Source organism: Ursus arctos, unplaced genomic scaffold (genome assembly GCF_023065955.2).
Source record: "Ursus arctos isolate Adak ecotype North America unplaced genomic scaffold, UrsArc2.0 scaffold_1, whole genome shotgun sequence".
Taxonomy (NCBI): domain Eukaryota; kingdom Metazoa; phylum Chordata; class Mammalia; order Carnivora; family Ursidae; genus Ursus; species Ursus arctos.
In genome coordinates this window covers 74,086,269-74,230,447 of record NW_026622763.1, presented here as the reverse complement: position 1 = coordinate 74,230,447, position 144,179 = coordinate 74,086,269, and the positions used below count along the sequence as shown (strand labels likewise).

At 38.2% G+C, this 144,179-nt stretch overlaps 1 pseudogene; it reads left to right on the top strand.

The window, feature by feature from the left end:
- The first annotated feature begins 112,972 nt into the window (after positions 1–112,972).
- On the top strand, positions 112,973–115,297 carry LOC113248076 (tigger transposable element-derived protein 1-like; annotated as a pseudogene).
- Positions 115,298–144,179: the final 28,882 nt, after the last annotated feature.

The window sequence follows — 144,179 nt, the reverse complement described above, 5'->3', positions numbered from 1 at the left end:
TAGGTGGTATCATTATAGTAGATGAGGGATCTGAAGCTTGAAGTGGTTAAGGAGCTTGTCCAAATCACACGACTTGGAATTCAGTTCTTCTTGTCTCTGGAGTTCAAGTTCTAAACTACTGTGCTTACTTTTATCACTAGAATGGCCAATTATTAATGTCTAATTACTTAGTGGCCAATTATTTTATTTAGAAAAATAAAACCCCTCTAAGCAGAACTCAACCAAATATTCTTTTTTCTCTTCTTGTTATTCCTCCAACCTTAGACATAATCATACATATAAAATCCTACTATAAATATTAACTTTTTATTTTATTTGTTCATTTCCTAATATAATTTAGCTTGATGTCCAGCCTACTCTTTTTTTAAAAAATAACTACAGAGTACACATACAAATCCCTTTGTTAATAGAACAACTTATTTGGATGTTTAAAAGAGTAGTTTAAAATATTATTTTGAATAATACAATATAACATTACCATTTTATATTATTTATGATGGCATTTAAAATATGGTACTGCTATGTGACTATTGCCTATTGTGTCCGTTGAACATAATTATTATAATGTAATTAGGCTTTTCTTTTAATGGTTGTTTATATCCTTAATTTTCCACATACTGTACAAATCTTATTTTTATAAGGTTAATTAGAATTACTCCGTCTAGAAGACCAGCATTCTTGCTATTTAGGATTTTTAACCAGATTATGATGAGTACTTCACATTTGCCTTTGAAATAACAGGCAATCTTGTATGTCTTACATTGCCATATTTGAGCCTTAAGATTATAAGTAATACATTAAGAAATAATCAGATAATCAGATACCATCCTCCAGCTTAATTCAGCAACTAGTGTATGACTCAATTAGATTCTTGGGTTGTTGGTTGCATGGAAAACACATTTAAAAATTATAACTGGATGTACTGAAAAAGAGTGGGCCAAAACTTCCGTGGCAAGATACACTTTAATGTTTTTTTATAGAAAGAAATAATTCTAAGTGGTTTTTAAACGGCTTCACATACAGAAACATACAGACACCTTTCCTTGATTTTCAGAACTGTAGAAATTATTTCAAGGGTACATTTATATCTTGGAATTTACATCTTCACATGAATTCATGGCTTTTTTTTATGGGTTTCTGAAATAATCCTAAAAAGGGTTTCCTTACCTGTTAGCAATACCCTCTACATAAATTCCATAATGCACGGCCGGATTAATCTCCTAAATAGATCCTGTTTATGCTACTACTCCCCACCCCTGCTCAAAATCCTCAGTAGTCCCTGACTTAAGTGCCAGAAGAATGGCAGACTTCCTCTACCTGGCCATCTAATGGTGGCATGATGTGGCTGCAGCCTATCTCTTTCTTGCTCTGTTTCTCATCACTTTCCTACCCAGATCACTGAACAGCCAGTCAGTGATTTGCCATATTTGCATCTTTTTTATCTCTGCTCATGCTGCCACTTTTACCCCTTTCACTCATAGAATTAGAAGTTCTGTTAGTTCATAATGTCGAGTGAAATAAAGTAAATAGTCCATAGTAGAGATCAGCAGACTTTTCCCGTAAAGGCCCAGAGAGTCAGTATTTTAGGGTTTGCAGGCTCTGTAGTCTCTGTCACAACTGTTTCGCTCTGCTGTAATGCAAAGGCAGCCACAGAAGCATGTAAGATGAACGAGCCTGGCTGGGCTCCGGTGGGGCTTGTTTACACACGCTGGAATTTGCATGGCATGTAATTTTCCTATGTCACAGAAATGGTATTCTTTTTACTTTCTTTAATTATTTAAAAATGTAAAAAAACAAAACCAAAACATGTTTAGTTCATGGACTATACAAAACCAAGTGGGGGTCAGATGTGGCTTGCAGGCCATAGTTTCCCGAACCTTTGTCAATACATGGGATACCAGGTAGTCATTAAAGAGGATGGAGTGGGTCTATATAAAGTAATATGGAGGACATTTTTATTTATTAAAGCAAGGACAGAATACTATTCTAACATGATAACTTTGGCAATTGATTTGTACTTTCCATATGCTTTTAACTTTATTCTAGGAGAATAAAAACCTATGACATGTGAGACAGCAGAATGGGGAGGAAGAATTTTACTTTCATAGTGTCCCTTTATGACCACTTGGATTTTCTGTCCTTGCTCATGTATTATTTTTTGTTATTAGCAGTATTTAAAACATTAAGAGAACTTCTCCATAGAGTTATGAATCATTTTGTTTGTTTTGCTCTTTATCCGTTTCTGTAGTACGAATCCATTACTAGTACTTTTAAACTGCCAATTCTTCAAGGTCAAGGAGAAAAGTCATTTTTTTCCCTTTTCCAGTCCAAACTATTTTTCTCTTTCCCTCCCCCCCCCCAGCCCCACCATACGCACAATATAGAATTAATGAAAGCTCTTCATCAATTCCTTATGGAGATGTTTTTTTTTTCCAGATTAGCATACATATTTATATATGTTACAGCCTTGTGGGCACATTCAGATGATAGGCTGTCATATTGCTTCCAGGGTATTCAGTATTCCATGCGTTTTCTCCTACTCATAAAACCATATTGGAATACAAGTGGAACTAAAGCTACTAGAGTGATACCTGAATGCATTCTAGTCCTAAAGACATATGTACTTTGGACAAAGTGCTTAGAGTTTTCAATACAGGAAAAGCAAATTATGTGTAAAGGATCAGGAATCAGAATGCCATTGGGCTTCTCAATGCCCACATTGAAAGCTAAAACAATATGAATCAGAGCCTTCAACATTCTGGAAAAAATTACTTTCCATCTGGAGTCATATAGTCACTCCTATTATCAATCAAGTGTGAAGGTAGAGTAAAGACATTACTAGATATGCACAGAAGCTGCTGGAGAAGTGGTCCACCAAAATGAGGCCGTAAACCAAGAAAGAAGACGTGGTGTCTTAGTTCAGGCTACTATAACAAAGTACCATTGACTAGGTGACTTAAACAGGCATTTCTCACAGTTCTAGAGGCCAGCAAGTCCAAGATCAAAGTGCTGGCAGATTTGGTTCTGGTTGAGGGCCCACATTCTTGTTTGCAGATAGCTGTCTTTTCACTGTAACCCCTCACATGGTGGAAGGGGTGAGGGAGTTCTGTGTGGTCTCCTTTATAAGGTCACTAATCTCATCTATAACAGCTCTGCCTTGTGATTTAATCACCCCCCAAAGGCTTACCTCCTCATATCATAAGCTTGAGTTGGGATTTCAACACATGGATTTTGGGGAGACACATTCAGCCCATAACACGTGGGATCCAGGAACAAGGGATCCAAGATGGGAAAGAGAAAGCTCAGGACACTAGTGAAGGGAGATCCCAGGGTAATGGGGTACCAGACATTTAAGGCAACCAGAACAGAAGGTGCCAGAACACTTTTTCAAAAACAAAGAATTAATATAGGATCTGATATATCTATACATTTTCAGGAGGGAGTTACCTGGGGAGTTTGCTGTTCTGTAATTTATAAATACATAGAAAATGTAGCAAACACTTACAAACATGGCAGTTATTAACCCAAAGGGAAAGAGCTTGTTGAGAACTGAATATGCCCATCTGTTTCAAATTTTAAGACCTTAAGTCAGTAATTTGAAATTAGCCGAGGCGGGAGTATTTATACCATTGAAATCAGCAAACTGAACAAAGCAGGACTTTTTTCTTTTCCGAGAATCAGTTTACCGCATCCCGGTAGGATATGATTCAAATCTGAGTTGAGTTTATACAGTCACTACCACGTTGTAGATACTGAATGTTAATCTAATTAAAATTATAATATAACTTTATTGGGAGGGTAGGGCAGGGGAATGATGAGTACATGTGTGGGAGCAAAGGAGTAAAGGAGACTAAACCTTTAACTTTTCACAGGAATGGGATTCAACAGATAATGTCTAAAATGCAAAACTAGAGATTTTGAATTATTTAGGGAAAAGAACCAGCTAAAAGAAACAAAAGTGGCTACCTCTGGGGAATAGTAAATGGGAAGGAAACTTGGAGAACTGTAAATTTTCTTAACAAACTTTATAGAATTATCTGATTCTTTAAACTATTCTTCAAACTCTTGAAATTTCTATCTTATAAAATAAATTTAAAAGCTGAAAATGAAAAAGTAAATAAATGATGAATTTTTATATATTATTTATAAAATGCTTGAAACCTCACACTGAACAAACATACTAACGTATCAAAGTAGTAGTGGTGTGCCTTATAATGTGCGTGAGGTTCTGTTTACAGGCCTTTCCTCAAGCCAGCTCTTCTCTCCCCACTATCCCTGTTGCCTCCCTAACAGTCTTCTGTCACTTACTGTACCTTCCCAGGTTGCCATATTAGCTCCAAAATACTCCCACTCGGTTCTGGATGCTCTACTACCTTACATTGCACAACCATACACATACAACACACACGTGTACACATTTGTCACACGGTGTGTGTATGTGTGTGTGCATGCACACACACAGGAGTGGCATTTTTCATGGCTTATCTGAGCCTGAAACTGAAACTATATAAAACGAGAAAAAAAGATCAAAATTGAGTTGCTTTTGAGTTTAGAATGTTTAATGATTCTAAGAATTATCGGTTTGAATTTAGTTAGGATTCTGTTATATATGTAAACTAGAAAGCCCAGTTAAGAGTGTCGTGTAAGAAACCATCCGCACAGGTTAATAGAAAGTACAGACCGTGAGTTGGCTATAGATTGATGCATTCAGTGGTCCAGTGTTACCATCAACGCACATTTCCATCTGTTTATTCTGCTTTGGCTTCATCCTAAGGCTGGTTAACTTCCTGGAGATTAGATGGCTGCCAGGAGCAGTCAGAGCCACTTGATGTTTTGTTCACCTTTGACACGAGAAGAAAGAGAGATCCTATTACTCCGCCAGAAGAACAATGAAAAACTTCCTCTGAAGTTTCCAGCAAATCTTTCCTTATGTTTCATTGATTAAAAATGAACCATGTACCCATTTATAAACTAATTACTGGCAAAGTGATTGCCATGGAAACAACTGGTCCTAGCTCTGGAATGGAGGGTGGAGCAGCCCCCCATGAGCCACTTGGGCTATGCGAAGAAGAGGTGATGACCTAAACAAATTGTAAGTTTTACTTAGGGAGACTTTGGTAATGGAAACTGGATAAGCAAGGGAAGTGTCTATTACAGATGGAAAATAAGAATGCCATACCAGGATGTTTTCAGATCTTGCAATCTTGTTTCCAGGTCAACTCTGTATTTTTATTATTGGTTGTGACTTTTGGAAACAGATCTGCGATAATTCATTAGGATGTTAATATATTACGATGTGCCTTCCGTGATTATTGGCTGATTCACTGCCATCTGGTCAAGCAAGAGATACCATTATACAAAGCAAAAAATCAAAAAAATTAGGTGGAATAAGAATATTATATAAAATAAGATATATGAATTAGAAATAGGCTCCAAAGAGTGACACCAATTTTTTCTGGGGTTGTGGGGATATACTAAAAAGTCCTTTGTTTTGTTTGTTCATAATGTGGTAAATAATATTTTCCAAAAAGGCTGAGTCACATCGTTTTTCTTTCCCAGTATCTTCTACCCTTCCGTAATGATCATGGTGGCTTTATGGTTAGCTGGCCAAGGTGGTACCTTATAGGCATTGGCCTGTTTTCAGTTACTTCTCAAATTTTCATTATTTAGTGTATGGATCAATATGAGTTTATTTTGTCAGAATTAAAAACAAGTACAACTCATTTTTGCTTAAAACTACTCTTAAAATTCTGAATCCTTAATGACAATAGATTAAAAATATATTCTCTCTGCTTGAACAACCACCGAGTTATCAAAGTAAATCATTACTGTGCTGATTCTTTTCTCTAAATGATTCAAATTCTTGATTTTTCTATTGTAGACATTATCTATTGATCCCTCACTAGGGAAAAGTATACTGTTCAGGATTTAGTATCCCTACTCTCCTTACGCCTACTACTCATGCACCCCCGTCATTTCCCCACCCATTCTCCCAGTAGAGTTATATTGTAATTTCAATTAGATAAATATTCAGTATTTATACTATTGTGACATATCAACTCAATTTAGAACTGAGTGATGTCTCAGTGATATATTTAGTAAAGTGTAGGGGAAAACTACAGATATTTTTGTGTTAGTGTATGAGTAGAACTGACATTCTATTCCAGTCTCTTCTCTCTCTGCTTGAAGAGTTTTTACCCTTCTTGGTTTTAATAATTGGTAATCTGATCATTTGAAACCTCTCTTTTAGCAAATTAAAGCTTCGCATGCTCTTTGGCTTTGTGTGCTGCCTGGCTTTCCTGAGTTCCTGAGGTGGCCTCCCATATTTCCACTTGCTCTCAAGTTTGCAGATACCTTGCTTTTCATTTGTTCTTTGATGGATAATATCGAGAAGTTTTCTCTTGGATTTCCCTTTTATGCATTGGATACAATCCTCTATTAGCTTTCTCTGTGTTCCAAGTGGCCATTCTTTCTTTGAGCTTGACAGAATGCATGCAAAATATGCTCAGGCCTTGTTCTTTTGTTGTCTTGCTGTGTAGATTTTGTCCCTTTAAAAACACTTGAGAAATGCCTTTTTTAAGGAAGGAATTAAATATAATTTAGAGTCTCATGTAGGGCTAAGTCTAATATGACCTTGGCCACATAGGTGGACATTCTTGTGTTGGGTGGAAAAAGTAAACAATAAGATTCAGGTTTTATGAAGACAGTCCATCAGGGCTGCAGAAATCACACCAGCGTAACTCTAGCCCAAATAATAATAATACATACCCAGGGAATGCAGAAGGGACAGAACTACTTAGTATTCATTGCATAAGTAATTCTTAAACTGCAGGTACTAATATGCTGCAAAGAGGCCATGTTCTCCAACATGAAAGGTAACAGAATAAAATCTTTCTTCCTCTACCTGTATAAATCCAAGATTGGTTAAAACACTCCAAATTACCTACCATATCTGCCTTTTGCTACATATAATGACTTCTAATCTCCTAAAGTGTTGTGAGATAATATGTGGGAATGCTTTGAGGGAGGACTCAACAAATGTTACATGTCATTAGTAATTTAACAAGTTTTTCTAATAAAAAGAGCGTGTATACCACAGAACTGGCAAATAGAAGGATTTTTCTTTTTCATTTAGAACTGCATCTAAGTCTGCATAAACAAAAACAAATTACCACTTCCTTTGTCTCCATACCATTTGAACCACAAAAACTCACCTACCCATGTACTTCATCTGCTAATATTTTGGTTTTATATCCTGAGTTAAAATGTGAGATCATTCTCCCCCAATTTAATTTTTTTGACAGTGAATATTTATACTAAATTTAAATTAAGTGTAAAAGAGCAGATTGATAAGAACACCAAAAACCTTGTAGATCAACCAATAACACCAGCTGTCCAAATTATTCTACAGCATTGCAAAGGTTCCTCTAAACTGCATATTTATTGCTGGATACATTCCATCCATATGACGTACAAATTTGAGATTTATACTTTTAAACATAATAAGATGGAGTTCTGCCATGCCTACTGGGTGATAAGTAAATGCATACACAACCAATTTGGTTTAAATCTCAGTCCATAATATTTTTGCATTAATCTTAGGCCATACGACTTTTTTTTTAGATCAAGTACTTATAATTGTAAAATGTACAATCTCTTTCCTATATACTTTCTTCTTAAGGTTTCATAAAAGCCTCAAGGAGAAATATGAGAAATATAACAATATCACTTCTATTTCATGCACTTGTAGAATCTGATAAAACAAAGGCATTCATTTAAACAGTGGCTCTAAGTAATGCTTGATTGCCAATAATTGAGTCAGTATGTAAAGTGTGTCTTCTAGGGCCTTTACTATTCCTCCTATAGCCACATAGCTTATAAATAAATAAGTTATTAGTGGCTGAAATAGCCAGAGTAATATCACAGTCCATGCATTCATCACACTTTGATTAAGAGAAACCTCACTAATTTTTATAAAATGGAAAATGCTGAGCACAATTGGTGGGCAAAAATCAATTAAAGAATATTTTAAACAAATGCGATTTTATTTATTTCGTATGCATTAGGCTAGAAAGAGTTTCAGACTTGTCAATGGACAAGTCTTTAATTAGTAAATATGTTTCATTATGCAAATGAGGGCTTCTCAAGTGCTGAGAGGTAATGTGTTCACTTAATCCTTTGCATAATCTATATCATCTGTATAATCTCTGTTTATACCACCTAAGAAGAAAGAGTAAGGAAGGTCAATGTAAGCCTCAGTGCTGAATGGCCCCTAGTTCAGAGTTTAAGAGTTTACGCTGAGGTTCAAGTGACACACCAGGTGTTTAGAGCATTGAGAATTCTAACTTCAGATTTTCTGCATTATTGGTATTGTTGCTTGAGAACATACACGTCCTGCTCTTCTTCTTGCTCAAGGCTAGGCTTGTTTGATGGTCAGTGATTCTTAGGAATTCAACTAGGAAGTTAATATAGTTTTAGTAATACACCAGAATCTTTCTATTCATAGATTTACAATGCTATTCTATATTTATTACCTTAAAACATACCCTTTTACAGAATGTTCTCATGAGTAATATATGCTAAATTGCTATTTCCTCTGACTTTGTCTTCAGCCAGTTTTTATTTCTACAAAGTGGTCACCAAAGTGGAATGGCCAGAAGCCAGGCTATGAGCAATACAATCTTTTTCAAAAAAAAAAAAAGAAACATAAAAAAAAGGAAAAGAAAAGAAATGAGATATGCTACTTGTATACAGTTTTATATAGTCCTTTAAACTTTTCTCTTTTGTATGTAGGTTTAATGTGTATAATGTGTTTTTATAGTCCTGTATGTTTATTATTTATAAATATGTAAGTTGAAGTCCATTGAGGGTAACTGCTTACATATTTATTTTATGTAAAGAGGTTTAAGGATGACCGATCTCAGAGTTTTCAGATGTTGCATTCAAATTTCCACATTTTTTCATTTCTGTCTTTTTTAATGTTATTTCCTTCCCTAAAAGACAGTAAGATGTTTGCTTGTCAGGCATTCAGACGTGTCTTTTGCCTTTTCTTTGCTACCCTAATACACAGCCTACTTTAGCAAAAGTTGGATTTTTTTCCTTTGTTTGCAAATAAAAAAAAATAATAAAGTGTCATGAACTCTTGATGGTCTAAGCAGTTTTTTTAAGGTCTTTCTTTCAACATGATGTTGACTGATCTTTTTACTATGACTTGAAGTTCATTTTTCAAGTTGTAAACCAGATTTTAATTTCTACTCTGAAAGCCTTGTGACCTGATCGAAGTGGAAAGGCTACCATGATTTGTTCCTTATTGGCCTTTTATTGAGTCAGCTAGTCCCCAAGACTTTCCACCCACCCTCATGCAATGAATATGCATTGTTAATCTAGCTGTAGACAATATTTGGTGCATATTATGGTTATTGTTGTTCCTGTTGATGTCATTTTTATTGCTATAGACTTTTGACTTATAATAATAATCACAAAATGAACAGAAGCCAGAGCTGTGTAACTAGAGACTTTTTCTTTTTAACAGCTATTGTTAGCTCTGGGGTGTAACGTGTAAGGTTCAAGCCTTTTCCCAAAATAACATCATATAACTTGCTAGAGGCATGATTAGGCTCAAGAAAAGTTTTCTTTTATTTGTGATTTGCAATATAATAGCATTGTGTTTGTTTAAGGTGGGTAGGAAGTAAATGTGTTTATGAGTCTGCTCTGTATCAGGACTTCCTCTGTCTTTTTACTACGGTATAAGACAAAACCTGGCACAGAATAGGTATTCAATAAATAATGTATGAACAAAAAATAAAAATAATTTTATTTAACAGAATTTCATAATAAAAACTAAAGCTCTTTTGAATCATTTCATACTATAAGCTTTGGTTATCATTGAATGGTAAGAGTGCTGAATTCGGTACTGGGAATGGGAAATGTATCTACAAGATAATATGTAAGACAAAGTAATTTGCATTTAGTGCTATATTTTCTGGATATCATTTACTAAAACAATTGATATAAAGGAGGTTATTTTAAAAACAAATTATAGCAAACTGAAATAATAGAGCTAAAGTAAACAATACGATGCTGTATTTTAAATTCAGATTAGTAGTTGCCCAACTATAAATTATCTAAATATGTATTGAATTAGTGCCAAAGATGATACCATTGACCCACTCCCATGAAGGGAATTATTTTTTCTATAAGTAGTGATAAATAGTGATAGTCCATATATGTTGCTTTCACCTTCTTCCCTTTGGGGCCAATGGCATACCTTTTGTAGATGCCTTAATAGAATTAGCTTTACTCCATGCTATACCAAAACACAGAATACAGCTAACTTTTATCTCCAAAGACCAAAATGATCCTCTGGCCTCATTGGCACCGCTCCCTAATCAATTGAGCTAATCTTCTATAAGTTGAATAAACCCGAACCAATAGTAAATGGACAATGAAAGAATCATGAGATCTGTATGTTTATGACTTATGTAACTTTTTCCTACTTTAAATAGTGACATGATCATAATATTGCTTATCTTGATAGAGGTAATTGAAGGTCAAGGCTGTTACTGGAAGTTTTAAGGAGTTAGGTCATCACAGTTTACTCATACCTTTATTCTTTTTTTTTTTTTAAGGTTTATTTATTTGAGAGGGGGAAGTGGGGTGCACAAGTGAGGCGGGGGAGGGCCAGAGGGAGAGGGAGAAACGGACTCCCCGCTGAGTAGGGAGCCCAGCACAGGGCTATACCCCAGGACCTTGAGATCATGAGGTGAGCCGAAGGCCAACAGTTAACCAGCTGAGACACCCAGGCACCCCTCACACCTTTATTCTTATTTCTGACTTTAGTCATTATAAGTGAAGTTCATTAGGCTTATTTAGATTCTTTAAGTTGGTGTTTCAAATAGCTAGGCTTTTATTATTCTTCACTGCTATCAGGACCCTGACCATAAAGCCTGATGAGTTCCTGCTTTATCTCTTGAGAAATTATATTAAGAAGAAAACACTAAACACGACTGCTCTTAGAAGTTGAATATTTATGGTACTTTTATTATGATCTTTTTTTTTTTCTTTTTTGAAGCTCTGTGAGGTTTTATTATTGCTATTATCATAAAATTTAGCAACTTTAGGTCCAGAGTAGGGGCCATCACAAGCTTGGTCTAAATAAAATGGAGTCTGTTCAAACAGGTACATTTTTTACCATAAAGTAAGCATGTATTACCTTTAAAAATTACAGCGTCTTACATTTGAGGATTTGTAATCAATTTTGGCAAGGTTAACTACTTTTTTCTCATACAAACCTTATGTGAAGAAATATATACATACAGGGTAGAGAGCAGAAATGCAGTATCTTGAGAGTGACTTTTCTCAGTGAACTTGTACTGTATCAGAGCATTCAAAACTTGGTGTTACAATGAAGGCTTTAAAAAATGTTTTTCTGAATGTGAATTCCAATGATTAACTTGATATCTTCAGTCATATGTGCCAGTTGTATTTTATTAGGTTGCATATTACAGAGCTCAGATACTGTTTTTAAGTCTGTATACCAAGATAATATACACTAACTTTTGAAATTAAAGGTGAATTTTATAAACTGAATTTCATTCCCTTCTAAAGCTCATTTTCTAATATTTCCTAAAACATTTTTTTACTTAACTGTTTATAAAATAAAACAAAAATTAAATTTAAAAAATTCCTTTTATATTGAAGTAAGACATGTTTAGAATATAAATGGTATTGAACTACATACATTAAAATATGGTGTTGATATTTTTAGTAAACAAAAATATAGATAAGCTAAATGGGTAGTTATTTTGATAGGGTCAAAGATTAATTATGTTTATTTGAAAACTGCTTATAATATTACTTTGGATGTATGAAGCAACAAACAAACAAAAATAAAATTAGATTCTTTGTGCAGATCTATTCTTAGAGAAAATGTGTATTTTTCCAGGATTTTTAAATGTTTATAACTTGGATGTCTCCCAGTATTCACCCTTTTTCCATCCCTGGAACATCAATCACTTTCCACACGGCACCTGGACCTGAAATGGTGCTTCAAATTAATACATGTTAAAAATAAAAATTTTAAATTTAAAAAAGTTACCCAAATGCTTCTTACTTTATAATAAGAGAGACAAAAAGAGAAAGATCCTTATATGTCTGTATGATTTTTCTCTCTAATCTAACTCAGCCCTGCCAAAACTACATTAAAACCCTCATATTCATTGTAACTGGTGAGTTGCTCTTTTTGGTGATGCAGCTGTATGGTTTCTTACCCTTTCTCGGATAACAATTGTGATTTAATTTTTCCAAAGATGTTACTATTTAATAGTAAGCCTAAATGATTTCTAAAAATAAATTATATATTTTTACTTTGCAGTTTTAATGAAACATTTGGGCAAGCAGAATTATTCAAACCCACTATCTGTGCTCCATTTTTTGAAGATCATAATTTTTTTTTTTACATGGACCTGCTTCCTTTTATTTGCTGGTTTAAAGGATAAGCCTATGCAATAAGATTTTATCTGCTCTCTTATGTAGAATTCATCTGCTTATTTTTCATATTCCTATTAGAAACAAAAGATGAGAATCACACTAAAATTGGCTCACATTTCTTATCATTGAATCTCAGGTCGTCTTCTGAGTTGATCCTCAGAAAATAATCAATGCTATGGTCCTACAGATTAACTGCTTAATAAAAGCATTGTTTCATAAAGCTATTTTTGATCATATTGATGTTTAGTATACTGAATCATTTCTCTTTGAAGTCAGTAAAGCAGTGCCTTTCTAGATAATGATAAAACTGCTATTAAAAATAATAAAATGCCTTCAGAATATGACAAGTGTTAACACTAAATGGAATAATTGATATTTATTGAATGCTTGCCATTTGGCAAATTCTTTTACATATATTATTGTACTTATTTTTCATAAGATTGTTTCAAAGTTAATGTTAGCATTTGTGGCTTTACATAGGAGGAAACTAATAACCAGAAAGGTTATATAATTTTTTCCAAATCATATAGCCGGGAAGGAGGAGGCAGGACCAAAATTGAAATCTTGAATTGTTATGATACATACTCTGTGCTGTGCTCTTCCATTGTATCATGCTATGCATGGATTTGATCTGAAAATCATCTAGTTCAAACCTTTCATGTTCATATGAAGAAACTGAGGTACAGATTGTCATCATGACTTATCCAGAAGCTGGGGCTCTGAGAGCATTTTCTACTTTGCTGCCACTGAATAACTTGGAGCAAACTGCAGGGACTGAGTGACTGAATGAACGGATGGGCAGAGTATGATGATGGGAAGCATACAGTCAATAGAGCACTAAACCAGGAGCCAGGAAATGAGGCTCTCTGCCTGTTCTTTTATGACCCATGTGACCTTAAGCGTGTTGTGTAACTTCTTTGTGGCTCTGATTCTCCATTTCTATAATGGGAGTCATAGTGAGCTTCCTGCCTTAGAGAGCTGTCACAAAACTCAAATGAGGTAACATATTTGAAAATTACTCTGCAAATTATGGAATATTTTATAATGTAAACCGTTTAAGATGCCCAGAGTGTGCATTTAAGAGTACATGGTTCCAAACACACGTAAAACACAGCAAACTTTACAGTGTAAGCCGTTCAGGGAAATGATATGTGACATACCAATTAGTCTTCACTGGACCAAAAAACTAGCTGGCTGCTGCCCAAGTCAAGTCCAGTTTGGTTACCAGACAACAGAAGGTGAAGAAGGTACTGTCTCTGGTGGTTCAGAGCATCTCCAGAAGTTAAGATACCAGCCCCTGTGGGACAACTTCCATTTTTGGCTAATATCATGAGGCTGAAATTCTAGTTTGAGGGGAGTAATCTGGGTTCTCCTGTACCAGTTTTGGTGCATTTGTGCAAATGAAGGATAAAAAATCTCATCAGTGCATCTACTTGTTCTTAATGTGGATCTTCAAAGAGCAGTTAATTTAGCTAATTTATTTGCTTTTGTCAGATAGAATCTTTACAATTCTAGAAACAGGAGACAATGGAGCAACAAATGTGAAGGAGAGAAAGTTAAGTGATTTGACCAAGGATGGAACATGGGACAATTAAAGACTAACATCTAGAGAAGATTGGACAATTAAGGACCAAAGAATAATTTATTCCCTTTCAGTTTAATGAATAACGCACTGTTTCTTTAAAAGAACATACAGGTCTAGGAAGATGACGTTTTATGAAGTCCCCAGAACACTAAACTTGAGCTCTGAAGATAACATCCTGCCTTAGAATAACTCTTATTTCAAAGGTTTACCATGTATTAATCTCATTTTTTCCTTTTGGGGTAAACCTTGGGAAACAGGCCAGGCAGGTGACACCACTCTAACACTGAGATATTGGGATTCACAGAGGCCATGTGTTCTCCCTAATATTGGAGAGGTAGCAGGTGTCAAGGCTTGGTAATTTTGACTCCTAACAACTATTTCATACCACTTTAAGAAAAGGAGAATTTGAAACTGGCCTTTACATCTTCGATGTGGAAATCATATTGATAAATCTAGTAACTACTTTGTGGGTTGCAAGCTGAAGATAAAATATTTTTTAAAGTAAAAACCAAATCAAAGTGGTTTACCAGTTATTTTTATCTCAGATTCAAGCCACAACCCCCTTTGAAGCCAAAGGAAATTTTTAAAGGGGGGAACTGGGGGTGCCTGGCTGACTCAGTGAAGCAGCTGACTCTTGGTCTCGGGGTTGTGAGTTTGAGCTCCATGTTGGGTGTAGAGATTACTTAAAATTAAAATCTTTCAAAGGGGGAAAATAGGAAGTAAAAAGTCTAATTCTTCCCAGCTCAGACTGCAAATAGTCTCTCTTCTAACCTAGAGTATCTTCATGTCCCCTCTTGTCTAGCAGGATTGTACAGAGTGTTGTTTTTGAAGTTCCATCAATCTATTAAACATTAGACAGAAGGTTTTAGGAAACAGGCCATGTGTATTGTGACGTACAGTCCTGGAAAGAAAAATGATCAATCTGTGTATTTGCCTTTTAACTAGTTGTAGACAAGTTGGCCACGTCCTTGGCACATTAATGAATTCTGTCATATCTCATCTCTACTGCTCTCTTATTATATGAATTCAGATCTGTGTTTGGCAATAAAAATAAAGTCACTGATTTAAGTTTCTACTTCCAAGCTAGGGCTCATGGTCCCTAATAATCAAGAGACTGACTACCATAGGGAAAAGAATAAGTTTTCTGATGCGATTTGTATATGTAACTTGAACTAGATTTTAAAAGGAATTTTCTGTCTGTTCACAGAGATTTATTTTTGAAAATGTTTTCTTCCAGCTAGTATGTGATCCTACACCTCTGTTGAACTACTTTTCCTTCTTGTAAAAAAAAAAAAAAAAAAAGTTGCAGATGTATGAAGGAAATAGAGGGGCTTTCTCATCTATTCACGGATAGATTTAAATATTCACCAATACCGGAACAAGTATGTGGTGCATTTGATTTTTTCCAGTTTGTGAGGAAGTGATTGAAAATATGACCCACAGGGCACAACTACATTTTCTCCCACAACATCTCTCCATTGAAGGACCTTTCTAGAAAATAGGTCTACTTTTCTTAGCATCTGGTCTCTTTTATCTGGCACATTGGTTCCTGGCTCCTTTTTATCTAGGACAGCCTATTTATAAATCAAGTATAACCACTCAGATCTCTCAATTAGTAGCCCCACATCCCATATTTAAATTAGTCTTTAGAATATGTACAAATTCTCCCTAATCACATGTGTTAAGAATTTAAAGGCCTTTTTCATTCATGTCAAAAGAACAAAGAATAAATAGGGCATTTAAAGAATAAGATATATATACTATTATTTTAATTGGCAAATATGTCTACATGCTGAAATATATGTGTTCATTCAAATAAGATATTTCCCAGTATTATAAAAGTATTCTATGTTGCTTTTTAATTTGGATTCTGATTTTTTTTATTCTATCACTATGAACCAATAGTAAGAGGATCACATCAATAGTCAATTTGACTGACATTCAGTTTTATTTTCCTGTACTGTGAGTTGCAAAATATTTTGTGTTCTTAAATGACTACATTTCTGTTGTCATTTTTCGGTCTTAAGGGTTGTTTGCACTAGGACAGTTTTCATTAGTTCATTGCTGTAATAGCTGTTTACCAGAATGCTACCATGTGTCGTCTATACTTCCCCTGGTTATGGTAGGTAAAAGTTCTTACCCTCCAAAACCAGACACTTTTAGTCAGGGAGCAACAATGTGTTGTGTTTCATTGATTCCAGAATGTGCACATGTTCCCATTTGAATGTATCTAAAAGTAGGATGCGTCTTAGAATTGATGTCTGACAGTCACTACTGGCCAGGGGGGCAACAGTGCAATGGATGTCATTGCCTGCTGATGCATGAATAGCAAAAGCACCAGAATCAAAACCTGCTGAATTGGTGTTCAGTGGCTACAGAGAAATTGCACATGATGGTGGAATGGTCTTCTAATTCCTAGAAACAAAAGGTTTTGGGCAGAGGCTAGAAGGGGGGGAGGGTATCATGTGGTTTAGCATTCCCAAAGAGGAGGTTTTAGTCTGTGCTTCTCCTACCATCTTGGGTGAGAATTCTCTGATCTGATGGAGGAAGGAAAAAAATTCTTTTCCTTCTCTAAGCCTATTCTAAAGAACTGAAAAAATAAAGATAAATTAATATTTCAGTACACTATCTTATCATTCCTTCAGGCAAAAAATGCAAAGCAAGAGCCCATAGTTCCTCAAACTTCAGAATTACTCCATGGTGTAGATATTCCCCAAAGGAAAATTTAACTTTTGTCTAGCAGGTCAACATAGACACTATTTCCACTGAGAGCCTATCAATATTTTCACTGAGAATATATTTTCACTGAGACCATACCAGAGCGTTCAGATAAAAATCATAAGTTAGTAAGAAATACACAAACAAGACCTTGTTGTTAGAAGAAAGTTCACCAAAAGATTTGATTTGTTTTGGCCGGCAGATTATTCTAAAACTTTACAAGTTGAATTGTTATCAAATGTATAAGTCTACTTTCCTGCGCCCATTGCAATCTATACAATGAGTTATATGTCTCTACAATTCTTGTGGATGCTCAAAAGTAAGTTGAAAGCATATTTTCACATATACTAGCTTAAGACAATATATAGACTTGATTTTTAAATGATGTCCAAAGTTATTTCCCTGAAGTCTTTATGTTTTTATGATGGGAAGCTTAACGTGTTACCTTTTTTCCCTTCAAATTCTCTTTTAAACTCTGTTTGGAAGACTGCAGCAGCAAGCAGGCTTTCTCCCCAGAGAAAACAAACTTTGCTACTCAGGTCACTGCTGATGGCTTATTTATTTCAACCCTGGTGTGTAATCTCATTGGCGCTTAAATAATGATCCTGTCTTTGAATGTATGGCTTTCAAGTCTTTATTTTATGCATTAAACTCACAGTTTTGTTTTATCCTTGACATTGCCATTGATTTGGTAAGGAGAACTTTCAGTATTTTTTTTTTTAATAAAACAAACAAAATCCCACTTTTAGTAAATCCTGCAAGCTGTTTCAACTGCCTATAGTGACATTATCAAATGATAAAACCCAGAACCTTCTAGAAGGCAGAATTTACCTTATGAAACTAAAAAACAAAACAACACACAGAGCCTTTAGCAATCACTTCATTGAATATAGTGGAACACCCAGAGTTATTCTGTAAAATTCTTCTTTTAAAGCTTTTATTATGTGATTAGGCAAGCCTCTCTCTCTCTCCCTCTCTCTCTCTCTCTCTCTCCCCTCCCCCCCTCCTCTTTTTTTCCTTAGAATTTTGAGACAACTCCATGATGTGTTGAAAAAAATTGGGATTTTGAAATCAGTAAAATCTGGGTTCAAGCTCTGGCTACATTATTTACCATTACTTACCTAAAAAAAAAAAAATACTAATTATTTGGTTTATATATTATAAAATGTGGTTAATGGTGCAAGTTAAATAACAGTAGACAGCCCATAGCAGATACTAAGTAAATGCTTTCATTTACCTTCTCCTCTTAGTTTTTTTATAATTAAATAAAATGTTTGAGCATTATAATCCCCATGCAAAATTAATTTTCTTCCCATTAACTGAAATAATTCAAGTAATGGAAACTGGTGGAATATGGTAATTTAATAGAAAATCATATTAAGAGTGGCAAAATAAACACAAGCACATTTCAATTTAAAGGAGGAAGAATTTGGAATGATTATCCAAATTGTAGCTTAATATCAGTGCCCAGTCATCTGGTAGCTAGCAGCTCCTTCATCGATTTCTCTTCAAATCCTACTTAAATACTTCTAAAGACACAGAAAAAGTGACATCAGCACCAAAAATGAAGACTTATAGCTAGGCTAGGGAAATAATTTTGAAGAGATTTTCATCAACCTAAAGCCAATGACGCTGCGCTGGGGGTGAGCCAGGGATTTACAAGTTCTTTATTATGGAGCAGCCCCATCTAGCTTGAAAAATGGAAGGGATACACGTTTTCCTTCTTCTGCTCTCTGCCTCCTGGATGAGTCATGGGCTATATTGGCATATAATTAGAAACAGTAAAATTGGCCAAAAATCTGAAACCAGTGAAGGGACCTATGGTGCCTCCACCTGACGGAGCATTACATGGCTATCGGTGTCATATTGCTAGTGAGATAGTTGCATTTGACTATTTAGGAGCCCCGTTGCTGCAGTTATCCCTAGGATTGAATCCTTTCCCCATTACTCACCAAAGCGGGTATCCTTAGTACACTGTCCTCATCTCTGAAATAGAGATGAAAGGCAAATGATGTCATAGCGTTTTTTTAGGAACTAAGTGATACGATATGTAAAAAGTGCTTCTTTCAGCATCTGACACAGATTAAGGCCTCTGTAAATTTTAAAAGTATTATTATCTTTGAAAATGTAAGAAATATTCATGATATAAAATTAAATAAAATAGAGTACACTGATGTGTCGGTGTGTGTGTGTGTGTGTGTATAAAATAACCTCACACATGCATGCGCATATGCACACATCAGAATCTTAACAGTGTTTATTTTAGGCAGTAGAATTATGAGTCATTCTTCTTTGTAATTCTGCATATTTCTAAAATTGTCGATAAGAAATGTATATTACTTTTAGCATCAAAAAACCAAATTAATGTATAAAAGTTTCAAAATATAGTTGATTTTATACAAGGCCTACCTGACTCATAGTAGGCACTGAACAAATATTTGTACAATGAGTGGATACATGAATGAATGAGAGCTAGTTAATTCTGTGTCCTAAAGTAACCCTGATAATCCTCCTAAAGCATGACTTTCATCGAGAAAATCTGCTCGCAGACTTTCAAAGACTCACTTGAAACCAAGAAAATGAGTCCAGACTCTTCCAACAATAGCATGCAAGGTTCTACATGACCCGATTTAAATCACCTTTGCTTTTCTCCTCCAGCCATTTCACCTTGTTTTCCATGTGCTACAGTTCGGCTAAACAATTTACCTCTTCCAGTCACAAGGTGACTTTGTCACCCTGATTTCATTCTTCCTGTCACCCAGACTCCCCTACCAACATCCTTCCAAATTTTGAGGCCCAGTCAAGGAGCTATGCCCAGATCCAGAGCAGAATTAATTGTATTCTTTGTTGTATTTCCATAGAAATGTATTTGTACGTTTTAAATACCATTTGTTCAAGTTTAGCTACATTATTTCCTCCCTTTTTACTCAAAAGTAGAAAATAGGTCTCCTCTTAACCCGTTGGGACAGAAGTTGAAAGGGTTCCTCACTTTGTATATATAATCTCCTGTTGAAAACAATTTTATTTTGTGAAAGTATGTAATGGTGAAAATTGCAGAAGTACGAATGAGTGTGGAGTAAGTAGGTATATAAGTAAAATTATGGCACCCACAAACCCTTGTTCCCTAGCACCCAGGATTTTACATATTTTTCCAGAGATATTCTGTGCCTCTAAAAGAATATACATATTTCTCTATTTTCAGCGTATAGGTGTAACATACTTCACTCATTCTTCTTGCACTTTGATTTTTAGATTTAGCAGTATATTTGGGAGATTGTTCTATATCAGTACGCTTCCTTTTTTATGGTTGCATAGCATTTAATTATATAAATATACAAAAAAAACCAGTTAACCAATGCTTTTGATAGTTATTTAGACTATATTCACTTCTTTGCAATTATGATGTGACAATAAATAACCCAGCATATATGCCATTTCACACATATGAAATATATCTGCAGGATAAATTCCTAAATGTGAAATATTCATATGCACTTTGAATTTGCATGAACTGCAGAATCAGCTTCCTTAGTTTCAAAACAACCCCATTTCCATTTTATTAGGCTCCATTAAATTATGGATTAATTTAAGGATAATTGATATATGTATGATGTTACCTTGTTCTAAGTAAAAATTATGTGTTCTCCATTTGTTTAAATCTACATATTCTTTTTCTTATAAACCTTGCATATTCCTACATATATCCTTGTTTTTGTTGCAGTTGTGTGATTTTTCCTTCCACTTTATTTTCTAACCGATTGATGTTTATATAGATTAAAGTTACTGATTTTCATGTATTAATTTTAGGCCCAGTGACTTAGTGAGTTCTTATTTCTAATTTTTTTATATTAGTTCGGCAAAAAATTCTATCATCTACAGGTTTTTTCTTTCTTTCTTTTTTTTTTTTTTTTTTTACCTTATTTTTTGGCTTGTACTTCTAGAATGTGGTTAAGTAATAATGGTGTATGGCAAGTTTTAAAAAAAATCTGTTTTTTTTTTTCTTGACATTAATGGAAATGCTTCTAATATTTCCAACTAAAGATCATCTTAATGCTGGTAGGAGTAATATATGTTCATACTTAATTATTTTTTCTACTGTCCTATCTTTCCAAAGCTTTATTGAGCTGTATTTAATGTACTATAAATGATAGCTGACCCTGGAACAACATGGGTTTGAACTGTGCAGGTCCACTTACATGTGGATTTTTTTTTTAAAGATTTTATTTATTTATTTGACAGATAGATAGCACAAGTAGGCAGAGTGGCAGGCAGAGGGAGAGGGAGAAACAGGCTCTCCACTGAGCAGGGAGCCCGACTTAGGGCTCAATCCCAGAACCCTGGGATCATGACCTTAGCCAAAAGCAGCTGCTTAACCGACTGAGTCACCCAGGTGCCCCAAATGTGGATTTTTTTATAGTACAAAACTATAAGACTGTAAGTGTGTTTTCTCTTCCTTTTGATTTTTTAAAATAATGTTTTCTTTTCTCTAGCTTATTTTATTGTAAGAATACACTGTATAATACATGTAACATACAAAATATATGTTAATAGACGATGTTATCGGTAAGGCTTCTGGTCACAGTATGCTATTAGTAAAGTTTTGGGAAGTTAAAAGCTATAATGGACTTTTGACTGTTCTCAACATCCCTAACCTCCACATTGTTCAAGGGTCAACTGTACCTGTATTTAAAGTGTACAATTCAGTGATTTTTAGTATATATTCATGGAGTTGGGCATCTACCCCAATCAGTTTCAGGACATGACCCCAGAAAGCAAGTCCATACCCTTTAGCAGTCACTGACTCCCCCCCACCCCCACCCCCCAGCGTTAAGCAGCCACTAATCTACTCTGTCCATAGATGTCTATTCTGGAATTTCATATAAATGGAACCATACAATATGTGGCCCTTTGTGATTGGCTTATTTCTTGTAGCATAAAGTTTTCAAGGTTTATGTGTTATAGCATCTCTCAGCATTTCATTCCTTTTTGTGACTGATATACTCCATTGTAGGGATATAGTACATTTTGCTTATCCAGTCATTAGTTGATGGACACACGAGTTTCCATCTTTTGGCTGTTATGACTAATGTTGCTATAACCATTGATGTCCAAGTTTTTGTATGGAGCATATATGTGGGAATGGAATTGCTAAGTCATGAGATCACTCTGTGTCTTAACCAACTGAGGAACTACCAGACTGCTTTCCACAGTGACTACACCCATTCTCATTCCCACAAGAACACAAGAGTTCTGATTTCTCCACATCCTTACCAGCAATTGTTATCTGAACTTTTTTTTTCTTGCCATCCTAATAGACGTGGTATCTCACTCTGGTTTTGATTTTCATTCCATGATGGCTGACGATGGTGAACATCTTTCCATGTGCTTACTGGTCATTTGTATATCATTTGGAGAAAAGCCTATTTAGATGCTTTCCCCATTTTGTAATTGAGAAGTTTGTCCTTATATTATTGAGTTGTGGGAGTTCTTTACTCTAGATGCAAATCTCTTATCAAAGACATTATTTGCATATATAATAGTATAAGTTACATTTTAAAAGATATATTTTCAGCCATTCTGTGGCTTGAGATTTCACTTTCTCAGTGCTGTGTTTTGAAACACGAGATTTTAAATTTTGCTGTCGTCCAATTTACTTGTTTTGTTACTAAGTGCTTTTAGTGTCGTGCCTAAGAAACCATCAACTCAACAGCAAAAAACCCCAAACAACCCAGTTTTAAAAAGCCAAGTTCTCAAATAGACATTCTCCAAAGAAGACAAAGAATCATGTAGTGTAAGTGCCTTACATTAAGCTTTTGATTGCCAGTGGATCCATTTCAAAGACAACCATCTCAAATAAACTTCCCAGGTGTGTGACTCAGCTGCTAGTAAAACAACTAGATAAGAAACCAGGCCACCCCACCCATGAAATTCCTTTTTTAGAAAGCAGTGGGTAACCTAGATAACTTACTTTGTGATTGACCCCACATTTCCCTTCCCACACCCTAATTCCATGTCTTATACTTTATTTTTTTTTAAGATTTATTTATTTATTTTAGGGAGCGAGGCGAGTGGGAGGGGCAGAGGGAGAAGGAGTGAGACTCTCAAGCAGATTCCCTGGGAATGCAGAGCCCAACTTGGAGGCTAATCTCATGACCCTGAGATCATGACCTGAGCCAAAACCAAGAGTTGGACGATTAACCGACTGTGCCACCCAGGCCCCCCTACCCATGCCTTATATTTTAAATATACCAATAAAGAGTGAATCTGCAAAATCCTAAGCACACTTCCCTCAGACTCCAATAAGAGCAAAGCCCCAGCATTGTTCTTTTTCTCTCTCTCTTTCTTTCTGTTCCTCTGTCTTTTCCTATCCCTCTCTCTCTGTCTCTCTCTGTCTCTCTCTGTCCCTCTCTCTCCATGACCTCATTGTGTGGCCTTGGGTATACCATGTACCCTCCAGGGTTTGTGAGTAATCTCCTCCCCCCCCCCCCCCCCCGCCCAATTCTCTGATGATTGTTGTTGAAGTCCCTTCTTGAAATCTTAATAAGACCTGCAAGGGCCAGTCCAACCACAACATTGCACTGGTTAGGGAAATGTCTTTGGGGGGCCCTCACCAAAGGCCCTGATGAGTGCCTGAGGCACTCCTAGCTGATAGCATTACTATCAATAGGCTGACAGCAACCCAAAACAGACCAATAAGCACATAAAAAGGTGCTCAACATCAGTAGTCATGGGCAAATGCAAATCAAAACTACAATGAGGTACTGCCTCACACCTACTAGGATGGCTACAGTTACAAAAACTAATGATAATAAAACCAAAATAGAAAATAAGAGGCCTTGGCAAGAAAGTGGAGAAAAATGGAACCTTGTGCACTGCTGATGGGAATGTAAAATGGTGTAGCCACTGTGGAAGACATTTTAGTGATTTCTCAAAAAATTAATCATGGAATTTCCATATGACCCTGCTTATTCTACTTCTGGGTACATATACAAAAGAATTGAAAGTAAGGACTCCAACAGATATTTGGACACCAGTATTCATAGCAGCACTATTTGCAATAGCCTAAAGGTGTGAACAACCCAAATGTCCATCAATGGAGGAATGGATAAATAAAATGTAGTAAATATATTGCAATGGACTATTATTCAGCCACAAAAAAGAATGAAATTTTCATACATGCTACAACATGAATGCACTTTAAAAACACTATGCTCAGTGAAATAATCCAGACACAGAAGGCCAAATATTATATGGTTCCACTCTTATTAGGTCCTTAGAATAGATAAATTCATAAACAAAAAGAGTAGATACTAGGGGCTGAGAATGAGGAATTGTTATTATTAATTTGTTGAGGATAATGAAAAAGTTTCAATTCAATCTGGATGCCTTTTATTTTCTTGCCCAATTATCCTAATAGAACCTGCAGAAACATATTATAGAAGTGGTAGGAGTAGACATCCTTGTCTTATGCCTGATCTTAGGGGAAAGTGTCTAGTCTTTTACTATTAAGTAAGCTGTTAGCTATGGGTCTTTCTTAGATGCTTTTATATATAAATATATAAATATATAAATATATATATAATAAAATATAAAAAATATATAATAAAATATAAAATATATATATATATATATATATATATATATATATAATATAAAAATCAGATTCGGGATGCTCCCTTCTATTCCTAGCTTATGGAGTGTTTTAACCACATGGTGTTGGATTTTGTCACATGCTCTTGCTCTACTTCTTAAGATGATTTCATGCTGTTGTTTTTCCTTTCTGTCATTCTGTTGGCATGGTAGATTATATTAATTGCTTTCAGATATTAAGCCAACCTTGAATTCTTGGAATAAATACTTGGTTAAGGTGTATAATTCTTTTTTACATGTTGCCTGATTCATTTTGTTGGTATTTGTTGAAGATTTGGCCGCTGAGTTTTATAACTTGCTTTTTTAGTATTTATGTAGATGATTATGGATTTTCTCTTTGAGCTCTTAACATGGTGAATTATATTAATAATTTTCTTAACATATAAACATCCATTTGATAGTGATGTATTATTTTAATATTCAGTTGGGTTTGCTTTGCTAGTAACATACTAGCAATACTTAGTATTTTTGTATATCAAAATTCGTAAGTGAAATCAGTAACTTTTTGCTTTGAATTGTTCAATATTCATACCTTTATATTAAAATGTGCAACCTTCTGTGTGGGTTTTTTTCTTTTTTTCCTAGACTCCAGAGCAACTCTAGTATTGAAGTTTTTCCTTTCTTAATATGTTTGGGTAGATTCACCTATGAAAATTGCTTGTGTTGGTCCTTTTGGTGTAGGTTGTTATAGTTACGGGCAACAGGAGTTCATAGCTAATAACCTAGGTTTTTATGAGTATTTCCTTCTCATCAACTAAGTTTAAATATAATACTGTATAATCTATTTTGTGTAACTATAGACCCTTTGCAAATATCTAGCATAATTTCTTCATATTAAAAATTTCAAAATGCATTTATTTTTGTTTAGAGTCAATGCTATTTAGGTAGTAAATGCTATAATTTTTGTCTCATTATTTGTTAATAGTGACAGCTGCATGCAGTTTGTTAGTTTCAAGCTGGAGTTTAGCATATATTAGTAATAGAGGCCATATGAACAACTCCCACGAATCCAGGATATTGCCTTTCTCCTATTCACACGCCCCCAACTGAAGCAAAGATTATCTTCACAAGCCATTCAGGAAAAGCCACATGGTTCTGAAAATTACTCAATACTGGTGAAGAAGCCCTGTGTTGTTGTTCATGTATAAATTAAATTCTTAAATCAGGCTTCAGATTGAGAACAAAGAATCACAATTATAATGCCAATGAAACAATATTTTAAGTGAGAAATAAAGATGTAAACATTCCTTGCATTGATAATTAAGAGGAGCTATTGAGGTGGAGTAAGATATACCACCCCTCTTTGGCATATGGATTATTTTAAGCTGGTTATTTTTAAGAAACAGCAGATACAGGTGAAGTTCTGAGATGGGAGTGGAAGTTTTGTAAGAGACATTTACATGCATAAGGGAAATCTGCAGTTATAAGAGTCTTCCTGACTGTACCAGGGAGAAGAGGATGACCAAATTTTTAGAAACACTTGTCAGTGGGATTCATAGAAGTGATAGACTCTTTGGGCACCTGGTATGTACATAAAGAACCAATGATAAAACGTTGAAATAACATTTGGTGTCCACCCTCCCCCAACATTTTCAGCATTTTCCTTTTTTTTTTTTTTTAAGATTTTTTATTTATTAGAGAGCGAGCACAAGCAGGATGGAGGGAGAGGGAGAGGGAGGAGTAGACTCCCCACTGAGCAGGAAGCCTGATGGCTCAGGGTGCAATGCCAGCACCCTGAGATCATGACCTGAGCTGAAGGCAGACACTTAACCAACTAAGCCACCCAGGTGCCCCTTCAGCATTTTCTTTTATTGAGTTTTCTCAATTATATGATTGAGAATCATATCCTAGTGGTTGCCCTTAACACTTTAAAACATTTAGTTGAATTTTATTTCCTTAACTAATGTGACTTCAAATCATTTTCCTAAACAAGACCCTTAACATGTGTTTACTTCTCTACTTCCTTGTCACAGCTTACCCTACCCCACCCATGCCGTTCACCTCCTGAATTGATATAGTCTAGATTTTAATTATATATAACTGTTTCAGTTTTATGATTGAAATGAATTTATTGAAATGAATTTAAATTGTATACAATTGTGTCCTTTGTTTCTATAATCCAAAGTTTCCTCCTGGGTTCATTTTTTATTGTGTTGTAGTATATTCTGAAGTAATTCTTTTAAAATAGTTTCTTGGGTGACCCATGCCCTGAATTGCTGCAATAGTAAAAAAATTCTATTTTTCTCTCATGTTGGAATGATTGTTTGACTCTATATTGAATTGCAAGCTCAAAGCCATTTTTCATCAGAACTTTGATTCTAATATGCTTTACTATTTTTTTTTTAATGTTGGGAATTCTGTTTCCAACCTTATTCTCACTTTTTCTGCAGATCTTCCAAGGTGCTTTCAGTGCTTTGTCTTTATTCTTGCTGTTTTGAAATTTCATTATGTGTTTAGCTAGGAGTGAATCTTTTCCATTCATTGAGCTTATCTTGGTAGACTCATATAATCTGAAGATTTGTATATTTATTTAGATCAAACATATAGCTTTCTAAATGTTTTTGGTACGCCTTTCACTCCCTTTTTCTCCATTCTTAACTTCCGGAGCTCCCAATCAAAGGACAACAGCACTTCTGGGCTTTTCTTCTCAGTTTAAAATTTGTCTTTCATACTCGCAATTTCTTTGTGCATATTTTGCTATATTCTTGGAGAATTCATCAGATAAGTCTTTTAGCTTCAGAAATTACTTTTTGATTGTATCAGGCTGCCAGGTAGTCAGGTTTTTGTTTGTTGTAATTTCACTATTTTTAATTTCCAAAATTTCTAGCTGAGTTTTTCATTGTTGTTATATCATCTTATATTTTTGTAATTACATTATTATAATAATTTAAACTCCTTCTCCCTTTTACTTTATTAACTGTTTCATCAAGTATTAGCTCTTTAATTTTTTTGATTAGATACTAATTTTAAGAGTGTTCTTTCTCTTCAAATATATTCGATAATCATTGGTTATATACAGATACTTGTAATCGAGATTCTCTACTGGCTCTGTGTTTGAATGCTGTAAATGTCAAGATTGCTTTTAATGATTTTTAGGGAAAGGGTGGATATAGTAATGATAGGGTTTACCAATTACTTGTCTCTAGGATATGACAGATCTGAATAATTTTGGAGTGTTTCCAGTTGCCCAGAGTACAACACTTCTTTAGCCTAAATTGAAATTTCTGTTCCAAATTTCTACTTGTTGCTCTGTAAAAATGGAAGAAAACAGGCTGATTCATTGGGTTGCTCTTACTATGGCACCCCAGTAAGTCATCCTGATATCATCCGTGGAGTCACTTTTGCTCATCGAATGTCACCTCTACCTCTATGGTGCCCTTGCATTGCTATTTCCTGTCACAAAAGCCTCTTACTACACAGACTCGGGCCTGTGGATTGATTTTCAATCTGACATTAATTACCCCGTCTCATTCCAGAATTGTTCATGGTTTCTGGTTCAAGGAAGGTACTTTTCTTGTTTTTCAACACTTAAAAGTGTGTGTGTGTGTGTGTGTGTGTGTGTATTTACATATATACATTTGTGTGTATATATACATGCAGGGGTAGTATTTGCATGTATAATCTTACTAGGCTGTCAGCATTCTTTTCTTTCACATTTATGTTTGTGTGTGTGTGTGTGTGTATACATATAATATAAAGTAAAAATATAAATAAATATTTTTTCTCTAAGGGTTTAAGACTATATAGAAAGATGGGCTATATGCTAAAATACATACATACATGACCTAAGCTGAATCCTAATTTTTATTTAATTTATCTTTTGAGTTTTGTGTAATACTCAGTGTTACATTAGTTTTAGGTGTGCAGCTTAGTGATTTGACAAATTTATACATTATGCTATTTTTACAAGTATAGCTATCATATGTCCCATTACATATCTCCGACAGTACCATTGACTATAGTCCTTATGCTGTGCCTTTTATTCCCATGACTTATTCCCTCCAGAACCAGAAGTCTGTATCTGCCTCTCCCTTCACCTGTTTTACCCATCCTCCAAGCTTCTTACCTTCTGGCAACCATCAGTTTGTTCTCCGTATTTATAGGTCTGATTCTGCTTTTTGTTTCTTTATTCTTTTTTTTTTTTAATTCCACTTACGATTGGAATCATATGGTATTCTCTTTCTCAGTTCGATTTATTTCACTTAGCACAATATGTGCTAGGTCCGTCCATGTTGTCTCAGATGGCATAATATCAGGCTTTTATGACAGCATAATATTCCTCTGTGTGTGTGTGTGTGTATCATTTCCTAATCCATTGGTGTATTTATGGATACTTAGGTTGCTGCCATATCTTGGCTATTGTAAATGACGCTGTAGTAAACACAGTGGTGCATATGTTTTTGAATTATTGTTTTCATTTTCCCTGGGTAAATACCCAGTAGTGGAATTACTGGATCATATAGTAATTCCATTTTTGATTTTTTGAGGAAACTCCATACTTTTTTCCACAGTGGTTGTACCAATTTACATTCCTATCAGCATTGTATGAGGGTTTGTTTTTCTCCACATCCTTACTGACATTTGTCATTTCTTGACATTTTGATTTTAGCCATCTTAACTGATGTGAGGTGATATCTCATTGGGGTTTTGATTTGCATTTCCATAACGATGAGTGATACTGAGCATCTTTCCATGTGTCTGTTGGCCATCTGGATGTTTTCTTTGGAAAAATGTCTATTCAGGTCCTCTGCCCATTTCTTATTTGGATTGTTTGGGGTTTTGTTTGTTTTATTTTTTTGTTTGTTACTGAGTTGTATGAGTTCTCTAAATATTTTGGATATTAACCCATTATCAGAAATATCATTTGCAAATATCTTCTCCATTCAGTAGGTTTTCTTTTTGTCTTGTTGATGGTTTTCGTTGCTGTATAAAAGCTTTTCATTTTGATATAGTTTAATTTTACTTTTGTTTCCCTTGCCTTTGGATACATATCTAGAAAAATGTTGATTTGGTCAATGTCAGAGAAACTATTGCCTTTGCTCTCTTCTAGAATTTTTATGGTTTTAGGTCTCACATTCAGGTCTTAAATCCATTTTGAGTTTATTTTTGTGAACAGCGTTAGAAAGTGGTCCAGTTTCATTCTCTTACACCTAGCTGTCCAGTTTTCCCAGAATCATTTATTGAAGAGACTGTCTTTTCCCCATTGTATATTCTTGCTTCCTTTAGGTCATAGATTAATAGACCATATAATCGTGGGCTTATTTCTGTGGTCCCTGTTCTGTTACACTGATCTGTTTGTCTGTTTTTGTGCCAATACTATACTGTTTTGGTTACTACATCTTTTTCATATAACTTGAAGTCCGGAATTGTGATGCCTCCAGGTTTGCTTTTCTTTTTCAAGATTGCTTTGGCTACTTGGTGTCTTTTGTGGTTCCATACAAATTTTAGGATTGTTTGTTCTAGCTCTGTAAAAAATGCTGTTGGTATTTTTATAGAGATTGCAATTAAATATGTAGATTACTATGGGTAGTATAGACTTTTTAACAATATTTGTTCTTCTAATCCATGAGTATGGAATGTCTTTCATTTGTTTGTGTCATCTTCAGTTTCTTTCATCAGTGCTTTATAGTTTTCAGAGTACAAGACTTTCACCTCTTTGACCAAGTTTATTCCTAGGTATTTTATTCTTTGTATTGTAATGGTGTTGTTTTTTGAATTTCTCTTTCTGCTATTTCATTATTAGTATATAGTAACACTACAGATTTCTGGGTATTATTTTTGTATCCTGCCACTTTACTGGATTTTCTTATTATTTCTAGTAGTTTTTTTGGTGGAGTCTTTAGGATTTTCTATGTATATTATCATATTGTCTGTGAATAGTGACAGTTTAACTTCTTCTTTACCACCATGGGTGCCCCCTTTTTTTCTTTTTCTTGTCAGATTGCTGTGGCTAGGACTCCTGGTACTATGTTGAATAAAAGTGGTGAGAGTGGACATCCTTATTCCTGACCTTAGAGGGAAAGCTCTCAGTTTTTCACCATTGAGGATGATGTTAATGTGAGTTTTCCATATATGGCCTTTATGCTCCCACTATCCCCACTTTGTTGAGAGTGTTTTGTTTTTTGTTTTTTTCGTCAGGAATGGATGTTGAATCTTGTCAAATGCTTTTTCTGCATCTACTGAGGTGAACACATGATTTTATTCTTATCCATCATTTGTTGGATATATGATGGTTGATTGATTTACGAATATTGAACCATCCTTGCATCCCTGGAATAAATCCCACCTGATTGTTGTGAATAATCTTCTTAAGGTATAGTTGAATATGGTTTGCTCATATTTTTTTGAGGATTTTTGCACCTATGTTCATCAGGGATGTTGGCCTTTAGTTTTCTTTTTTTTTTTTTGTGGTGTCTCTGGTTTTGGTATCAGGGTAATGATGGCCTGGTAGAAGGTATTTGGAAGCTCCCCTTCCTCTGCTATTTTTTGGAATAGTTTGAGGACAATAGGTATTAACTATTCTTTAAATGAGTGGTAGAATTCACTTGTGAATCCACCTGGTCCTGGACTTTTAATTTTTGGTAGTTTTTTTATTATCAGTTTAATTTCATTGCTTATAATTGGTCTGTTTAGATTTTCTATTTCTTCCTGGTTCAATTTTGGAAGATTGTATGTTTCTAGGAACTTGTCCATTTCTTCTAGATTATCCAGTTTGTTCACATAAAATTTTATTGTAGTATTCCCTTAATCTTCTGTATTTCTATGATATCAGTTGTTACTTTTCCTCTCTCATTTTGATTTTATTTATTTGGTTCCTTTCACTTTTTTTCTTGATGAGTGCGGCTGGGTTCTCTGTTCAGTTTTGGTTTGTCAGTTTTGTTTATCTTTTCAAAGATCTAGCTCTTGGTTTCATTGATTATCTTTATTGGTTTTCTTTAGTCTCTATTTCATTTATTTCTGCTCTGATGCTTGTCATTTTATTTCCTATTACTCACCTTGGGTTTTATTCGTTCTTTTTCTAGTTTCTTAGGGTATAAGTTTAGATTGTATATTTGAGCTTTTTCTTCTTTCTTGAGGTTTCTGTATTGCTATAGACTTCCCTCTTAAAACTGCTTTTCTATGTGCCAGAGATTTTGGACTGTTGTGTTTTCATTTTCATTTGTCTCAGGTGTTTTTTTTTTTTTTTCTTTTTTTGATTCCTTTGACCCGTTGTTTATTTAGTATCATATTGTTTAGCCTCCATGTGTTTGTGTTTTTTCCAGTTTTTTTCTTGTGATTTCTAGTTTCATGCTGTTGTGGTCAGAAAAAATGCATAGTATGATTTCAATCCTCTTACATTTATTGAGGCTTGTTTTATGGCCTATTATTTGACCTATTCTGGAGGATATTCCATGTGCACTTGAAAAGAATGTGTATTCTGTTGTTTTGGGATGGACTGTCCTGTATATATATCTGTTATGTCCATCTGGTGCAATGTGTCATTCAAAAATAGTATTTCCTTACTGATTTTCAGTCTGGATGATCTATCCACTAATATAAGTGAAATGTTAGAGTTTGTTATTATTGTATTACCATCAATTTCTCTCTTAATGTCCATTAATATTTATTTATGTATTTAGGTGCTCCAGTGTTGGATGTGTAGATATTTATAATTGTTACATCCTCTTATTGGATTGATCCCTTTATCATTATGTAATGCCCTTCTTTGTCTCTTGTTACGGTCTTTGTTTTAAAGTCTGTTTTCTCTACGTCAGCCAGGTTTTTTGCTTCCATTTGCATGGTCAATATTTTTCCATCTCTTCCCTTTCAATCTGTATGTGTGTTTAGGTCTGAAGTGTACTTCTTGAGGCAGCATATGATGGGTCTTGTTTCTTTACCCATTCCATCACCCTATGTCTTTTGATTGAGCATTTAGGCCACTTACATTTAAAGTAATTATTGATAGTGTATACTTCTTGCCATATGTGAATTTGTTTTCTGGAGGTTTTTTTGTTCTCCTTTGTTCCTTTCTTCCCTCTTTCTTTGTGATTGATGAGTTTCTGTAGTGTTATGTATGTCTGGCTTTCTCTTTTTTTGTGTACCTCTATCATAGGTTTAGGGGTTTGTGATTATCATGAAGTTCATATATAACATGCTAATTAAATAGCAGTCCATATTAATTTGATGGTCATTTAAGTTCAAATACATTGTTTAAAAAAAAATGTTATTTCTTTTTCCTTTCCTCTTCTTCCCCCTTTTACTCCCTTCTCCAGTTCTTACGTATATGTTATCATATTTTGCCTCTTTTTATTCATAATTTTCTTATGTCTACTTATAACCATTTCTTTTCCACTTAAATCCCATTAACATTTCTTGTAAGGTTGGTTTAGGAGTCACAAACTCCTTTTTCTTTTTTGTTTGGGAAACTATCTCACCTTCAAATCTGAATGATGACTTTGCCAGGTGGCGTATTCTTAGTTGTAGGTTTTTTCCTTTCAGCAGTTTGAATATATCATGCCTCTCTCTTTCGGCTTGCAAAGTTTCTGCTGAAAAGTCAGCTGATAGCCTTATAGGCTTTTATCTTGTAGGTAACTTTTTGTTTCTCCCTTGCTGCTTTTAGAGTCTCTCTTTACCTTTAACCATTGACATTTTAATTATTATGTGCCTTTGTGTGAACCTCCTTGAGTTCATATTGTTTAGAACTCTCTGTTCTTCTTGGACTTTGATGTCAATTTGCTTCCTTAGGTTAGGGAAGTTTTTAGTTATTATTTCTTCAAAAAGTTTTCTACACCTTTCTCTCTCTTTTTCTAGAACTTCTATAATGTGAATATTTGTTCATTTGATGTTGTTGACAGATCTCTTAATCTATCCTCATTTTAAAAATTTATTTTCTCTTTTTGCTGTTCAGCTTTTGTGCTTTCTATTACCCTGTCTTCCAGATCACTGATGTATTCTTCTGCATCCTCTAATTCACTTTTGATTCCCTCTGGTGAGGTTTATTTGTTTGTTTTTTAATTTCAGTTATTTCTAAACTCTGGTAATTTTTAAATATTTTCTATCTCTTTATTGAAGGTCTCACTGAGTTTGTTTTTTGTTTTCTCCAGCCTGATGAGTAGCTTTATGATCATACTTTAAATTCTGTATCAATCATGTTGCTTAATTATATTTAATTTAGTTTTTTTTCTGTTTTTTTTTTTTTCCTTGTTCCTTCTTTTGGAGCATGTTCTTTCATTTCCCCATTTTGCTTGACTTTCTGTGTTTGCTTCTATGGATTAGGTAAAATGGCTTCTTCTCCTTAAATTGAAGGAGCTATCTTGTGTATGGTGTCCCCTATGTAGATTATGTGCTTGGTGATTTATGCTGGCTGGCTGGAGCTGTGGCTGTATATGCTAGTTACTCTCTCAAACCATGGCTTTTTACAGATAGAAGAAATAAGAATAACAATAAAATAATAATAATGATAATAATAGTAGAAAAAAATTATAAAAGAAGAAAAAAGAATAAAAAGAGAAGAAAGAAAAAGTCAGAAGAGGGGCACTTCGGTGGCTCAGTCAGTTAAGTGGCTGCCTTCAGCTCTGGTCGTGATCTCAGGGTCCTGGGATCAAGCCTCACATTGGGCTCTTTGCTCAGCGAGGAGCCTGCTTCTCCCTCTGCCTGCCGCTCCCCCTGCTTGTGCTTCCTCTCCCCCATCCTCTGTGCCAAATAAATGAATAAAATCTTTTTTAAAAAAAAGTAAGAAGAGAAAAAAACAGAAACAAAAACAGAAAGAACAAAAATTAAAACAAAACAAGACAAGATGAATTAGGGAAAGAAAATAAATAACAAAAAATAAAAAATTAATTTAAAAAAATCCAAAACAAAAATACCAAAAAACAAAACCCATAAAAAACTTGTGGCTTATTTTCTGTGTCCCTGTATCATAGAGGCTGTGATAGCTGGACCTGCCAGTTATGGCATCCCAATGGTGCTCTCATCTGGGCTTTTAAGGTGGAGGGAGAGAGAGCATCCCCACAGCTCCTTAACCCTTTAAACTCCACTTTTTTTTTTTTTTTTCTATACCCCAGCACAGCCAGAGCTGGTGTGGGCTTTGCAGATCCTTGGCTTGGTAAGGTGGCAAACGCCCTGTGATAACCAGACCTACCCATTATGGTGTCCAAACCTTGCTTCAGTCTCTGGCCTTTAAGGTGGGGTGGGAATGTAAACCATGCATTCCCCAGTCCCTCTGACCTAGAGCACATTCCCACATTTTCCCCACAATGGGGGAGAGTTTTAGTGTTGTCTCTTTATATATCAGTTGTTCATTTAAACCATTTCTTTTTTCCTGTGCCCAAGGACAGAGGAATCTGTTCCTGGTCCCTCCATACTATCCCTCTCTACTGCCATTTGCAGCGTCAGGGTTGGGAGTTCCCTTTGTTACCATGTCGGCATCTCTCTTGCTGTTCTCTTGCCAGTCTCTCTCTCTTTGGTTGTTCAATAGCTGTTCAGTTATCCCTCAGTTCTTCTTCAGGAGGAATCATTCTAATAGGTGTAATTTGGTGAATTCTGTGAAGGAGGTGAGTTCAGTCTTCCTATGTTGCCATCTTGAACGAGAACTCCATCCTAATTTATTTTAATAGGCTTAATTTTTTTAGAGCAGTTTTAGGTTCATAACAAAATTGGGTGGAAGGTACAGAGAGTTCCCATATACCTCCTGCCCCTACATAGGCACAGCCATTCCCAAGGTGGTGCATTTGTTAACTCTTGGTGAACCTGCCTCGACATATCATTACTACCCAAAGTCTATAGTTTGCATTAGGGTCCACTCTTGTACATTCTATGGGTTTTTGACAAATGTATAATGATATGTATCTCCCATTACAGTATCATACAGAATAGTTTCACTGCCCTAAAAGTCTCTGTGCTCTATCTTTTCATTCCTCCTTCCCCCTAACTCCTGACAACCCCTGATTCTTTTACTTTCTTTATAATTTTGCTATTTCCAGAATGTCAAATATTTGGAATCATGCAGTATGTGGCCTTTTCAGATTGGCTTCTTTCACTTAGTAATAATCCCAACATTTTTAGCCTTTAGAAATATCAAGTAATATACAAAATAAGCTTTTCTACTCAAGCTGCACTCCCACTTCATTTTGGCTTCCACTCTCCCACTAAACCTTGCTATGTTTGTATTCTTGTTAAGACTGAGATCAAGGTTGGATCAAGGGTTCGTGATCCAGTGAGAGACAGGGTTCTGGCTCAGAGTGCAATGCATTGCTCCTTCTTACAGCCCATGGCCACTGCTCATGTAACCCATCCCCCCACATAGGGACTAACAAGTGTCATCCTACTCAGAGTGGAGAACTGAGAATTTTTGTGAACAGCAATACTGAATAGATTTGTGTCTCAGAATTTACATGGGGCATCAAAATAACTGCTAAATCCAGGGTCAGTGTGTATTTTTAAATATATGCTACCATCATTTCCTGGATATTCTCCTAGAAACTCATATCTTCTATTAAGGTTCATTATAAATAATACAAAATGATATAAGTGTTTTTACATTTCTGTAAGAGGCAGAAAAAAATTTGAAAGACCAATATCATAGAAAAATACAATTTTGTAGAATCTCAGAAATGGAAGGAATTATAGCCACTATGCAGTTCAGTCCAGCTTACTTTTAGCTGTTGTATACATTTACATTTAGGTGCATTTATCTGTGTGTGTGTGTGTGTGTGTGTGTGTGTGCATATAAAATCTGATATGGACATATATGTGCATATGTATTATTAGTATTAATAATTCCTTTGGCATCACATATACATATACATATTCAATAAATATTAAACATCATATAAGATGTTCTGCTGAGTTCTGTGGATGAAGATGGTTTTTATTTTTATACAGTATCTGCCTATGTTAGAAAAGATATAATTCTTTGCTCAAATACAATCTGTTTTATTTATGCCTAACCTGGCCTATATAACTAGCCATGGTAAAGGGAAAACTTTGCTTCATCTCCTCTGGCTAGATCACCAACTCTTGAGTTGATTCAGATTAGTGGCTTAACTAATTTTTTCATTCTACTCTCATTGTCTGCATATTAGTTTCTTTGCACAGATGCTTAAAACCTAGATGGGACTGAATAAAAAGTTTTGAGCTTAAGTATTGTAAGTAATAATTTAAAGTATTATAATAAAATATTAAAGAATTAAACATTAAACTTGAAGATAAAGGTAAAATTTTGGTCAGAATGAAAGCCGTAGAAGTAATTCAAATATTATAAGACCTACCATTTTATTTGAGAAGACTAAAACTTTGGGAGATTGCATGGTTAGTAAATGTCAAAGGATATAAAGCCAGGTTGATACAACTACAAAATCTGTATTTTTTTTTTTTTTTTTACTATGCCAGTGTAGCAGAGACAACACTGGGTGGCCATACACCTCCTCTCTTGAGCACAGGGGAAGACCACATTTCCTAAGCTCCCCTGAAGTTGAGAATATGACTGAGTGTGGCCAGTGGGTTGTGGGTGGAATTCATGCATGCCACTTCCGAGAACTGGCCATAAAAGTCACTTGGGGACCCTCTGATTCTCTCTTCTTCTGTCACAACAACCTCTGAGCTCATGTGTTCTGGGTGGTCCAGCTACAGAATGGCAAAGCTTCAGTCAGCCTGGGCTCCTCCACTTCACACCAACACTTATTGGGCATCTAATGACAACAACAACAAAAATATTGTTGTTGCTACTGAGACCCTGGAGTTATTTTGTAACTGTAACCTAATCTAGTCCAACCTGACTAAAACATCTAGTTTAATATAGTTTTCCCTTAATTCAATTACAATCATATGATTTGGGGACAAAATATCTAAATGGCTGACATGAATGAGAAATCTAGATTTTGGGTTTAAAAAATGTCGTAAGTACATTAAATATTACTTTGTCAAAATATGCTGATCCTTTTAAGCAGTTGTTTTGGGGTTTGGGAATATTTTTTAAATATGACAAAATCAAGTCAATATTTTAAAATTTATAAGGATGTAATACTTTATATTCTAGACTTTATTACTTTTTTCAAAGAGTTAAAGCCACAGAATATTGTAATTGGATATTTGCTATCTGCAAACTAAGTCTGTAAGTACTTTCAAATGTGAAACATCTATAGAATTTCTGGAGAAACTGGCAAAATTCTTTGACATTTATTTTATCTCCAAGCATTAAAATACATTGCTCAAATAGATTGCCAGACCTAATCTGATCCAACATGCTTTGTTTGACCTAGTGATCTTTCCATCTTCTAAAGTTATGTCAATTTTATGACATATCAAGGGAAAGAACTTCAAGACTTTCCTGCTGGGAAACTGACAGTCTTTTTGCATAAAAATACTTCCCTACATCAGAGCTCTTATTTATTTATTTTATTAACAGAAAACAGAAGAAAAATTTGCATTTTGAGTGCTATGGAAAAAGATCCCAAAGTCATCAGTTGCTCTGAGCAACATATTGTACATGTTACCACATGACAATTGAGACACACACTCATTTGTTAATCTCTGCAGTGGCAGCTCTCACCATTCTGGATGGAGCAAACTTTATTCCAAGAGGTTCATTTGAAACAGGTTAAGGGGATAGCCTTATTATGGCACAGATAGGAACCATTTTCTGCTTCATTTGGAATCATGCGTGTGAACATGTAGAGCTGCCGCTAGTTTGTAAGATGTCTTTATGCAGATTAGAAAAGGCACTCCTTCTGGGCAGACCAATTAGGAAGAGGGGCTGCCTGGCAGTGCGCTTTATGTGTTGTGCGAACTCTACAATAGTGTGCAGGGGTCCTGTAAACATAATTAAATACAGTCTTGATGACTGGCAATGTATGGTGTTTATCTACAGTCAATTCTAAGAAGGTCAGAAATAATAATAAAAACTAGTTTTCTGTGTCCTTTCAAGAGATTCATGGTTGATGCTCATCTTAAGTGTTATTCCTTAGGATCCTGTGTTCCTCCTTAGAAACTAGCTTGCTAGAGTTTGCTCTTTACTCTAACTGCTCAGAAGTTAAGAATCAAAATTTTGATCCACTCTAGTAGTTAGAACTCTTGATTGTGAGTGATGGAAATCCAACTCAAACCGACTTGAGGAAAAAGGCAGATTGATTGGCCCAGAGTGGCTTCTCAACCTCAGCACTGTTGGTGTTTTGGGCCAGACGATTCTTTGTTTCGGTTGATGGGGGACTGTCCCATACATTTTAGGATGTTTAAAAGCATCCCTGGACTCTACCCAGTGGATGCCAGGAGCACCACTTCCCCAGTGTGACAACCAGAAGTGTCTCCAGGCACTGGTAAATGTCCTTTAGTGAGCAAAATTATCGCCAGTGAAAATCACTGGGTCTGATAACTAAAAAGTCTGGGTATCGGAATAGCTTCAGACAGCATCATACTCGTATCCAAACAGAAGGAACCCATGGCAGGTGATTTTCCACCAGCTCAACAACTGTGAGGGTTGTGGTACGTATAGGAAGAGTATCTCATTCTTTTTTTTTTTTTAAAGATTTTATTTATTTATTATTATTATTTTTTTTAAAGATTTTATTTATTTATTAGACAGAGATAGAGACAGCCAGCGAGAGAGGGAACACAAGCAGGGGGAGTGGGAGAGAAAGAAGCAGGCTCATAGCAGAGGAGCCTGACGTGGGGCTCGATCCCATAATGCCAGGATCACGCCCTGAGCCGAAGGCAGACGCTTAACCGCTGTGCCACCCAGGCACCCCAGAGTATCTCATTCTGCATATCTCCAGCAAAAGTCCCAGGTATGGGCCTCACTGTCAGAGGTTACAACCAGAGCCTCCCAGGAGCTAGTGGTTGTCCACACTATGCAAATTACAGAAGATAAAGTGTGTGTTCTAAGAAAAGAGAGGATGTCAAGAAGTTGAACAGGCAAAACCAACAAATGTCTGCTCAGAATGTTCATATTTTTTAAGCAAATATTTATTGAGGATCATTTAGGTTTTAGAAGTAACAGTGGTGAAGAGAACAGACCATAGCTCATGTTAGGCATTTTGCATATTTTTTAATCTGACTTTATTTACTAATGTCTTCATTTATTGTGTATTTTTTGTCTTGTGCATATGTCATTAAGCTGCTAAAATTATTTTCTAGAAATAGGAGACATAGAAAAATTACAAATAAATATATGGTGGAGTAAAATAGGTTTTACAAGATCAAGTTATGGCCATTCTCATTCTGCTCTGTGCATTTCAAGATCACTTTAGCTTGCTTATTAAAGAATAGCCAATTATTAAGATATTCTTCTTATCTTTAAGTGGATAAGACTCGGCCGGTGAAAGGCTTGCTTATACCCTCTCTCACTCCTGTCCTAGTGGTTGTAGCCTCATTCTCTAGAAGGTCCACTGAGTTTTCTCTCCTTTCCTCCAACCTCACTGTCTGAAAAATATCTGGTAAGGTTGATGTACCAGCAAGTACTAGTTATGACTGCAAGTGACAGTAATATCAAAATATCAGTGACTTAAATGAAATAGAAGTTTCATTCTCTTATATATAAATGTCTAGTTCTAGGAGACTTAACGATATTAGGGGTCCAGTCTTCTTTTAGCTTTTTTGTTCTATTGTGTGAATGTTCAATAACCCAAATTCTATGATGGTCCAAAATGGCTGTTGGAACATCAGTTATTTTCCAGCCAGCAGAAAGGAGAAAGTTTGAAGAAGGGAATAGTCTTTTCCTCTATGGACATCTTCTGAAATTATACATACCGATCCCACTTATATACTATTGACTTAAAAATCACTCATATGGGACTTCATAGCTATAAGAAGCTTGTCTTACCAATGAAGAAAGTAGAGCTAACATTGGAGAACAGCCAGTAGGCTACCCCAGTAGGCTCATTCTCTGGTGGCACCAGGTTTTTTACAGAGTTGACCTTATGTTCTGGGGTGCTCAAAGCTCATGGGCAGGGATGATAGGATTCACACGGAAAAACAGAACCATTCTAAGTCTTATGGGAATGAATGAATGAATTAATATAGGAATTAGGGATTGCAGGAATGTGGGAAGAGCTTCATAAGTGAAGGTCAGGTAAGCTGTAGCTGAAGATTGGAGAAACAGTCACTGGAGACCTCATTTGAAGATACAAATTGAGTAGTTGTCAAAAGTTTCATGGGGAAAAATGCTGTAATTCCCAAGAGGCTCTGGAAAAGCTCCCAATAAACATCTCAGTCTATATAGCCACATGAGTACCTCCAAAAGCCCTACAGTATGATGTCATGTCCACCCATGTTGTAATATGCTAAAAACTCCTAAAAATAATGACCTCTCCACACTTCCATCTTCCATACTTACTTGCACTCCTTCCATTGACAAATTCTGACCTAAAAAAAATATGGAAAGGGGATTCTGGGAAGTGTGTCCTTTGGGGATAGAAATGATGCTGAATTGACAATAGACAGTCATAGATAAGAGGTCTCAATATTATTTTTTGCCAAATTTGGCTCACTAGGGTCTATCAGAATCCTGGGAATAGGCTGGCAATTAAGATCGATCATGATCTTAGAATGGATCATACTGTTATGTCTTTTAATGTCCAACACTCCAGCACTCCTTCCTTCTGTCAAAATGAAAAGGTTATGGTATAGTGTGGGAATGCTCAGTGACAGGCCCCAGTTTGGCTACTTAAACCATTCAAAATTAATTCTCAATTCTGAGAATGTGCCACATTCTGTGCTAGTTGGGTGACCTGAGGCAAATTCCTTAATGTCTGCATCTCAGTTCAGTTTCTTCCATAAAAATAAGTTAAACAGTTAACTGTAGAACAGATGTAAAGAAAAAAATAGCATATAAAAGAAAAAGCACTCAGGACGGTACTTAATACACAGAAATTCATTTCACATCCATAACTTGTTTTCATTAAAAAGTTCTGCAATCAGTGTATTATGATACTCAACCCAATACCAGAGAGGCTCTTTATTCTGGGCTCACACCAAATTCATTTCTTAAACTGAATAATATACTTTGTTTAAGAAACATTATTGTAATATAAAGATTTTAAATACTAGAACTAATTCTTTTCTGTGAGTCAAAGCTCTTTGTCACTAGGAAGATGCTGACTAACCATCTGTCAGAAATATGATTGTTATAATTCTTGTGCTGGTTTGTTGTCAAGAACAGGTGAATTAAAAACTCTGTCTAAACTCTGAGATCCAAGTAGTATACCTTCATAGTTTATCTATTTTCATTATGTCTTGCGTTTCTCCAAGGATAATTTCAGGCTACTACTTCCCTTTTAGTTTAAAGGAGTTTTGTTTGTTTGTTTGTTTTTTTAAAGAGGTGGGGAGCAGGAGAGGAGATGTGTTGGCAGAAGTTGCAAGTAAAATTTTGAACCTATGGGGCAGGGTGTTCTATTAAATAATAGAAAGATTTTCTTCTGTGGGCCATCTGTTTTACTCAGAAGTTAGAAACTCACATGCCTCCAGTGAGGGGGAATGTAGATGAGAGAAGTGAACCAAGAAGGCACTTTGGTGAACTGGTAGCTCCCATGTGGTCAATAGTGGCAGCCTAGCCAGTACTCAGCTCTGATGGATTGTTGTCAGATTAGAATTGCATACTTAGAGCTTTCGTTGAACCTGAAACGATTTTATTTTTAAATACTACATTAGTCAGATTATATGTTACCAGCTTTCAAATTATGATTTTTGACTTAATCCAACAAATGGAAATTCGTTTCTAAGTGCTAAAGTGTGCAGGAATGTTCTTTTAAACTATTTCGGTCTAAAAATGTTACTCCCCCCCCAAAAATGTTACTCAAATTTTTCGCTCAAACATTTAAGAAGATAAATTAGTCTCTTAGATTCTATCAAATATTTTCCTTTTTGGGATTTGTAAAACAAAGTGATTTTCTATATGTAGTCAAATAGGGGAAATTGGATTGCTGCCAGCAACTATGCCCCACAACTGATCAGAGAGCTCTAAGGGGTGAAACAAGAGTGACCCTGCAGTTTTTCCCTAGCACTGCCAGCAGGGCTGCTTCAGGTTCCTGTACCCACGGTTCTCCCTACATGCACATGGAGAACCTGCTGATCGCACAGCATATTTATAGGTGTGGCTCCTGCCGCTAAACCTAACAAGCGTGGCTCTTTACCATTACTGGGTAATGAAAATGGGTTTGTAATTTAATCATAGTTTATAACTTATTAAATTTAATATCTCATGCCTCATAAACCTGGTGGTATTCTTTTGTTGGTGGTTCTTGCTTTTGGTCTAAAATGCATATTTGCCATGCTGTTTGTGCTGATTTCTCTAGCTAAGATGTTCCATGCACCACCGAACTTTATTGTTAGGCCACATTGAATTGTATGGGGAAGTGTGTCACTAAACCTTGTATTTAATCTAAGGGGGTTTGTCTTTGGCCTCAAGTGCATGACTGTTCAGAATCCAGAGACCCACAATCTTCCTATGCCCGTGAGATCCACTAAATAAAAATTTTTGCTATGGTCACTTCTGAGACTCCTGTTTCTAGAATGAAAACCTTGGGATCAGTGATTGCAGCTGAGATGCTCATCATTCTGTTTTAGAATGTACCATTGACACAAACAAGCATTCCATAGCTCCAACCATGAAAAAAATACTTAGAAATACGAAATGCACTTAACTCTTAAATCCATCTATTATTTCTTTCTTGTGTCTCTAATTATCAAAGGAACAAGTATTTTCTTGATTTGGCCAATTAGAAACTGACTTTATAGAACATTAGCTCCCAAAAATTCTTAAAATTGTTACATGAAGGTTAGTTTCAGTGGATTTTGCTTTAAACAAAATATTTTCTCAATGAGAAGATTTATAGTTGCTATTTTAAAGAATGGTTTATTTTAATAGCCTTCCAAAGAATAGCATAAGAACACTTGGATTAAGAGAAAGTTAAGCCATCCTCTGATAAGTCAAAATTCAATGTTTATTATGAGATTTTCCTCTAATTTTAGTTTCTTTATGGGCCATTCTGAATATATAATTCAAGTTTTCTTTTCCCTATTTTCTCAATTAAAAAAAATATATACTTCTATGAGTGCCTGGGTGGCTCAGTTGGTTGAGACTCCAAGTCTTGGTCTCCACTCAGATCCTGGTCTCAGGGTCGTGGGATCGAGCCCCACATTGGGCTCTAAGCTCAGTAGGGAGTCTGCTTCAGGCTTTCTCTCCTTCTCCCTCTGCCCCTTCCTGCTGTGTGCTCTCTTGCTCTCTCTCCCTCTCCCATCCCAAAATAAATAAATAAATCTTTTTAAAAAATATATCCATGATTGGTTAGTTTGAAATGACTAGTAAAAGTGGAAAACCCTCTTGGAAAAGTTGGATAAAGATTACCGTTAAGGAGATTTAAGTCTTCACATTTTTAGATTAATCCAAAACATAACAAGATTTCATAATCTTAGTTTTGCTACTTGGTAATACACACCAAGGTTCAACCTACCCCTCTTTCTTAGGCAAATCAGCAACTGGAAGCAAGATGCGGGAAATACGTGGACATAAGAGGAGTAGCGTGGCTTTGGAGGCAAAAAAGCAGGGATAAAAATCCTGAGTCTGCCTCTAGTTATACTTCTGGATGACATATGTAAGCTACCCCATGTCAGTTTTCTCATCTGTAAAATGAAAATGACAGTAGCTACTTTTCAGTATCATTTTGAAGTTTAAATCACAGAATCTATGTAAGATGCTAGCACAGTCCTGGGCACATCATAGATGCTCAGTAAATATTATTATTATTATTATTATTATTATTATTATTATTTAGGATATTAGGGCAACTAGTATACCCATCATTGTCTCTGGCCAATGACATTTTGATGAAACAGAATTATCTGTCTTGAGTTCATTTGAAACTCATTTAGAAAAAGAAATATACTGAGAAGCACCTGATGGTTTTGGAAAATAAATCTCAGACATTGGTTTGTATTAGGGCAATGCTGTGGGAGGTGTTGGAGGAGGGAAAGATAGTTCTGGGGTTCATTTTAATCTTGCTTCTCTGTTGAGAACAGCAGGCAACTGTGGTGGTATTTGGTGTGCATATGATGTGGCTTCTCGTCCTTCAGTGATCACGCTGAGGCTAGCAAATGACACTCAGATGTTAGCAATTTGGGGTCACATTTGAACTGATGACTCAGGGGGCTGTATCCCACCAGTTCTTTTAGTCAGCTTTTGAGTCACATCTTTCTTTATTTTCTTAAATAGAGGGAGCTTGTCTCATGGGAATCTTGTGAAATGAATAAAATATAGTGCTCCATAAAGCAAATTCTTAATTAGCTAACATGGTCAGGTAGTTTTCTGGTTGGTCTAATCATTGTGACAATTACCAATTTTCAGAGAAATAAGATAGAGTCAAAACATCACTTTAGAGACTGGAGAGAATTCAGTTATTCTTAGATTCCAAAGGCCTCTCAAGATCTTGCAGGACCAAACTGATTACTATGAATTACCTTGTAGATATGCAGACAGATCAGGCAGTAAGAAAATCCAGTTGATGCACCAGAAGATAATTAGCTTTTACAAAATTTTGGAATTGACATAGGAGTGGAAAGCCCTAACTAGCAAATAACAGCAACAATAACAGTTATAACCAAAAAAGATTAGGTTGAAGAAATGGGTATTTTTTTCCTACCAGAAATCTGGCTCCTAGTATATAACAGGTATTGAGCTAGGGGCTCCATCATTTAATCTTTAAGACAACCATCAAAGTGGGCATTATTTTTTTTTCCCAGATTGGTAGGCTTTTTTAGAGTTTTTATTTTAATTCCAGTTAGTTAACGTATTAACATACAGTGTTATATTTGTCTCAGGTTAATATAGTGATTCAACACTTCCATACAATACCCTGTGCTCATCATCTATTTCACCCATCCCCCCATCCACCTCTCTCTGGTAACCATCAGTTCTCCATAATTAAGAGTTTCTTTTTTCTTTTTTAATAGAGAGGGGGGCCAGGGAGTGGGAGAAGGAGAGAAAAATCCTAAGCAGGCTTCATGCCCAGTGCAGAGCCAGATGCGGGGCTTGATCTCACAAATCTGAGATCGTGACCTGAGCCGATACCAAGAGTCAGATGTTTAACCAACTGAACAACCCAAGGCACTCCCTCTCTGGCCCTCTCTTTTTGTTTTATTTTTTTTCCCCTTTGCTCATTTGTTTTGTTTCTTGAACTACACATATGAGTAAAATCATATGATATTTGTCTTTCTCTGACTGACTTCTTTCGCTTAGCATTATACACTCTAGCTCCTTCCATGTCGTTGCAAACGGCAAGATTTTATTCTTTTCATATGGCCAAATAATATTCCATTACCACACACACACACACCCCACATCTTCTTTATCCATTCATTAATCAGTGGACACTTGGGCTGCTTCCATAATTTGGCTCTTGTAAGTAATGCTGCTAATAGCAAAGGAGTGTATGTGTATCCCTTTGAATTTGTGTTTTTATATTCTTTGCGTAAATACTCAATAGTGCAATTGCTGGATCATAAGGTAGTCCTATTTTTAACTTTTTGAGGGACCTCCATACTGTTTCCCACAGTGGCTGCACCAGTTTGCGTCCCCACCAACAGTGCACAAGTGTTCTTCTTTCTTCACATCCTCACCAACACCTGTTGTTTCTTCTGTTGTTGATTTTAGCCATTCTGACAGGTGTGAGGTAATCTCATTGTAGTTTTGATTTGCATTTCCTGATGGTAAGTGATGTTGAGCATCTTTTCATGTGTCTGTTGGCCATCTGGATGTCTTCTTTGGAAAAATGTCTATTCATGTCTTCTGCCCATGTTTTAATTGGATTATTCACTTTTTGGATGTTGAGTTTTATAAGTTCTTTATATATCTTGGATAGTAACCCTTCATCAGATATGTCATTTGCAAATATCTTCCCCCATTCTGTAGGTTGCCTTTTATGTTTCTTGATTGTTTCCTTCACTGTGCAGAAACTATTTTGATGAATTTCCAATAGTTTATTTTTGCTTTTGTTTCCCTTGCCTCCAGAGACATATGTAGAAAAAAGTTGCTATGACCAATGTCAGAGAAATTACTGCCTGTGCTCTCTTCTAGGATTTTTATGGTTTCAGGTCTCATGTAGAAGTTTTTAATCCATTTGGAATTTATTTTTGTGTACAGTGTTAAGAAGGTGGTCCAGTTTCATTCTTCTGCATGTGGCTCTCCAGTTTTCCCAACACTATTTGTTGAAGAGACTTTCTTTTTCCCATTGGATATTCTTTCCTGCTTTGTCAAAGATTAATTGACCGTATAGTTGTGGATTTATTTCTGGGCTTTCTATTCTGTTCTATTGATTTATGTGTCTATTTTTGTGCCAGTACCATAGTGTTTTGATCACTATAGCTTTGTAATAGAACTTGAAGTCGAACTGTGATGCTTCCAGGTTTGCTTTTCTTTTTCAACATTACTTTGGCTATTCTGGGTCTTTTGTGGTTCCATACAAATTTTAGAATTGTTTGTTCAGGTCTGTGAATAATGGTGTTGGTATTTTGATAGCGATTTCATTAAATGGGTAGTTGGCTTTGGGTGGTATAGACATTTTAACAATATTTATTCTTCCAGTCCATGAGCATGGAATGTCTTTCTATTTCTTTATAACGTCTTGAACTTCTCTCATCAGGCTTTTATAGTTTTCAGAGTACAGGTCTTTCACCTCTTTGGTTAGATTTATTCCTAAGTACCTTATTATTTTGGTCCAGTTGTAAATGGGACTGTTACTTTTTCTTTCTTCTGATTTATTATTGGTGTACAGAAATGCAATGGATTTCTGTACATTGGTTTTGTATCCTGTGACTTTATTGAATTCATTTATCAGTTCTAGCAGGTTTTTGGTAGTGTCTTTTGAGTTTTCAGTATATAATATTATGTCATCTACAAATAGTGAAAGCTTTACTTCTTCCTTACCAGTTTGGAAGTCTTGTATTTATTTTCATTGTCTGATAGCTGTGGCTAGCACTTCCAGTACCATGTTGAATAAAAGCAGTGAGTGGACATCCCTGTCTTGTTCCTGACTATAGAGGAAAAGCTCTCAGTTTTTCCCCATTAAGGATGATGTTAGTTGTGGATTTTTCATATACGGTCTTTATTATGTTGAGGTATGTTCCCTCTAGACCTACTTTGCTGAAGGTTTTTATCATGAATGGATGTTGTACTTTGTCAAATTTTTGCATCCATTGAAATGACCAGATGGTTCTTATCCTTTCTCTTGTTGATGTGATGTATTACATTGAGTAATTTGTGAATATGGAACCACCCTTGCAACTAAGGAATACAGTCCACTTGATTGTAGTGAATGATTTTTTAAATGTATTGTTGAATTTGGTTTCCTAGTATTTTGTTGAGGATTTTTGTATATGTGTTCATCAGGGATATTGGCCTGTAGTTGTCTTTTTTAGTGGGGTCTTTATCTGGTTGTGGTATCAGGGTAATGCTGGCCTCATAGAATGAGTTTGGAAGTTTTCCTTCCTTTTCATTTTTTGGAGTAGTTTGAGAAGAATAGATATTAACTCTTCTTTAAATGTTTGGTAGAATTGGCCTGTGAAGCCATCTGGTCCTGAACTTCTGTTTGAAGTTTTTTGATTATTGATTCATTTCTTTGCTGGTTGTCGAGCTGTTCAAATTTTCTGTTTCTTCTTTTTTCTGTTTTGGTAGTTTATATGTTTCTAGAAATTTATGCATTTTTTCTAGGTTGTCCAGTTTACTGGCATAGTTTTTCATGATATTCTCATAATTATTTGTATTTCTCTGGTATTAGTTGTTCATCCTCTCCCACTTATGATTTTATTTGAGTCCTTTATCTTTTTTCCTTGATAAGTATGGCTAGAGGTCTGTCAATTTTGTTGATTTTTTTGAAAGAACCAGCTCCTTATTTCATTGATCTGTTCTATTGGGGTTTTGTTTTGTTTTTGTTTTTGTTTTAACTGAAGGCCTCCTTTATTCTATATCATCCTATTAAAATTTTATTATTTTTTACACCAGAACTGTGAAATGCCTAAGATAGAGATTACTAAATTTTAAAAAAGGGATCTCAGTACAGAAAAGACATTTAATAAACTAAAACAACAGGCAAAGACCTGAGGAGATCCAAGAGAGCAAGGTAAGCCTTCACTAAAAACCTCCGTAAGTACCCAAGGAGCTCGTCTTTTGAGCCATATTCTCTCGGCTTCCAGTGACCATATTTCATAAGCACATCAACCCAAAAAGGCCAGCAAAAAATTTAATGGTTTAAAAGATAAGCAAATGTAGACTTACTTTGTACTGCACAAAGTGCTAATTTCAGTAGACCCATTAAAATAAAGAATATTTGAGAAACATTAATAAAAGTGATGGTCACTCAATCCAAATTAATGTTAGATATATTGTTTACAGCATTTTGTTACTGCTGGTGTTTTAAATCTGTATAAACAAATTCAAATACTTGAGTAGCTAGTTTCTTAAACTTTATAGAAAACCTTCTGTAGTCTCAAATGCTTATCATCATAAGCATGTTAAGAAATATTATAAATAATCGTTCAAATGTTAACTAGTGCTGTGGTCCTAACGCAGGCCACTTCCCAAAAGCCTAATAATTACAGCTTATCATGGTAACTATATAATGTATTACAGTAAACGGAACAGTTGTATGCATGAGCCGCATGTAAAGCTCAGTAGTCATGAACATGAGGTGATCACTGGACATCTATTTCCAAAGCTTCCACAATGTGAGCGGCAGAAGGATGATCTTTAAGATCTTCATTGGTGCATACAGAGGCCTTTGGCCTAGTCCCTAAAGCTGCACAGTGTGCTTCATCATCAGAGTCCTTTTCATCAGAAGTTTTATCGTCATCATCATCATCTGTTCCATTGTTTTTTAGTTTCTATATCGTTTATTTCTGCTCTAATCTTTATTATTTCTTTCCTTTGCTGGTTTTAGGTTTTGTTTGTTCTTTTTCTAGCTCCTGTAGGTGTCAGGTTAGGTTGTTTATTTGAGATTGTTCTTGCTTTTGAGGTAGGCCTGTATTGTTATATTCTTCCCTCTTAGAACCACCTTTGCTGCATGCCAGATGTTTTGTACCATTGTATTTTCATTTGTTTCCGTGTACCTTTTTATTTCCTGGTTAACCCATTCATTGTTCAGTAGCATCCATCTATTTATGGTGCTTCCAGATTTTTTTCTTGTGGTTCACTTGTAGTTTCATAACATTGTGGTCAGAAAATAGGTGTGGTATGACTTTGATCTTGAATTTGTGAGCTAATATGTGACCTGTTTTGGAGAGTGTTCCATGTGCATTTGAATAGAATGTGTATTCTGTTTGAGGATAGAATGTTCTGAATATGTCTGTTAAATCCATCTGGTCCAGTGTGTCATTCAGTACTACTCTTTCCTTGTTGATTTTCTGTTTAGATGATCCGACCATTGATATAAGCGGGATATTAAAGTCCCTTAGTATTATTTCATCATTATTAATTAGATCCATTATATTTGTTATGAAGTGTTTTATGTATTTGGGTGCTCCTGTGTTGAGTGTATAAATATTTACAATTGTCAGATCTTCTTGTCTCTTGTTATAGTCTTTGTTTTAAAGTCTATTTTTTCCAATGTAAGTATTGCTACCCGCAGCCTGAGGAGTCCAAGAGTATCCCCAGTGTGTGCTGTGTATGCTCTGCTCTTTTGTCCTTGCTGCTTTATCCTTCAGGGCAGTTGTCTACAGAGGCTCTCTTTGCCTCTTATAGGCAGTGTTTGGTCCCTGGCCTGAATGTGATACACTTTAACTGGGTGTGCTCTGGTCTGCTTATGAAATGAGAGCTGTTGCCACCACTACCAGAACTGAGAGGCTCTACAAAACTCCTGGTTTGGGAGATGCCATGTGGGCAGAGATTTGGGCCAGTCTTCTGGGAGAGGGGGCCCGCTGCGCCGGGACTGAGGCGAGCATGACTTTGGAAGGGCAGTTCCACTGGAGTGCAGCGTGGTGGGGCTTGGTATAAGCAAGTTAGGTAGGGATTGTTGGCCCTGGCTGGTTCCTGCAAGTGGCTCTGTGTTTATGCTGGGTGGGGTAGAGGAAAGAAACAGTGCCAGCCAGTTACTTTGCTCCTGGAGGGGTGTCTCTGTGAATGCTATCTCTCTGGTATACACTCTGAGATGAGCAAATAACCTCCCTCCGTGTGCCCCAGATCCCTGTTTCTACACTGTAAGTCCTTGGGCTATTTGCCATGCCTTCTCTTTAGGAAAAGGTGCTCTGGGCTGTCCCCAATCTAAGCCTGCTGGCCTTTAGAACTCCAGGCTTTAAGCCCTCCTTGTAGCCAGAACTCAGGAAATTCAGCCCCTCTTGCTTTCCAAGCCAGTGGCTATGGGGAATCATCTTTCATCTTTCTCCTGTGTTCCCATCTGCTAGTCTGTCTCTTGACCTTCTCTATGACCATAGCTCCTTCCTCACTGCAGTCACTGCAGTGGCCATGATCTGTTTCTTTCCCAAACTGCATCTCTGCACTTCCTACCTTCTTCCATGTGGCCTCTTCTCTACCTTTAGTTGTGAAGCTTGTTCTGTCAGTCTTCAGGTTGACTTCTGGGGTATTTAGGATGATTTGATAGTTACCTAGTTGTATTTGTATGATGAGCCAAGCCTAGGGTCTTCCTACTTTCCCACCATTTTCTAAAGTGGGCATTGTTGTAGCCTGACTGGTGAGACTCAAACATCAGCAGTGCCAAGCACACAGTAGGCATCTGATGAATAACAACATGTGTGGCAGAGTAAAAAAAAAAACACTCCCTTCCCCTGAAATTCCCTCCTTCCCATAAAAGTGGTAAGTGGTGCTTTTTTAGGATAGCCACTTTTGCAATAAGAGCAGTAAATAAATGGAATTTATTTATGTGCTTTCTCTTTCTTTTTTTCCCAACCAAGTACGTTACTTTCACCTTTATTGGCCTGAGACCTCCACCTGCCTAGGAAGGTCGGAGGAGGAGAGGAAAATAGATTCGTTTCAGATAATGCAAAAGAAAAACTACCTAGCTTCTGACATTTAAGGTATCACAAAGCAAGACAGTAGCTTTGAAACCAGGCTGTCATAGAGAGAATTTTGTAAGCTCATTTATCTCATCTTTATGCAACTCAATGAAGAAGATGTATGTTCTCTAGCAGAGAAAAAAATATCTATTATTGCTCTTCTAACGAGGGGCAATATAAAGCAGAGAAGGGAGCACTGGGTAAGTTTGTAAAAGAGGAGAAAGCAGCCAAATATTTGTTCTAATTTGCTTATCCCCTCCTTTCACTCTAAGGGACTAGTGTGGTGTTGGATAGCTAGCATGTGAAGGGAAGAGGACTCATAACACTCTCTCCCACATGGCACTCTGCAAGGAGGAGGGCCAGGCCAACACAGGAAGGGTCCGCCTGGGAAAAAGGAAGACTAGGTTGATCAGATGAGCTAGTTGTGACTAAGGGAGGGAACCACTACAGGGCTCTAGAGGAGAAACGGGGTAACTTAAGATCTGCATCCAGGTGAGCTGGTCAGAAGCTGTCTCAGTGAAGAGAGGAAGGCCCATGAGTTAAAGAATGGATCACATTCACCAGAGGTGTGAGCACTGGACGCCAGTGGGGCAGACAGACGCCACTCCACCATCCACCTGATCTTCAGTTTAAGGAAAGCATCAAGAGACAGAGGAAGCAATCTGAAGGACTGAACCTCTTTATCTAACCTAAGGGACTATTTACATGTTTGGAAATTCCCAAGTATTAAACTTGAGAGTAGCATTTTTTTCTTCAATTCTGCAGATGCGGGCTCCAGAGATACCCCAGTTTTCTTCCAAATTAGAAAGAGGTTCTACATGTTCTCAGCATTTCATATACTAAAGTTAGACGCTGTGCCACTTACAAGCCCTCTGAAAAACTGTGTTTAAAAAAAGTAATGCTTTGGGGCACTTAGGTGGCCCAGTCAGTTATGTGTCCGACTCTTGATTTCTGCTCAGGTCATGATCTCATGGTTGTGAGATAGAGCCCCATGTTGGGCTCCCCCCTCAGCTGAGGAAGCCTGCCTCTTTTCCTCTCCCTCTGCCCCTCAAGTCCCATTGGAAACAGACCCACTGCCATTTCTCTTCTGCTCTGCAATCCTTAGGTGTCTGGTTCCTGACCCCAGTGGACCATTACAGTCACAGGGTACTTGAAAAACAGTATCTGTGCTTGGAGATATTTTGAGTTAATCGGTCTGGGGTAAGGCCACAGGCATGAATATTTCTTAAGAGTCCCCAGGTGATTTTTATGTGCAGCCCAAATTGACAACCAGTACTTTAGTGTACTATCCAGAGGAATCTGGCCCCAGGGAGGCTGTGTGAATGTGTCTTACCTCTGCTGACCTACTAGTGTGTCTTTCCTGGGCATTGCTGGTTTCTTTTGCTAAATACTTCCCCTTCCCTTGGCCTGACCACATCAGCCTGGCCCTTCTGTGTCCTGCATGGTGCTGCCGATATGCCAGATTTTACCCATCCAGTAGGGGGTTGAGCCAGGATTCAAACTCTTGACACTAACTTTATCACCAGTGTTCTCTATGAAAGGAAAAACAAGTACAATTCAAGAGAAAGGAAATCCTGAATCAGCTTACGTTTTCAGTCAGTACAAAGATGAGAAATTTGCCAAATAGGATGGGAAAGAATCACTTAACTACAGTGATAATTCTCCTGTCCTGAATCTGTATCTGAAGAGGACACAATACCAGCAAGGACTCAACCAGGAGAATACTACTTGCTGTCTGCTATCCAGCGGGAGAACACTCATTCAGCATGCTGCATGTAAAGGTGAGTCCTGGATGTGACGCTCTGAGCTGGGAGCTGCAAATAAAAGAAGACGTAAGCCTCCTGCCTTCAGGAAACTCATGTTTGTTTGTTTCCAGTTTTACCAACAATTTTTCAATTATTTACTCAACACTGTACAATAGAAATACTTTATTTATGCAGGGGCATATAATAGTATACAGTTTCACTTACTTCCAATTAGATTCAATTGTTATCTTACTAACAAATATTCTTTAAAATAAGGACAAGATGATATACCCTGGTGAATTAAAGGGAATAGGGTAAGAAGAAAATGGAAAGAAAATTTCATAAAAATAAATGAGTGCTGCCAGCAAGTAGTATATTACTTGGTCCTATCCTCCTGGAAGTGCTGGGAACTAATTACCTGATTTAGCTCAGACTTTAAATAACCTCATAAAAAAATCCAATCCACAAACTATTTACACCTTTGTTGAAGTAACAAAAGTTTTCTTTATATAAAAGAGGTAAGGATTTTGAGGGAAAAAATATTGACGTATGTAGCAATTGGGAAAAGACAATACATACAAAGTATTATAACAAATTTTGCTTTCCAATGGAAGAGTCTGTTATAATTTCATGAGTTATTCATGAAAATGAAGTATGGAGGTTTGTGGCCTATTAAACCCTAGAGATCACTTCTGTGTTGTCTTGCTTTATGCCATAAACACCATCCAAATTCAGCATGTGAGAGAGAGAGACTGTCCAGTCTCTCTGGGAGCGCCAGTCCACCCTAAAGCTGATTTTACCTCCGTAACAATTGCTGAACTGATTTGGAACCAGAAAAAAGCCATGGGTGGGGCACTGTAATAGGTTTTATAAGATGCCATATATATTGGAAACTTGGTAATAAAGGTATATAAAATTTTAATCTTCAACTTTTCCTTTAAAAAAGGTGACAAAGCAAATAGGGAAGTGATGTGAAAATGTATTTTTAACAGTGTCAGGAGAGCAATGAATTTTAAGTTCATGTTCTGTTAAAGATATTTTAAAACTGAAAACAAATAAGAAAGAGCTTGACAAAGATTGTTGATTACTTGTCTGTCCTTTTCCATACACAGTCTCTTGCTAAGACTGATAATGCATCATGGACGATAAGGAGATTCTTTTAATGCCCTATTTCGCAACTTATGTGTATAAAGATTTCTGTGATTCCTAATAATTGGATATCCTTAGTTCTTAGTGTTACTTAGCTAATTTTATTTAACAGTTACATCTGGAGTGGGTCATTATTCATCAGATGTTGAAAAAGGATTGAGACAGAATTTTAAAGAATGTTTTATTTAATATTGTTATCATGGTATGAGTTCTTACCATTAAAATGTTAGTAGTCAATAAAGTCCTTAATCAGGCTTATAGATGTTCAGTGATTATTCTTGATGAGGAGGCTGATGGGAAGAATCTACTTTCAAACCAGCTGAGTGAAGTACGTCAAATGCTATTTGCAGAAAGAACCAGGGTAGTCAAATTCCTATTATGAGGTACCTGTGAGTAATCATCATAATGAATTTGCATACCACAGTTGTCATGAGAGTAATATAATTCATATTCCTCGTAGACATCATTTAATGTATAAGTTGAATTGTTTAAAGGGATCTGGAGGAAGCATGCCTTTTGGCTGTTTCATCCCTGCAAATTCCATGGTGACGCCAAGTAATTTACGGGCACCCTGAATCCGCCCCTGGTAGCATTCAGGCTGGCCCTTCGGAGCCAGCTTGTGAAGCTTCGGCTACTGTGCAGTTTGGCAGCGTGGGCGGACCACAGGTCGAGTTAGGCAGACTGTGGAGGAGATACTACTTTGTGGAGGAGCAAGTGAAGACAGGGCCTCCGCTGCTAGCTTTTCTGCTTTTGTGCCACAGTCCACAGTAATAGCTAGAAAAGCAAAGGCAGAAAGAACTCGGTGCCATCATTCTGTGAATTCTCTTTGCTATCCAGAAAGGTGGAGATTGATATTGGATCTTGACTTAACCCATGGGTCACATATATCCTGTTGTTAGGACGCCAAGCAGAAAAATCCAAACACAGAAAAAGTGATCTCAGCTGAAGTGACTGTTTTCTCACTCTTCTCTCTCTTTAATCCCCCTTCTCCTAAATGATTGGCTAATCTCAGAATAGTAATATATTTGGTGTTATTCTGAACCACCCAGTTCTAAGAGTATGATGAAATAGCTCTTTTCCCCCCATTCATGGTCATGAATGTGCATAAAATTTCACGTGCAGCGTAAAAAATACTAGGTATAGTTTCCCTTTGTGAGAAGATCCTTAATTTTTAAGTTTGAAAAACAATCTTCTTGATAATCTAAAAGGGACTTAAAAGTACCATTCCAACCTTGTTTTCAACAAGATGTATGGGAAAGAGTGAGCTCCCATTTCATGACATGCTGGACACTCTCACTGCTTCTCTCCGTCCACAGCATTATTTCTGGAGCCACGGCAATGAAGGTAGAATGTTTATTGAGAATAGCTTTTGTCTTGAGAGTAATGTATGTACATATATTGTAAAATTAACTGAAAACCACACTGTATTGATCGAATGAGTAAAGACTTTAGGCATCGTGTAGAAGTAGTCTAATTCAGAACCGGGGGAGAGGAGATTAAAAGTGCACACCACTGGGTTAGACAGGAAAGTCAGATGCTCACACCACCCATCACAAGTCCATTCTGATTGGGTCAGAGCTTCCCAGGTGCCTTTGTTGCACCGATTAGCTCCCTGTGCTTACTGGGGTGTGTTTCTTTGCTCCTCTGTTTGTTTAAGCATATAAGCTTAAGTCACATCCTGTTGTCAATCATTGTTACAGCTCATGATAGTTCGGCTTATGAAACAGAAGACCTTGACCCTAATTAGCCGTCAGGTGAGTGAAGCTCCTTTTGAGCTTAGAAATGCTGCATAGCAGTGCATCAGCCGCATTCTACTTATTATCTGGAGGCCAAGGCTAGCATAGATCGAATATTTTTGCAACTTCTGGCAAAAGCACTGGAATTTTGGGTCTATTTGCCAATAGATCTAAATGCTGGAAAGGCACACCCAGTGTTTGAACAGTTTAAGAGCTATGATAAATTTACTTTAATGGGTGCTGCCAAGCCTTTAAATGGAGATAGGGTTTATACAGGTTAGTTAACCCAAACCACAGAAATTTTTAGAAACAACTGAATAAAAATTATTGCATATCATAGCTGGGGATAGTAAGATGTTTGTAAGATTGTCAAACAACCTACACTACAGACACATACCAGGATTCGAGTCTTTAGATCAGCATCTCTACCCTGAGTTCATAAATTTATGATCAGAGAACATCATGCATTTATTCATATATTCACTCATTCAGCAGCCACTTTTTGGGAAACCTGTGGTGTGTAAGGCATTGTGCTGTGGGTGGAGAATTCAGAGAAAAATGAAATGACATCCTCCCAGTTCGAGAAACGCACAGTTTTTCACATTGACCCATGATGTGAATACCATTAACTAACACCACGCATTTGAGATATGCCTGTTTGATAAGACTGGCCCAGGGGGCAGACGCTGGCTACAGTGAATTAGAAAGCTGCCCACTGAGAGGGGAAGCACTTCCCCAGCGGGCCTCATTCATCTCATTTAATAACCATCCCTTTGTCTAACAGCTTCCCCGCACCCACACCCACCGCTTTGGGAAAGCATCCGGGGGAATACTGTTCTCTCAGATCTGCATTCCAGGTTCCCCTAGTCCCACCTTTTTATCACTTTTCAAATATGTTCTCTTTTACTTTGAAAGCAGTGGCACTGAAGGACTAGGAGAAGCGACGTGAAAAGCTTTTAAGGAATGAAATTTCAATAATGTGTTGGTGGCAAGGACTCTTACCTACTTTACCTTGACAAAACAAAGCAAAACAAAACCCCCAAACAAAAAATCACAGCAACATTCTCCTACCAGCAACACGGGATTGGTGGAGGCCCTGGTAGCAGAGGGAAGTGCTTGTGCTTGTAAAGAGCAGGCCTGTGCCAGGCGCCCGGACTGCACCAGCGCTCAATCTGCTGTAGCAACCTCAGCAGGAAGCAACAGTCCTCCCCCAGCCCTGCAAACTGAGATGAGCCGTCCTAACTGCTTCACTTTCTGAGTCTCAGAGCTGGGTCTGTCTTCTCATTAACTGTCTCAATAATTTAGATGGCAGAGGAAGGATTCTTCTGAAGTGTAAATCAGTGTCTTCTGTCTTGTGGATAGCAGATCAGAACTCCAGGAGAACATCAGCTTTCTAAGGTGGTTGTTCCAGTAAAGAAGTTGCTGAGTTTTCCAGAATTAAGGCATCAGGGGCAGGCAACTGAAGAAACAGATGAGATGGGGTAGTCTATGACATTTCATTGGGCAAGTAATTTTTTTAAATCATTTTTTCATTTGTAAGAAACAGACTATTAAATGTAACATTTTTTTCCTCTTCACATATAATCAGAAGTCAGTCTGACATTGAATTAAATTACCACTATCTAGCAAAATATTAGTAGACCTAGGAGCAATGGGATTCTCTTGCTTTCTAATGATTCTCATTTGCTAGAGTACCAGTAGTAAGTCCTTGCACTATATTTAGATGGAAAAGACAGTAAAGGAAGATAATATATTTAGAATTTTCTTCTTGTAATAACTTCCAAGGTATCACTTAGTACCCACACCGAATAGATGTAATTGTACTTTCTTTTCAAATACTAAATATTGAATAATATATTTACAGTAGGAATACCATTTTCATATAAGATTAACTCCAATGCGCAAGCTCCTACGTAATACAAAATATAATTAATGGTCAGTATACTGTGAATATGCAATAAAGAGAAAAAGATCTAATTTAAAGTAGTGAGGAGATCTTCATTTCTAGATTGTTGAGCCACATTCCTGAAAGAGTAGTGCCGATTTTCATAAGAGGAAGCTTAAAATTATCAGAATGAAATTGTTTGTTCACTTTAATTAAAAAGCCACATATTTGAATATATACATATATATCTCCCTAAGATCATTTTTGGGAAGAGTGAGACTGTAAAAGGAAGGACACAGATTTCTGTTCAATGTCCAGTATATTTTTTATGCTTATGGCAATCCTGTGGTGGTGGTTTATTATCCCTGCTTTTATAGAGGGAGGACTTCAGTCTCTAACAGCTGAAGCCACTTGCCCAGGATTGTAAACTATGGGGCAAAACCAAGAATCCCTCTCTAGAGAGTCTTCCAGATTTTTCCATTGTATCTACCACTGAAACTCTGGTAGGGTATCACAACATGAAAGGAAAGGGTTTTGCTTTTGTTTGTTTCTTTGATGGGAGGATATAAGATCAGAGAGGTGATGATACTTTGGGTTTGATGTCCAATTTCCTTTCTTAAAAACATAGCATGTAAGTACTCAGAGATGGTGGGGGGCGGTGGGGGGGGGATTTGCTTTCTTCTCATTCCTAATCTTATTATAGGAATAGCTCCAACCTGTCTCACTGATTTGATATTAGGAATAATTAAATTCTTTAACTTCAACATAAAGATTCTGAATTTCTCCACCTAATGTACTCTTTAATAATTAGTGTCGGAAAAGCTGTATCTGAACTCAAAAGCAGTTTTCCCTTCTCTTAAAATGTGATTTCCCAGTGGTTTTCATTGGCTTAGTGGGAAGACTGCCATCTACTGAATCAACAATACCTTTTCATGTACTACCTGAATAATTCTTAAAAACCAATACTGTATTGAAAGTCAAAGACATATAGTGCTCGCTTCGGCAGCACATATACTAAAATTGAAAGTCAAAGACATATACACATATATTCATATATACAATATATGTATAAAGACCCATGTACATATGTTCATATATATACCTTACATGTACGTAACAAAATGATAGTCATTTTAGTTTCTCTTTGCTCACCCGACCTGTGATTTGCTCTTAGACCCCAGATACGTAGAAAATGCATTCTTTAGAAATTCAGATAGTCAGCTAAAAATCTAATTTGTATAGAATGAAATTTAGTTGCTACAAGGTAATTGTGACTGTGAACCGGGTTCTCTGTTCCACTGCTTCCTGTCAGGTCTTGCAGTCGTGATAGGTCTGACGAATTAAAACGTTGCTTTCTTTGCTCTCTTCCTTACATCTCTGCTCCTTCCTCACATTTGTTTCATAAATCCAGCCTTGGAAAGTAAAATTGTTGTTAAAGTGGCTTTTAGAATTTTGAGTTATTTCACTTTCATTGTGAACATAGGCCTTATTGTTTAAAAAGTCTGTGTTGCTAAATTAATACCAATATGAAAGGACCATCCTTCAGGACAGCCTTTGTCCTTCAGACACAAGATCCTCCAGTCAAAAGGAAACTGTTTATTTTTCAATTTAATTGTAATTAGTAACAAAGTCTCTAATCATGTGGCTTGTTTGTTGACTATGCGCGCCCCTTTCTTGCACTGAGCTGCCCATTTTTCCCTCCTCAGCTCAGTGACCGCCTGGCCCCAAGTCAGCAGGAAAACAGCATGTTCACTCCTTCTACTGAACCTTTTTGTTTGTTTATTTGTTTTTGGTTTCTGGAATATGTCACTCTTTGTGGGGATGAAAGTTTGCCCTGGGTTCCCTCGTAGGAAGGAGGGCCAAGTTAGAACTTTTTTTTCCCTTAGACCAAGGACGTTGGTGAGCAAGCAAGTGGGTTTGGTATGAAAAATCTTTCCATCTATTCGGTTATATAGGGTATTACCTTTCTTCCCATTGGTATCATTAGAAAAATGCCATAAAGTTAAAAAAAAAAAAAAAAACTACTGAGGGGGCATTAAAAAATTACTGGGTTTTCAAAGTACATTTTAATACAGGATTCAAAGTTATAATGAGAGATAGTTTTAAAGCTTAAAAATGATCAGAAAAAGATCTACAATATTTTTTATTCTAGTTTCCATATATGTTTATAATATATAATTCATAGTACATAATAAAAATATATAAAAACTGATACATAGTATATACAACAAAATTATTTACTTGGCTTCATTTTCACAGACATTTAAGTCCATACATATTGCAAATAGAAGTCAATGTTAGAATATTTACCTCTGTAAGATTTTTGTGGTTACAAAGCAACTTTAGTAAAATCTCTGTTCTTACTGCTTTAATAACAAAAGTTACTTATGCTATAACTTATTAGAAACTCAACTTCCTCATATGTCTCTTTGTAATTTGTGTCCCACCAGAAGTTCAAGACGGGAGGGGAAAAAATTACATTCATACTCACAGACTTGTGGGAAACCAAGATTTATTTTTTAATTTTTTATTATGTAGTCACCATACAGTACATCATTAATTTTGATGTAGTGTTCCATGATTCATTGTTTGCGTGTAACACCCAGTGCTGCATGCAATATGTGCCCTCCTTAATACCCATCACCGGCCTATCCCTAGTCTCTCGTGGTTCATTCCCCCTTCTGTTTACCCCCCTTCATTCTTCCCTTCCTTCTCCTACCGATCTCCCTGCTATTTCTTTTTTTTTTTTTTTAAGATTTTATTTATTTATTTGACAGCGATAGAGACAGCCAGTGAGAGAGGGAACACAAGCAGGGGGAGTGGGAGAGGAAGAAGCAGGCCCATAGCAGAGGAGCCTGATGTGGGGCTCGATCCCACAACGCTGGGATCACGCCCTGAGCCGAAGGCAGACGCTTAACCGCTGTGCCACCCAGGCGCCCCTCCCTGCTATTTCTTATGTTCCATAAATGAGTGAAACCATATGATTGACTTATTTCACTTAGCATAATCTCCTCCGGTCCCATCCATGTTGCTGCAAATGTTGGGTAATCATTCTTTCTGATGGCTGAGGAATATTCCATTGTATATGTGGACCACATCTTCTTTATCCAGTCATCTGTTGAAGGGCAACTTGGCTCCTTCCACAATTTAGCTATTGTGGACAATGCTGCTATGAACATTGGGGTGCATATGGCCCTTCACTACATCTGTATCTTTGGGGTAAATACCCAGTAATGCAATTGCTGGGTCATAGGGTAGCTCAATTTTTAACTTTTTGAGGGACCTCCACACTGTTTTCCAGAGTGGCTGCACCAACTTGCATTCCCACCAGCAGTGTGAGAGTGTTCCCCTTTCTCCACATCCTCTCCAACATTTGTTGTTTCTTGCCTTGTTCATTTCTGCCATTCTAACTGGCGTTAAGGTGGTATCTCAGTGTGGTTTTCATTTGAAGGAAACCAAGATTTTAAAATGGACAAGATACAAATTATTCCAAAGCCAAGGTCTTTCCATTGGGAAGTAAGTGACAATTTCCCAGGGAAAAATAATGGAAAATATAAATTTAATAAACATTTTAAAGTTGAAGTTTCAAATGTGATTCTGCCAAACATATATGTTGCCCCAACTCTTGTAAGTGTTCAGACCCCCTCAGTGCCTGTGATGTAGCTGGGGGACTCACATACCCAAAAGGAGGACGATAGGGATTCTAGAACGGAAGTACTGAACCTAAGGTAGTGCAGTGACAATAATCTGATTCTTCCTTGTTGTTACTGTTTTCCTTTCCCCTGTGAGATGGAAGACTGTGAGGATTTAGTCTCTATGGTCAGGTCCAGGTCTCTGATCCTGTAATTCCATAAAATGCCTCTAAATCAGCATCTTCATCACCTTCGTCCTGCTGCTTTTTTTGTACATCCACTCATGATGATAATGGGGCTCTTCATCCCTCTAGCCTCTTGGTTCTCCTGGGTCAGTCCTCTCTAGGTAGAAAGGCCTATGAGTGTCGAATTTTGACCTATGAGAAATGATTAAGATCACCAAGGGGGAAAAAAGAAAGTGTGGAAGTCTACAAGTACTAATACAAGATCAGAAAAGAAACTTCTCTCTTTGAAAGAATGTTCTGTCATTATCCCGAGCTTTCACCTAACATTTGATGATTCTAGATTTTCTCAGGGGTTTTCTTTTCTTTGTTCTTGTCCCCATGCCTTTGTCCTCTGTTTACTGCCGGTTCTACCACAAGGGCTGGGCTTGCCGTTATTTTAGCTGCTCCGATATGTATTTGACTTTTGCCACCAACCTTCTTACCAGCTCCGAGTCAGTCTGATCTTCCTGTGCCCAGGCGCTGGTTCTGTCTGTGGGACTTGTGGTCCAGGGGTCGTGGGACCCAACGTGTGGGAGGCAAGGGGGTGCAACTTTCTTGTGGTTGGAGTGTAACACAAGAGATTAGGAAACTCGCATTTTTAAACCCAATTCTGCCAGATAAGTAATTTGTCAAATATATTTTAGAGATGATTCTTTTCCTCTGCTGACTGTAGCAGATGGAAATGCTCTGCCAGCATAGCTCAGTAGGGGGACACTACTACTTCACTGAATCAACCGGGTTTCTTTAATGCCTGAATTCCATCTAAGGACGAAGGAAGAGAGAATGATTGGGAGAAAAAAGTGCTGATTGGTTATAGTTAATTTCAATTATTCTGTTTAAAATTAGGTAAATGTACCTCCTGGGTATTGCTTTTCCAATAGGATTTGTGCTACAACAATAAGTTATTCAACTTTGATTAAATCTAGTCCTGGTAACCATATTAGCTAAGACATATTTAAACAAATTGTTTAAGTCCTAACAAGGTTTCATAATAATGCTATGCTTCAAATAAAAAGAAAACATACTTTTGTTTCTCTGACCTATGACTAGGAAGAATGTTTGATGGAAATATTGATGACTAGCTTTCTGAACCTAAGTCGCAGGCGGTGTTTGGAGGAGAAATTAAAATGTCCATTGTCTAAGTGGTGAACAAAAATAGGAACTTTTAAATTATGAATTGGGTTAACATCTGTTGGGCAAACTGTTTGCTTAGCCTTATTTTCACATTTCACTTCCCTGACTACCCTCTGTCTCTCCGGCACATCTGGGAATGTGGTGAGAGCACCACAGAGGCAATTATAAAGCCAGAGTCCAGTTAAGGACCCTGAATTTTCCATTTTTAGCCTCTGCTGCAACGTAAGGAAGTCCCAAGAGTGGCCTGTGTGGATTCCACAGGAAAAAAGATCTGAATTTAAAATACAAATAAAACCAAAGTTGCAGCAAAACAAGAGAGAGACTTCAAAAAACTATAAAGAGTTCATTTAAAAAATGCCACTGAAGATGCTAAAATATTTTCATTTGAAGGGAAGTATATCAGCTGCTAAAGAGAAATACTTTTAAAAGGAGTTAAAAACATTCTAGTGAAAACTGATGTCAACAGCAGGATATAGAAATTATCGAGGGTACAGGCTTTGGTATAAAACAGCTCTGGGTTCCTGTCTGGGCCCTGCCACTTCCGGCGTTGCCTCGGAGCAAATCACATAACTTCTTTAAGCCTCCATTTCTTCATATGCAAAATGGGGATATGATGATGATGGCATCTACCTCATAGGGTTGTTGGAGGGTTTGATGGAGTAACGCGTGTACATGCGTATCACAGTGCGTGGCATGTGATAAACAAACAAAATGAGTATTACTAAGAACTGCTGGGCATAATGAGCTTGCGGAAGAGGGGCCTCGATGACTGCCGATCTGTTAACATCAAAGAAAGAGTTAATAAGTCCCAAGAGTAGAACTGTGGCAATGATTTTTATGGTGAAATGGGAAGCAAAGTGACTTGCCAAATAGCATCTGATGGGGCCATGCTCTGAAGGAGAAAACATGATCTGCTTTGCTTTGACTTTCTGGAACAGTTATGTTTCTGGTGCCTTCCCTATAAGCCCACTGGCTGAGTGAGGAAGCATTCCAGTAAGGCATGGCAGTGGTCCATATTTTGTCAAAGACCTCAAACAGTGTAACTCTGTTTAGGAATCTGACCTGGAGGGAGAAACCACAGTGGTATCTCAGAATCAGTTAAAACACCAGTCCCTCCTGCCCAGTTATTCCAAATATCCTCTACAGGGTGCCAGCAAAAAAAAATTTTTAATGTAAAACTGATCACGGCACTCACCTACTTTGAAGTGTCCGAAAGGCCCCTGGGACCATCAGTGTAAATCCTGAAGCCGCCTACACAGCCCTCCGGAAATGCCCTCGTTGCTCCAGCCTCACCTGAGAGCACTCCCAGCCTGCCCAGCCTACCACACTTTGGGCAAGTTGCCCTGATGTCTCCTTCGTTTCTGTGACTTCACTTCTCTGTCATTTCCCCCGCCTTGAACACTCTACATCCAGTCCTTGGACAGGCTACTTTTCATTAGTCTTTCAAGACTCAGCTCAACCACATTCCTCCTTGAGCAAGAATTTCCTCTCCTTAATCTCACTCCACTCTACCCATTGGGGTACCGGAATGTGCAGTTCCCCTCCCCCTGTGGAAGTGCAGCACAGCTCTCTTTTACATATTTGTACCCCAGTATCTCCCCCCACCCCACCGCTAGATTGTGAGGCCAAGAACTACGTCTTGTCACTTATAGTATGTATTATCCCAATAAATGTCACATGAAACGACGAACTATTCCTCTGACACTCCTCTAGACCTGCCTTTTGTATATCAAAGTGAATATTGATAGTTTCTGATTTTTAATTCCTTTGGAGTAATACCACCCTATCTTAAAAACACATAAGAACAAACCTAAGAAAGTTATGGTACCTACAATACACACCAATAAGGTTTGGCAGGAGTGCGGTTTGGCTTATTTAATCATAGATTCAGGGAGAACTCTGGACAAGGACCTCATGCCTCACATTTGAAGAAGAGTATCAGCTTGGTTCTTACCCCAGTGTTAGAGGTCTGAGGTTTGCCCTTTACATGAAAACGTGTAGGATTCATCAAGGCCAGCTGATGTTTCATTCATGATAAAGTGCATCATTGGCATTTGATGAATGTTAAATAACTAATAATGCAGTTAGCCAAATCCTGGTTTTAGGTAAATCTGTGCTAACTGGAAAAATTAACCCCCTGTGTCTAGACTGGCATCCGTTTGTGTGTCCTCACTGCTCTTGGTTTGAGGTTTACTACACATGATGGAGGGACAGACTCACAGCAGGTTTCCGTGTTTGTTCACTCCCCTTTCAGGTTTCGTCCAAAGCATCTGCGTTCACTGATGTAACCAATTTGGCTGCCATTTCGTTGCGTTATCAAGTTCTTAATTTTTTAATTTATTTTTTGTTCAACTTTGGGTTGTCATTCACATCTTTAGAACTGGTGTTACGAGTATGTATATTGCCATATTCCTCGAACTCTTTAATGAAAAATAAGCTGCCCTTAAATACAAATATGTGGCTATTTAAACTATAGAGGGGCAAAGGAAGTGATTCTAAGAAAAGATAACCCAAGATAGTCTTTAGTCTGTTGAGAGGGCAACTGAATATTTAACAAGAATGGATTATTGCCACTGACCTGATTCTTATGTGCCTCTCGTTTTGTCTACCGTACAATACCCTTCTTCATACAGTAAGTTCCATGTGCAGAAGAAACGTGTTCAGTTCACAGGCATATAAAACTATATCCAACTGTATTCTGTAATGGGAAAATAGCCATAAATATGGAGTGAGTCAAGGCATTCAATTATTGCTCCCTTTCCTTTGAAGTAAAATGATATTTTGATTGTCCAGTTGAAAATACAGTAGCTTATCTGTTCAGAATAAATTTGTAACCTATCAGAAAGCCATTCAGTGCCTGGGAAATCTCATTTTCCCCCAATTTATGCTACTCAATGTGTTTAATCATTAACTTGAAAAGAAGAAATTCAGTTAAAGAAAAAAGGAATCATAAGTCTTCATTGTTACTGCTAAATTATCTCTCGATTAGTGTGATGGTAAGCATTGAATGGCAAAGAAAACTAAAAATAGCTTTCTTTTTTCCCTAAAAGTAGGAGCTTGAGATCTCTGCGAATTGATACCAAATACCAAATATTATTTAAAATAATAAAAAAGGCTCTTTCCACCACAAATAAAGGGCAGATTGAAATTTAGAATAAAAATTCAGCTGATTTCTTATACAATCCTTTGATTTTTTGTTTCTTTGAATGACAGGTAATACAGTTTTGAGACCGTATTGAGAAAAATGTTCTTTTATTGAGTATCTTAGGATTCAAATATAAATGAAAATAATATAGTCACAATATATAGTCCAGATAAATGAAAAAGAACTTATTTATTTTACCTTTCAACTACACATGGTTTCAAGCTGGGGTGAAAAAAAGCATTTGTTTCATTAGTTTCGAAATGCATGCCACAAACTCATTACTGGCAAGTGCCATTAGTAATTAAAACCAAAATCATACCTCAAACGCATCTTGTCTTAAACAGATGACATTCTTAACAGTAAGAAAACAATCATGAATGATATGGTAAACGTGACTATCAGCCTCTTAATTTAGATTCCAAGATATTCAGTTAAAGTTTTGGTTACATTCTGTGGAAGTGCACACCTGATGGATTAGTGGGGTGTAGACATAGCTCTGTCATTCTTTTGCTCACAACAGCCCTGGACACAACGGAGGATTTCAGAGAGGATAAATTTCTTCTGTCACTTGACAAAAGAGAAAGACCGTGCATACACGCACACAAAATTTTGTAAACATTTATTGGGCACCTCCTGAAAGTTGCAGGTCAGTGGTAGACAGTGAAAATATCAAAATGAGTAAGACACACCCTTTCACTCGAGTTCAGCTAGTGGAGAAGACCGGTATCTCTATGGGGTTAGGAGAAGGACATTGTAAAAAAACACAATCGAAAGAAAAATTCAAGGCTAACTTCTTATGTGCTCTTTTAATTACTACTTTTCCACAAGCGAAACTTCCTTAGTCTTTCTTGTATTAATAGTGAAACAAATACTAAATTCTGCTTGTCCTTGTAGGCAGCTGGTGAGAGCACTTTAAGAGGTTCTGTATCAGTGTCTTTAGGTTTCCTTTTGAAGCCAGGTTTAAAGAAAAAATACGACACCATAGATAGTACACTTGTTTGAGGGTAACTGAATGAATACTTCTTTTCATATTTTCTCTTTCCCATTGTTCCTGTCTTCTTTTCTTCTGAATGGTTATTATATATATTTTTATATATCTATATATGGAGAAGATAGGCCTGAAAGCATTTTATGAAACATAATTATAAGATACCACAAAAGCCACAAGAGAAAGAGGGCTTAAAAGAACAAAGCTAAAACGAAATCTTCGTATTTCACATGCAGTAATTGGAGTGCGTTGGTGTGAGGAAATGGTAAGAGAAACAGGTGAAAACGTAGCGCAGCTGTGGCTTTCACAGTGCAGGGACTTGTCGGGAAGTGGAAAACCTGATTGTGGAGAGATCAGGGTCTTAGGGTAAAAGTGCAAACCTGTAGAGATGTTTAACGTGGGGACATAGCGACGTCAGTCTCATAAGCAGTTATTTTTAAACATGATTGTGAACGGAGAACAACCCTTTTTAGCATTACTTTAATAAGTCTTACGTGTGTTCAAAAGCTTGATTCCGAGACACTATCTGAAGGAGGCAATCGAGTGTGGGTTTATAAACCCTCCTTTTCCAGAGCTACCCCTTTTGAACTTTATTTGGAGAGGACTGCAAGTGAGTGTATGCGGAAGGGGAGTGGATATAAATATGTTTTTCTAAGCAATTTCCCTTTAATTAAAAATGTGTTTTGGATTTATATTTATTTACACTTGAATTATCAAAATGTTCCTTTGGAAGAATTTTTTCCCTTTGAGGCATCTTAACTCACCCTCCCGGAAGCCACATTTTGCCATAAGTAGAAAAACTCCACACCAAGAAGTTGGAGTTTTGTTCCAGACTCTAACCCTACAATTTTGTGTGGGTTTTAAACTTGGCAAAACACATGATCCCATCCCTAATCACAATCCATAATAGTACAGTGTGTGACAGTGGGGACAGAAGGAGGACTCTCCTGAAATATACCAATAAATCCAGCCGGGACAGTTTGTGTTTTACTGTTCTCTCTGTCCCTGATCCCTGGGAGACTTCTTCCCCCAGACAGACCTTTCTTTGTTCCCAAGGTATTAGATAACCCGAGATCCTGAAGCCTGCGAACAGCGTATCTCAGAGATGCTCCTGTCTCTGCTGACCATTCGTTTTAAATGTGCAGCTCCCATGCTGCTTTGATTCTTGGGACGTGTGTCCCAAGCCTGTTGCATTGAGGATATTCCCACACAGCTGTCTGTCTGATTTATGGGGTTCTTTGTCCGAGAGAGAGTTCTACTCATAAATGTTCTTTTCTCAAAGGCAGGGTGTAGAAGAGACAAAATAGGATTTACACCCAAAGGCGGCTCACTTTGCGGGATTTTAGCTATCTTACCTCTTTGTTGAAACAAACCAAGGTTTTCTGTGGGCCAGCCCCATGGAGCCAAACCCGATTTTCTCCCCTGAGGGGCTTCGGCAGAGGCCTGGTTATTTTGCTGGGTTTGCTTCCTGTAAATGTGGCACGGCCAGGTCGGCTAGATAACAGCGCGCTCCACCCTGGAGGGTGGGCCGCAGGCTGAGGTCCTCTGTTTGCTCGTTAACCGCAGCCTCTGCGCCTCTGTGGGTCAAAGCCCCAGGTCTTTCGCCGCTCCTCATGGCGTCTGGGGAGGGTGCACGAGCAGGGAGACAATGAAAGTAATAAGAGCATCTTGAAAAGGTATTTGTTAGCACTCAGCCCATGGACTTCACTATTATTTAAGGGAAACATTGTAATTGTGGTGAAATTATAGATTACCGTTTTTCTCAGACTTCCTACAGTTAACCTCTACCCATTATGCGCCTATATTTGGAATAGTCCACTGAGCTACTTGGAGGAAGGCCATTAGCTCAGCACTAGCAACTGGAGTTATAGGAGGAAAAAAAGAGAAACTTTTATGATAATTCTTATTTCATAAAGTGTCATGTTATTTATAGAAAAATGAGACAGTAAAGTGTGCTTTCCTTCAAATCTGGCCTTTGCTGCACCCTATAATTTATGGTAATATAATAAGTGATTTGAAAATAAAGATTTGAGACAACATTTCAGCATTAGTGTTTTTAAGACAAAACAAACATTCAAAATAAAACCTAAACCACCAAAGTGAACTCTATCATTAAATGCCTACTTTTTTGCTAAATTTGTAGTTATGGCAGCTCAAAATCTCAAACTCTTCAATTGTGACCTCTTGCAAAGTAAAAATAATTGTATTATTTTCTGTGGCACAAAGGCATTATGGCCCATTATTTTGTTTCCTCCCCAAAGTCCAAGTGGATTTGCATCAGCTGCTATTAAATGGGATTAATGAACTTAGAGGAATTTAAATAACAGGATGAGATTTCTGAGATGAACAAACTGCCTATAATATTTCAGGCTCCTGATTCTGAATTATTTCAGCTTTGTCTCATCAAGGCTCATTGACTCTTATTCCATTGTACATTTATAAGTCAGTGTGAACTTTTTAGCTTGCATGAAATAAATTCAAAAATCTCCTTTCCTGCCCACGATATGCGATCGACTAACATGCTATTGTGCCAAAAATTAACGTGAGAAATACTATAAATAATAAATGCCAGACAGTTCAGTTGAGATCATTAATGCTGTGAAACAGCTCTCTCACCTTCATTATTTTTTCTGTCATTTAAGAAGAGAACACTGTGTGGCTCGAGGCCCATGGAACGGGGTAACATGATAAGGAGGAGAAATCCCTCAAGTTAAGGACGTAATAGCAGACTTCCCTTCTACTACTACCCGCACACCCCCATTCCCTTGTCTGGGTGGGCTTCTTGAAAATGTTTTCATAACATTCTGTGCTCTTTTTACCTTTGCACTCTCAAGTTGTTCTTTTCTTACCAGCTTTCCAGATGACTGATCCTATTCCAGAACCTCATTCTGGGACAAATGCAACTCTGCTTCTTATTCCATCTTTCAGGCTAAAGTTGTTTCCTCTTGTTTGTATGTAGTGAAAAGGGGGAAGGAGACCTCTGTTTATAAATTCATTAAAAATTTTAATTTTTGTGTGGTACCTAGAGCAATTCTAGCATCATCTTAAGGTTCTATACTCATGATAAAAAATATCTCCACTAAAATCTTTTCTAGGCTGGAGGTTCTGCTTCCTCCTCTTGAGGTGTACAAGAATATCTTTTGAATTGATTTAATTAGAAGGAGCTGGTACAGATTCGTGGCTTTCAAATTTGAGCATGTGCCAGAATCACTGGAAGGCTTATTAAAATCCAGACTTCAGGGGTGAACCTGTTTGTTTAGGGATGTAGACTAAGCATTTGCATTTCTAACAAAATCCCCGATTTTGCTGATGCTGCTGGTCTGATGACCACACTCTGGTAACTCTGGCGTAGATGACCTTGAAGGGCTCTCAGTTTGCTTCCACACACTGAAACAGGCAAGATATCTGTGGTACATATTAGAGAGTGTCTTGCCTTTTGTCATTGAATGGTAAAGACATTTCAGATTTCTTGAAGGAGTATCCATCCTTAGGAATCAAGTACATTTTATTGGTTCATCATTCTCTGGTATCAGTAAATTAATATTCTCCCTGATGAAGAGGTGGACCTGACTGCTTTATGGGTTATTGAAGAGGAAAATAAAAATTTTAAGTGTTCCACCAGCTTAAAGAATTTGCTTAATTATGGTATAGAGTTCTCATGTAATTTGTTGACCTCATGTGTGTGCCAGTATTCAAAAGCAAGCAGATATAAGGAGAGGTTAAAATTTGCAACAGTATTAAAGGTGATACATGATTTTATAATAGATGTCTCTCAAAATAAGGGTGGTCTCACAAATTTTTTAAAAGCTAGCTCTATGTGAAGGACTCTACATCCGTTATTTCACAGGAGCGTGTTGAATGCAGGCTGTCCCTGGGCACCGCAGGCCTCTGGGAAACAGCATCTCTGGGCCTCGCAGCAAGTCAGGCTCTGCATTGTTAACAAGCCCTGTGTTACCTTATTTCCCCTTCCTGAGCTGCCCTGTGGACACAGCCTGTCACTAATTTGATCACAAATACTAGCCCTAGCCCTGTAAATAGGCATAAACTCTCTGACCACAGATCATGATTCAGGCTGTGGATTCTCCAAAGAGAATCCTAGCAGCTGGGTTATCTCTCTCTACATCCCCAATTTATGGGATTCATAACCTTTCACAATATACACGGCATTCACTATCACTCTGTGGGCTCCTAAAATGGGAGCTCCATGTCCTCAGTTAAGTGTCCCTTTCGGTCCAAGTGTCTGAAATGTCTAGGGTCTATTCAAGCTGTTGGATAACCCACAGATGCATCTTGGAAACATCTACAAACAGTATCGGCTCAGTTGTTACTCAGGGATATAAGACGGGCCGAACCTTAGCAGAAGCACAGGAAAGGAATGAAGGGGCCACTTTGGCAAGCAGATTAGGACCCTGTGGACTCACGAAAAACTTTTGCCCCTCCCTTACCTACATAGAAGAATCTAAAGTTGGGGTTCTTTCCCAGAATAAGGGTTATTAGCCGAGATCAGTTTTATCTGAGTGACCCATCTGGATGGCAAGGCAAACATCGAATTACCAAACATCTGCTCCTCTTATCGCCCCATGAATTACATTCCTTTCCTCTGAAGTCCCAGAGCCCTACCCTCTTCTCCTTCATTCGGGATGACATATATACCTCATTTGTTCCCCCATACGTATGCTATTGAATTTGATTTTCTCCTGTTAATCTGTCTCATGTCAGTTTGATTCTTTGTCTAGGTAGAAGGACCCTTGAAGGAGACAGGAATTCTTCGCTCCCAAACACTTGGCATAGTTGACACTGCTCGTCCAGACACTGCTCTAGCTGAGAGATCCTGGGACATCTTACATACTGCCGGCACAAGGTGAGATTTCTTACCATGTCAGCCTCTCTACCTGCAGAGTTCAACGGAGCGAGAATGGTGAGAGTCCTTTTCCTGTCTTTCTAAATCTAGATTAACAGGGGAAAATATTCATGGAACTAGTTCCTTAGGCTAAGCAACTCTTGGGTTACTAATCCATTCCTCCCAGAGAGGGTTTTTGTTTTCCTTTGTCTGTGTCTTTTATGTTGCTTGTCATCTGTTGCTGAAGGACATCTTGGAAGCCAAAACCGCAAAATTGGTGGGCATGGGCGGAGCTCTTAAAGGCTGTTAGAGCACTCATCACCTCAAAAGACACCCATGATACGATCAGTTGGCCACAGAATGGGTTAGATAGACAATAGGTCACCCTCCAACCTCAAGAAAACTTTTGTGCAATGAGGTACGCCATTAAACAATCCATAGTCTCTAATCCTGTAGCACTTTCCACCTACGTATTGCTGTGGCTTCAGGAGACTCGAGGCTCAGATAAAACTGTGAGGACACTGAAAAGGGAAAATTTAAGAGCTTTTCTTTGTGACCAATGAAAATATTCTCTTTGGGCTCCACTATCCAGAGAGGGCGCTTCGCGGGGTAACAGTTGAACTGAGCCTCTCTCTCTTTGGCTGTGCCAGCTCTCAGGGGTGTTTATCATGAGAGGTTCCAGCCCATAGGAACTTTTGTCGTCTCAACCTTCATGGCTTGATTAGTGCTAGAAAGTCCCATTCCAAAAATGCCTACTTGGTGTCACAGATTAGTAGGTCTATGACTGGAGGCATCTTACGTTTTTGTAGGAAAATGGAGATCATTCTTACCACTGATGTGATGAAGGCCTTTGATTTCATAGACTAATTTGGGGAGTAAACTTTTGGATCATCTGTGCCCTCTCTGGACAACTCTTGTGTCTTTGGTTAAGTCATTAAAAGGCTATGGGTTTAAATAATACAGTTAAGAAATGGGCAGAAGGCATGAATAGACACTTTTCCAAAGAAGACATACAAATGGCCAACAGACACATGAAAAGATACTCAACATCACTCATCATCAGCGAAATACAAATCAAAACCATGGTGAGATACCACCTCACACCTATCAGAATGGCTAAAATTAACATAAGAAACAACAAATGTTGGTGAGAATGCAAAGAAAGGGGAACCCGAACCATCTTACACTATTGGTGGGAATGCAAACTGGTGTAGCCATTGTGGAAAACAGTATGTAGTTTCCTCAAAAAGTTAAAAGTAGAACTACCCTACGACCCAGCAATTGCACTACCAGGTATGTACCCAAAGGATATAAAAATACTGATTCGAAGGGGCATATGCACCCTGATGTTTATAGCACCATTATAAATAGCTAAATTATGGAAAGAGCCCAAGTGTCCATTGATTGATGAAGATAAAGAAGATGTGGTGTATATATACTCAGCCATCAAAAAGAATGAAGTCTTGCCATTTGCAACAGTGTGGGTGGAGCTAAAGTATATTATGCTAAGCTAAATAAGTCAGCAGAGAAAGACAAATGCCATATGATATCACTCATATGGAATTTAAGAAACAAAACAGATGAACAAAGGGAAGGAAGAAAAAAAGGGAGGCAAACCGTAAGAGACTTAACTATAGAGAACAAACTAAGGGTTGCTGGAGGGGAGTCGGGCAGGGGGATGGGATGGGTATTAAGGAGGGTGCTTGTTGTGATTAGCACTGGGTGTTGTATGTGAGTGAGGAATCACTAAATTCTACTCCTGAAACCAGTATTACACCATATTAACTAACTAGAATTTAAATAAAAACCTGAAACAAACGAAAGAAGGTTATCGGTTTGAGTCACTGTGAATAGATCCGACTCATCAATGTCAGATGCTGGATCCTTTAAATTGTCTGTATTCTAAAATTACAAAGAGCTCTCAGTCATCTTATTAGTACAACAGCGAACCTTACGGACAAGGTTAAAGAAGTTAGACTTAAGACAAAAAGATGTCGCAGACCATCCCATGTAAATTCCCCTTCTGAAAATCTGATCACATCTGCCTGTTTTAACTCCCCTTTCCCTACAAGATTGACAGAGATCACTCTGGCCTAATCACTAGGTTCAGAGTATACAGGTTGTTCATGCCAATGCTGAAAGCCAGAAAATAAATTTAACCAAAGCACCCAAGACTGGCAATAAGGCTCGCTTTGCTGCAACCTTCCAGGGCTCTGTAATCGGGCTCCGCCAAGTCTCAGGCGTTCATATGCAGTGTCCTCTGCAGGAGTGTTCCAGACACCCCACAGCAGAGCTTCCAGGCTACCTCTACTTTCAAAAGATTCTACGAGAGTCGTTTGAGATGTTATTTGACTATATTCACAACCTTTCCTTCTGAGGAAATCAATGACCAAAATCTCTCCCAGGCCTACACATTTCTCCTCCTACAGATGATCTGCAAAAGGCCAGCATTCAGGGTCTAATAGAAACCAACATTAAATTGTGTACCCAGAAAAAAGGATTTTGTTAAAATGTTTTATACAGACTTTACAAGGGCATAAATTTTTTGGTTCCCATTCTAGTTAAAAACCCTCCCTGGTATAAAGAAGCAAATGCACGTAAAAAGATATTGCCCAGTCCCTTGATATTCAAGCTGAAATCTAGTTCTTTGGGGAATTAGGAACAACTCTTTAGATAAATCTCTGCAAAACCAGTACCATTAACTGTAGACACAAGTTAAAGCCCACTTACTTTACCAATCTCCAAACCTTAACCATTCTTCTCAAAATGTTTGTAGATATGATTTAAAAAATCAGGATATTCGAACGTAATTTTTCTGTACTTAAATTTTTCTTTACATTTTTTTCCCTTGAAATTATGGGTTGTTTACATATCAGAGACATGATGAAATTTATAATCTCCTGAGACTGAAAAAAAAGGAAAAAGGCCTTTTTAAAATACAAACCGCTACAATGGGGCTTTTATGCCCAGACACTAGCACCTCTGATAAGGGGCAGGTATGCTCCAAATACCCACCTTGGCAACAACTTACTCTCTCCATGCCTTGGATATAAGTTCTCTACCCCAATCTTCTCTAAGGCCTAAGAGCCATTCCTTGACATGCAAACTTAATGGAAAAGTTTTTCATAAAAATACATACATACACACATAGAGGGAAGTATTTAAATATTGGGCCTATAATGTCCATCCCACAAATACTGGTAGAAACAAAACTAAGATTTTGTTTACATCTTGTCTGTGTTTTTTATGTGCGTATGTGTGTGTCCACGTAGGTTGTAAACGTGAAACATTTTCTCTACCTCTGGATGGCATTGCTAAAATGAATTTGTAAAAGAGCTCTATTTAGTTGGTTTGAAGGCAAGCACTTGTAAGGATTGCACATTCTAAAACTCAGAAAGATAGAAACTAACCCAAATGTTTTTCAAGTTCATATGATCTGGATAATATTCAGTATTAAAGCAAATTTAAGGTTATTGGTTTTAATTAATAGACATGTCTTTAGTGTTACCAGCATTAAATATAAACTTTTATTCTGCTTGTGTTCACTAAAAGGCAAATGAATTTATGGTGTCTCTGTTGCAAAATTTGTTAGGAAAAAAAACTTAGAATAATGGTTGACTTTGTCTAATGCCTCATGAACTTTTTGTACGTAGTCTAAGCAAAATGAAGAACAAGTAAAATAAAAAGATTTATAGGTAAACTTTTAAATAGTTTCCAAAATGTTTGGTAACCTAAAATTTTAAAGTTTTGCTGAGCTAAATGATGAGTAAAGTTCATTGATTATCTAGATCATTTTCAAATCAGATAAAATAATGAAACTGAGCATGGTTTATCTACTTTTGTCATATATTATAGAGAAACTAAAGATAAATTTGGGTCTGCCGTTAAACATGTTTCATGTTTTATTGAAAGATTGTACTATGAAAAAGAAGAGGAGTTTCAAAAAATACTGTAATATGGGGCACCTGGGTGTCTGAGTCGGTTGAGCGTCCAACACTTGATTTCACCTCAGTTCATAATCTCAAGGGTCATGAGATCAAGCAAATCCCTGCACTGGGCTCTGTGCTCAGCGGGGAGCCTGCTTCTCTCCTTTCTTCCCTTCACCCCACACCCACATGTACTCTCTCTAAAATAAATAAATCTTAATATACTCAATCTAAAGAGTTCTGCTGTTAACATTTCACAATTGCTTACTACTTAGTTTTCACTAGAAATTAAGGTTTCTGAGCATTAAGAATTCCAATAAATGTAATTAAGACTCCAGGAGAGAAACAGCTCTGTATGCAAGGAAAGTAATGTGTTTTGGGTAAGAAAAAGGATGAGGAATAAAAATATATATTTGTTGAGAAAAAAGAAAATAATTTTGTCCTAAAATAAAGAGGGAAAATTTAAGACAAAATTAATGTGAAATGAAGAGTTATAGAAAGTTTATGGAGAAAGAATCTTTGGAAAAAGATTTTATGTGTGGTCAGTATTGGCTATGATTAGGATACATTTAACACTGGTCCAAAGTTTTTTCTTTGTTAAAAGTGAAAAATTTTCTTAAACTATTTGCTCTTCATGAGAAACAGTGAACAAAAGTTCAAGTTACCTGCCCCCCCCAAACAATGATTCTGTTTGCCAACATAATTTCATAGTTTATCAGGTCTTTGATTACCTAAGAAGATGGAGTCTTAATAGTAAAACAGCTACATTTTGCTCACAACTATGGAACTGTATGCATTTGCCTTGGTTTGTTTTTTTAAAGATTTTATTTATTGGAGAAGGAGAAGCAGACTCCCGCCTAAGCCAGGAGCCCAGCGCGGGGTTCGATCCCAGACCCTGTGATCATGACCTGAGCTGAAAGCAGACACGTAACGGACTGAGCCAACCGCCCCTATGTATTTATTTGCCTTTGAAATCTTTTATTGTCACTTTGCTTAAATATTGTTTCACAATAATTTGTGATCCTGTTTAATCAAGTGTTCAAACCTTTTGACTTACTTCCCCAAATCAAATTCTAAAATGAAGTCTTTTGACCACAATCTATGTGAAATTTTTCAACAGGCCCCTGTAACATTTCAAGAAAAAGAAGTTGTGAGAAACTAATTCGGCTTATTTGGTATGTTAAATTATATGGGAAATATTGTCAAACAAAGCGATATTAAACCCTCTTGCATTATATTTATGTAGATAAGTGTTCTAAAATTATATGAAGCTCCTAGAAATCCAATGTCCTGGTATGTAGTTATCTTGAAGTGTTGTATGTCACAAAAAATAACCCAGGTTCCTTTATCAATTAATTCTATTTAGATCTTTTTTTTTTTTTAAAGATTTTATTTATTCAACAGAGATAGAGACAGCCAGCGAGAGAGGGAACACAAGCAGGGGGAGTGGGAGAGGAAGAAGCAGGCTCATAGCAGAGGAGCCTGATGTGGGGCTCGATCCCATAACGCCAGGATCACACCCTGAGCCAAAGGCAGACGCTTAACTGCTGTGCCACCCAGGCGCCCCTATTTAGATCTTTAATCATGGTCATTTTTATGTCTTCTGTCATTTACAGGTACACTTTTACTCAGGGACTTATAAAAAGTTTCCTGCAAATGTGCTTCATCCTCAATGAGAGTCATGGGAAAAACTCTTTTGAGTCCAGGTTTCTGATAATTTTAAGATCATAAAACTGAACTAGGTAAAAATGTCCAGAACTAATGAAAAAATTGGATTTAAGCGGAACAAAAATTCATGGGACTGAATGAATTGAGGAAGATAATTATATTTTTTATGATGTTTTGTTTGAAAGAATGCTTGCTAACTTTAAAAAAATTTTTCCAGATTTAGGAAAATGCTTTCTCTTAAGCTAACTGACTTCCAGTAATTTGGTAAAATATACCTTTGTGAACAAATTGAAACATTTGTCTTTTTCCACTCCTGGAACCCCCCCAGTATTCAGAAACTCTTAGTGGGTATTCTGATATTTTTATGGCAATATATTTATTTGCATAAATTCAGTAAGAATCTGTTCTCTGTATGACAGGACACAGTTGGAAGCATTGGTTATATCACCAAGGCTTTCACTGGAATGTTATATCTGAGAAAACCTGCATAGACTTAGGTATGACCAGCCAGCTTTTAAGGATCTACGGTTGACTTTATGGAGCTAATAAATCCCCCTTGGAAATAGCAGCCTGGTACCTTGCTTACAGAGTCCTCAGCAGCCTTCCCAGGCCAGTAAAGAAGGTCACTTTCTGGCAGGTGCAGGAACCTCAGCATATTTGGGGGACTGTGAGAAGAAAGGAGTTCAACCAAATCTATAGGTATTGTAGGTGAAGTCTGATGGCAAGTATTTGGTCTGACTTCTGGTCTCAAGGGGCTATTACAGAGTTTATATGGTCAACCACTATTCTTATTGCACCTGTGTAAATAAGCCAAGTTTTTTGAAACTAGACTTATTTTGCAAGCAAATTAGTGTTAATTTGGTTATCTTTGGCAAAAATGAGGGTGATTATAGATAGAAAATATATTTTAATACTATTTATTATAAAATGGACTAGATCCTGATGTCTTCTAGTGTTCTTCAATACCTATCTACAACTCTCCATCTAACATTTTGATTCTCCTACCTTTTTCTCCTACCTTTCTTACTTGGAATCATTTGAGAACTAAAACTGCCTTTCTTCCTGAAGCCTTGCAAACTAAATATAAGAAGTGACTTGCTATAAAGAAATCACCATAATAGCTCATGCATAGACCATCTTCCTGCCTGTTGCTCAGTGGACTAGAGATCATCAGAGACATTTGAGCTACAATCCTGGAATATCTGTCAGATCACCACTACCTCACTCTGTCTGAAGATGCTTTGAGGCTGATACCTAGGAGTCTTCTCAAGTAACTACCCTCAGAAACTGGCTTTAACCTTTGATCCAATTCTTAACCATTGTTTTTCTTCTGTTTCCATAGAAATGCTTCTTATTTAATACCTGATGACTTGAACCATAAGTCTCACTTTGAGAATATACCTGCATTACTGCCTTCTGAAATGAGCTTGACTAAACCATCCTCTAAGAGACTGGATCAATGACATGAAACAACCTACCAGCTCAACTTTGAACATGTGAAACTCCCAAGGAAGTTTCAGACAAGGGAATTGAAGGGGTTCAGGACAGCCAGACCCTCACCTCCAATATGCCACTTTGGCATGTGGATTATTTTGAACTGAAGGCAGTCTGAGACCCTGTGGACTCAAGAAAACAAAAACTTTTGCCCCTTCCTTACCTACGCAGAAGAATCTAAAGTTGGGGTTCTTTCCCAGAATAAAGGTTATTAGCAGAGATCAGTTTTATCTGAGTGACCCATCTGGATGGCAAGGCAAACATCGAATTACCAAACATCTGCCCCTCTTATCGCCCCATGAATTACATTCCTTTCCTCTGAAGTTCCAGACCCCTGCCCTCTTCTCCTTCGTTCGGGATGACGTATACCTCATTTTGCTTGTCTATGTAGCTCCCCCGTACATATGCTATTAAATTTGATTCTCTCCTGTTAATCTGTAGCATGTCAATCTGATTCTTAGTCCAGCTAGAAGGACCCTTGAAGGGAACAGGAATCCTCGCTCCCAGATAGGGACTACCAGTGAATCTGGGATCATACAAAGGGCCTGAAGGTTGTTTGTATGGAACTTGTGATGCAAAGCATTGAGGATGTTGTCCAAGACATTTTACTCCAAGTCACCTTCTCACTCTTTACCTCACAGTTGAATACACTGTATTCAAAATGGCCAAAGGTTGAAGGCCCTGAGATGGCCTCCCGAGGTCTCGCTACTCCAAGTGTAGTCGGCAGGTCTGTAGCGTAGGCATCACCTGGAGCCTATCAAAGATGCAGCCACCAACTCAGAACCTGCAAGAGCCCCAGGAATCCATATGCACAGTAAAGTTTGAGAAGCATGGTCTATGGCATTTGTTCTTAAAATGTGGGCTACAGACCACCTTACTAGCACCACCTGGGTTGCTTCTTAAAAATTCCTGTTTTGCTCACCATCTGGATCCCATTTAGATCGTTAATCAGAGTTTCAGAGGGTGATGCCTACGAATTTGCATTTTAAACAAGTACTGCAGGTCCTTGATGCTCAGAATGTGGTCCAAAGACCAACAGGATCAGCATCATCTGGGAGCTTGTTAGAAATTCAGACTCTCAGGCCCCATCTGCAACCTGCTGAATTAGTACCTACATTTTAACAAATCCCCAGGTGATTTTCAGGCACATTAAACTATAAAAATTATTGCTCTGGGTGATTCTTATATATAATATTGTGGTAGGTGTTTTTAAATAACTTCTGATGGTCAGACTCCTGTAGCTTTAAATGGCAAAAAAATAACTTGACATCCAGGCTCACGTCTAACAATTGCAAGGCTGGGACAAACAGACAATTGAGGCCCATATGTCATGTATCTAAATATTTAAGAGTTTTCAATCAAGCTTAAACAACTGTAAAATAAAATATTCTCTGTTCTACTTAGAAAAAGTTTAGGATCTTTAGACTCCTTGGATTTCTGTGATAGAATGTGGGAGTCCAGCATGCCCCTGGTTTGCATCCATTCCCTTTCTCCTGACCCAGCTCTACCCACACCCTGAGGCCTCAAGTATACTTTTGTGGACACCCCAGCTTCCAACTTGGCAACACATGGGCATGGCTAGACATGTGGACTTTACCACCATGGTCTTTGCTCAGGAGAACAGACCTAGGGAATAGGCATGTGCATACCCTGGAAGTGGGCACAGAGGAGAGGACATGTGCTTTGGGTGGCCTGTGCCCTCTGCAAAGCTAACTTTTTACCCTGTGGGGAAGAGTTAGAACAGAGCCTGTTATCAGAGCCATGTGAGGGCTCTTCTTCCTTCGGTCAAGGGTAGTACTGGTAATACTAGATGCCGGCAATTTTCTGAACATACCGTATCATAAGGCCATGTAGAATCTGGCTAAGAACATGGACTCTAAAGTTATGCCTGTCTAGTTTCATCTCTTAGCTCCATCACTTACCTTCTCTGTGACCTTTAACAAGTTATTACTCTTTGTTTCTGTTGTCAGTAAATGAAGGTAATGAATGATAACACCTCGTAGGATTATTGTGAGAAATAAAAATATGCATTTAAAGCAATTAGCACAATGCCTAAAACTTAGAAACTGTCAATAAATGCCAGGGGTTATCATTATAGATTATTATTTTCCCAACATAGTTACTTAGGCAGGACCTAAACACTGACAAAAGTATTTTAATATATATAAATCACCATTTGTGATAATTAATTCATATTTTAAATAAAGGAGGTGCTTTTGTTTATAATAAATGGGGCATCAGGAAACTTAGGTAGAAGAGAAACCTCATTTCCTTTAAAAGGACAGTAATTCTAGTAGTTAGTGAAAATGGTCAATAGAGGCAACACACTAGTGCCAAGAAAAGCAATAGGAGGGGGAGAAAGACAAACTGAGTTAATCAGTGGGACAGAGAGGAGAAGCCCAAATCTGTAGAGAAGCTAAAACAAATTGGGAGGAAGCATTGGGAAGAGGGTACCAGGGAATCCAAGGAAGAAGGAAGTGGAGAATTTCAAGAAGGTGGTAGAAGACCGCACTGTGCTGCAGGGAGGTTAAGCACAATGAGGAATGAAAAACTCTTCAACTTTGCAGGAAGGCAGTCGTTGGCCATATTGCCACCAGCCACTGTAGTTGAGTTGTGGGGATTGGTTCAGGAGCAAAGAGGAGTTACATAGTGTTAATTTCTCTTTCAAGAAGCCTAACTCTAAAAGAAGAGGGAAAGACAAAGATAAATGGCATCTTCAGGAGAGAAGAGGGTCAGGGGAAGACAATTGGGGTGTTTTACCTATTTTTACCTGTTGAAGAATAAACTCATCTTACACATTCATTGAAAGCCCTCTACTTATATGAAATATGATGCTAGTAAATACTGGAACAAATTTGAAAGATAAAAGATTCAGAGGAAAGGAACAAGAAAAAAAAGGTATAAACGGCACAGCAGTATCCCAGAGAAACAGATTGTGACCCCTGTATTGGTAAAATTATGGGACTTAGATTACTTGTATTTTCTCTGTAAAGGCTAAAGAAGGTCATCTGCTGAGGGTGAGGAGGGTGGGAATGGAGCAAAGGACAAGAGATCGTCTATAGAACGTAGGCATAAAAAAGTGAAATAAACCTAACAGGTAAATATGCATTTTGGACTTGATTATCTGGATACGGTTGGGTAGGCAGGCTTTTTTTTATGTCATAGATTGTGTAGATAATTGCCTCATATTTCCAGTGTCTGGGTAGATACTACTTACGGATTTTAGATGTTTCCCTAGAGCTATGAACTGTCACCATAGTTCATGCCTTACAATAGAAACTAAACAAGGCTTTTTGGAAAGAGAGAAGAAATGTTTTGCATCAAACTTCATGACGTGCTGTGCTGCTAATGCGTTTTGAATTCCACACTCCAAAACATCTGGCAAGGCTCCCATGATTCATACATCCATTGAGAGCTTGGAGCTCCAAATTTAGTTAAATAAATTGTTAAGAATGTGTTTTTATTATATAAACTTGAGCTCCAAATAAGTCCAAATACTCTTGGAAATTCCAAACATGAATCCCATAAATAGTTCTAGATTTTGACTGCAAGGATATTAAGGGCTAAATAATCATTTAGCAATGATTTTAGTACAAATAACATACCATTGAATTGTTGCTTTGCCTTTAACCACTGCATACATTGTTTGCTTTCAAGAAATTTCAGTGATCGATAATTGATATTTAGCATGGCTATTTCTGCCCTACAAGGAAATATGCATACAGTCAAAATATTTTGCTGTGTTTTGAGTAAATTTTAAACCTTGAAACTGTTGGCATCATGCCTAGAGTAATTGTTTCCTAGTGAAACATTTTCCATAACAATAATTAAATTTGAATTTATGAAAGTGTTAAGGACATTTTACATTAAAATGATAATTAACTACAAGGAAGCTAATTTTAAATTTACTCTCTATGCTCTAATTTATACATTATTTTGAATTCATTTCCTCTAGTACCTAAAGCAGCTCTTAAACTTTAATATGCACAAAAATCCCCTTGAAGATCTTGATGAAAATGCAGATTCAGATTCAGATTCAGTGGGCCTGGGGTGGGACCCGGGACTCTGCATTTCTAACACTTTCCCTGTGATGCTGCTGGTCTGCAGACGACACTTTGAGCAGCAAGGACCTAGTGTCTTTCAGAAGGTGCAAACCCCAGATAGTTCAGGGAATGTTTTTGAGTCTACCCCGCAACCAAATAAAATAATAAGGGAAAAGCAATTCTATAGTTTAGAATTGTTCTGATCAGAAAATTTTGTTGATTTGAATACTTTATTTCTGGAAATGCTAACTTCAGGTAAGCTTTATTGTGCCTCAAACTCTCATATTTTACTACTACTTACTGCATTTATAGTAATCAGAAACTTGAGCTGTGTATGCTGATAAGAAAGTGGCTCCTTCATTAGGGCATGCAAAATGAAATGAATCCAACACAATGTCTAAGACAATGCACGTTATTTCTTTCCATCATGGAAGTGGAAAGGCATTCTATGAATCACTAGGAATTTTTCTTAGGACAATTTCTCCGCAACTTATCAAAATGATATTTATAGTCTAGCCTGCATGCCCTTGCATGATGTGGCCCCTACATCATCCTCCATCTCAGTCATTCCTCTTCCCCCAGGAGAGTGACACCAGCCTTCTTTCAGTTTCTACAAGGTGCCTGGAGCCTTTGCAAACTTACTATTTCCTTTGCCTTGCACACTTTGGCACTCTGTCTTCACCCCAAATCCCAACACCCAATTAACTTCTGCTTATACTACTCATACATAACTATACAAACATATGCTTCTGACATATACTACATTATACATCTCAGCTCAAAAGACTCATGCAACTCAGTAATAAAAAAGCAAATAATCTGACTGAAAAATGGGCAGAGGATCTGAATAGACACTTTTCCAAGGAAGACATAGATGGCCAGGTGGTGTATGAAAGGTGTTCAGAATCTCTCATTGTCAGGAAAATGCAAGTCAAAACCACAGTAAGAGCACCTCACCCCTGTTAGAATGGCTGTTATCAAAAAGACAATAGATAATAAATGCTGGCAAGGATGTAGAGAAAAGGGAACCCTTTGCACTGTTGATGGGAATGTAAAATGGTGCAACCACCATAGAAAACAGTGTGAAAATTCCTCAAAAAATTAAAAATAGAATTACCATATGATCCACCCTGGGTATTTATCCAAAGAAAATGAAAACATTAACTTGAAAAGATATATGTACCCTCATGTTCATTGCAGTGTTATTTACAACAGCCAAGATGTAGAAACAACCTAAGTATCCATTGATAGATGAACAGATAAAGTGGTGTGTGTGTGTGTGTGTATGTGTGTAAGTGTGTGTAAATGAAATATTACTGAGCCATAAACAGGAATAAAATCTTGCCTTTTTTGACAACGTGGATTGACCTTGAGGACATTATACTAAGTGAAATAAGGCAGAGAAAGACAAATAGCTTATGATCTCACATGCTGAACCTAAAACAAAACCAAAAACTGAGCTCCTAGATACAGAGAACAGATTAGTAGTTGCCAGGGTCAGGGGGTAAGGGTGGAAGAAATAGGTAAAGAGGGTCAAAATGTACAAATTTGCAAGTACAAAATGAATTAGGCATTGGGGTGTCATGTACAGCATGGTGATTACAGTTAATGATACTGTATTGTATACTTGAAAGTTACTAGGTGAATAAATATTAAAAGTTCTCATCATGGCTTACAGGGAAGATGGTGGAGTAGGAAGATCTTAAGCTCACCATGTCCCACAGATCCACCTAGATAACACCCACATCAGTGTAAATAATCAAGAAAATGACCTGAAGATTGTCAGAACAGACTCTCCACAGCTAAACATAGAGCAGAAGTCACATTTAAAATGGTAGGAGAGCAGAGATGTGTTTGGGAACCAAACGGATAGTGAAACTATCTGCAAAGGAGAAGGACAGTGCCAGCATGGAGAAGGGAGAAGAGCAGATCCCACCCCAGGCATGGGGCACCCATACTGGGAAGACGAATCCCCATATTTGGATTTGAAAACCAAAGTGGCTTAAGTTTGATAGGAAATGGAGTCCCCGTGCTTAAAGAGGTAGCATAACAAACAGCCCCTCTGAGATACAGCATAGAAGCAGCAGTTCGAAAACTACCTGGAGTATATAAGAGGGAGATTATTTACTAATCTCAGAATGTGTGCTGGAGGGGCAGGGATCTTTAGGAGACTTCTCCAAGAACAAAAGACCTGGCAGGTACCATTTTTCTCCCTCATCTCCCAGCCTAGATACACAGACACCTATGTAAACCAGCATGAATATTCTCTACCTAGCTTGCTAACAGCGTGCTCTGCTTCCCCCCCCACACATACGCTCTCCTGTCACTGGCCCCCTCCAGCCCACCTTCAGCAGTTCTCCAAAGCTTCTCAGGGCTCCTCCCACAACAGACCTCAAACCTTGCTTAACACCCTGTTCCCCCACCCCAGCTTCTCCCGCAGACCCATCCCATACAACATGCCTTCAGCAGCAGTCCATTCAAAGTGGTGCCACAAGCCTGGTGTTTGTTGTGCAAGCAGCCCCAACAGGGGCCAGCACCGCTCCAAAGTGACTCCTGCCCTGGGAAAAGGGGGAGAAACCACACACACTGGTTCAACTGCTGCCCCAGTAGTGGGCTGAGAGCAGACATCTGGTCTGACTGTGGGCCCCATCCACCAACAAAAGCCTCTTGGAATAACATGGGAAGAGCACCCTGCAGTTCGGTGCTACTGCAGCTCTGGCAGACACCTGGTCTGACCCAACTCAGGCCCCAAATGGCCTCAGACTGGCTCATTAACATAGAGACCAACCCTGCCCACAATAGGCAAAGAGAGCCTTTGCAGATGACTGGATTGAAGGCAAACATGGCTCAGCCACAACAGGGTGCACACATACACAGGACACACTCTTGAAGTGCTAGGTTCTGGTGAACAGGGGGTGCTGCACTTCAGGACACTACAGTACCTCTTCTTCCAAAGGCCACTACTTTCAAGAGCAGGAGACATAGCTGATCTTCCTAAACAGATGCAGCACTTCAGGACACTACAGTACCTCTTCTTCCAAAGGCCACTACTTTCAAGAGCAGGAGACATAGCTGATCTTCCTAAACAGATGCAACACTTCAGGACACTACAGTACCTCTTCTTCCAAAGGCCACTACTTTCAAGAGCAGGAGACATAGCTGATCTTCCTAAACAGGTGCTGCACTTCAGGACACTACAGTACCTCTTCTTCCAAAGGCCACTACTTTCAAGAGCAGGAGACATAGCTGATCTTCCTAAACAGATGCATAGAGTTAGACAAAATGAGACACAGGAATATGTCCCAAATGAAAGAATAGGACAAAATCACAGCAAAAAACCTAAACAAAACAGAGAGAAGTAATATGCCTGATAGAAAATTTAAAGTAATGGTCATAAATATACTTACTGGACATGAGAAAAGAGTGGAGAATCTCAGTGAAACCCCAACAAAGAGATAGAAAACAACAAAAAAGAGCCAATTAGAGATAAATAACTCAATAACTGAAGTTAAATATACCCTACAGGGAATAAACAGTAGACTAAAGGAAGCAGAAGAGTGAATCAGTGACCTGGAGGACAGAGTAATAGAAAGCAATCAAGCTGAACAGGAGAAAGAAAAAAGAATAATAAAAAGATGAGAATAGATTATGGAAATTCAGCAACACCATCGAGCGTAACAATATTTGCATTATAGAAATCCCAGAAGAACAGAGAGAAAGGGGGGAAGAAGATTTGAAAAAATAATAACTGAAAATTTCCCAGATCTGGGGAAGGAAAGAGCCATCCAGATCCAGGAGGCACAGAATGCCCCCAACAAAATCAACCCAAGAAGACCCACAAGACACACATTAGTTAAAATGGCAAAAAGTAGTGATAAAGAGAATTTTAAAAGCACCAGGAGAAAAGAAAACAGTAACATACAAGAGAAACCCCACAAGACTATCAGTTGATTTTTCAGCAGAAACTTTGCAGGCCAGAAGGGAGTGGCAGGATATATTCAAAATTCTGAAAGGAAAAACCTGCAACCAAAAATAGGGTATCTGGCAAGGCTATCAGAAAAGAATAAGAGAAGGTTTCCCAGACAAACAAAAGTTAAAAGAATTCATCACCACTAAACCAGCCCTAAAAGAAATGTTAAACAGGGTTCTTTGAATGGAAAGACCAGACGTAGGAGTAGAAAAGTAGGAAGCACAAAAGCAGTAAAAGGAAGTATATCTATAAAAATCAGTGAAGGGGTTCACCAAATAAAAGGATGTAATGTGTGACACCGTACTCCTAAGACCATGGTGGCAACAGGAGTAAAGAATGGGTACAAACTTCAATGACCATCAACTTATTATAGACTGCTATATGTGTAAGACACTATATATAAACCTAATGGTAACTATAAATCAAAAACCAGTAATAGATATGCCAAAAATAAAGAGAAAGAAATCCAAGTATATCACTAATAAAGTCAGCAAACTACAAGAGGAACAGAGAAGAACTACAAAAACAATTATAAAACAAGTAACAAAATGGCATTGAGTACACACCTATCAATAATTACTTTGAAAATGGACTAAATAATTAAAAGACATAGGGTGACAGAATGGATAAAAAAAGCAACACCCATCTATAAGCTGCCTACGGAAGACTCACTTCAGACCTAAAGACACATTCAGATTTAAAATGAAGGGATAGAAAAACATGTATCATGCAAATGGAGGTGAAAAGAGAGCTGGGGTAACAATACTTATATCAGACAAAATAGACTTTAAAATTAAGACTATAACAAGAGACAATGAAGGATACTACATAATCATAAAGGGAACAATCCATCAAGATACAATTGTAAATATTTAGGAACTCAACATGGCAGTGGCCAAATATATACACCATCTATTAACAAATATAAAGGGATTAATAAATAGTAATACAATAATAAGAGGGGACTTTAACACCCCACTTAAAGCGGTGGTTAGATCATCCAAACAGACAATTAACAAGAAAATAGTGGTTTTGAATGACACACTGCACCAGATGGAACTAACAGACATATTCAGAACATTCCATTCTAAAATAGCAGAATACACATTCTTTTCAAGTGCACATGGAATATTCTCCAGAATAGGTCACATATTAGGCCACAAAACAAATCTCAACAAAATCAAAAAGATCGAAGACATATCCTACATCTTGACCACAACACTATGAAACTAGAAATCAACCACAAGAAAAAAACCAATACATTAAGGTTAAAAAAAAACATGCTACTAAATACATTAAGGTTAAAAAAAAAACATGCTACTAAACAATGAATGGGTCAATCAAGAAATCAGAGGAAATTAAAAAAACACATGGAGAAAATGAAAATGAAAACACTGTGGTCCAAAATCTTTGGGATGCAGCAAAAGCTGTTCTAAGACAGAAGTTTATAGCAATACAGGCCTACTTGAAAAAGCAAGAAAAATCTCAAACAACCTAACCTTATTTATTTTTTTAATGTTTTCACTTTATTAGATTTTATTTGTTTGTCAGAGAGAGAGAAAGAGAGAGAGCACAAGCAGAGGGAGTGTCAGGCAGAGGGAGAAGCAGCTCCCCACTGATCAAGGGGCCCAATGAAGGACTTCATCCCAGGACCCTGGGATCTTGACCTGAGCTGAAGGCAGACACTTAACCGACTGAGCCACCCAGGTGTCCCAAACAACCTAACCTGATACCTAAAGGAGCGAGGAAAAGAACAAATAAAACCTAAAACAAGTAGAAGGAAGGAAATAATAAAGATTACAGCAGAAATAAACAAAATAGAAACTAAAATAACAATAACAAACAATAGAACATACCAATGAAACCAGGGGTTGGTTCTTTGAAAAGATCAACAAAATTGATAAACCTTTAGTCAGACTCATCAAAGAGAGAGAGAGCTCAAATAAAATAACTAATGAAAGATGAGATATAACAATGAACATCACAGAAATACAAAGGATTATTAAAGAATATTATGAAAAATTATATGTCAATAAATTGGACAACATAGAACAAACGGATAAATTCCTAGAAACATACAACCTCCCAAAACTGAGTCAGAAAGAAATAGAAAATTTTAACTGACCAATTTAGTGAAGTGACAGGATACAAAATCAATATACAGAAATCTGTTGCATTTCTATACACTAATAATGAACTAGCAGAAAAAGAAATTAAGAAAACAATCCCACTTACAACTGCACCAAAAATAATAAAATATCTAGGAGTAAACTTAACCAAGGAGGTGAAAGACTTGTACTCTGAAAACTATAAAACACTGATGGAGGAAACTGAAGATAACACAAACAAATGGAAAGATCTTCCATGCTCATGGACTGGGAGGACAAATATTGTTAAAATATCCATACTACCCAAAGCAGTCTACAGAATTAATACAATTCCTATCAAAATACCAAAGCATTTTTCAGAACTAGAACAAACCTAACATTTGTATGGAACCACAAAAGACTCCAAATAGCCAAAGCAGTCTTGAAAAAGAAAAGCAAACCTGGAGGCATCACCATCCCAGACTTCAAGTTATATCACAAAGCTGCAGTAATCAAAACAGTATGGTACTGGCACAAAAACAGACCCATAGATCAATGGAACAGAAGAGAGAGCCCAGAAATAAATCCAGAACTATATGGGGGGGGTCAATTAATCTTTGACAAAGCAGAAAAGAATATCCAATAGGAAAAAGTCTCTTCAAGAAATGGTGTTGGGAAAACTGGACAGCAACATGCAAACGAATGAAACTGAGCCATTGTCTTACACTAAACACAAAACTAAATTCAAAATGGATTAATGCCCCAAATGTGAGACCTGAAACCATAGAAATCCTATAAGAAAGCTCAGTCAGTAATTTCTCTGACATTGGTCATAGCAACATTTTTCTAGATACGTCTCCTGAGGCAAGGAAAACAAAAGCAAAACTAAACTATTGGGACTACATCAAAATAACAAACTTTTGAACAGAAAAGGAAACAACCAACAAAACTAAAAGACAGTGGGAGATGTTTGCAAATGATATTTGTGTTAAGTGGTTAGTATCTGAAATATATAACGAACTTATACGACTCAACACCAAAAAAAGCCAAATAATCCAATTAAAAATGGGCAGAAGATATGAACAGACATTTCTCCAAAGACGACACACAGATGGCCAACAGACACATGAAAAGATGCTCAACAGCACTAATCATCGGGGAAATGCAAACCAAAACCACAGTGAGATTCGACCTCACACCTGTCAGAATTGCTCAAATGAAAAACACAAGAAACAACACAACTTGGTGAGAATCTGGAGAAAAAGGAAACTTTATGCTCTGTTGGTGGGAATGTAAACTGGTGCAACTACTGTGGAAAACAGTATGGAGGTTCCTCAGAAAATTAAAAACAGTATTACCATATTATCCAGTAATTGCCCTACTGGATATTTGCCTAGAGAATACAGAAACACTAATTCAGACAGATACATGCACCCCTATATTTATTGCAGCAGTATTTACAATAGCTAGGATAAGGAAGCAACCCAAATGTCCATGGATAGATGAATGGATAAAGAAGTGGTATATATCTACAATGGAATATTAGCGAGGCATAAAAAAGAATGAAATCTTGCCACTTGTATAACATAGATGGATCTAGAGGGTTTAATGCTAAATGAAATAAGTCAATCTGAGAACAACAAATGCTGTATAATTTCACTCATATTTAGAATTTATGAAACAAGATGAATAAAGGAAAAAGAGTCAACAAAACAACAGACTCTTAAATATAAGGAAGAAACTGAGGGTTACCAGAAGGGAGGTGGGTGGGAGGATGGGTGAAAGAGGTAAAGGGGATTAAGAGTACACATCATGATGAGCACTGAGTAATATATTGAAGTGTTGAATCACTATATCGTACACCTGAAATTAACACTGTACATTAATTATACTGGAATTTAAAAATAAATTATAAAAATACACACAAAAAAGTTCTCATCACAAGAAGAACAGTTTTATAACTATGTATGATGGATGTTAACTAGACTCACTGTGGTGATCATTTCACAATATGTACAAGTATCACATCATTATGTTGTGCACATGAAAGTAATATAATGTATGTCAACCGTACCTCAAGAAAACAGATTCTCTCCAAAGGGTTCCCTGAGACCCCAGCCCACAGTAGATTCTTTCTAGCACCTTGTACCTTTTTCCACATCAGTTAACATAATTAGAGTTATACATTTATTTCTTCCCTTGATTATGTAATGTCCCCCATTATACTAAAAGCTCCATACATACAGGAACTGGGTGTGTTTTGTTCCTTCCTGGCACATAACTGGGTTGTGTCAGAGTAAACAGTTGAGGAAGGAAAGCCTGATTATTTTCTTTTACTGGTACTTACTTGTGCTTTGCACCTGTATGGAATCTACACACAGGCATTTATAAAGCTCTAAGGATGGCCAGGGAAGGGTTTAAACACAGTTGGTATTCTCACAATTGTAAAATGGTTAATAACATAAAAGGATTCTAGAATGAAAGGGCTAAAAGGGATCTAAATTTATAGGAGGAAAATATGATGGAGGGTAGCTGACTTGCTCACTATAGCTCAACTAGTTAGTGTCCAAGGGAGCCTGGCACTTAGACCCCTTGACCCACAAACCTGTGATCATTCCCAGAGTACATGTATATGTATATCCCAGAGGAAATGTTTGTACATGTAAGCAGAAAGGACATTTTATCCAGCTTCAGGTCTCACTGAATGTTGAAATATACAACCATGAACTACACAATATGACTAATATCCATAGAATAAATGGGCTTAGATTATCAAAATAAGACATCAGCATTTTCCCAAATTTATGTCTTTTTAAAAAATCTTCCCAGATTAATGCCACCTAAATATATGAATCCCATCAATCTAGGACACTTATAAATTTATATGTATTGTGACCAGCCAAAATTAGTTATGAACTTCTTTACATATTTTTGATGCCTGGATTATATATCTTATTTTGATACCTGGATTATATATCTTATCTTAAAAGGAACTTAAGAGTTCCTTTTAAATTGTTAGTTCCTAAGGGCAAAGGGGATCATATCTACAATTCCTTCTGTAACCACACATTATATAAAAATAAATATTCTTCACTGACTGTGGCACCAGCAAAATGAGGATCAAAATGTGTAACTTTACCCAAGAGTAAAATTCATTCATTTGTCCCATCTTTTCTTCTCAGAGATCTATAAATTTGAAATTTATATTTTGTACCAATTATTTAATTGATGACTCACGTTAGCATTCTCACAAACTCTTTCACCCCAGTTAAACTAAAATAAGAAATCATGCAGGAAAGCCTATGAGCATCAGTGGTTAATCCTGATAATAAGTATTCAGAAGGCTCAGAGATGCGGATAACACACAAATTTCATGTATGAAAAGCCTTTAAGGAATTTGCCAACATTTCATATGTCACTCCATGACAACCTAATATTAATGAATACATGTCTCGAAGGGGAATTCTGAATTAAGTGATGGTTTTTATTAATTTCTCAAACTGCTTTGGCCTAGTGAACCGTGGGCTTTGACTACAGAAGGTAGGGAGCATGGGCTCTGGCCCAAATGCTGTCAAAAGTAAGAAATGGCTCCGACAGACATCAATCTGTTCCTGTTCACAGGGCTGCCTCTTCCCCGCCTTCTCCTTCCAGTTATTAAGCCACAGTGTCAGTCATGGACCCGTTCCTCTTTCTCTTTTTATTAATGATTTAACATGGATATGTCATTACTGCTCTATACATCTTTATGCAGATGGCACGACTGTGCATTTTAATGGCAAATCTGTTTCTCACTTAACTACTGAACTGCAAAAAGACTTTGGCAGACTGGTTCCAGGAAAACAAACTGGTTTTAAAAGCAGCAAAAACTAAAACAATGGTTTTTGGCTCTACTGCTCATCGGAGCTTGAATAGTGATTACTTTAAGAGCCAGAATGATTTGAGAAAATGGCTTATTAGAGGCAATTTTAAAACATAAGGTCGAATTTGAGGATAATGTATTGTTTTTTGAAAAGTTAGGGGACTGGACTATGGAAAGAATAGAAAGAATTGCCGTGACTTTAAGTTAGATTGTTTTTTAAACGATATGTAGTATTTCTCATTTCCTAATACCAGTGCTGATTTTCTGTTATTCAGTTTTCTAAAGACCAACCATAAAAATTAAATTGGTCTTAAAAATCTTAGTGTTTAATGTATATATTCAACAAATATAAATTCTATCTACTAAAATAATTTCTAAGAATGGAGAGCTCCTGGAACAAATATAAATTGGGGCCAATTTTGGTTATTTAAGTCATAATTCATGTTCTAATCTATAGAAAATGATTTTAAAATGCTGTGTTTAAAAAAAAAACCATAACTGTATACCTTTGTCTCCGTCTCTGTCTCTCTTCCTCCTCCACCCTCTGTCTATATTCTCTGCATACTACACAGACATCTATTTCAATAAAAAGTTTAAAACCTATGGGTTTTTCTTAACTGTACATTGTATATGTTTGCTTTAGTTCTTTTTAAAAAGAGTATTCATTTTTAAATAATAATGACAATATATGCTCATTGTAGAAAATACAGGGAAAAAAAGAAGTTAAAAACCTTGCCTAATCTCACCATCCAAAGTGCTTTCATTTTTCTTTACTGTTTGTATAATTAAAAGATGGAAAAGCTGCTCTAACGTAATATCATAAAAATAAATTCATACCAGAAAGAGCCTTAATGATCACGTAGCCCAGAGATTTCCAAACTTGTATTGGTTTTGAGATTCTTTCATTATCTAAATCTTCAATATGCAGAATAAATCAAAGAGGACCTGCCCTAGTGAGAATAGGAAACCAGAGCTGTATCGGCTTATTCTATTCCATTTTCCAGAACAGCAGAGTTCAGGCAGCTTTCTAGCTCAATTCGCATATCTTAAGACTTTCCAGAGTGGTTAGTGACTTGTCCAAGGTCACACAGTTAATAAAAGAAATCAGTAATTCTGCCAGCTGTGTGTCAAGTATTAATCAAAGCACTGAATTAAGAAAGGATCCTCACTCTGAAAGCACCCAAAATGGTATGGAGGAGCAATTTTTGCCAGCAGACGGAACATGGACTCTGACTTACAAAAGAAGTGGAGGGTACTGGGTGCACAAAGGATGGGGTGGGAGGGGACACACGTTTACACACACACACACACTATAATAAAAAATTGCTAGTGCATCCATAGTGTGAGGCCCATATATTCTATAAAGTCAAAATACCATCAGTCTGAAAACATGCAGCGTTGAATGGTGGACAGAAAGCAAAATCTCTTGAGGGTTCCCACAGAGTGGTCTCCTAGTATAGCACATATAATGGAAGTATGTTAAGGCCACAGATCTTAAGGCATCTGAAGTTATTCCAGAGGCAGGTCAGTACTAGTATCAAAGATGAAAAAGAAATGATGCCTGCTTAGGAAAAAATGGGGAGTGGGTAAGGTATTAAGACTTCTAGTCTAATGGGAAATGCATTAATCCTTCCTCACATGGCGGCTGACCACACTCCTTTTTGTATCAAGTATAACAGCCATGCGCGTTGTGGCATCTATAATTGTAAATCAAGGAGTTGTTTCAAGAGCAGTGTATATATTTTTAAAAGCATTCTTTCATGACAAAGTGTAATGTCATTTTTATCGTAAATAAAGGGAATGCAGGATAAATTCTTGGCACAAAGTTACCTGCCAAAAGTAAATGTTTGAATTTATCATAAGTGATTGATTACCATTATTATGATTCTCTGATACACTGAGTGAGTTCGTCACATCTTTTTATAGGCCGCATTGACTCCTTTTCCTTCGTCCTCCACACCTTGTGCCATGAAAGCTCTATAAACAGCAGGATAAATCTCAAGGAGGGATAGTGTGATGAAGTGGTTTTATAAGATGCTTAAGTTTTATTTCCACATACATGTCATTCCTCTCTGCTTTCTGGAAGAAAACAATTGCCAGGATCAGTGTTCTCTATGCGGAAGTACACTTTTCTTTAAAAGTTCACTAATTCGTCCAGTGCATTCAAAGCCGACTTATGTAGCACCTACTGTGTACTGAGCACTGTGGTCACGGGGGACCCAGCCACAAACAAATCAGATTAAACCCTTGTCCTCACCAAGCCCACCTTTGAGTGGAGGCAGTGACAAGCCAACAAACAAATTTTACAGATATATCTGTAAAATGCCAGATGGTGAGTGCTCAAAAAAAAAAAAAAAAATCAAGTGAAAAAGAGCAGAGAGAGTGAGACACAGTGGGTCAAATATTACTTAATGTCTTGGTCACATGGGTTGGCTTTCTGAAATAGATGGAGCCACGGCTAGTTTAGGGAAAACAAACCGCTAATGAAAAAAAAGATACGCAGTCTCATTAATATCTTGAAAAATTGAAAATAAAACAATATAAGGGGAACAATGTAATCAGAATGCTTTCTGAAGAAATATGCTTCTGTCACAATGGAAATTTTAATTCAAGTTCTAACTGTCCAGGTTCGCAGAAAGGATTCAGATTTCAGATTTTTTAAAAAATGCTTTAAGTAGCTGATATTTTGGAATAAGAAATAACAGATCATTAGAAATACAGTTCAAAGGACAGTGCTAAACATGCTCCATCCACCTAAAGGGTTTCTTGTTCCATAATTTTAAAAATCATCTCAGGTGGCAATCATGCCTTCAGAAACCAAAGGGCTGCTGATGTCTACACTAGGAAAACGGCCATCCGGAAAAGGCCTCTCTGACTCTTGACTCTTTCCTGTCCACTAAGGAAGAGCTATACATTTACAACGTTTAATGTTAGTCTTGTATGGTATTTAACCCTCAGTTTCTTAAAGTGAGAATTGGTTTTAAAAATGAGCAGGACAGGGGCACCTGGGTGGCCCAGTCAGTTAAGCATCTGACTCTTGATTTCTGCTCAGGTCGTGATCTCAGGGTCCTGGGATCAAGCCCCACGTTGGGCTCCATGCTCAGTGTGGAGTCTGCTTGAGAGTCTCACTCTCCCTCTCCCTCTGCCCCCCCCCACCCTCCAACGTGTGCTCACTCTCCAAAAAAAAAAATGAGCTAGACAACTTACTTTGAGGGTAATTTCAGAAACATAACCAAGCATATCACTGAACACAATTATTTAATAACTTCTAGAACTTTATTGCTAATAGTAAGCTATTTCATGTTATAATTATATAATATATATATTTAGAAAAATACAGCTATTTGTATTATTCTCACTCTACATATCTTCTCCTTTGATTGAGAAGCCACTATAGATGTTAAATATAGGATTTTTCCTAGCAGACAGAAAACATGATTAAGTTTAATTTTGCTAATTTATTATATATACATAAAAGTCTAGACTCATATATAGATTAAGTCATATAAATTATATGCACATTTGGTTTTACTTTTAGAAAAATCATCATGCACTGGTACTTTATTTTAGCTGGGGCTTGTTAGCATAGATACCTACAACATCTACTGAAATCATCTTTAAAAGATCTGGATTTATGATATCTGTGGAGTGAGAGTCACACTGGCCAACATCCAATCAAGGCATTAAAATTTAGAAGCGGATATTCCAAAATGAGAGAATAAAATCGTCTTTGTATATAAATTGTTTTATTAGATAATGTGTTGATAGTGTAATATTTCAATTCAGGTAGAAGGCATTTTAATTAATATGTAGGTTAAAATACCTATAAATTTTAATGAAGATAAAATCTACCCCGAGCTGATGCATCTTAGCCAGACTACAAATGGAACAAGTCTTTGAACATGACCTTGTATGGGGACCCGTACTGCTTAACCTGAGACGTGCTTAGAGGTATGGGCTACAAAATTTTCTGCTTCAGGCCTCTGGTAATCTCAGCAAAGTAAAATAAATTCAGTATCCCTGAAGTTAAGACTTCATACCACCACAATGAAACTGCAGTGTGTTAGAGACATCTAGCCCTAAGAAAGCCTTGATGATCTTGGCACCAGACAACCCTTTAGATGTCTCATAAACATGTCCTCCACTATTATCCTGGAGATGGATTTTCTCTGACTTCTAACACAAAGCAGCATGAGAGGTACTAAATCTCAGCAATTCTCGACTGACTGACCAGTACTTGTATGAGCTTGCGGAGAATCAGACCAGGTCTTGCATAGGAGCTAATTCACCCAGACTCCTGACGCTGGAAGGAAGAAGCTTTTGCATTGCTAAAAAGAAGCCATTTTTATTGGTTCATTCCATCACTTGCATTAACTGCGCCTCAGTTTTCTGACCAACAGCTCAGAAGATAAGGGGATTAAATTAATCACTAAAGTCTTTTACAATTCAAAATACTTAAGATTTTATTTTTCTGAGTCCCATCTTAATATCCATTATCCCTTAAAAAAGAGTGACATTTTAAAAATTATCACCCATTACAACACAAGTGAGTTACTCAGGGACCCAGACACAGGTAATTTTTGATGTTGCAGAGAGCTATGATAGAGACCAAGGGCATGGAGAAATAATTGCCCTCAAAATAGCTTCAGTTAAATGAAGATTAATGAAATGCAAAGAAATACAAATAGATTTCTTCTCAGGATAGAGTACTAATTAATTTATGAAATAAATATACCTACTATTTTAAAGTCAGGATAACCATTTACCTATGAACATATCAGCTATGGGAAATTATATGTTCAAGGCCAGTTGCTTTGTCATGCACAATATCTCATCTATAATCTTTCCCCCATGTGGGAGTTCCTTCCTATTTCACACCTAATTACTGCACTGCTACCCACCTGGTCCCTCTGCAGCCAGACTCCTACCATAGCCCTCTACCTACTATTTTCCATAAAATGCTGTTTTCAGTGCATATTACCTCCCTCCTAAAATTCCTTTACTGGATTCTCATTTCTGACCAAATACGACTACACACGAATACTTTTTAGTCCCTTCATGTGAATGTTAGTTTTATCTGTCTACTCAAATCCTTGAAGTCCAGGCTACCATGATCATTCATACCTTGATGCCGTACTCGTTCTGTTTTCCCTCACTAGCTACCTCCCTTTCAGCTACACCAAGTTCTTTGAAATTCACCTGTATGTCCCACATCAAATCCCTTTATTCATGAAGCAGTCCTGGAATTCTGTATTTTTCATTACCTTTCATTCCTTTTTACTCTAATGCTTGGGGTGGCTTTGAGTGTCTGAAACAGAGGTTAAAAAAAACCTCAAATACGTGTTAAGACCAGGCAGGTTATGCAAATGAGTGAAGTGGGCTAGAAGAGAGAAGCGTGGAAAGATCACGGCAAACCTGAGCGTGAGTACTGCAGCTCAACGGGACAGCCCCTCCTCAGATCACACCAAGTGCCACTGTGTGGGAATGCCCACTGTTGCCTGATTTCCCAAAATGAATCAGAAATCCAGATTTTTGTGTGGGAAATGTCCCTCTGCTCAAAACAAAGCATGTCTTCATGTCTGCAGGCGAATTTGCCTGCAGGACCACCAGCTGTGGTCCCTGGATCTAGACTATTAATATTCCGCTTTGTACCATGGACTGTGGACCTACACACGCACACACACTCACGTATGTGTTCGATATTGTTTCATAAGAGTTAAAGAGACCTTCTCATGTTCTCTATGAACTCTGTGAATATTTTCTGTATTTTAAAAATGAATAGTTCTGGGGCGCCTGGGTGGCACAGTCGTTAAGCGTCTGCCTTCGGCTCAGGGCGTGATCCCGGCGTTCTGGGATCGAGCCCCACATCAGGCTCCTCCGCTATGAGCCTGCTTCTTCCTCTCCCACTCCCCCTGCCTGTGTTCCCTCTCTCGCTGGCTGTCTCTCTCTGTCAAATAAATAAAATATTTTAAAAAATTAAAAAATAAAAAAAAATGAATAGTTCTACACTATGTGTGGACAAACCACTCAATTATGTAAATGAGCCATCACATATGTTTGAAGATACCACCGCTCTCTGATGACGGGTAAGCCTCATTATGGAGTAGTTACCACACTGTCCGAAGCAATAGAAATATATCTCTTTTGAGGGTGGCAAGATCACAGATTTTTATTGATAGGAAAGTCACATTAGACCACATATTTAAATCCTGCCTCGATTTATTACTATTAATACTTAATTAAGTCAATTTGTATCTGTCAGCAAATGTCAGATCTGTCACATCTAGTAATATGGTTCAGATTATATTATTAGTAGCGTGTGCTTTATAAGTAAAGTTTCTAACAGAATTTTCTTTCCTTGAGACAGACCTTTTTAGTGAGGTAACGTGTCAAGGAAACGTGTTAGAATTTGGCATGTATAAGGCCTCACAGATTTCAGCTAATTTAACCAATTAGGTAATTTGTTATATCAAGTAACATAGCAACGTTTACTGATTTCAGTAATTCAGTAATATGGTAAATCATTGATACGTTCTCATTTCTTCCTAATAAGCAGCTGCTATGTCTATCCCCAGCACCTTGCTTGTTGTATAGAGTTCAATGAATCAGGATCTCATCAAGCAATTTCATCTAGAAGAAAGATGAGGCTGGGCCACTTTCTGGGGAAGATCATAAATATGGATTTCTAAGAGGAAAAAACAATGGATTCTTTGGGAAAGATGTCTGGCCATGGTGTACTGATATTTAAGACAGCAAGATGGAACTGATGGAATCAAGAAGTCCCAGGAAGCCTGGTGCTGGCAAGGGAACAGAGCAGACGAGAGATGTCAAACACAGAAATGGAGACTGTGGGGCAGGGAAAGGCAAGCCCCACACCGAGGCACCAGGTATCCAGGTGAAAATCTGAAGGCTTTGCGGCCACGAAAGAAGGGAAGGAGGCCGCTGGGGCTGGTGGCGCGGCACAGAGCTCTCCGGGTAGCAGTCATGACTACAGTGCTGGGGCATGCTATGGGGCTTGGCCTTCTCAAGCTCCCTGGCCTCTCGCTGTGGCCCAGTCCAGGCTCTGTCCCAGGGAAATGACAGTTCCCTGGGCCTTGCAAAATAGTTGGACCACGTGGGATAACTCAGAGGGGCTACATTTTAGGACACATGTGAGTACTAACTGTGGAAGACAGTCTATAAGCATTTTGGCAGGCCCTGTTCAGACAGCAGTCAGGCCAGCGAGCTGACCTCCTGAACGTAAGCCCAAGCAGTGGTGTCCCGCCAAGCACCAAGTGGTACTGGGGGTGGGTCAGGGCTGGCTCCCACTCCCACGTCAGCCTTCGTGTTGGTAATGGACGGTGCCGGTGTAGAGACCTTGGGAAACCCCTCCTGCTCGGTCCGCTCCTCCCTACCAGGTCAGCACGGCACTGAAGGCCTCGAAGTCCCCTCCCCTCACCCCTTCGAATTCCCCACTCCTCCCTGGGTAAGATTGGCTTCTGTATGACCGTTTCTGGATATTCTTTCTGTCCTCTTCCTTTATGACTCTGCCTTTTGATTCTCAACATTTTCTGCTCTCAAAAAGCCCAATTCCTGCCGACAAAGCTTTGGCTTTCTAACACAGGCTTAAATAGCCCATTTTGGAATCCAAAAGCTGACCCCTGACTGTTTCCCTTTGTCACAAAAACCTAAAGCCATCCAAAGGAATAGATTCTTCCAACTAGCCAGGGGGAGAATCACCTGTCAGAATGTGTGGAAAATCAAAGGCCACTAATCAGGATTTTTAAAGGATTACTAGCATTCTTATGTGCTGTTGCACCTCCCTTTTTAGATGGTAAGATCCTCCAGGACAAGTCAGGTCTTATTTATCTTTAGAATTTCAACCCTGGTATAGTTTTTTTTTTTTTTTTAGTGAATTATTAGAATGAGAAATCAAAATTATAAAGGTGTCTTGATCTGAACTGGATTTTAAAAATCATTGTCTACTTAGAGCAGGCCGTCCAGAGGAAAGGCAATGAAGAAACATACTGACTTGCCTGTAGCCTTCCATCCCACGGGTTTGGCTGGTGCACTTATCCTCTTAATTCTTCTCAGACGAATAGTCAGTCTACAAATGAGTATGAGACTGAAAACTATAGTCCGCTCACCAGACCATTTAAGAAAAAGTACATATTCACATCCCAGTCATTTCCTGTTGTTTTCTGGGCAATACTTGCTGAATGTGCGACGTTAATGCAACGTGAAGCAGCCCCTGACCTCCACACCTCCACAGTCTCTGGCTCTCTCCCCTGTCCCACCTGCCAGTCACTGCCCCCGAGCCGGGCTTGGCTTAATTAGCAAAAGGGAATATTTCCTTTTGCAATGTAAGGCAAGGCTGAGAAAGAGAAAGCCTTTGGGTATAAGGCACAGAAGATAAGGTAGTGTAAGATTAATCACAAAAGATCTGATTTTATTTCAGGGATTCTTCCAGAGACTAGACCTCCAAGACAGTTCCTTCATCCCCCATTTCTCACCTGGACAACTCGCATGAGGAGAGAGTGACCGTAGGTCTGGCAAGAGCAGAACCTGGGGACAGAGGGTGGACAGTAAAGGCATGGAGGGCACATGTGTGAGTGGGGGCGGGGAGTGCCAGCATGACCATCCTTTCTCCCTGAATAAGAGCCCTAATGTCTTTCGGGTTACATTTGTTTTCTGCACAAGAAGCAAAGTGAGAGAATCTTAGATGTATATATTTCCCATAGTTTCTAATTGAATTAGTTTCTTTACTATCTTAGGACTGTATGAATTGTGTATAAATGACTACGCTTACTTTCCCAGGCTCGTAGGCCTTTCACTGGAGAGAGCTTGAGCCATAAGCTGGGTGGGATCAAGGCAGGTCCATGCAGGCAAGCCGGTCATTCTGAATCCATAGCAACTTTGTGGGGGAAAGCTGTAGGCACGCTGAACGTACACAGGTTCCAGAGACCCGCAGACATCCTCAGCTTACTTGTTATATGATACTGGGCAAAGTTCTGAAGATTTCCAAGTCTCAGTTTGCCCACAAATAATAATGAGCTCCCTCACAACGTTGTTAGAAGAACTAATGAATATATATTCAGTGTCTGGTACACAGCAGAGTTCTCTCCCTATCAGCGAGGCAGCTCGTAGCCATACAGAAAAGCTCAGCGTACTTCCAATTCAGAATTCTTGGCTGGGTGTTTCTTTGTCTAGTTTTTCTTTTTTTTCCCCCTCATATAGTTTACTTTTAAGGTAAGGAAAAGTTGACAGCTTTAGGGAAAAAAAAATCTGGGCATGAATTTTAATATTTAATTTACTTCCAAAATGCTTTAGAAAAAAAATGCCTTCTTTTTGTGGAAAAGTTACATTCACATTGTGGTATGACTACCAATACATACAGCAGATACGTTTGTCTCTGTAGCGGTGGGTAGGAATGTAACTGTATTGAAATATCTGGATATTGTCACTATGACAAAGAGATCACTTGGAACTCTATTAATGAGATTTCAATATTTGTGATTTGAATTTGATATTCACCATCTTGAAGGAGTAACATCTTTTAATAAGGGGAAATGAAGGGGCTCTTTAGAGAAAAACTTTTCTCAAGTTTGTTAAAATTGATTTAATTATCAGTGTCAAACGTTGGTGTGAAATTTTAGTATCATAGGTAAGATATGAATGGAATAATGCAACTGAGCACTGAATCAGTAAAAATATTCCTTTTCTCCTTCTCACTATGTATGCTTTTAAAAGTATTCCTCTCACTAAAGAAACGGTGACTTTTTAAAATACAGCAAATAAAAAAAGAAGAACTGACCTTAAGATTCTGGTTTGTGAACTCCAGAAACTTGCTACAATGAAAAAAAGCTATAAAATTCCTAACTGGTAAGTTATTGGAGATTTACACGAAGGTATATCTACAAAGATATATCTATAAATATATTTGTGGTGGCACCATGTAAATTTGAAAGAAAATAGAAACAATCTTAAATTTCCAAATCTGGAAGATTAGTTAAACGGATTATGTTGTATGTCCGTATAAGATACCAGGCTGCAGCCAAAAATCATTTCATAAAATACTTGTAAAGAATGGTAAATATTTACATTAAGTTAGAATTCATTCAGCAAAAGCTTTGTATGTGGTACCACAATACCCCAGACTTGCCCAACCGGCACGGCCAAGAAATGGTCAGAGTTGTGCCACTTCGGGCCCCTCGTGGCAAATAGGTAATCGCGTCACTTTCCTGGGTTCCCACTTGCTGTATGACACAGTCCCGCGAGGTCTCCTGTGCTCGTCCGTGCCGTTCACCTGGTTCACCTGCTGCCGCCCACAGACTTCCCTAGAGGTCAGGGCTGCAGCGTATCGGCCCCTCCCCTCGCAGACCCAGGGACCTGTAGTTCTTACCACCCCCGGCTCCTCTGTGCCCGCGCCCTCCGAGGCGGAGGACTAGAGACCTGGCGTAGCTGGCAGTCGTGCCCGCTCTCTGAAGACCTTTTAGGAACAGCAACGGCCTGAATCACTTTTCCTAAAGGCAGAAATCGTATTATGTTGCCCTGTTGCTAAAGACCTGGGCGGGCTCTGAGCTCCACTTCTTTGTACGCTTGCCCTTGGGGCGGGCCTCTGCCATTTGCCAAATTTGGGTGGATTCTAAAGTACAAAGGAAGCTACTCCTCACACGGGTAATGTTCAGTCAGAGGCCCTGTAGCAAAGCTAATTTTGGAGCTCCTTTTCTCTGTGGTACGAGCAGCCCTCCTCCCTGGTGTACCAGAATGACAAAGTCCTTGGCTTCGGTCTGGGTCTAAATCATCAGAGGAAACTCTCCATTGGCCACCCTCATTGTCATTTTTCCTTTCAGAGGCTCGTCTGGGACTTTTCTGCCACCTGGCTCCACTCAGTGCCTTTGCCATACATCAGACGTTTTATTAACCTTGAACCACAAAGTGAAAGGTCTCGTGGACTCAGTCCCTCTTCTCTCAAACTCTCTGGAAACGGGCAGTCGCGAGTATCATAGGGGATTTGAATGCGGTGACGTTCTAAGGAGTTTACTTTAGTTCATCTTTTCAGTTTTATTCTTTGCAGAGAGGTCTCTGTGCACGTGCGCGTGCATGTCAGCCCCTCAGACAAGTCTTCATCTTGTGTACAATGCACACGTCAGGTTCGTTGCTGTCTTGCTTTTCTCCCCTCTTCCTTATATCTTTTTAGATGTGGAAGGATCTAAAGATACAATTTAGCTTGTATTCCTTCAGCTGTGGGTAGGCTTCATCCTGAACTCATTCTAGTTCAGAAACACCTTGCCATTTTAGGCAGGGACATAAATGGAGACTACCTGTCCCTCCATCTACCCTCTATAGCTCCCAGAGCAACAATTAAAATTTTTCTCTTATCATCCCATAAAAAATCAAATAGCCTATTTTTGTCCCTGGCCTAGACCAACATGTCACAGGCTCTCCTCCATTTAAGGACCAGACGAAGAAGCCAGTACATGCTTAAATCGTATTGGACCTTTGTGGTCCCAGATCTCTAAAGTGTGGAACCATAACCCCAAGGATGCTCATAATTAGCTCTCAGGACTTTTGATGTTTTCAAACACCCGAGAAGAAAAATTTCAATCCTGTAGTTGCTCATGTCTGTTTGAGGCTGAGACTTAACAAAAGACACATTCTTAATTTCCTCCAACAGAGATCAGCAGAGGTCGAAAAGCTGCATTAAGGACTCCAGGGAGAAAGAATGAGGAAGGAAGGATTGAAGGAAGGAGGGAGGGAGGGAGGGAGGGAGGGAGGGAGGGAGGGAGGGAGGGAAAGAAAGGAAGGGAAGAGAAGGAAGGGAAGGAGAAAAAAGGCAAGGCAAGCTGAGGACAGGAAAATCAAGGAGAGGCCTTTCTCGATCCCTGTAAAAAGCCGACATAAGAGCAGAAACCTTCTCACAGAGAATTTTATCCTCAAGGTACTAACACCCAGGTTTTTGATCCTGGAGGGGGCAGACCCCACAAATGATAGACTTAGAAAATCTACCAGACCTTTCCAGAAGAAGTCTATTTTTATTGAAATTATAACTCCACCAGCTAAACCTTAAATTCCAAATAATTAGAAATAACTTAGAATAACTCTTCAGAATAAGCCTAGATCACAAAAGGACAAAGGCGGAAGAATGGCTGACATCAAACAGTATCCTATTCCACAAGAAAGCCTGGATATATATTGAAATTGAAATACCTCTTAGGGGAAGCAACCATCTCCGAAAATCGCTTGGAGTGCTAAATTTGATACAAACATACATTTATTGAATTAAAAAGGATATCTTTAGATTTCAGGGTCTCAAGAATGAAACTGTTAAAAAATACTCAGTTGAAATCATGGACGTTTCAACTAGTAACATTACGAAATGTAAAGAACTTGTGTTTGACTATTTTTCCTAGCAAGTATTAATGTGTTTCTAGCCAGGAAAACAGGATGACATTGTAAATATCCGTATAAGGCTAAAAACTACAGACGGTTCCAGACTAACGACGACTTGACTTACAATTTTTCGACTTTACCATGGTGCGAAAGCAATACGGGTTCAGTAGAAACTGTACTTCAAATTAGGAATTTTGATCTTTTCCCGGGCGCGCTGTAGGTGGTAGCCATGCTCTGGTGATGCTGGGCGGCGGCAGCCACGGCTCCCTGTCACTCCGCAATCAAGGGTCAACAGCCCCTACAGTGACGACCGTTCTGTACCCATACAACCATTCTGTTTCTCACTTTCAGTACTGTAGTCAATAAATTACCCAAAGTAGTCAACACGTTATTATAAAATAGGCTTCGTGTTAGATGATTTTGCCCACCTGCAGGCTAAGGTAAGTGTTCTGAGTGTGTTTAAGGTAGGATTTTCGGTAAGGTAGGTGTATAAATGCATTTTTGACATAATATTATCTACTTATGATGGATTTATTGGGACATAACCCCATTGTGAGTTGAGAAAGTTATGTATATTTAAATCAGTAATTCTTTCACCTGGCCCTGCTAGATTTGAAGTCAAAAAGAGAAATTTAACTTTGGGGTGAAAAAGAAAAAAACGACAACAATCCCCGAGGTAAAGAATATATAGAAGATTGAGGCAGGGAGGAAAAAAGTGGCAGCTTTATATTTGTATCATTAGCAAAAGCCATGATTCTAGAAAAGTCAGAGTCAAATCAACTATTCTTCCCTTCTTGGTTAACAAATTATCTGTGCCTTTTAAATATCCCATGTTGATTAAAATATATTGTACACTAAAACTGCAAAAATTAATACTTTGCCCTAAATTTAAATGCTATTGTTTTGTGGGTTTTTTTCTCGGTAGAGTTTAATGCAATTACTACAAAAAGAAGTGGGAATGTTGGGCATGATACATTTTGACTGCATGAAGAAATTGGATTTCGACTTTAAGTATCTAAAGTTTTCTACTAATGTTTTATAAAATATAGACAAAACTGAAATCTATTACAATAAAGTATGTTACAAGTGGAAAAACTGATTTTTTATGAATTAGTTCTGGGAGGAATCTCTAAGTATATGATCCTTATTAAATTTTACTGATACATCCCCCTAATAGCTAGCTAGCTGTGTATTTATATTCTATCTCAATAGACACTAGGTTTTCTCTTTTTTTAATTAGATTTTAGAAGTATGAATTATGGTAAGTTTGCTGCAAATTTTGAGTTCTTTGGTAGGGCTATCTTTAATTAAAATAAAGATTCATAGATATACATATATACACACATATTTATGTATTATATAAGTTATAGAAATTAAAATTATATCCTCTCATAATAAGAGTCAAAAGAGGATTTTGGATAAAAACTCAAGAGCCTGTATTTACACTTAGTTCTTTGGTAATCTAACTTTGACTACGAAATCATTTGGCTCTTTATGCCACAAACTTCGTTATTACAATACATAGCACGAATATTGTGTTGATAAGGAATGTCGCATGGTGTAAAAAAGAAGAGTTTGTCATTTTGAAAAAGGAGCAAGATAAATTTAAAATCTTTAATATCAGAACCGGATTTAGAAAAGTTGCTATGTATTTGAATATATGAAAATATGATGGTTCTAATATCACTAGAAATTAAATAGTAGGAAGCAGATTTTCTTTTTTTGTGTGCCAGCCAGCACTGAAATATATAAATCTTGCACTTATAAATATACATTATCTCATTGTAGATGAACCAGATGGTGGTGAAATGAAACTCGTGTACAAAATTTTGGATACTGAGCTGCTCAAGCTTTCCTATCATCTCAAGGTAGAATGGGAGTGTGGACTTCACCCTCTTCCACAAGGTGAGCTCTGCCACCAAGAAAAGACGAGGGGCTTAAAACAGTCCCCTTGTGAGAACTCTAAGCCGTCAGCTTTACAAATGCAAAATGTCTTTAAATTGAAAATGAACTGAAATTATTGAAAGAACTATCCAGGGAAGCTCCTTCATGGCAAAACTGAGTGAGAATTTGTGAATGAGTCAAGAGTAGAGAAATAGGACTATGTGTACCTGGTAGCAATAACATGCGGGGCTCTGGGGGTGGAGGTTTTGGAAAAGGGGTAACCTGCGTTTAGGCAAGAAGGGTGCATTGCCTGAAAAAAATTTAGAAACAATAATACAATTGACGAAAAGCTGGTCTGTTTTTGTTTTTTTTTTTAAGATTTTATTTATTTATTTGACAGAGAAAGAGAGAGCACAAGCAGGGGGAGAAGCAGGCTCCCCGCTGAGCAGGAAGCCCAATGCAGGGCTGGATCCCAGGATGCTGGGATCGTAACCGGAGCTGAAGGCAGATGCTTAACCAACTGAGCCACCCAGGAGCCTCAGTTGGGCTGCTTTTTATTGTAACCGTGTACGAACACAGTTCTAACCATGTTAACGATAAGATGTTTCTCCCATGGGGCAGACGGCTCCCACTGTCCTCCCCTATCTTGGTATACCACTCTCTAGTGGGGTGCATTTTAAGCACAGAAAAGACTCCGTAGAAAAACCTTGAGCATGATTCAAGAGTGCTGTTATTGGCATTGTTATTTAAAAAAAAAATTTTTTTTAAGATCACCAGGTAAGTACTTTTGTTTATTTTCTCACAGAACTTAGATTTTGATATAAAAAGAAATGGAGATATAATTTTAGAATTAAAAAAGTAAGTAGTACTTTTACTGAGTAGTAAAGCATCAGTGTGCGTGTGTTTCCTGAGCTTGGTCCAGTGATAAGATCCGGAAGCAACGTTTTACCATTATTTATCTTAGTGCCTAGATCGTTAAGTTAAAATCTCTGATGCTTTTTCTTTTTCCTACTGAAACCTACGCTTTTAAATCTGGAGCAGGGACACTGTGAGCCTAGAACAACTAGTACAAGAAAGCAAAACATTTTTCAAAGGTTCATGGAGCCATATCAAAAGGGCACCGTGTTAACTCAGGGGCTCCAAGGCCAAAATTGCTACAATGTGAGCATCCAGGAGAATATTAATTATGGTGGACTGAAAACTATGAAATTTATGAAAAGCCACACTCTACAACATTACACAAAAAGAGAAAAGTTAATCTGAAATGTTCTAAAGAAAGAAAATAAAACATACTTTTATTAAATCTTGTCACTGGATCATGGTGGTATTTTTAATTCAGTTATTGTATCAGTGAATAATACAGAAATTAATGAATGTCAAGTAAGTCTGTAAGAAGGCACTTCTGACTAGAGGGGACATGTCATTAGAATGACCCCATAAGTTGTAACAACCGGCAAGGCAAAGCCATTAAATTAAAATTTAATGACACGTCATTTCAAATATCCATATGAATTATATTGTCCTAAGAATATAAAAAATGGGAAAATCCACTAAGTTCTAAGTTTAAATAATTTAAAAGTTATTTACAGCTAAAAGGAAAGTTCATTTGTGTGAGTTAGGAATCAAAATGCTATATTGAATCAAATGATCGGACAGGACAGGCACATAGGGTTCTGTGAGCAGAGAGAATGAGGGAATGTGTTTAAGCAGTAAGCGTTAAGCCCAGGGAAATGAGCAAAAGATATACTTATGTGAGTTATAGAACCGCTGATACAACAGTTACAAAGTTCAGGGATGCTCATAGGGTCATGACTAAGGATCTTCTCAAAATTTTAGTCCAAATATCAGGTAATTACCTCAGTTACCTGCAATGGTAAATGTTTTCCTTATGTCAATCAGCTCCCAACTCTTGGAGGATTTGAATTTAACATTAAAAAAAGAAAAAAACTTTAAACAACTCAAAGCTCTAACATTAATACATTTTAATTAATTAAGAAATAATCTGTGTGGGGCGCCTGGGTGGCACAGCGGTTAAGCGTCTGCTTTCGGCTCAGGGCGTGATCCCGGCGTTATGGGATCGAGCCCCACATCAGGTTCCTCCGCTATGAGCCTGCTTCTTCCTCTCCCACTCCCCCTGCTTGTGTTCCCTCTCTCGCTGGCTATCTCTGTCGAATAAATAAAAATAAAATCTTAAAAAAAAAAAAAAGAATCTGTGTATATTTTCTACTTTGTATAATTATAAACTAAAATGAGTTATCATGTTAGGGTAAATCTAATGAGAAATAAGTTGAATAATTGATTTAGACTTATGATTTTAAATTAGAATCCTACTAATTTACGTTCAGTATTATAGCTTTTAAAAGAACTTAAGTTCGGCCCTATTTACAAACTTAACTTATTAAAGCTATAATAATTACTCCTAAGGAAGTCCTTATGTGAATTACTTAAAAATGTAATTGAAGTACTTAAAAAGGAAATCAGCTTAATAAATACAACTTAAACTATTCTAATATACATGATAAATTAAGTTTGTACATGGGACCAACTAAGTATTGCTTAAAATTTCCTGAAAGGAAATTATTCACATATTAGAATTAGCAGAATCTGTAAGATAAAAGGAAAAGCATAGGAAAGAGCCCCTATTTTTTTTTTTTTAATTTCCTCTCTGAGTTTTAGCCTAAAGGAGAAAGAAAAAAAGACCCATGGCATCACAGTAGACAGAGAATGGCACAGGGAAACCTAGAGGAACTGCGTAGAGAGGCAGGACCTGTGCCCTGCCCCAGACTCCTCACCGTCCACCTCCCGCTCTCTCAGTCCCCCGAGCCCTAGCTGCTGCAGCAGACAGAACCTCGTGCTGCACAAACGCCAGTTAGAAAAAATGTTACAGTCTTAGGAAAGAACCTCAGGTTTTACTGAACAAGGACTGTGCATGCCTTCGTATGTAGGTTACCCCCTCTCCGCCTCCATCCACTTGTCCCTTACAAGTGGCTTTTTACAGTTTGCTAACTTGAGACTCCATGAACTCCCCTGCCTCCAGCCGTCCCACGAACTGGAGGGGTATTCTTAAGTGGAAATGGTTTAAAAGGAAGCCTGACAGTTGATGTGTTAAAGGAACAGCATGGTGGTGGTCAGACAGCCTCGGAGGTAAACACTCATCCTTCCTACCTATAAAATAATTATTCATGAATTTGTTATTCTAGCTTTACAGGAGGAGTCGGTGGTATTTTATTTCCACAGTAATGTCTGTGTGAATATATGTATCAATACCCACTTTCCATCTGCAAAGGAATTAAGGCCACTGTGAGCCTGTGGCATAAACTTCAAGCAGACAATACAAACATGGAACCCTACATCAAAAACTGATGTACTGTATGGTGACTGACATGACATAATAAAACAAAGAAAACAACACAAACGGGATATTCAGTCACTGAATAAATAAGAGCTTATTATATTTCTAAGCATGTGCTTCTTCATTTCTTGTATTTCTCAATCTGTTAGATGAAACCATTACAAAACTCTTATGGTCCATCTTGTTCCACTCAGTGATAATGGTGTGACCTTGTACAGGTCACTTAACCTCCATGAGCCTCATCGAATTGATCAGTGGAGTGAATAGCTCCTAACTCACAGAGCAGTCACGAAAATGTAAAAACGAGGTAACAAACATTCACATCTACAACAGGGAATCGCTGGCGTGTTGATGGTGCCTGATAACCATGAGCTCGATTTATTAGAAGTTGAATATAGAATCGTAGAGAGAAATAACTGATGGAGCATCTATGATTGAAGCACCAGACGAGGGAGGGAGGCAGGCGCTTTACATACCCGCTGTCATTCAGTCACGGTAACAACTGTGTGAAGAGCTACCATTATCTTTGCAGTGAGAAGCCTGAGGCTCAGAGAAGTATATGAATTTCCAAAGACCATATTGCTCCTCAAGGACAGGGTGAGGATGGGATTCTAGTTCTGTCAACTTCCAGAGATGGCTCTTCCAGTCTTTCTATCTAGAAACTGAATCGGAGAAAGAAAGAGGTCGAGTGGAGAGGACAACTGACAGGAGCAGATTGCACAGAGTTTACAGTCTTGGGGGAGCAAGGGGGATTTGAGTAAGAGGGTGCCAGGCAGTCCAAGTCACAGGACTGAGGAAGAGGACAGATGTTTTGTCTTCTCCTGGGGTTCTTAGCCTAAAGTCATCATGGCCATGATGGCCAATAGTAAGACTATATTATTATACTCAGGCCATTTTGCAGACATGTAGAGACATTTTTGGGTCCCCATTCTATACCATATCAAACATATTAAAATGCTTCTAATTCTATGATAAATGAAACACTTAGCAAACTTTTGAAAGATATTTTTGTTTTTGAGATTATTTAGGCTCTGAGTCGTGTTTAATTTATAGTAGGCTATGATTTCTCCAAAATCATCATGCATACACTCAGGATTCTTGTGACCTGAGTCATAAGACATGAGCCTACAAATTTATTCCAAATGTGATATTTTAATGAAGATTAAACTTAAATATTAACAACTTTGGCAGGTTTTGTATTTTTGAGATGTGTAATAAATGTTTATTAAGTTAAAATTTTCTATTATTTTAATATTGTGGAACCAAATTTTTTTAAGGTTTTAGAGCCATACTTTCCAGTATAGTAGCCACTAGCCATATATGCCTGTTGAGCACCTGAAATATGGCTCATGTGAAATTGAGGTATGCTGCAAGTAGGCAACATACACTGGATTTCAATGACTTAGCACAAAAAGGATGCAAACTATCTCATTAATTTTTATACTTATTACCTAGTGAAATATTTTAGACATATTGCCATAATATATATTATTAAAATTTTCTCACCTTTTAAAAAACTTTTTAGATGTGTCTACTAGAAACTTGAACATACCATATGTGGCTTGCATTACATTTCTACCACTGGACACCACTGCTCTATTCATGGATCATAATGTCTAACGGTTAAAATGGTCCTGACCCTATACACGAAAGTTTGCTGATACATCTGACCTCACCTTCCGCCTGAGAATCTGCACACGTTTTGGCATGGAGTAGATTTCTCTCACTACCAATATTCAAAACTCTAAGAAATAAATGTAGTATTTTATTATCTCTATAAGAAGTTTTAATTTATAGTTTGGGAATTTCCACAGCATCTATATTTTAGAGAGAAAACAAATATTTCACACACACACACACACACCCCGCACACACTGATTTCATACTTACTCCTTCCTGCACAGTTTGAGTGTAGATTTATTCAGACTGTATGTAAACATAATGGATTTTACTTAGTTTTCAACATTTACTGAGTGTCTGTTGTTTGTTACAAGCACTTACTTGCACAAGCATACCTTGTTTTATCGCACTTCACTTTATTGTGCTTTGCCGATGTTGCGTTTTTTACAAATGGGAGCTTTGTAGCAACCATGCGTCCAGCAAGTCTATCTGGGCCATTTTCCCACTTTGTGTGCATTTGCTCACTTTGCGTCTCTGTGTCACATTCCAGTAATTCTCGCAATATTTCAAATTTTTTCATTATTGTTGTGTCTATTCTCATGATCTGCGATCAGTGATCTCTGATGCTGCTACTGTCATTGTTTCGGGGCACCATGAAGCACGCTCATGCAAGACACGAACGTAACCGATAAATGTGTGGCTTCTGACTGGTCCACAGCCCAGGAGGTCCGCCGTCTCTCCCCCTCTCCTCAGACCTCCCTATTCCCTGAGACACAACAATATTGAAATTAGACCCGTTGATAGAATGCTACAATGGCCTCTAAGTATTCAAGTGAAAGGAAGAGTCACACATCTCTCACTTTAAATCCAAAGCTAATCATGATTAAGCTTAGTGAGGAAGACGTGTTAAAAGACAAGAAAAGCCAAAAGCCCAGCCTTTTGTGCCAAACGGTTAGGCAAGTTGTGAATGCAAAGGAAGGTTTCTCAAAGGTAATTAAAAGTGCAACTCCAGTGAGCACATGAATGATAAGAAAGTGAAGCAGCCTTATTGCTGATATGGAGGAAGTTTCAATGGTCTAGATGGAAGATCAAACCAGCCACCATATTCCCTTCAACCAAAGCCTAATGCAGAGCAAGGGCCTAACTCTCTTAGTTCTATGAAGGCTGAGAGGTGAGGAAGCTGGTTCATGAGGTCTGAGGAAAGAAACCATCTCTAGTATGTGGAAGTGCAAGGGGAAGCAGCAAGTTCTCCAGAAGATCCAGCAAAGATCATTAATGAAGGTGACTACACTACGCAACAGATCTGCAGTGTATATGAAATAGCCCTCTATTGGAAAAAGGTGCCGTCTAGGACTTTCACAGCTAGACAGAAGTCAATGCCTGGTTTCAAAGCTTTGAAGCGCAGGTTGACTCTTTTGTTAGGGACTAATGCCCCTAACTTTAAGTGGATTTTAAGTGGAAGCCAATGCTTGTTGACCATTCTGAAACTCCTAGGGCCCTTAAGAATTATGTTAAGCCTGTGTTCTATAAATGGAACAACAAAGCCTGATGACAGCACATCTATTTACAACATGGTTTGCTGAATATTTTAAGCCCACTGTTGAGACCTACTGTTCAGAAAAAAGATTCTTTTCAAAATATTACTGCTTATCGATAATGTACACGGTCTCGCAAGAGCTCTGCTGGAGATGTACCATGAGATTAATGTTATTTTCATGCCCGCTAACACAACATCCATTCTGCAGCCCATGGATCAAGGCGCCATTTCAACTTCTGAGTCTTATTATTTAAGAAATATGTTTCATAAGGCTATAGCTGCCATAGACAGTGATTCATCTGATGGATCTGGGCAAAGTAAATTGGAAACATTTTGGAAAGAATTCACCATTCTAGATGCCATTAAGAGCATTCGTGAGCCATGGGAAAGAGTCAAAATATCAACACTAAGAGGAGTTTGGAGGAAGTTGATTCCAACCCTCATGGATGACTTTGAGGGGTTCAAGCCTTTAGTTGAAGGAGTACCTGCAGATGTGGTGGAAATAGCAAGAGAACTAGAAGTAGAAACAGAGCCTGAAGATGGGACCGAGTTGCTGCGATCTCACGAAATTTGAACAGATGATGAGTTGCTTCTTATAGATGAGCAAAGAAAGTGGTTTCTTGAGATGGGATTGAGACAGAGTAGGGACGGGAGCCAGGGCCCCTCCCCAAACCCTAAACTGATGTAACTATTCCATAAAAATAAAATGCCCTAAAAGAAAACACTTAAGTCTGACTCTTTTGAGCAATACACCCTACAGGAACGCAGAAAACACTATGTCCGCTTAAAGGAGGGAGTCAGCCGACCAAAAGAACTAGTGAAATCCAGACCAAACCAGTCTGCACCAGGCCAGACTCCCAACACTGGTATTCGAGTGTGCACGGTGACTACCAGGCGTACACCGAAGTGACATCTCCCTCGTTACCATGCTAACAATCACACCCAGCCGCTGCGGCTTAACATGCTAATGAGACATGCAACGTACGGCAAAGCATGAAAGTAGGCAAGTGCCAAGGGACAGCCCACCTCTCCATGCTTAAATGTCACCCGTCCCCCCAACCCCAATTTTAAAAACTCACTCTGACCTCTCCAGGGAGTCAGCCTGAGGATTCTTCCTCTGTGCTGTGTCCTTCATGCTCAAGCATAAGGCCCAGAAAGCCTTGTCTGAAAACTCCCTTTTGGCCTCTTGTCGAGTTCTATTGATTAGGGTCCCTCCAAGGGCCCAGGTTGGTAACAATCAATTCCCGGCGAAGATGCTATGATGACTGTTGAAATGACAACACAATGTAGCATACTGCTTAAACCGAGTTGATAAAGCAGCTGCAGGGTTTGAGAGGCTTGACTCCAATTTTGAAAGAAGTTGTACTGGGTCTAAAATACTATCAAACAGCATCATATCCTACAGAGAAATTGTTCACAAAAGGACGAGTCAATCGATGTAGCAAACTTCATTGTCTTAGTTTAAGAAATTGCCGCAGCCACCCCGACCTTCAGCAACCACAGCCCATATCAGTCTGCAGCCATGACCATCGAGGCAAGACCCTCCACAGCAAAGACACTGTGGTTCACTGAGAGCTCAGACGGTAGTTAGCAACTTTTAGCAACATTTTTTAATGGAGGTATGAACATTTTTTAGATATGATGCTGTGAACACACTTAATAGACGACGGCATCATGTAAACATAACTTTTATATGCCCTGAAAATCAAAAGAAAATCCTTTGACTTGCTTTATTGAGATATTTTCTTCATTGTGGTAGTCTGGAACTGCACCCGACATGTCTCCAAGGTATGCTTGGATCAAGTCATTAATCCCCCAGACAATAAGATAAGCACTATTCCTACTCTCATTTTATAGAGAGGGAAATAGAGGCAGTAAGAGGTTAGGTAACTTGTGCATGGTCACGTGGCTAAGAATTAAATGGACCTGGGATTCAAAACCAGGCACTCTGTCTCCAGACCCTCCACTTCTACCATTACGCAACTCTCCCTCTTGTTGATGACAGTTCTTCACTTTCTAGAATGAAAAGCAGAGTGATCTAAATTAAGATGTGGTGATTATTTATGATGTATGTAGTTTCTGTAATTGTCTGAAGGATTTGGATATTGCACCTTTTTCACTACCCTGTAAATAAAAATCTCTCCTTCGGCATTATCCCCTGGGTCTGCTTCAGGGTCACCAGGACAAGTACAGGCATTCCGCTGACATCATAAATCGAATGGTTTACCAGAATTTGCATGCTACGTGCCTTCTAAACAAAGCCAGCTGACACTATTTAGGTCTCTTTTTAAAAACCTTTTTTTTTTTTTAATTTAACAAAACACATCTTGCTGAGAACCTAGATGCCAATTTCATGTGTATTAAAATATCAGAATTCCTTTGAAGGATTATAATGGGAATGCTGACAGACCCTTCCCTGCATCAGGTTTGGGTGGGTGGTACTACCGTATGTATCTGTTGTCATGGCATATCTGTGCAGTAAAATTAAAATCTCGGTCAGGAATCAGATAGAAGCTTGATATTTTTGATTCACTCTTCTCTGTTATTGCTTATTATCCTAGAAGATCTATATTTTTTTTTGGCATCTTGAAAACAAGGAGTCTGGTTCCTATTTCTTTAGGCTATATAAATATACCCTGTTTATAATAAAATGATAGGCAAATACACTTAAAGTTGGAAAACACGACCACAGAAAACATTTTTTCTCTCTTTAGTGAACACCCTGATATACTTTCATTATTGCTAAACTTTTGCCCATGGCCAAAAGAACATTCTTCACATTTTAACAGACTCAGAGATTTCTTTCATGTGGTCTGAGTATATTCTATTGTAGATATGATTGTGGTTATAAAAAATAACAAAGCTCATATCTTACGAACATACAATGCTGTAATATATGTTCTAGTACTTGCGGTAATATAACCATATTTTCCTTTTTTTTACATTTATAAGTATTTCAATGTTTTACCTTGTAAAGCAATGAACTTTTAAGACAGCGAAGTAGAAAGGAGAATCAGGAAGATACAGATTTGGGTCTAGGTACTAGCTATTTACTAGCTAGGTAACTTTGAATAAGCCTTTTAACCTCCCTGATTCTCAGATTCCTTACATTTCTAGGGGGACAATAATATCTACTTCCCAGGGGGCTTGTGAAATATATAGAATTGACAAAAATGAAAAACCTCACATACTGGATACTGCATAAATAGTATCTCCCATGCCTCATCACTTCTCTCTTTCACCAATTCAGCAAGTTCAGTTTAAGGCAATTTATAGGTGAAGGAATAGTTGCAATTTTGGAAACTACATATAAATCACACTAAGAAACATATTATTCTTCCTATTTTTAAAAAACAGACTTGTTTTTCATAGACATTTAAAATTTTTCTATTTCCTCTCTACATCTGACTTGTTTCATATTTTTGGAAGGCATTAGTATACCACAGCTTTTAGGTAACAGGTTCCTAGAGGACAGAAAGACTAATTCTAAATATTAAATCATAACATTCATACATCAATTACTATTTTCTTCTACTCTTGGGTTTCTTGTGAATGATTCTCTCTTAATTGCTATGATTAGATTATAATTTAGCAAATTATATTTACGATGTAAATTGTAGACGGATCTCTGATTGTAGCAGACACTCTTGGTGCCTGGCATCTTATCCCTTGGGCTACTTCTAATTTTAGCCATAATTTTAGATTTCTGCACAGTGTCCCACCTAAAACAAGTGCGCCATCTCTGTTTTCTGCCTGCCAAGTCAGGAAAGCCACTGGAACCTATTTGACTTGTGCATCTGCTAGACCTAGAGGTCTACAAGAGTTATCAACACCCATTTGCCTGGGAATGGCAACCAGTGGGGGATGGAAACCATTTGATACATGCTCTAGGCTTCTATTTTTCCCAATACATTTTGCACCCTCCTTAGTGATACTGACGGAATCAAGCCCCTGTGTCTACAGCAGCCATATACCCAATCTGCTCTTTGATTGGTGTTTCCTCTTTCCCTACCTAGCTCTCTGCTTCCTCACTCCTACTTCTTTGAATCACTTCTCAGATAAACTACTAACACACAAGTCCTTACCTTGGGCTCTGCTTTCAAAAGAACCTATTAGTCTAAGACTCTGATTTTGCAGCTTGCCTCTTAAAATTCTTAATGGCTCCTTTCTCCCTCCAGGATAGCCCAAACTCTTCAAAATAATCAAGGAAAATGCTTCAGGATCTAACCTATACTTAATGTCCTACTGGCTGTCCCACATGCTTCCTAAACTAGCAGCATTCAGCAACTTGCCAATCTACGCTATCCTGTGTTCTTACATGCCATTGTATCTTTACAGATGCTTTCTTGGCTGAGAAAATTTTTCCTCCCTTATTTGTCCTTTATCCTCAGTTCACTAGTACCACCCCCACCAGTGGCTCAATCAAGTATTTCTATGCGCACACATACTTCCATCATATTCACCATTCTGTTATACCTAATTGTAGCTTCTGATCTAGGAAATGGCGAAAATTGGTTGGCAAATATCGCTCCTCAATTCCTGAGCACTATCAATGAGAAGGGAAGGCACTTTGAGGGGAAACAGCATTAGGTGGAACAGACTTGCCCTGGTGATAAACTGTGTTGGAAATGAGAAAGCATCTGTTGGTTGCCCTGTGGCTCTAGATGGGATAGAATCCAATTGGTGGACTGGTGAAAAAGTAGGTTGTTACCTCACCCAGTTTTTTAAATTAATGACGAAGTTCTGGGAAAAGGAAAGCTGTAATAGAGATTGAGTTAAATAAAAGTATATTGTTGGATATTTTGAAAAAAAAAAACTGAGGATACACAGCAGTGGGGTGGGATAGAGTTGGAGATACACAGGAGATATATAAATATTTATCAGCCAGTTTCATATATTGGGAGGGGTCGTATCACAATGATCTGTAGTAGATCGCCAGATTTATCAAATAAAAATGGAATTTGAATTTCAGATAAACATCAACTTTTAAGGTATAAACTGCATGGAACATACCTATACTAAAAAAGTATCCATCTGAAATGTACAATTTACTGGACATCTTGTATTTTATCTGGTAACTCTATCTGGGAGCCTGGGAATCATGGGAATAATCACATAGGAAAGAGACTCATAGCTCTAAGTCTCCAGTCTCTTATTTGGAGCCTTTGAGATAAAGGGCCTCAAGGAGGCCTCAGAGCAATCTAGCTGGTGGACTACAACAAAGAGCAACCACTTCTTGGTGGTTTTTGTTTTTTTTTTTTTTTTTAGACCATATAATAATACCCAAAGGGGCCTGGGAAATAACTCTGTGCTTACCCTCCCTCTTACTAGACTATGAACCCTTAAGAGCAGGTCCTATGTGATTTTCATTTCATATCACCACCATCAGGTAGTGTTTGGCATGTAGTAGGTATTATTATATGCATATACAAATAAAAAAGTTGCATATTTAGTATATAATGCATATTAATATTTATGCATATTTGTATATACTGAATATGCAATTTAGTATATAATGTATATTGATATTTATGTAAATATGTTAATATATAATGTGTAATAATTACTATCTCAGAGAAGGGAATTTAGAATGTGAAAATATTGTTTTTTGGTAAGTTATCTACTTGATAAGAATTACTTATTAGCACTTAGTGCCAGGATTCAGATTTTTCTAGTTATTAGTCTCCATTGTAGCTCCTATATCAAAATATCTGTTGTAACAATTGAAAGGTACTTATTTTAAAACAAATTCTATATTTTTCCTTTTTATTCTTCCAATATGATTAAGTTAAATGTTTAAAAAAATATCAATTTGGCTTCATCTGGATCCTTACTCTGTAATGGGAAAAGTCACCTACATGCCTTACTCTTTTCCTCCCATTGATGCATGTTACTGACTTGGGGACTCTTCTTTTTTAACATTTCATGTAGTTGTCTTAAAAAACCCACAAGAGCTACCTTCCAAACAATTAGCCAATATTAGAATAATAAAATCATAAGTGAGAGGCAAAAGACGAGAACAACCAACAAAATATTGAAAGAGAAGAACAAAGTTGGAGGACTGATACTACCTGACCTCAAGACTTACCATAAAGCTACAGTAATCAAGACTGTGGTATTGGTGGGGAAAAATAAAGAAAAAAACAAAGAGATCAATGGAACAGAATGAAGAGACTGGAAATAGACCCACATATAGGCAATTGGTTTTTGACAAAGGACCAAAGACAATACAATGGAGCAAAGTTAGTCTTTCCAACAAATGGCTCTGGAACAACTGGATACCTACATGTAAAAAATTGAAACTTGACCCAGACCTTACACTCTTCACAAAAAAATAGATCACAGACCTAAGTGTCAAATGCAAAACTTGAAAAATTGAAACTTGACCCAGACCTTACACTCTTCACAAAAAAATAGATCACAGACCTAAGTGCAAAATGCAAAACTGCAAAATCCCTAGAACAGGAAAAAACCCAGATGCCCTTGGGTATGACGATCACTTTTTTGATATGACACCAAAGGCATAATCCATGAAGGAAATAATTGATAAGCTGGATTCATTTAAATTAAAAGCTTCTGCTCTGTCATAGACAATGCCAAGAGAATGAGAAGACAAACCACAGACTGGGAGAAAATATTTGCAAAAGGAACATCTGATAAAGGATGCTTATCCAAAATATATGACAAACTCTTAAAACTGAACAATAAGAAAACAACCCAACTTTTAAAATGGGCCAAAGACCTTAACAGACACTTCACCAAAGGATATATACAAATGGAGAATCAGCATATGAGAAAATGCTCTACATCAGATGTCATCAGGGAAATGCAAATTAAAACAATGGGATACCATTAGACACCTATTAGAATGGCCAAAACCTGGAACACTAACAACAACAAATGCTAATGAGGATGTAGAGCAACAGAAACGCATTCACTGCTGGTGGGAATGCAAAATGGTACAGCCTCTTTGGATTACAGTTTCTCAGTTTCTTACCAAATCTAAACATACTCTTACTCTATGAGCCAGCAATTGCATTCCTTGGCATTTACCCAAAGGAGCTGAAGACTTAGGTCCACATAAAAACATGCACATGGCTATTTATAGCACCTTTGTTTATAATCACCCAAACTTGGAAGGAACTAAGATATCCTTCAGCAAGTGAATGAATAAAAACTCTGGTACATGAGGTAGTGGAATACTACTCAGCACTAAAAAGAAATGTGTTATCAAGCAATGAAAAGACATGGAGGAAACTTAGATGTATAGTACTAAGTGAAAGAAGCCAATCTAAAGGGCTACATACTGATTCCAACAATATGACATTCTGGAAAAGGCATGACTGTGGAGACAGTAAAAAGATCAGGGGTTGGTTGGGGAGAGGGATGAAAAGTGGAACACGGGATTTTTTAGGGCAGAGAAAACACTGTTTGATACCATAATGATGGATTATACATTTGTCATTATACATGTGTCAAAACCCATAGAATGTACAAGAATGAACTCTAAAGTAAGCTACAGACCTTGAGTGATAATGACATGTCAGTGTGGGTTCATCAATTGTAACAAATGTACCAGTCTGGTGGCGGGTGTTCAAATCTCTGTATCTTCCTCTCAATTTTGCTGTGAACCTGAAACTGCTCTAAAAAAATGAAGTCTTAATAAAAGGAAAGTTACCAACATGACAGATGGAAATGTGTTACAACCAACCTAATGAGTAATTCATGTAAGAATAGAGGTATTATTTCATAACTTTTAGATTATCTTGCATAAAGACATACAGATGTACCAGTCTTTTTAATTGTTTTTTGGGGAATGATATCAGATTTTGCAAGGTTTCCAAGAACAACTCTGTATTTTCAAAACTGGGCCGGGGTTTTGGAGAATAGGCTTTTGTTTTGAGATCAGTCACAGATATCACTTCACCTCTCAGTTCAGTTTTTCTTTGTTCTAGAAATGAGTAAGACATATAATTTAACAAGGCACAATGAACACACAGATGAATTTAGAGTTCAGACAAACAAATGGATGAACTGAAGAAAGATAGGGCATAATCATTTTTTTTACTTTCTTCGTAAATACCACATTCTCATAAAGATAGTTCTTAGTTGTTGAAAATTAAGAATAATCTCAAATAATGATTTGGTCTTGTAACTTTTAAATTTTATTTTAATGATTTATCATTGAATAGTTGATTGTGATCACTTCAGTTGAATAAATTTAACTCACAAAAGAGAAAAAAGAGAATATTCCTTAGCAATGGGATTACACCCCTTGTTCCTCAAGAAATTCAACATGTTTGAGGCAGACATGATTTTTAAAATTTGATAATCTAAAAAAAACCTTTCAAAATAATTTCCCCAATTTGATCTATTTAGGTTTGAGCATGCTCCCTATTAAAATCTGATTCTTCTGTTAACAGAACTTGGGATATTGCATCAGTTCAATCTTAATAGTGAATCCTGAAATCAAAGTTAGAATAATATTTCAAATCCGTCATTAGTGCTTCAAATAACAAAAGCTGACATTTTGTGCTCATTTGCAGCCAGCAGGAATTTGGCAGGAAGATATCGAGTAGAGGATTTCAGAAACTCTTCACAGAACTGATGGGATGTCTATATGGAATTCTCTCTGGTGAAGAGCAAACTTTTGTAATCAGTGTGAATAGCAAGATTAAAGCCAATATGTGCCCCATCAAACCACTTTTTTCCAACTAGAAAAGTGGCAGTTATCTGGGATCATCTGCTATACAACTAAGTGGACAAAATACCTGTGGTATCCTTGTAGGTTTTATTATTTTATCTTTTGCACCTGATTTTCTGGTTGAATACCTTAGCAAGTGGGCAGATCACTTCTCACTACACAGAACTTCCTTCCTATACTTGATATCCTCTTTATAAAATGGACAGAAGAGACCTGATGAAAGCATGGCATTAAACATCTTTTTCTTGTAATTTGAAAACTAATATAAAACAAAATGTTATTTAAAAAAAGTTTTTGTTTAGTAATAAAAGTACTTACTATACTTACTACACATATACTCTATTTTAAAAAATAAAAGAGTACCTATTATAGAGCAAGCTTTTTTTTTTTTTTTTTTTTTGGTTATTGGGCTATAGCAGTCAGAAACCAAGGCCTCCATTCTTACCTAGCCTAGGTGCTACTAGGGAGATATATAATCCAAACCAAAAGCACACAAACAATGAGCTAAGCTGTGAGAAGTGCCCTGAAGAAAGATAATAAAGAGTAAGGTGGGGGAGGAGATAGTAGAGATTGGTGAGATAATGGTCACCATGGCCTCTCTGATGAAATGTCCCTTGGGGAAGTGAGCCTTGAGGCTCTGGAAAGAAAGAGCACTTCAGACAGAGAGAACAGCTACAGGTAAAGGTCCTGTAGCATAAATGGACTTGGATTGTTTGAAAAATTGCGTACATGGCCAGCGTGGGGTGAGGTGCCAAGTAGAAAGGTAAGGTAGAAGATCAGATTGAAAAGGTAGTGGTCGGTCAGATTATAGAGGGATTTGAAAACGGTGATGAGGACTTTAGATTGTACAACTGAAGTGTTCAGCAGAGATATGAAATAATCCGACTTGTGATTTCAAAAGATTATTCTGTCTATTGTATGTATTGTATTCTGAATTGAATGAAGCACAGACCATAAAGGGACAAGTGTGGAAGCTAGGAGACAGTAATCCAGAGGCATAGGATTGTGGCTTGGACCAAGGTGAGGAATGAGAGAAAAGAGGAGTCAAGAATGACTTGAAGGTTTTTGGCACAAGTAACTGATGGAATATAATTGTATTACACTGAGATGGGGACAACTGGGGAACAGATTTAGAAACAGCAACCAAAAGTTGGGTTTCATACATGTTAAATTCGAATCACCTATTAGGCCTTGAGGCGATGATGCCAAGCTGGAAGCTGACATATGCATCTGTTAATTGGGGGAACTGGTAAGCCTGGAAATGCTCATTTGAGCGTAGTCAGTCTATGGAAGGTGTTTAAAGACATGGGCATGTGTGAGCGGACATAGGGAGTGAGTACAGATGGAAAGGAGAAGAGTTCTAAGGATTGAGCTTTGAAGTATCCAGTACTTAGAGGTTGGAGAGATAAAAAGAAAATGGGTCTGAGGACCAAGAAAGAGTGGTCAGGAAAGAAACTGGAGAACCAAGGGATAAAAGAGTCTTGGAGTCCAACTGAAGAAAACATTTCAAGAGGAAAGAAGTGATGAGCTATATCAGGTATGACTGAGGCCAAAACAAGGAACGCCTATTGGATTTGGCAGCTTTATGATCACTGGTAACCAAGGGCAACTTCTCAGGAATGAAAGGTGGGCAGTAGTGTGGTCATAAATTTAAAGAACTGACCATTTGAGCAAAAGAAGCTCTGAATTGAAGCATTTTCCAATTTCCATGGTGTAAACACTCCCACCATTGCCAGTTTCAAGTTGTCATCCTGACATTACTGAATATGGAATTGGAAAATGATATGCACAATTGGCTCTTGCTAGCAGGAGAAAACCAGCTTGGCACACCTTTTAGGTGTGTCTAAAAAAACTAAAAATAGAATTATATTAAAAATAGGCATATAACAATGTAAAAATAACTTATTAATTTCAAGGCATAAGAAAAGGTGTGTAATATCTGGTAATAAAATGGTCCCTGGGGCTCGTTACAAGACCTTGCCACTTAGGGATGCCATAAATGGGATTAATATTTTCTAGCTAGCATTATTATTAAAATGTCTTCACATATTTTCAAGGTTTCAAAAGAGAAAAAAGAAATTAATCTCTAGAGTTAGCCTTTACAATATATAACTTGATATGTATTTATTTATTGGTATCTGTGCAACACACTCAGATTGTTAGTCCCTTTTCTTGTCCTGGGTATGTCAGTGCTAAGAACCAAAGTGTGCAGCTAATGTGCTTATATGAAAATTTCCAACTTGTACCATCATTTGTAAACTTTTTTTTAAGTTTACAGATAGCATGTGTTCTTTATGGAAAAAATCCATAATAAAAATAAGCAAAATAGAATATAATTTTACATATAATACAAACAAAGTGTTATAACCCACAATATATAAAGAATTTCTAGGAATCAATAAAAGAAAGACAAACAACCAATAGACTGGAACATTAAACAGGAATTTCATAGGAAAAGCAGCTCAAGTGTCCTATAAACATGAAAAATGCTTCATTTAATTAGTAATTAAACAAATACAAATTAGAACAATCATGTGACAGCTTTACATTTATTAGCTTGGCAAAAAACATTTTTAATTGGACAATATAAATTGTCAAAAATATAGAACAAGAAAAACTTTGATGGGGGTATAAATTGATATACCCAAATTAAAAAACTGGCATTAATCACTCAAGTTGAACACACACAAGTCACAATCTAGCATTTTCTATTTCCCAAACAAATGCCTGTACACGTATACCACAAAACTTGTGTAAGGATATCTAAATATGAATATATAATAAACTGAATAAGCAGTTTATGATGATGTATATATAAAATATAAAAATATAAAATATATATAAGATATAATATATATACAAAATAATGAACCAGCAGAACAGAGAGAGAATGATAGAATATTATTAGCAGTGAAGATAAACATGCTATCGCTACACACATGCATTAACTTAGACAAATCTCAAAAATGTAACATTAAGTGAAAGAAATAAGTCCTTGATAAATAGATACAGGTTTTTTTAATGAACAAACAATGTAGTAAACATCGGTGGTTAAAAATATAAAAAAATGGAAGGGTTGATGACCTAAAATTCAGGATAATGGTTATTTCTAGGTGGTGGAGGGAGGAGGTGAGATTGAAGAGGGATACACAGAAAGTTCTAATTTATTAATAATGTTCTAAGCCTTAACCTTGGTGGAAGAAATATGAATGCCCGTTCTATGGTTTCTACACTATAAAATGCTTTATATGTTGTTTTGCGTGCATGCTGTTTTTCATGGTACAGTATTCATATCAACGTCCCCCAAATGAAAAACCAAGGAAGAAGAGTCTTGATCAGTGATCTAGATAAACAACAAACTAGATCTGGGCTGTAGGGGTAAGAGTGGGAATGGAGAGGAAAGAAAAAAATGCAGAAGACAATGGAATATATAGAGTAATCAAACCTGTTGGCTTCAGGTCAATGGAATGCGAGAAGGGAGACCATCCAAGATGTGTCCCCACTGGGAAGCCCCTGCAGCAAAGCCCAGACGACGACAGCGTTGGAGAGGAAATTACTTAAGGCACACAGAAGTAGAATGCACCTTAGTAAGGAGTGAGGTCAGAGACAGACAATGATATTTAATAGTCATCTAGTTATTAGGATAATTGACAACACAGGAGTGGACATATTCTCCCAGGAAAGGAATGTGAAATAACAGCGTAGGCCTTGAGGAATTTCCTTAGCAGGGGAGCGGGAGGAAGCTGAATAAGGGAAGTCGCGCCCTCCTCCAATTTATTCTTCACGTCGATGCCAGAATAATATTCTAACCCACAAATTGATCATGTCACCTCCACTGGCCAAAACTCTTTATAGCTTCAGGATGATTTCCAAACTCACTAGCCTGCTCTTTTTGTTGTCATCATATATCCAGAAAGTTCCATCTACTGTGACTATCACCCAGCCAGGCTCTAGGTCAGCCTCACGGAGGGACTTGCCACCTCCTCCCACTGCTGCACGACCTCAAAATTACTTTCTCTCCTGTCTGGGTAAAGCCTGAACGTCAACGCAGACCCAACATCTCCTCCTCTTAGAAGCCTTCCCTTACTTTTTTAAGTGGATCAGAGACCCCCCTTTTCACTCTCTTTGCAGGAACCTTTCATGGCTCTATGACGCATTTATCAAACTCTTTAATAATTATTTCGCTTAACGTCTCCTACTTACCGACTGGGCTAACTTTCACCTATGTATCTGCATTTGTTCGCTGTAATTGTACCACGTGGCCTTTAATGAGTGTTTGCTAAATAAATTAGTGGATAATCAGGTAATAAATAAATTAATTAATCAAATAAATTAGTGGATAAATAAATTAATCAAAGAAGGAGTCATAAAAATATATCAGAAGAGATTCTGGAAAAGGAGAGAATGGTTAATAGCATCCTCTTACACCTATGTTGCAGGCTATGGGGAATGGAAAGGGGGAAGACTCTTGCTCTCACAATAAGGCTGTCAATGAGAGCTCTCAGAGTTACGGTTCAGCAAGTGGTCTGACCAGAAGCCACCGGAAAGCTCAGACAGCAAGGTCTGGGCCCTGAGGGTTAAGTGAAACACAGAGACCTTGGATGTAATTAATCTGAGAAGTCCAGTGACAATGAGGAGCAGCCATGACCTCAAGGTCAAGCAAAGACTTCCGAGAGAGTGTGTGCGTGCGCATACACACACACACACACACCCCAGGGGAGAAGCAGGGATGGAAGATTCACTGAGGAGCCACTACAGAAAAAAAGGGTCCCGAGGGACTGGAAAGCGGGCGTGGGTCAATGGCACCAGGAGGCAAGTATTCTACAGAAAGGATGGGGTTCTGATTATAAAAAGAACTGTAAGGTTGAGCAGAGAAGAGGAGGATGAAGCCCTGCAGACGCAGGAGGTGGGGCTGTCCCCTGGAGTGGGAGGTCCGGCTGGAAACATCTGCCTCAGGAAATGGGCGCGAGGCTGAGCGGGGTAGGAGGCAGAGACTGAACTGACCAGTGAGTAAGCGGGAAGTGCGGTGTGCAGACCTCAGCGGAGTGCCTCCGCCTTCGTCCCACAGCTCTGAGGCTGGAAAGCAGGCAAAAACTAGTGCTCAGCATAACAAGGATAAACCTCCCAACCTCCCGTTTACCTTCCTTTCCAAAGCATCCGAAGCACCTGCGCAGCTCCCGTGTCTCGCAAACCTGGCTCTTGGAAGGTATCAGCGCTTAGCCCAGACACCTGCCTTCGCTTCAGTGCTGAGAGGCTTCTCGGTTCACGTCCCTCGACATCAACAGCCGCATGTCTGCCCCCTCCGTGCCGATGCACGCCAAGCGTCATATGCTGCCTATTCCGTTCGTCTGACACTGATGGCTCCAGTTTTGAAATGACATACATTCGTGTTTCTTACTTTTTGCGTCTGTATGTTAAACTAGGACAAGGTTGGGCTCTCACTCGTGATTGTGATGGCAGCTGTAAAATATTGTCTATGAATATTTTAAAACACCCTGTCCTCCGTTTTCCACCTGTGCCTTCACAGTTTTATATCTTCCTGAGATCTCAGTAACTTATTTTAAAGCTGGAAGGGGTAGTTGTATCTCACATGGTTCCAAGCAAACTCTCCTCCCGGACGTCTACATAACCCGCACTCTGTAGCCGAGAGGTTAATTCCTGACACCAGGCGGGCTATGGTGGGACTGCTGATCTATCATTCCGCAGTTGTAGGAGTTTAAGCATGACACTCTCTAGGCCTCAGTTTCCTTTTCTGTAAGGTGAAGACTAGAGTAGTACTAGCCCGTGAAGTTACCGCAAACAGTAAGCGAGCGCGGTGCGGCTCGTATGCGCACCCGACACGCGCTGATGAACGAACAGAACAATTGCAACACGTCGCGATTTAAAAGGCCAGCTTGCCTTTGTTTAGCCTTTTATAATGGTTTTAAAATAATAAAGAATATCTATCCCTTTTCCTCATCTCTTCATCTGGTGCAATAACTGGTCACGTGGTGTGAGGCCAAGACAATGTCTGATACGTTAAAAAAAAATCTGGAAAATGATGTTGGATATTTGAGAGTTTCTTTGACAGTGAAAATCATGTGAACCGTCACGTTCAAGGTATTCGGGATTTAGCGTTGCAAAACTGAGGATGCAGAGCCTTCTTTTCGGATACAGTGAGTAAGAGCACACTGAAGGTATGAGCTGAATGACCGCTGCCTGGTTTGATGTCATTTTTTTAGCGGTTGCCAAAGAAATGAAAGCTCTGTAATTTAGGGTGAGTGGGCTGGGAAAGAATAAGCAAACTAAAAATTGTTAGTTGATTTCAGGGAATGAAGTTGGTCCCCTGGAACCAGTTCTCTCTAATATTAAGTGACTCTCAGTTGCTGCTCCAGAAATCGTGACAATGTCTTTGAATTTGGTTTCTGTAAAAAGGCTGGGACTTATTAAACCCACCACAGCCCCAGCTTCAGGACCATATTAGGCATTCATGAGAGCCCTGCCCCACAGAACGTGATCTAAGGGCTGCCAAAGTGAATGGCCACGCTGCTGTGTCTCAGGATATCATTACTGGATTCCTTCTATCTATAGATTATTTTAAAAGGTTATTTAAGCAAACTGTAATTTTAAGCCTATTTATGTGCCTGGCATTGAAAAGCAGTAAAAACTTGAGTCACCGTCAAACTTTCTAGAGAGAGCACAACATTTACAAAAGTATTAACAGAAAGTAGCCCATTAAAGTACAAATACATGCAGAGATTAGAGAGAGAGATCCTGAAATTTGGAGATATGTATAGGCTTTATAATTAGCTTTAGGACAAAAACATGAATACATCATGATACATGAATATTCTCAAAACAGCTGGCCAGATGATTTTTAAAAATAAGAAAAAGTCCATTGTCCGGTGTCATAGAACATAGTTTTCTGCCTGAAATTTCATTTACCTACCCATTATTTTTAACACCAAGCTCATCATTACAGAAAAATTTAGAGTTCTCAGAGCATTCTCCTCTTTGAAGAAGCAGAACAAATTTTTTTTTTCATCCACTGAATAGGCCTTTGATTTAGTATTACTATTGCTGCACTAAAAATGAATTTAACTACTTTCGACTGTTGGGAGATGCTGAGGCAGATTTTACCAAAGGCACATGGTAAATATCAACTAGCTGCCTGTTTATCTTGGAAAACTCCCTTTTAGGCAACTATCAGTGAATCATCAAATATTTATGGACTCCTACTCTGTCAAGCCCAATGCGTGGCTCCGGCAGTTACAGACATAACAAGACAGGCCTGGCTCCTGCTGCCGTCGAGTTGATAGTCTCTTGAGGAAGATGTGCAAAATCGAGTACAAGCGAGCCGGGAATCTTACCCGAGTTGAGTCCGGAGCACTATGGGAGCTCAGAAAGGGGGAATTAACCCATTTCCGGCAAACAGATAATACCTTAGATGAGAAGCACTTTAAAACCCTCTTAATGGGATTAGCGAATAGTTCTCTCCTGTACACCACACGTAAATATCTCAAAGCTGTAAAATTTTTACACGCTGCCTCCTCCCCAAAACGATTGGACACAGCTACCATTTCGGTGAGCCAATTAGTCTCACGCATCTGTAAAACAAACACCAATACTTTCTTTTCCCAATAAACTTTAAACAAGATAAGCAACCCCGGTGTTTGTTACTAAATGTAAACGCTATGGGGCTTTCAGCTGACAAGAAAGAGCAGCGAATCCTTCTAGAAGGCATGGATCCCCGTGCCTGCTCCCATGGACTCACACTTGACATCCTGCTGCAACAATAAATATTGTCCCTTTACCACATGACAAGCATTTCATTGGCAGTCTGACCAAGGCTACCAACAAAAAAGCTATCGGTTCTTCCTCCCAGTGTTCTCTCATCAATTATCTTACCGTTCGGAATAGCCATAAAGTATTCAGATCACTCTGCAATAAACTGTGGCTGGATGCCATCGTGAGGTAGCATATGCCGGCGGCAACTGCTCGCTGACCTAGGAAGTGCATCTTCCTCTCGTAACACATGCCTTGGACAATCTGAACAGAAGTTCTGAAGTGGCAACCAAAACACACTTCCTTTTCGACAGATGATGCATCCTGTCATTTTTTCAGGAAAGTGATTTAATCATTTCATTGAGATGCTCTTTGAAACACAAGTAAATGTTAGCGGTTTGTGTACTTTCTACCTGCTTCTATACTTTTTCGCTCACGAGTTCTGGTGATGACAGGATGCAGGGAAAGTCCATCAAAAGCTACACTCTCATTCTCTATAAGAAGTATTTCAAAAATATATTTCTACAGGTCAAGTTAAAATCATATCTCCTTCCTGGCCTCCAGTTTTTTCATCTCTCAAAGGGTTCGGAAAGAAGTCAGGGACTTGGTGAGCTGACCTTCTAGTCTTCTTCAGGACTCTTTTTATGTGGAATAGATAATTTAAGAAAAAATTTGCTTAATCGCCTTGCAGAAAGAAGATTGGACTTTGTCCTATGAGTTTGAAAAGTTAAAACTGAAGGGAACTTAGAGTCATGTGACTGCTAAAGTTGGTACTCACAAACCTGTCTCCTATTTGCAAAGATTGGTGGAAATTACCAGGTGATAAGGATAACAAAAATTGAAGAGGTAATGTGACAAAACTGGAACAAAGACTAGCCTCAGGAGTCTGGCACCTCGGGTTCGAATCTGGCTTCAGCTGCCACCTGTGGCTTCGGGTGGCTCCTGCCCTTCCGACCTCCATGCCAGAGAAACGAGACCTCTCTTAACTTTCTAAACGAGGCTTTAGAAAATTATGTGGAAAGTGAAATGAAAACTTTCATGAGAAAAAGGACAAGTAGGTTCAAATACTATATTAGTAACAAAACCAACGAGCAAGACTCAGAAGGCACTGCTGTGGTTCACGACTTAAGACTTCAGGCAGCGACAAACTTTCCCAGTTCACGCTGTTTATTCCGTTCACCTCTCTGCACCTCACTTTCCTAAACTGTCAAAGGGTTTTAATAATATTTACTGCATAAGGTTGCTGTTAAGACTAACCACAGTTGTGTATATAAAACCATTCTGGGGGGCACCTGGGTGGCTCAGTGGGTTATGCGTCTGCCTTGGGCTCAGGTCATGATCCCAGGGTCCTGGGATGAGCCCTGCATCAGGCTCCTTGCTCAGCAGGGAACCTGCTTCTCCCTTTCCCTCTGCCCCTCCCCTACTTGTGCACTCTTTCTGTCTCTCTCTCAAATAAGTTAATAAAAATAAAAATAATTCTGGTAAAAATAATGTGATATATCAGAATAGTATACATATCAGCAATAAAACTCATTCCTGGTGATTTAAAACTTTAATCTCATAATCAATTCAGACTCAGGCCTCGGGTGGACAGTGTGTAAGCAGAAACAGAGCACGATGTGTCTTTACACATTTTGTATACTTGTTTCTCCTTCTCCTGCTTTCCAGTCCCAAACCCAGACTCTAGAGCCCACTCACTCCACTTCCAGAGCATTTCTCTTCCCAGCTCCGTTACGGAGACGGGGCCCGTTCTGCTCCGGTGATGTGCCATGCGCAGGCGTGTGGAGGCTTCCCGCAGCCTCCTGCGAGCCCTGCCTGATGCTGGAGCACCTCACCCGCTCCCCTTTTCAGCCATGCTGCTGCTTGTGAAGCCTGGGGCCCTCGAGCTCCCGGGGCCACCTGAGAGACGTAGAGGACTGAGGTGGGGAATCACCCGCCTTCTCACCTGCCTTCTCTGGGGCACTCTGCACCCTGATCTCTCTCTCTCTAAGATTTTATTTATGAGAGAGAGAGCGTGCTTACATGAGCACAGGGGGATGGGGTGGGGAGGAGTAGAGGGAGAGGGAGAAGCAGACTCCCCACTGAAGCAGGAAGCCCATCGTGGGGCTTGATCCCAGGACCCCAAGATCATGACCTGAATGGAAGGCAGATGCTTAACTGACTGTGCCACCCAGGTCCCCCATGCACCCTGGTCTCTTGAAGCCCCTTTGGCTTTGGCAACTCCTATGGAGTCTCACCTTCAGAAATCTCTAAACCAGGAGTAGACACCTCCAGTCCTTAAGATATATGAACCTGTTTCTAGCTTCTGTAAACTCGATGCTTTAATATCTGTCCCACATGCATATGCCAGACATGTCTTGTTCCAGACAACCACATAATACACCTGTGTCACCTCGCCTTGGCTCCTGCCTCCCTCACTCCCACCTCGCCATCACCTCCCCTCCTCCCAGAGGCATGCTGTCCAAGTATCAACCAACTGATTCCAAGTCCGTATCCCCTAATTCCCTCCTTTATTGGGCTCCCACACTCTGGGCAACTAGACACCTGTCCTTACTACCCCTGAGCCAGGTACCAGACAATTAGGAAGAGCCCCTATGCACCAGAGCCCGTCGAATTATTCAAACTAGCCCACCTAGGCCTAATTGCCCCACCTCTTCCGTCCCTTCCTGTCCCCCCACTTCCTTGGCCCTGATATTGACCCTGGTGCTTCCCCATGTGTCCCTCTAGGCAGAGCATGCCCCCTCCTCTTGTGAACTGTAACAAACTGTCATTTCAATGGCAATTGTCTCCTGATCTCTTGATCTTACTATGCCTCCAATTTTCTATTAATGCACTATATTTTAAAGCACAGGAACTGTGTATCAAATGTCCTTCTTCTCCATGTTGGGGGTGCTAGGTCCACAAGTCTTTCCTGCCCTCAGTGCATTTGGCTCTGGAGGGGCCCAGGAGGTCTGAAAGTCTGAAAACATTTCACCAGAGAATGTGGTGCCAGGCTCTCCCTCTTGAGGGTGCCCCTAGTCTTTAACAGTGGCCCCTTTCATTTAGCTCTGGGTGGGAGGAACATGGCCCACTCCTTCCATGAAAAGGTGATATAAATATAAAAAGCACTCTCCCTACAAGGTCAACAAATCTTTCAGATGCTGCTACAAGAGACATGGGTGGTAGATAGTGGGTGGAGATAGTGTTCTCACCAGGTCCTTCCGGAAAATTCCTGTGAGGCAAGCTGCCTCTGGAAGCTGCTTAAACTGAATCTTACTCATATCTGTTGAAAACCTACTAGGTGACAGGCACTCACTTTCCCAGTCATAGCTGATACAGCAGTGTGGCAGATATTTGGGGCTGATTACCAAGAAAATAGCCTTAGCCCCCGTCCTTTGTGTTCTCTGAGAATGAGAAATTAAAATACTTTCTATCTCCAGGCTGGAACCTAAGGCTACCTGTGTAATTTACTTCCAGCTAAGAGATAAGATGACTTACTGGGTAGAGTTTCATTAGCTTTGCCTTTGGTGTATAATACATCTCCTTAAAAATTAATGACTTAAAACAAGAATAACCACTTATGTAGTCATAATTGTGCTGTCTCAGCTAGGCTCAGATGAGTGGCTTCTCTCTGTCCCAGGCAGGGCTGGCTGTGCTCACGTCATGTGTTTGCGGTCAGCTGGTGGCTTGCCTAGAGCTGGAGGGTCACAGAGCTCACTCTCACATCTGGTCCTCAGCTGGAATGGCAGGTGGCAGACACCGGGCTGAGCTGCTCTTTCAGTCCTTGAGTTTGTTCCTTCTCCAGGGCTTCCCTCTCCATCAGGCCTCTCATCCTCACATTGACTCGTCTGGGCTTCCTTCTGGTGAAAGTGGCAGATGCAAAGCCTCCCGAGCTCTGGATCTGGAACTGGCACTTCCGCCATATTCTTTGGTCTAAGCAGCCCAGATGCAAGGAGTAGGGGGTAGGACTACCATGGATTCAGGGAGGTTTGACTCATTTGTAGCCATTTATAACAATCTACCTAAGTTGTCCTCTGGCCTTGGTGATGCGTGTCCTCCCTATACAGGCATACTCACCCATCCTCAACTTTCAGTGTCTCATCCAGTCGATGGTCTACAGTGATTCTGAAATTCGGCCATGCACATGTTCTCAGTGACCACGACTCCAGAAGCAGGGAATGTACCTTAATTAAGGCCCAGATTTTGTTTTTGTTTTTTTACTTAGGAGTGAATGGTTCCATAATCCAATATATCATTTATCTGTTGCTTCATAACAGGCCACCCCAAAACTCACTGACCTAAGCCAACAATTTATTATTTATTATTTTTCATAGTTCTGTCCCTTGACAATCTGGGCAGTTCTCCTCCTGGTCTTTCCTGAGTTCACCATGCGGCTGCAGTCATCTGCGAGCAAGGCTGGCCTGGAGGGTCCAAGCTGGCTTCACTTACACATCTGGTATTTGGGTCTGGCTTCTTTGGGTGAGGCCCTGAGATCTCCATGAGGCCTGTTATCCTTAAGTAGGCTTTATTGGATTTTTTACAGCATGATTTTCTAAGAGAAAGGATTAGAACAAGAGGCTAAAAGTCTCTCAAGCCCTATGCTCTAGAACTCATATACTGTCACTTCTTCCACATTCTCATGGTGAAAGCAAATCACAAGTCCAGCCCAGACTCAAGGGAATGGGGAAAGGGACTCTCACCTCTTTATGGGAAGAGTGATGTCATACTCGAAAGGGCATGGGAAAAGCACAGTGTGGCTCATTGAGGGCCATTATTATAATGATCTTAGATGTTTTCCCTCTTTCCCTTTCTTCTTGTATGGAGCGCAAACCCAGTATTAGAAGAGAAGAACCATCCTGCAAGCATGAAGATAAATGCTACATACTATGGATGACCTGGTTCCTTCATGACATTCCGGGGTAGCTTCACCAATCTTGACTTATTACTATTGGACTTCTTCTTTTATTTAAAAATAAGCCCATGTCTAGTAAGTCACTACGATGAGGTTTTTTTGTTTGTTTGTTTTGCCATATGCATAGATTGGAATGGTCTGGTAGCAAGAAAAGTCCCTCCCTTCAAGGAGTATATATGGATGTGAAGGTATTTAACCCCATTTGTTCTAACTCACATTTCTGGTACGAGAGGAAAAAAATCTCACTTATGTTCTGTCACACATATATGGCAATTTTCCTTGCGCCTAGCCCACAAGATCTACTGAATAAATTATAGCTGTTGTTATCACATATTTTACACAGTATTAGTTATACAACTTGAAAATCCATCAATAGTTATATAAAATTCAACCCACTGTAAAGAAAACCTCATTTCTCCTGCAGTGTCTCTCCTCTACCACTCACAGAGAACACTTCACTTCTGATATTTCTGGTCACCAGATGTGTTGGGGTTTTTCACACACCAAGCAATTCTGGGATACCAGCTGGCTGTCCTAGAGCTTAACTCACTGACACTGGAGATAGTATCAGATCCCACGAACAAAGGGATAAGTCCTACAAGCCTGCCCTTGGATGCTGGTCACAAGTCCAAGGTTATTACCTATGTTTCTGACCCACCAGTTATAAACCAGAGGTTGCTGCAAACTCCTCCTGCTGTTTACTGACTGAGTATAAAAGAATGTGATAAAGGAGATGGATGAACATCCGGATGGAAGAGACGCGTAGGGTAAGGTATATGGGAAGGGGCCTGAAGCTTGCATACCCTCTCCCAGAGCACCACGCTCCTAGAGCCTCCGGGGGTTTACCAACTCAAAGCTCCCTGGACACTAGACCTTTGGGATTTCTATAGAGGCTTCATCATGTAGGTATAATCAATCTTTAATGCCGTTTCCAGCCCCATCCACTCTCCAGAGAATGGGGGGGGTGGGGCTGAAAATTCCAATCTTTTTTTTTTTTTTTTATAGAGACAGCCAGCAAGAGAGGGAACACAAGCAGGAGGAGTGGGAGAGGAAGAAGCAGGCTCATAGCAGAGGAGCCTGATGTGGGGCTCGATCCCATGACGCCCGGATCACGCCCTGAGCTGAAGGCAGACGCTTAACCGCTGTGCCACCCAGGCGCCCCTGAAAATTCCAATCTTTTAATCATGACTTGGTCTTTCTGGTGACCAACCCCCATCCAGGAGCCTGCCCAGAGTCACCTTGAACAAAAGATGCTCTCATCACCCAGGACATTCCATGGGATATAGGAACTCTGTGCCAGGAACCCAAGTCAAAGACCATATCTTACAAAAGATGCTCCTAGGACTCTTATCACTTAGGAAATTCCAAAAGTTTTAGAGGCTCTGTGCCAGGAACGAGGACAGAGACCAATAAACATTTTCTCTATTACCGCACATCCATCATTTACCTCACTATAAAAGAGCTAGACTATTATTAAGTAAAATATTTCTATAAAATGCTAGAGACACTTTTAATTTTAGAATGCCAGACAAATATACAATGTTGGTATATTGATTTTCTTTTCTACCCCATTTGGGGGCATACTTTATAGAATAACTTCATCTGAAAACAAAGTATATGCAGTTAAAAGTTCCAAACCCTAAGCCAGTCTATGAGAGCACTATTAAACATTTCTGTCTTTTCACATTAGTTTTAAAGAGCAAAGAAGCACATATAATTCAAAGTGGTGGACTTTGCCTTACAAAAGTCAAATCAGTATGAAAAAGCCACAGAATGAGTTTCCTATAGGGCTTGACTTGAACTAATACTTTTCAAACTTTCCCTAATTCCTGCTTGCCTCTCCCCACCTCTCTAAAAATATATACTTTTCTTTGTGCCTGATTTTTTCTAGATGATGTCTTTAGGTCTTGAAGAATTTTTTTTTTTTTTTAACCTCTGGACTGAAAATAACAAAAACGATTTCAGTTTAAGTAAAATAAGCTGGTCTGGGGCACCAGATCCAGGAATTCAATTCCCATTCATTCATTTCCTCTCTCTCTCCCTCCATCTCCCTCCCTTCTTTTCTCTCTCTCCCTCTCTCTGTCCCTCTCTCCCTTCTTCTCCCTCTCTCTCTCTCCCTTCCACTCTCCCTCCCTCCTTTTCCCTCTCTCTTTCTCCCTCTCTTTCCCTCCCTCTTCTCTCCCTCTGTCTCTCTACCCCTGTCTCCAGGGTTAGCTCTTTCCTTTCCTATCACAGAGGAGCCTTCCTATGCACCAGAGAAGATGGTCACTTAGAGCACTGGGCTCATATCCTTCCAGATCAATAACCTGAGAGGAAAAAAGTTTTGTTCTTGTTTTTTGCTTTTTGCTCTTTTCCTCTATCTCAGTTTCAGTTTGGAAGTCTATGGAGCTACTTTGGCCTAATTCATGTCAATGTACCTCCTGGGTAGGAGGACCAGAGCAGCCAACTGTCTAGGGTAAGGTACTGTGGCAGATTGTTTACAAACATGGCTGCCAACATGCTCTTCCATCTCTGCATGCATGGCACTCCCCTCATCTGGAGAGATACCTATTTACCATCCACCTGGATCTACACTGACACTGTGTCTTGCAGAAACAAGGCTGTGCCAGCTGCTTGTCTAGGTCTGAAGAGGCTTGGCACTTTCTGCTTTTGCCTTCTTGGAAGCCCACTACCATGTAAAGAAGCTTGGGAGAGTATCGAGTAATGAGAAATCTAGTATTTAGAGGAAAACCAAGGCACACTGGCCTCTCCAGCCATCCCGGCTGAGGCACCAGGTATGTGACTAAAGCCATTTTGTGACATTTCATCCTTCATTAAGCTCCCAGTTTCCTGCTGCTGTGTGGGTGACCCAGTCAACTCCATCTACACCACTTGCAGCAGAGACAAGCTGACCCCGGACCAAACTGCAGAACTTGCAGTTGTGCTGTAAGTCAGTAAGTTCCAGAGTGGTTTGATATGTAGGGGGAGATAACTGAAGCAGACAGTGTGGCCAGCCTGAGTCATGTGCTTCCCTCTCCAGGCCAGGGAGCAGTATCTCTTACCAGCAGAAGGGGGAGGCATAGAAAAGATATGGCCCCTCCAAGATACAGCCAGGTTAATTTCTCCCTACCACAACCTGAAAGAAGACAAGGGTAAAGTCTATGTTAGGGGCTGGCATCTGAATGTGGCAGGAGTATCAGAACTGCCTGAAATGGAGATGAAATGGGGTAGCTAGTTTGTCTCAGGTTGGCCCTGGATATGCTGGGACCTTGTTATTCATGTTGCCTTAGACACTACTATGTGTCAGAAAACTTACCTGGAAGGCAGAGACTGGAAAGGAAGAATATATGACCTTCAAAAAAGTCTTTAAAGACACAAATCAGGATTTAAAAAACTTTTTTTTAATCTTAAAATCTCTTATTTTTCTTCCACAAGTGTTTTAAATAATTATTAGAGAACTACATTTATTTCACTGAAAGAAGTTAAGATTACTGCCTTCCATGAGTACCTGCCTAACTTGGACAATATGAAGCTAAATATTACTATAGATCACAATACTATCCTTTGTTCCATTTTTAATTTGCTATCAAAAATACCAGACTTTTATATTTATGCTGATATTTGTAAATAAGTATCTTTAAAAGAGTTATAATTAATCTCACAATATAGCCACATACGTAGTCTGCTAGATTTAAAAATCACACCAAAATAAAATGAAACACCTGCTTAGTTTTCATTTGTTGAAATTTTTTAGATTTTTTTTTCTCCTATTCAAAGCCACATGAGTTGCCCAAGAAATAAATATAATTGATAGGGACACAGGCACCAACAGCAGATAAATTTGGTTCACTATGTATAATGGTTCATAATTTTTTTCCACGATTGGAGAAAATTAGCAGTGTGTGTGTGATGGTTATAGTGCCCACGTAAAGTAGGTGGCAGAGAGATGTCTACGTCACAGAGACTAGAGTCTCCTCTGCTACCACAAGTAGAATTTGCCCACTAAAAACCAATTTGGGGATAGCAAACCCTCCAAACTTCTTGAGCTGGGTAGTAGAGAAATCAGAAAACTTCATCCCCTATAATACAGTAACCAGCATTCAGATTATTGGTCCAGAGACAGAATTACCTTAGGTTTATGAGTCTTCTATTTTGAGACAGAACAGTATAAAATGACGAAGAAAACATAAAAAAAAATAAGGAAACATAACAGAAGGGAAAAAACTTTTTTGAAGAAAGTGGGAAAAGAATTTACCATTGGCTATATTTTTCACATTATCTCAAAGGAAGACCTTTTGACAAAGCAACTTAGATTTGGCTCTTCTGGTGTAATCACTTTAATGCATCTGTGTCAAAAAGGTACCTTAATATAGTACCATTGTTAGGGAACAACTACTGTGAACAGCAAGTATCCCTAGCCTGTGCTCCATCGCTACTTCTTCCCTGGCCTCATCATTAGAGGGGACATTCTTTTGGGGTTTTGCTTATTCATGTATGTGATGTGTGAATACTTAATAAATATGCATTCCTTTTATGACTAGATACAGCAATAAAGACATTACACCCCCCCCACACACACACAGTGTGGTAGAACTGAAGTTGCCTTTAAGGGTTAATTTCCTGTCCCCCTCCCCCCAAAAATCATAATTAAAAGAGGCTTAGTAATATTTTTCATAATAAAATGTATGCATATTGCTTAGTGCCAATGGAACTCTTCAAAATGCAAGTGAGGCTTTTCTATGTGGTTCAGATTGATGGAAAAGAGATTATATTATTGCTCAATGATCTTTGTTTCCTTCTTAATCTAACAGCCCCAACACACACAGACACACACACAGAGTAGTGCTTAATATATACCATTTAAATAAGGATGACATAGCCAGGAAACCTACAAAATCCCCTAGACTGGGGATCCAGTCTCTCGTCCAAGCCCATTACTAAACAGAAAAGCTGTCGGTTGAAATAAAACCAGTATGACTATTATAACTTTAAGAGAAATAATCGCATGATGTGAGGTGCACACCATTCAAACTACAAATACATTCTCGGAGAACTGGTGAACGCTTTCCTTTCTCAGGGACGCTGGATGGCAGTTTTTGAGTGATTAATAGTTATGACCACAGAACTTCAGCTAGACATAATTTATCTGCAAAAATGTTGTCTAACACCTAAGACCAAAATGTGTGTGGATGGAGTCAGTTTTAAAAGCATAAGATACATTTGTCTTCTCAAGATACACACATACTCCTTTAAAATATCTCATGGCTTAGTATTCCACTTAGGATAAAGACCAGTTCCCTGCAGAGGGCCCCACTCCAGACTCCCCTCCCTCCCACCTCCCCCCACTTCCCTTTCACCTCCCTCCCACCTCCCCCTCATCTCCTTCTCACCTCTCCTCTCTGGCTGCTCTCCTTCTGCTGCAGACCCCTTATGCACGCCCCCTTCTGCCAAGGCCACGCCCCTTGCATGCAAGGCTTCCTCTGCCCTGGCCACGCCCCTGGACTCATCACCCCCAGCCTCGCCTTAAAGGCTCTCCTTCGGAGTTTAGCCCTGTCATCTCTCCAAGTTCATTTCCTTCCCTAGGAGTTCCTTCATTGTGCGTTCTCAGCTCGTTATTGCTGAGCTCGCTATTGTCCTTTGGAGCACTTTATCACTGTGGTGATCTTACATTCATTTGTGTGACTGTTGGCTAATATCTGCCTCTCCCACAAAACTCTAATTTCCATGAAGGCAGGGACCATGCCTTTTTGCTCATTATTGCATCCCCAGGGCCTAACATAGTGCCTGACACATGGTAGCCATTAAAAACTACATTAACTAAATGAATGAATTAATTTAAATAATAATTGCTGTTATTCTAGATTTTAGGACTCAGCCTACACTAAAATTAATGGTGTATTTGCACATTTCCACCCACCAAAGTTCTGTCTTCCTTCTCTTCTTTTCCTGACATCTGAGAATGTTTCATGAGATCTGTATACTAGGATTATCTTTCCTTTCCCCATTTATTTTTTAATGGAGTCACAAAATTTAACTCACTCTACAATTTGGATTGTTAGAAAAAGGAGAGTACTTTCAATTCTGTCTAAATTTAATCTAGTCCTCTGCCAATTACCACCACCCCCATCCCAAACTCCCACACATTGGTTAGCAGAAAAAAAAAAAAAGTCAAATATGGTTTAAAGTCTGATCAGATCCAATTATTTAAATAGTCATTTTAGACATCAGTCTTTCATGTAAACATGTGCAAACTCTCACATAGCCCCTGTCTTCTTTTTCCTTCCCAAAGCCTGAGTCTATGCGGAGCTTATCCAATTTTATAACAACAGAGATGAAGGACTTCACTCACGATGTCCTGTGCCCTCACTGGTCAGCAGGGCAATGCCCTGTGTCCACTAGTGTTTGCCTTGCTGACATTTGGGCCTGAGGTCTGATGCGTGGCATAACTCATCATTTAGCTCATTGGCCGTGGCAGGGCCCAGCAGTGTTCTCTGGCTGGTAAACAGAACACCCTCCTCCCTCGTGTTTCTAACTGGGTGATGGGTATTAAGGAGGGCACGTGTGGTGATGAGCACTGGATGTTACAGGCAACTAATGAATCATTGAACACTACATCAAAAACTAATGATCTACTATATGCTGGCTAACTGAACATAATAAAAAAATGAAAATAAATTTTTTTAAAAGGCTATTTTTCATTGACCGTCTGCCAAGACAGTCATCAAATAACTTGCTACCTTACTGACAGCCCTGAGTCCGATCTAAAAAGAACAGTCTTCTCTGACAAAGGGTTAATATCTAAACATATAAAGAACTCATACAGCTCAACAGCGAAAAAACCCAAACAATCTAATTTAAAAATGGGCAGAGGAACTAAATAGGCATTTTCCGAAGAAGCTCTACAAATGGCCAGCAGGTACATGATAGGCTGATCAACATCACTAATCACCAGGGAATGGAAATCGAAGCCATAATGAAATACCACCTCACCAGTTAGATGCCTATCATCAAAAAGACAAGGATAACAAGTGCTGGCGAGGATGTGGAGGAAAGGGAGCCCTGGTGAGCTGTTGGTGGGAGTGTTAATTGGTGGAGCCTCGGTGGAAAACAGTATGGAAGTTCTTCAAAAAAATAAAAATAGAACTACCATATGATGCACCAATCCTGCTTTTGGGTATATATCCAGAGGAAACAAAAGCAGGATCTCAGGGAGATATCTGCACTCCCATGTTCACTGCAGCATTATTTATAAAGCCAAGACATGGAAACAACCTAGGTGTCCATCAGTAGATGAATGCATAAAGATGTATAGAGGTAACAGATATAAAGCTATAAAAATGGAATGTCATTCAACCATAAGAAAAGAGATCCTGTTATTTGCAACAACATGTATAAACCTGGAGTACATTATGCTAAGTAAAATAAGCCAGACAGAGAAAAGACGAATACTGCATGGTATCACATGTGGAATCTAAAAAAGCCTAACTCATAAGAACAAAGACTAAAATGGTGCTTATCGGGGGCTAGGGTTGGGGGGAGGGAAGGCAAGACGTCGGTCAGAGTACTAACTTTCAGCTATAAGATGAGTAAGTTTGGGGACATGATGTAAAGCATAGTGATTAAAATTAAGAATATTGTATTATAAAATTGACAGTTGATAAGAGAATAGATCTTAAATATTCTCACCACAAAAAAGAGATGATAATTATACGGCCTGATGCAAGTATCAGCTAAGGTAATATATAAGGGTATCAAATCATATTTTGCAATACATAAGGGCATCAAATAATCACACTGTATCCCTTAAAATTGCACAATGTTATATGTCAATTACATCTCACTAAAAGTGGGAAAAAAAGTCTACTACAATTTTTTTATACCATGATTTTTGAACTTAGTATTGTAGAGAGGTTGACACCCCTCTATGGATCCTCTAAGCTGGTCCACATTCTCGTTTATGCAGTCCAGGTAGAACTTTGCAGCTTGCCTACTTATGCACAGATTGATGACTAAGTGGAAAGATTTTCGATTCTTCCCGGTTGTGGGACACATATATCGTTAAGTTTAGGATTTTATTCTCAGCAAAGCCAAACCAGGGTTAATTTGTGAGAGGCGTATTTTATAAAATCCACCCAATCTGAGAAAAAGTGAGGTAGCGTAGAGCTTTGAAAATTCACTGGAGGAACTTCAGAAGTCATGCTACTCAAATTTTTTACAGCTGATAAAACTAAAGCTCAGGTAGGTGTCAGAGCCTAGATGGAAACACTAGTCGTTCCACTGGCCCTCTGGCTGTTCTTGTATACACACTGCCTCTCAGAGAGAGAGGAAGGGAGGAAGGGAGGAAGGGAAGAGAAGGGAAGGAAAAGGGAAAGAAAAAGAAAAAGGAAAGGAAAGGAAAGGAAAGGAAAGGAAAGGAAAGGAAAGGAAAGAAAAAAACAAGAGAGGATGTGCAGGTGAAGTAGAAAATTGCAGAAACCCACAGGATCTCTGGCCGGCCACACCATTCTGGGCCAAATGCTTCCCTCTGCCCCAGACAGAATTAGAAGCTCACAGGACACTGTGCATCTGAAGACCGGTTCTGGCCGGAAGGTGGGGATTGGAAATGGAGGCAACGCCGGCAATGTGTGCACCACTCCAAGTGCAGAAGACCTGTGAGTATCCAGAGAGTCGGCAGGAAGCCTGAAGGAGCACACATCTGTACAGTTAATTTTGTTAATCAGTTTGCATAGCATTTCAGGATTAATGGACGGAATGCAGTTTATAAATGTCAGTTATAACTATAATGTTCGCCCTGTGCCATAACTTAATTCAATGAAGCTAAAGGCTAGTAAATTTAGAACCAATAAAAGGAAATACCTCCTTCCATTGAACACTTCACCCCTCGGAGACCACTGCCAGGAGGTCATTGACACAGTGCCAGCTTTGGGAAGGAATCTGACAGGCCTCACTTAGATATATACCCGAGCCGTCAAAGAGAAGGTGATTTAAGAGTCACAAAATCCTGTTTTAGCGTCTTATCAGAAGTGTGCAATGGTTGGGGGGGCACTTCACTTTACTCTCGACTCTGCTCAGCTCCAGGTGGATGAATCACAACTGCTTTTTACAGTGAAGGAAAACATAGCGCAATTTGGAGGGGGGTTCATGG